The sequence below is a fragment of the Dipodomys merriami genome, unplaced genomic scaffold (assembly GCF_024711535.1).
Source record: "Dipodomys merriami isolate MVZ:Mamm:240054 unplaced genomic scaffold, mDipMer1.0.p SCAF_7, whole genome shotgun sequence".
In the NCBI taxonomy this organism is placed as follows: domain Eukaryota; kingdom Metazoa; phylum Chordata; class Mammalia; order Rodentia; family Heteromyidae; genus Dipodomys; species Dipodomys merriami.
The window spans coordinates 16,556,006-16,691,130 of NW_027206290.1; the positions used below are offsets into that span (position 1 = coordinate 16,556,006).

General features: G+C 46.2%; 3 protein-coding genes across 11 annotated transcripts; 2 read left to right on the forward strand and 1 right to left on the reverse strand.

Annotated features, from left to right (window-relative positions):
• The first annotated feature begins 57,361 nt into the window (after nt 1-57,361).
• Nucleotides 57,362-58,696, forward strand: Gja8 (gap junction protein alpha 8). 2 transcript variants are annotated; one of them, XM_070007066.1, is made up of 2 exons: nt 57,362-57,727; nt 57,791-58,696. In XM_070007066.1, the coding sequence occupies exons 1-2, from the start codon at nt 57,362-57,364 to the stop codon at nt 58,694-58,696; spliced, it is 1,272 nt and encodes a 423-aa protein (XP_069863167.1). The 2 variants fall into 2 exon arrangements, with proteins under 2 accessions (XP_069863167.1, XP_069863166.1); XM_070007065.1 differs by having other exon boundaries at nt 57,362-58,696.
• An 8,401-nt stretch (nt 58,697-67,097) lies between these two features.
• Nucleotides 67,098-98,993, forward strand: Gpr89a (G protein-coupled receptor 89A). 3 transcript variants are annotated; one of them, XM_070007556.1, is made up of 14 exons: nt 67,098-67,244; nt 70,228-70,287; nt 71,725-71,828; nt 73,015-73,121; nt 73,771-73,872; nt 74,997-75,117; nt 76,335-76,415; nt 80,124-80,233; nt 82,890-82,978; nt 84,256-84,348; nt 90,082-90,177; nt 96,099-96,188; nt 97,993-98,058; nt 98,401-98,993. In XM_070007556.1, the coding sequence occupies exons 1-14, from the start codon at nt 67,203-67,205 to the stop codon at nt 98,605-98,607; spliced, it is 1,368 nt and encodes a 455-aa protein (XP_069863657.1). In that variant the 5' UTR covers nt 67,098-67,202; the 3' UTR covers nt 98,608-98,993. The 3 variants fall into 3 exon arrangements, with proteins under 3 accessions (XP_069863657.1, XP_069863658.1, XP_069863659.1); XM_070007557.1 differs by lacking the exon at nt 73,771-73,872; XM_070007558.1 differs by lacking the exons at nt 96,099-96,188; nt 97,993-98,058; nt 98,401-98,993 and adding an exon at nt 90,414-90,635 and having other exon boundaries at nt 90,082-90,200.
• A 1,460-nt stretch (nt 98,994-100,453) lies between these two features.
• Pdzk1 (PDZ domain containing 1) lies at nt 100,454-121,516 on the reverse strand. Of its 6 annotated transcripts, none has more exons than XM_070007551.1 (11): nt 121,421-121,516; nt 120,689-120,755; nt 117,481-117,527; nt 110,425-110,636; nt 108,785-109,034; nt 106,931-107,067; nt 106,211-106,406; nt 105,417-105,613; nt 104,210-104,467; nt 102,987-103,277; nt 100,454-100,887 (listed from the first exon to the last, which is right to left on the reverse strand). In XM_070007551.1, exons 3-11 carry the CDS (start codon nt 117,521-117,523, stop codon nt 100,834-100,836), a joined length of 1,638 nt encoding a protein of 545 aa, XP_069863652.1. In that variant the 5' UTR covers nt 117,524-117,527; nt 120,689-120,755; nt 121,421-121,516; the 3' UTR covers nt 100,454-100,833. The 6 variants fall into 6 exon arrangements, with proteins under 6 accessions (XP_069863652.1, XP_069863651.1, XP_069863655.1 ...); XM_070007550.1 differs by having other exon boundaries at nt 120,689-120,760; nt 121,421-121,515; XM_070007554.1 differs by lacking the exon at nt 117,481-117,527.
• Between the last annotated feature and the right edge of the window lie 13,609 nt (nt 121,517-135,125).

A 135,125-nucleotide genomic window follows, 5' to 3' on the forward strand; every position in this document is an offset into this window, starting at 1 on the left:
TCTTGCTCGGCTTTTTCACTCAATCCCAGTGCTCTAACACTTGTACCATACCTCCAGTTTTTTGCTGGCTAATTGGACATAAGAGTCTCTCTGATTTGTGTGCCTGGGTTGGCTTTAAGTTAGACTCCTCAGACGTCAGCCTCCTGAGTAGCTGAAATTGCAGGCATGAGCCCTAGTATTGTGTGTGTGTGTGTGTGTGTGTGTGTGTGTGTGTGTGTGTGTGTGTGTGTGTGTGTGTGTGTGTGTGTGATTGGACTTACACTGTGGACATTTTTTGTACTCTGCTACTTTTTTTCAGTAATGTGCCAGAGACATTTTCTATATCAGTAGATATACACCAGCCTCATCTTTTTTAGTGGGGATCAGAAGTGTAATAAAAGAAAATGCACCACAGGCACAAAATGTGGTCATGCCTTCGCTGTCTACAAAGATCTCACAACCACACTAGAAAGCTCCAAAACGGCATCTGGATTGCTGCAGGAGATTCATCATCTCTCCTCTTGGCTTCATCCTAGGGACTCACAGTTTTCCATTCTGTGGATTTACCAAAATTCATTCAATACCCTTTTATTAAAATTGTCTGGCTGTAGTTAACCAGCAAAACAAGTTTGAAGATAACTTTTAATTTGTAGTATTAAACAAGCCCTAGAAATTAATTTTCCTTAAGTAAGTTTCCCTCCTTTCAAAGCCTTGCCAACGACTTGTGGTGGGGAAGGGGAAGGGGAGAAAGTCATTTCTGGTTGGTTCCAGTGGCTCATGCCTGTAATCCCAGATACTTAGGAGGCTGAGATTTGAGGATTGTAATTTGAAGCCAGCCTGGGCAGGAAAGTCCTGGAAACTCTCATCTCCAATTAACCACCAAAACAAGACAGAAGTGGGGCTGTGTCTCAAGTGATTGACTAGGAGCCTTGAACAAAAAAGCTCCAGGACAGCCCTGAGTTCAAGGCCCAGGACTGGTACACACACATATAAAAAAAACTGGAAGCAATAGTATGGTTCAACAATAGAGCATCAGCCTTGAGTGAAAAAGCTGTTACAGAACTAAGGCCCTCAGTTTCAAGCCCCAGTATGCACATGTGTGGACACACACACACACACACACACACAGAATTCCTGGACAAAACAATTCAAAGCAAAACTAGAAAATTATTAGCCTCCTCCATTCAATAAACTCTTCCTCCTCACATACATAAAATGCAGAAGGAAGGAAGTGTACTTACTGGCTGAGTGACAGGAGACGTTGTGGGGGTGGGGGCTGCAAGGGAAAGGAGGAAAAGGAGGGTAGGAATGTCCTTGACAGTCCCTGGGAAAATACACTATGAGACTTGAAAGAAGGTTTCTAGGGTACAGTAGATCTTTTATTCCTGAATAGCTCAGCTATGCTTTGAAAAACTTGCTTTTTCATATTATCCTTATACATTATTTTAAGCATGTAATTTATTTGTGTCCCAGTACTGGAGCTTGAACTCATGATCTTTCTTAGCTTTTTCCACTCAGGGCCAGTGTTCTACCACTTGCGCCTGCTGAGCTGTTTTAGGATATCAGCCTCTATTCCTGCTCAGTGGCTTTGAGCTTCTACATGGCCCTCGTGTTCAAGTGCCAGCTTCACACTTGACCTTACTGGCAAGCACATAGGTGAGGGACAGAGGCTGGTAGGGCCTTGGGAAATGGGCAGGAAATATACTCATCAGGAAGCCAGGAGACTTGAGCCGGGGTCCTCGCTGATCCAGAGGTGAGTGTTGTTAAGAAATCTCCATGGCCCTCACGTTCCGTGTTAGTAAAATGATATTGACTGCTGTTCCAGCTGTAAAAATGTAACATGTCTCTGATTTTAAGTAATTCCTTGGGTCCCTACCAAAGCCAAAGCTTAGCAGAAGTGTTAGGTGCCCAGTTGTATTTGCTCCTCTGGCTGCTCCTTTGCTGACCTAGGGCAGCGCGTGGGAAGCCAGACCGGGCACCGTATGAGACCCTCACAGAGACTCCAAATAAGGAGAATAGAAATGATCGAACAACTTGAAGGTTTATTTCAGTTAGTAAACTTTCAACCCCAAGTAGGTTTACCCAAGTGACCAGGACTTCACTGTGGGATGTTAAGGGCCCAGGATGACCTTTACCTTTTACAAACAGCTGGCTCACATTTATGCATTATTTATACATTCATGCAGACAACCTTTCCTCCATTCAAAAAATAAAATAAAACTTTAACAAAGCACTGAAGGTGGTGCTACTATCCTAGGAGCTGGATGGACTCGATTCAAACATGGCATCCAATCTAAGACACACACACACACACACACACACACACACACACACACACGCACACAGATCCAGGGATATGTATGCAACACACACACTCAGTCCCCTCTGATAGACACCTGACCCATGCCACCAGCGAGACTTCTATAGCACCAGCTGGACAACTAGTTGGAATGAGAATTCTGTCTTGGTTTAGATCACTAATACTACCAGGACAGAAGGACATCAAGATCAAGAGAACTGAGCAATGAGTGATGTGGAGAAATCGATGATCCCAGGGAAACATAACATGGCAAGTAGGTGTCTGTTAATCAATCTATATACATGGGGGTGTAGGGGACTCCCATATACACAATCTAGTTACTGTGTACCTACATATGGCTTCATCGTGATGTGGATGGGCTGAATATGTAAGGATCATGACAGCTAAGTGAAAACAGGTAATGAAGAGTCATAAAAGAGCTAACACATGAGTGCCAAGCACTGAGCTGAGTACTTAACACACATTAGCCCATTTCATCCACTCAAAACCCTGTGAATTAAATTTGGTGCAGTGGTTCATGTGTGTAATCCTAACTACTCAGGAGGCTGAGATCTGAGGCTTATTGTGCAAAGCCAGTCTCAGGCAGAAAAGTCTCAAAAACTCTTATGTCCAATTAACTAGCAAAAAGCCAACAGTAAAGCAAAAAGTCAAGAGAGAGCATGCAGCGCTGAGTTCAAGGCCCAGTATTGGCATTAAAATAAATAAATAAATAAATAAAAATAAAAAACAACTCTGTGAAGTAGAAGCTAAAAAAAATCTAAATGCAAACAGAAAAGAGTTTATTTTCTTGAAGTTTCCACAAGGATCTCTGAAAAGCATTCTGCTGGAAGATTCCTTGGACTTGCGTTGGGAAGATGGGAAGATGGCTGAACAAAATTCTCCCTTGTATGTTCTTCTAGTTCTGCAGGACACACCTGCAGCCTTAGCAAACATAAGTCTAAGCCTGTGTCCACATGCTCCATGTTCCTCTAATGTAGAAAGAGAACTCCAGGTAAGAGAACTCTCAGGTCGCTAGCCAGTACTGGGCTTGAAGTCCAGGCCTGGGTGCTGTCCCTTAACTTTTTCCTCAAGGCTGGCACTCTATCACTTGAGCCACAGCTCTACTTCTAGATAATAGGAGATAAGAGTCTCCTGGACTTCCCTGTAGGGATTCTCAGATCTCAGATTCCTTAATAGCTAGTATTACTGGCATGAGCTACCAGTGCAGGGCTTTCACCTGCTTTAGGGTGTATGTGTATGTGTGTGCCTGTGTTTTAATGTCAGTTGTGACCATTAATAAAGGGACCCCTGGGACCTCAAGGACAAAGGGATGGAGTCTTAGAATCACTCAGCTACAGTCCCTGAATCTCCAGAACTAGGCCTGTCACAGGAAACTGGAAATGCCAGCAGTGTCCGGGGTCGTAGGATGATTTATTCTGGGGCAAGTCCCAAGGAGTGGGATATGCCCAGAGTCTCTGGAGCCTACAAGCTGGTGAGGGGAAGTTAGGCCCTCCCAACTCGGTGAAATATGGCGCCGGGACTGCTTCCAACATGGGGATACAGGATGGCAGGACTCAGCCAGATGCAGGAAGGAAGTGACTCATGTGCCCCTCCTCCTGGGGTGGAACGAAATGGCTCGCTGAGACAGGGGAACCAATCACAAGGCTCTCTGCGGCACATGTCCATCCCCTCCACCAATCAGGCCAAGAACACGCCCTAAGAGGAGGAGCCAAGGGACCCTGTATAATAGCGGGCCACAGCTCTGTGACAGTGCACCCTTGGACTCAGGATTCTTTGCTGTTCTTTTCTGTGTATGTTTTTGCTTTCAAATAAGTCTGCTTTATCTGCCTTGAACACCTTCCTGCCATTTAATTCTTTAATCAGCAGAGAAAACGACAGCATCGCTGGGAGAATAGGCCCCCCCTTGGGGTACGGGGAGAAGGTAAATGTTAACACAAAGCCTTATAAAACTTGCTTGAATTTTACTTATGAATAAGAAAGTTGAAAATCTGAACGATTTAGAGTTTTCCAGTTGGAGCAGTGGAGACCAAAGAGGAGCTTGGCCTGCCCTAGAAGAGGTTTGCAGTTAGTGCAGGAGCAGTACATACTCAGCTCCTGGAAGAGAGACATGAACACAGCATCCCAGAGTATGAAAAAAAAAAACGGTCAAGAAAAGGATGGATTGACTTATTTGGGCCGTTCAAAAAGATAGAGCTAAGTCTGAATGAAGAGGAAGAGAGCTAACATGAACTCACTCTGCTTGGGCCCTGTTCAGAGTGCTTCACAAGTATTATGACATTTAGTCCTCACAACAATACCATAAAATGGTTACTATTATTATCAACTGTTTTACAGATGAGGAAACCAAGGCAGAAAGATTAAACAAATTGTCAGACGTACAAAGCAACTTAATAATTGAACCTGGCTGCAAACTCAAACATTTCAGTTCCAGAGCCCTATAAAGATATTTTGGCCTAATGTGAAGGTGGACTTTCTAAGAATCAAAGTTTATCAATTAAAAAAAATGGAAATATGTTTTATAGAAGTATTTAAACTGAGGCTGAGGAACTATTTTCAAGGAGTGTTATCTCAATAAATGTTTCTTGGCAGCAAGTTCCAGGAATAACTGTGAAGCCAGGTGCTGGTGGCTCATACTTGTAATCCTAGCTCTTCAGGAGGCTCAGATCTGAGGATTGAGGTTTGAAGCCAGCCTAGGTAATATGAGAGCCCATAAGACTCTTATCTCCAACTAACCAACAAAAAAGCAGAAGTAGAGTTGTGGTTCATATGGTAGAGGACCAGCCTTGAGCAAAAAGGCTAAGTGACAGCATGAGAGCCTGAGTTCAAGCCCCAGTACTGGCACAAAAAAGAAAAAAGAAAGGAAATAACTTGCTACTTTAAACTGAGAAGGAAAGAAAGGAAGAAGGCTACACAGAAGGAAAAGAGAGAGGAAGGGACATTTGTTGGAAGTGGGGTATAGAATAAAAGAAATAGCTGAAGACTCAAATTAAGGAGGACCAGGAAAAAGGAATGCCCGGGGTTCAGAGAACTCATAGGAGCTGATTAACCATTTCCCCAGGGCATGATTGCCTAAATAAATCAGCTCTAATGGGTTTCTGTCTTTTTGGCATTCTGCTCAAGATTGAGTGCCAGGGAAAGAACGTTCCCTTGGCCTGACTTGGGAAAGATTGACAATAAAAATCACTGGTATTTATGGTGTGTTTATTTTCTATCAGGCACTGTTCTAGCACAAGGACCTCTGCATGCATTTTCTTCTCCCAGAAATCCTGTGAAGCCAAGAAACTGACAGAGAGAGCCTGAGTTACCTGTCCAAGGTCACGCGATGGTTTAGGGGCCCAGCTGGGTTTCAAGACAAGTCAGTGAGACCTCTACTCACCCTGGTCCAGCTCAAAGGACGGACTTGGAGACAAGGAGTGCACCAAAAGCTCCACTTTGATGGCTGTCTTGCAAGATCGAGTATCTGTCTGATGACAGGTTTGTTCTCTGAGATTACAACAAGCAATTTTATACCCAGCACATGGGTATCCACCCTCCTCCCCTCCCCTCCCCCACAAGGTCTTCATTGGTCTGGTACTATGGCGTGTACATTCTCCCCTTGACATTGCCTAAGTTATGTTACTTTCTATTGGGTAATTCAGATCTGTGTCCCTTGTGAGGTTGGTTGGATTTTAGAAGCGGGCTTTGGAGCTGTCTGCAGCCCTCTTTGTTCTTTTGTGGCAGGAAGGCCATGGCTTCCTGGCATACACACAGCCATTTTCTCATTTTATTGTGGTCCGTTCTTCCCCTTGCAAGTGCGCCTGACACTCTTCCCATCAGTCCTGTCTGGACCTTCCCAATGCGTGAACTTTGTCATGTCCCACGTAGTTATGCAAGCAATCTATTCAGGGTCAAATGCCTTGCCTGGAAGATGGACCACTGCTAATTTTATTTCTAATAGATTTCATCAAGCGACACTTATTTTTAAAATCAAAAGGGAAAACACAGGGACCAAAGTAAAACATTGGTATTGATGGAGGATGAGTGCTGTAAGATATGCTTATACATAGATTATATAAGGGCTTGCTCATTGAGAGTGGCTTCTGACACAAAAATTCTACATGTAAGTTTCTCTACTTACCCTCTGACCATTGCAAGGAGCAAATGAAAGAAAAGAAAAGAAAAGATCAAGGGACAAAATGGCAAAAGAAAAGATACAAGTCAGGCAAGATGATACACATCTAATCCCAGTTACTCAGGAGATGAAGGTAGTAGGGTTGGCCAAGACTAGCCTAGGCAAAAGCACGAAAGCCTATCTGAAAACAAGCAAAAAAGCAGAGGGAGAGGGGAATGGGTAACCAAATGACATTTGAGAGAGGAAAATATGCTGATAAAAGCATAATTGAAGCCAGGTGGTTCATGCCTGTAATTGTAGCTACTCAGGAGGCTGAGATCTGAGGATCACGGTTCAAAGCCAGCCCGGGCAGGAAAGTCCATGAGACTCTTATCTCCAATAAACCACTAGAAAACCAGAAGTAGTGCTGTGACTCAAGTGGTAGAGCTTCACCTTGAGCTGAAGAGCTGAGGGACAGCGCTCAGGCCCAGAGTTCAAGCCCCACAACTGACAAAAAAAAAAAAAAATGTATAATTGAAGCTCGGTGCCAGCAGTTCACACCTGTAATCCGAGCTACTCAGAAGGCTGAGACCTGAGGATCTTGGTTCCATGCCACAGTCTATGAGACTCTTCTCTTCAATTAACCACCAGAAAACTGAAGTTTGCTGTGGCTCCCAGTGGTAGAGTGCTAGCCTTGAGCAAAAAGGCTTGGGACAGCGCCTAGGTCCTGAGTTCAAGCCCTACACAAAAATATAAGGATAATTGAAAAGCAGTAAAGTCCATGTACTAAAGAATGTTGAGACACTGGACTGAAGCGAAGAAAAGCAAAGAGGTCAATTTCCCACCGGTGGTGAAAACCAATGAGAAGCCCTAAACACTAGCAGAGGCGGGACCCAATCAGTGCTCAGGGTGAGAGTTGGCAGTCAGGCTTTCAACTTTGTCTCCTCATCACCAGCTACGTCCATCTGGAAAAATTACTTGACCCCTTTGAATGGTGCCTATTTCAGAGGAGTGTTGAGGGTAATAAGCCACGGCGGAAGGCAGGGGGCACTGGCACCATGCTGGCAGACTCTAAGGACCTACCTGCTAAATTTTGACCATTTGAGCCATTGCCCCATTCCTTGTTTGCTTTCATTATTTTCAGGACAGTATCTTGCTTTTTTTTTTTTTTCTGCTGCATAGCTGGGATTACAGGCATATGCTACCACGTCCAGCCAGGACAGCAGAGATCTTGGTGCTACATAGGAGGTCAGGAGAGGGCAGGACTCACAGATGTAGGCCCTCGACACATAGATGAGCAGGTGAAGAGAGGAAAAAGATCCCAGGAGTCTGGGAGTCTGGGGAATGGAATGCCAGAAATGAAGCATTGGGGAAACATTGTTCCAAAAATATAATTGTAAGAACTCCTGCCGTGTCACTCTCTGAAGTCTCTGAGGAGGATGAGAACGGAGCCTTGGCATTCGGGAGCCCCTAGTACCTGGCACCTGCAGATGCCAGCTAGGCTTTGAGGCCTTGGGCAGGTAATTTAGTTTTCATAATTGGGGATTTTTTTTTTCTGCCAAGGGCCATTTGGATATTTATCACATCATTGAGGGTGTGGACATACAAAATTTTCACCAGGCTCTAGTGGTTCCCATCTGTAATCCTAGCTACTCAGGAGACTGAGATTTAAGAGTTGAAATATAAAGCCAACCCTGCCATCAAAGTCCAGGAGACTTTTATCTCCAATTAAACTTCAAAAAGCCTGAAGTGGAACTGTGGTTTCAAGTAGTAGAGCACCAACCTTGAGTGAAAAAGCAAAGGGATAGTGCAGGCCTTGAGTTCAACCCCAGTACCAGGATGCACACACACACACACACACACACACACACACACACACACACACACACACACACCCTTACCTCCCCCCACCACACACACAATCTGTAATGTAGCTAGTACATAGTGGATCTTGAACAAATAATAATCTTCCTCTTTCTCACCTTTGTTCTGAAACAATAGAGCTAACAGATCTGGGCAGAGCCAGAAGAACCAGCTGAGTGGATGGTTTGGTATGGATTAGCTCCCAGCCTAGAATGGCCTCTCCAGTCTGCCTATTCTACCTTCATCTATTCCCTGTCTAGCAAAACCACTTCTCCTTCAAGACCAAGTTCATTATTGCGATCTCAAAGAATTGTTTCTGGGAATTCCCTCCGCATGGGATTTGGTCTTCAATTTTCATACTGATTTCCCTCTGCTTTGCACTGTAATTAGTTCTGAGAGAGGCCAGGGGATATCTTATTCACCTCACATGACAAAATACATCACACGTTTCTTTTGAGAACTTTCCTTTCCCTGGGGGAAAGAAGAGCCTCCTGTCCTCTGGATTCCTGGCCCCCTTCTGCAGCTGTATCTGTGCCTTGGCCTTGGGGCTGGGGGGGGGGGGGGAGGCGGGCGGGGAGCACGTGGTGCCCGGATCTCCTGGGCATCTCCTTGGGAAATATGAAAATCAAGATTGTCTTGCAGGGCTAAGTTTCCCACCAGGCACATGGCGCTAGGGTTCACAGTCCTTTTTTCCTTTTTTGCCAGTCCTGGGGCTTGAACTCAAGGCCTGGACACTATCCCTGAGCTTCTTTTGCTCAAGGCTAGCAGAGCCACAGCACCACTTCCGGCTTTTTCTGTTATATGGTACTGAGGAATCGAATCCCGGGCTTCTATTGCCTATTCATGGAGACCTGGAAGACCAGTGTAAAGCCAACCTGGATAGAAGATTCTGTGAGGTTCCATTTCTTTCTTGTATGTTTTTATTTTTTAGGTCCAAGACTGGAACTTAATCTCGGAACTTGATGCATTTGCTCATTGGCTAAGCACTGTACCAACTGAGCCATGCTTCCAAATCCTCCATTTCTAATTAACCAGCAAAAGCCTGAACTAAAGGCATGGTTCAAATGATAGAGCACAACCATGCTATGAGAAAGCAAGTTGAGTGAACGTGAGGATCTGAATTCAGGCCCTGGTCCTGGGACATGGCATGTGTGCCTGTGCACACATGAGCGTACACACACACACACCATTGTGTTGATCTTTTAAATGATCCTTGTGGAGTAAGTATAATAATTGGACAGGTTAAAGAAGCTTAGGGAAAGTTAAGCAATTTTCTCAGCTGGGCACTGGTGGCTCATACCTATAATTCTAGCTACTCAGGAGGCTGAGATCTGAGGATAGTGGTTCAAAGCCAGACTAGACAGAGAAGTCTGTGAAACTCTTATTTTCAATGAACCACCAAAAACTAAAGAAGTGAAATACCAACCTTGAGTGAAAAAGCCAAACGAGAGAGTGAGGCCGAGTTCAAGCTACAGTACTGGCATGCACACACACACACACACACACACACACACACACACACACACACACACACACACACACACACACACACACACACACACACACACACACACAGAACCTGGACCCAGGACAAAGGGTATGAGTTCCACCATAAGGAAGCATAAACAAGCCCTCCCCTGCCCCCCCTCCCCTGCCCCTGCCCAGACACAGAGCCTGGGGGCACTCAGCCCAGCCTGCTCAGCTTCCTCTCTATTGTTTAGTCTTACCAGGATCCTGATAACCCAGTGGTGGGAACCACTGCCAGACAGCCTGAGCTGACTTGGGCCAGCAGAACAATCTAGAAGGGTCTCTGAAAGCATATTAAATCACCCAATGCAAATTCGGTATGCTCAATAGTTGTGTAAAACTTGCTGGGCTGGGAAGGTGGCTCAGTGGTAGAGTCCTTGCCTTGCATGCATGAGGCCCTGGGTTCAATTCCTCAGCACCACATAAGGAGAAAAAGCAGAAGTGGCGCTGTGGTTCAAGTGGTAGAGTGCTAGCCTTGAGCTGAAGAGCTGAGGGACAGCGCCCAGGCCCAGAGTTCAGGCCCCATGGCCGACCAAAAAAAAAAAACCAAAAAACTAAAACTTGATAGACACTGGTGGCTCATTGCCTGTAATCCTAGCTACTCAGGAAGCTGAGGTCTGGAGCGGCAAGGTTTTAACACAGCCTGGGCAGATAAGTATATATGATTCCATCTCCAATTAACTAATAAAAAGCTGGGATGGATGCATGGCTGCAGTGGTAATGTACCAGTAGAGCAAGAGCAAGGCCTGAGTTCAAACCCTGATACCAGCGAAATAAATATCTGTTAGAGACTTATTCATTATCCCAACAGGTTTTGGCATTTATATAGATCTAAGTTTAGCTATTATTTTATCAGACATTCTGCTCATGTTTTCCTTTTAATAATTAATTGTATCTTCATGTCAGTAGTGTACAGAATACACTTTTCTTTAAATCATGAAAGGATTCTTTCTTTTATTTATTTTTTTTGGGGGGTCCGGTCGTGGGGCCTGAACTCTGGGCCTGGGCCCTGTCCCTCAGCTCTTCAGCTCAAGGCTAGCGCTCTACCACTTGAGCCACAGCGCCACTTCTGGCTTTTTTCTTTTTGCTTATGTGGTACTGAGGAATCGAACCCAGGGCCTCAGGCATGTAAGGAAAGTGCTCTACCACTGAGCCACCTTCCCAGCCCCATGAAAGGATTCTTCTAACTGTATAATAGATATTCTATGTAAAGAGAAAAAAATGCACCCGTAAGTACATTAAAATACTTTTTTTGGGTCAGTTGTGGGGCTTGAACTCAGGGCCTGAGTACTGTCCCTGAGTTGTTTTGCTCAAGGCTAGCACTCTACCAATTTTAAGCCACACTTCCATTTTCTGGTACTTAATTGGAGATAAGAGTCTCATGGACTTTCCTGACTTGGCTAGCTTTGAACCACGATCCTCAGATCTCAGCCTCCTGAGTAGCTAGGAATACAGATATGAACCACTGATGCCCAGCTCCATAAAAATTTGTTTTGTTTTGTTTTGTGCTGAGACCGTGGTTTGAAATCAAGGCTAGCCCTCTTATCATTTGAGCCACTCCTGGCATTTTAGTGGTTAATTGGAGATAAGAATCTCATGGAATTTCTTGCCTGGGCTGTCTTTGAACCTTGATCCTCAGATCTTAGCCTGCTGAGTAGCTAGTTACAGGTGTGAGCCCCACTGCCTAGCTAGAAAAAAAAAATCAACTACACATAAACTATGAAGAAGTGACAGGCATCTGGAGGCTCGAGTCTATAATCCTAGCTACTCAGGAGGCTGAGATCTAAGGATTGTGGTTTGAATCCAGCCTGGACAGAAAAGTCCCCATGAGACTCCTATCTCCAATGAACCTCTCAAGAACTGGAAGTGGTGCTGTGGCTCAAGTGCTAGAGCACTAGTCTTGAGGAGAAAGAGGTTCAGGGACAGCACCCAGGCCCTGAGTTCAAGCCCCAGGACTGGCAAAAAAAACAAAAAACAAAAATAAACAATGAAGAAGAAATGACACTACACTGAAATAATCATCCTGCATATTCTTGATTATCTGTATCACCTATAAGTTATTCTCTGTGGACACATAGTTACATATGTAACTTTTCATAAAAGCTGTGCACTTTTAAAAACTATGAACACTTTTTTGAAGTTCACTGTTGTAGATATTTCTGGTCCAGGGAATATGTATGTCAGATTTATCCATCTATATATAACTAGATGTAGAACATAATAAAATATCTCTAAGTGGATAGATATTTATATAAGCAGCTATATACAACTGTCTAAATAGAGATTGGCTTATATGATGTATATATTTTTATTTGACATTCTGGTATGAATTCCTATATTACCCACCAATCATTATGTGTGCCTAATAAAGAATATGACAGACATACTCTTTAAAAAAATAAGTTTAATTCCTTGCCCATGATCGGTTGTTTTGAAGGTTAACCTAGCTTACGTCACAAGGTAGTTTGTGACCTGGTATCTGTCAAGACCTTAGAGGAAGAGATCTTGTGATCTTTGTTCTGAACCCATGACAGTGTTCGAAAGTGATGATGGCTAAAGATAAGCCAGAACTCAAAGGCACAACACAACCAGAAAACACCAAGTCTCGAAAGAAATCCAAGGCCTACCCGATCCAATCAGCGTGCAGCAGAACTGACCTCTACTCAATTCACTTTTGGAAACTGAATCCAAGATGGCAAGAGGAGGCACCAGGCCCCTGAGAATTCAGATTGCCTTGCATGCAGGAAGATGAAAGCAGGAAGTGTGCCCTTTGTCATCCTAGCTAACTCAGGAGGCTGAGATCTAAGGATTAAGGCTCAAAGCCACCTGGGACAGAAAAGTCAGTGAGACTTTTATCTCCAGCTAGCTGGAGGGGTGGGGGTGAGGAAGCTAGAAGTGGAGGTGTGGTTCGAGTAGTAGAGCACCAGCCTTGAGTGAAAAAACCAAGCAAGAGAGCGAGGCCCTGAGTCCAAGCCCCAGCCCCAGCATCACACTAAGAGCAAAGGAAGAAGAGCCATGTGAAGCCATTCGCCAGCAGAGGAGGCCAGGCAGGCATCAATGTCCCTCCCTGGGTACCGGGAGCTTCTGCAAGTCCTTTGCCTCATTCATAGGTCCTGCAGCCTGGAGCCTGTCTCTCCTCTCTTCTTAGCTCCGGTTTTTAGCTCATTGGATGCTTCTTCTAGCTACTGCCTCTGCCTAAAACTTGGGAGAGTCCCCTCCCAACACTGCTCTCTAGCTGGCTACCCTCAGGCCCCATCAAACAAAGTGGGGGCCCTACATTTAGACTCTGGGTTTTGTTGGTCAAATCATATTTCTATGGATCAACTATCCTTGCAGCGCTGTGCTGTGTGTGTGTGTGTGTGTGTGTGTGTGTGTGTGTGTGTGTGTGTGTGTGTGTGTGTGTGTGTGTGTGTGTGTGTGTGTGTGTGTGTGTGTGTGTGTGTGTGTGTGTGTGTGTGCCTGCCAGTGCTAGGGCTTGAACTCAGGTCTTCACACTCTCCCTTAGCTTTTTCACTCAAGGCTGGTGCTCTACCATTTGAACCACACTTTTATATCAGGCTCTTTGTTGGTTAATTGGAGATAAGAGTCTCCCAGATTCGTCTTTCCAAGCTAGCTTCGAACTGTGATCCTCAGATCTCAGCCCCCTGAGCAGCTAAGATTACAGGCATAAGCCACCCATGCCCTTCAAGCACCATATTTTTATTCGACTCATGATTCTCCAGTTGCACTCTAAGGACACAGCCAAGGCCGGAGCTGGCCACCAACTGTGCAATCAGGAGGGTGCCATAGAATACCAGCCCTCTCCGACCATCCACCCCCCCCCCACACACACCTTCTGCCCTGTCCCTTTCAAGAGTCCCCAGCTGGGCCTGCCACTCACTTGAGGTTGCCGCCCTGTGGTCTGAGAGGTCCCTGTCCCTCGTGGAGGAGACAGGTGACAGATGCAGCCTCTCTCAACAATCACAAATCAGGGAGAAGGAATCAACCCAGACAGAACACCTGCCCTGGCCCATGGGGGCCTTGGGTAATTGAACCTATCCACATAGTTTAGAAAGCCCTTGGGGAATTATTTTTACATTGGGATATTTCTGCTCCTGCGGCACTCTGGGGAACTTCACTGGTTCTCCATGCCTGGCTCCTGAGAATGGCAGCTTTCCGAGGAAGCTCATGATTTAGGGTGCAAAGGCCACAGACTCTGTGCATTTCCCCAGTGATCAAGACCCACAGAAACAGAAAAGGCTACAAGCAAATGTTTCTGTGGGGCCAGGGCTTTGATTCTTTGCCATATTGGGACACAGGATTTCTTCTGCTACCCCAAACGGGGATTGCATCTGCCCTTAAATATGAAGACTGGAGCCCAGCTATCTGATCCCATGGCCCCTAATCGAGGTGTTATTCTGATCTGTGTGGGCCCTCGTTTGAAGCATATTTATATCTCAATTCCTAAGAAATGGCCAGGCTCAGTGCAGATATGACAGATAAAGAACATAGCCTTTTAGGGCTTAAAGGATTCAAAGATGCTGGAAGCACATGGCATGGTCTGGAAATGTGTAAGCTAAAAGAGTGTTTTCTTGATCGTCACCAGAAGATGGATGGGAATTTCATTTAGGACCTACTGCTTGACAGCACGTTTATTGAGCAACTACAGTGTTCAAGAGAACTTGGCAAGGTTACTAACACACAGCTCTGTCTTTAAGATGTCTTTGTCTAGTGATCTGTGTATATATGAACTGGTCATGTTACTCCAAAGAGGGGAAACAAACTGGGCACTAAGGCTCATGCCTATAATCCTACCTTTTCAGGAGGCTGAGATTCGAAGATCCAAGTTTTGAAATCAGCCATGGAAGACAAATCTGAGAGACTCTTACCTCCAATTAACCAGCAAAAAGCATGGCTCAAGTGGCAAAACACCAGGCTTTAGCCCAAAAGCTACGCAAGAGTGAGATGCCCTAAGTTCAAGCTCCAATAACTGCATGTGCATGTGCACACACATGCACGTGCACACACGTGCACACGCCACTTTAAATGTCCCTAGTATAAAGTTTTGTTAGCACAAAAATCCAAATTTCAATGAATGCCTGTATACAGAATGGATTAGGCATCTGGCTTCCTAGAGCAGCAGATGATTCCGGGCAGACGTAGCAGAGGACAGGAGGGGACACAGACATAAAGGCATTCCTCGCAGTAGAGATATCTTGGGCAAATGTTTTTGAAGTGATCTATTAGATAGCTGGCCACAGACCAGCACAGGGGTATACTGGTGCTTTTTTTTCCCTGTTACTATTACAAAATACCTGAAGCTGGGTCACTCATAAAGAAAACAACTTTTAAAGCTATAAAGTCTAAGCCACATGGGGCAAGAGCCTCTGGGATGGCATAGGGTAAGAGCAAGTGCAGAGGAGGACAGGACACGAACATGTGACACGGCAGGAAAGCAAAGAGCTGGGGGTCAGCTCGTTCTCTTCAAAGGACTGACTCTCCCAGGACTAAGTGGAAATGACCTTAACACTGTGACCTACACACCTCCCCAGGGCCTACCTCTCCACATGGCCTCCATACCAGGAGCCTCACTTCCAGGTGAGGAGAGGACCACAAAGGGCAGGAATCAACAGCCAGGGATGGGTCAAGGTGCATCTCACTGCCCCTCATCCCTAGCAGCTGCTCCCCCAAACCAAATGCTGAGTGCATGCACGCCCTGCAAGTGTGTCCCAAGCTACGTCTCCTGGGACCTTGTCCTCGCCCTTCCTGCCTCCCTGCCTCCCTTAAACCTCCCCATCCCAGAGGCTCTGGAATGGCCCCTGCACATGCATACTTCCTCTGGCATGCAGTGGGGAGGAACTCTCGAGAGGATCGTTTCCAGCAGAGCATGATCTAACCAATAAATCTCTCACAATCGATGTTCTGATGTGGGTGCTGGGAAATCTAGAGCTTTGGCTGCCACCAAATCCCAAGTGGCCTCATCAGACTTATAGAATGATGCCTCTTCTCTGGGTGCTTTATTCCCAAGGCCTGGAAGATTCTAGTATGGTTCATTAGAAAGATACTGTCTTTCTTTCTTTCTTTCTTTCTTTCTTTCTTCTTTCTTTCTTTCTTTCTTTCTTTCTTTCTTTCTTTCTTTCTTTCTTTCTTTCTTTCTTTCTTTCTTTCTTTCTTTCTTTCTTGTCAGTGGGACTTGAGCTCAAGACCTGGGCCCTGTCCCTAAGTTCTTTGTGCTCTAGGCTAGCACTCTGCCACTTTGAGCCAAAGCTCCACTTTCTGGTTTTCTGGTGGTTATTGGAGATAAGACTCTCATGGATTTTCCTGCCCAGGCTGGACTTGAACCTCAATCCTCAGATCTCAGCCTCCTGAGGCACTAGAATTAGAGATGTTAGCCACCAGAGCCTGGCTTAGAAAGACACTTTAGTGTGGAGTTGGCGGCACACATCTGTGGTCCCAGCTAATCACAATATTTTGGATGTAAGATGGGTCTAGGCAAAGCATAAGACCCAATCTGAAGAACAAACACAAAAGGGACTGGGGTATAGGCAAATGGTAGAGTGCCTACAAATGGAAGATCCTGATTCCAATGTTTTAAAAATAAGAGGGAGAGGGAATGCACTTTCATGCCACATGTCATAAAATCTTCATAAACATTTGAGCACAGAAGGCCTAAAACACAAATGGAAACAGAAGTGACAACAGGTGCATTGTACAACTGCACAATCAAAGCCAGCAACCTGATTCAGAAGAAGGTTCTCTGCTTCCTTAAAAATCAGGTTGTTAATGACCTCAGGACCAATGGAGCTAAAATAATAGAATGGAAGAAAGACAGCCTCTTCAGTAAATGGTGCTGGCAAAATTGGTTAACTACTTGTAGAAAACTAAAGCTAGATCCTTATATATCACCCTGCACCAGAATCAACTCCAAATGGATCAAAGACCTCGGAGTCAAAGCAGACACTCTGAAAACATTACAGGATGGAATAGGAGAAACCCTAGGTCTCCTTGGCTCAGGCCGAAATTTTCTTAATAGAGACCCGGAAACACAACAAATCAAAGAAAGGTTGGACAAATGGGACTGCATGAAGTTGCAGAGCTTCTGCATGGCAAAGGACATAGCTAGCAAGATCAATAGAAAGCCTACGGATTGGGAGAAGATCTTCACTAACCATACAACGGACAAGGGTCTCATATCTAAAATATACTTGGAACTCAAAAAATTAAATCCCCCAACAACAAATCCTCAAAGAAACAACTGCCCAATAAATAAGTGAGCTAAAGACTTAAAGAGAAACTTCTCTGAAGAAGAAAGAAGGATGGCCAATAGACACATGAAGAAATGCTCAACCTCCCTAGCCATAAAAGAAATGCAAATCAAAACAACATTGAGATACCACCTCACCCCAGTTAGAATGGCAAAAATCAAGAACTCTAACAACAACAGATGCTGGAGGGGATGTGGACAGAAGGGAACCTTACTTCATTGTTGGTGGGAGTGTAAACTTGTTCAACCACTTTGGAAAGCAGTATGGAGGTTCCTCAAAAGACTCCACATAGAGCTCCCTTATGACCCAGCAATCCCACTTTTGGGCATTTACCCAAATGTTTACAAACAAGACCACACTAAAGCTACCAGCACAACTATGTTTATTGCAGCATTATTTACCATAGCTAAGATCTGGAACCAACCCAGATGCCCCTCAGTAGATGAATGGATCAAGAAAATGTGGTATATATACACAATGGAATTCTATGCCTCCATCAGAAAGAATGACATTGCCCCATTTGTTAGGAAATGGAAAGGCTTGGAAAAAATTATATTAAGTGAAGTAAGCCAAGCCCAAAGAAACATAGGTCCCATGGTTTCCCTTATTTGCAATATCTAGCATATGTATGAGTCAAGCAGAAAAGGTCAGATAATGTGATGTTAGGAAAATGAACCCTTAGATATGTATTTAAATGTTTTTTCTTTCATGCATTTGTTTCTAACGCATTTATAAGATTATTTCTTTGTTGCTTTGTATGTCCCTCCCCCATAGTATAACCACTGCTTCCACTATATTTGATGTCAGTATAATTTGTGGAGGAGATGGGGAAAAACAAGTCGTTTAAGGATACAGGTGGACCCGTTGCAACAATGAGAAGTACAAGTTATCATGTCGAAAACGAACTTTACAACTTTGGTGCAGGGGGGGGGCAGAGAATTGGGTGGGGGCGGGGGGAAGCTGGGAAGGGATGTGAAGGGTAAACAAAGGAGGAGGCTGCAATGCTTGATAAGAAATGTACTCATTATCTTGCCCATGTAATTGTAACCCCTCTGTACAGTATGTTCACAAAAAATAAAAAAATAAATAAATAAACACCAAAAAAAAAAAAATCAGGTTGTTAGTCACCATGCACTAACACCAACTCAAAGTGGATTAAAGACCTCAACATTAGACCCAAAACTGAAACTACTGCAAGAGAGAGGAGGAGAGACTTTTAAAATTTATAGGTACAGGCAGGAACTTCTTGAATAGAGTCCCAGGAGCACAACAGGTTGGAGAGACTGGATAAGTGAGACTACATCAAAATAAAAAGTTTCTGCACTGCTAAGGACATAGCTACTATACTAAAAAGATAGCCACCAAACTGGCTATTGCTGGTAAAGACAATGGCCTAATCAGACAATGGCCTAATACCCAGTATATACAAGGAGCTCAAGAAACTAACCCCTCCTAAAGAAGAAAAGGTAAGAATGGTAAAGAAACACATGAGGAAATGCTCATCATCCCTGACCATAAAGGAAATACAAGTCAAAACAACCCTGAGATTCCACCTCACCCCAGTAAGACTGGCCAACATTGTGAATTCAAACGACAAATGTTGGTGGGAATGTGGGGGGGAAAGGAACCCTATTGCACTCTCGGTGGAATGTAAACTAGTACAACCACTCTGGAAAACAGTCTGGAGGTTCCTCAAAAAACTAAGCATAGACCTTCCCTATGACCCAGCATGCCTGGGTATCTACCCTGAACATCATGAGCCAGGATATGATAAAGACACCTGCACATCCATGTTCATTGCTGTACTATTCACAATAGCCAAGATACGGAAACAGTCCATTTGCCCCACAATAGATGAGTGGATCCAAAAAATGTGGTACACACACACACAATGGAATTTTACACAACCATTAGAAAGAATAAAATAATGCCATTTGCATTATCTTAGATGGAACTAGAACAAATCATATTAAGTGAGGCAAGCCAAGCTCAGAGAGACAACAGTGCACATTCTCCCTGATATGCGGAAGTTAGATCTAAAATGCGCTGAAGTATGACAAATTACACAGGATTCTAGATACTCACACCAAAAGAGGATGCTCTCAGGAGATACACAGGTGCAATGCCCTAGGGCCTATCCATATTTATATAAAATAATATACATACTGAAACAAACTCCAAGGTATGGAAACAAAAGACCTTTTTTTAGTTTTTAGTTTTTGATGCTTCTGTCTTCTTTTCCTTATCATGGTATATTCTCATGTATATCTTTGGGAGAGTTTGCAAGGAGGGCACAGAACTCGAGAGAAAAGGGTGAAAAAAGTATAGCAGTAGAGCTCACTGAATGCTGATGAAAGGGAACTATACAACTCACGGGTAGAGATGGGAGGGAGGGACTGGGAGAGAGGAAAGGAAATGTGCTCATCATTGTACTCATGTCATTATAATCCCTCTGTACATCACCTCTGTAATAACAATAAACTAATTTTTTTAATGAGGTTGCTGGGCACTGGTAGCTCATGCTCGTAATCCTAGCTCCTCTGGAGGCTGAGTGGTGAGTATCATAGTTCAAAGCCATCACAGGCAAACAAATCCAAGTGACTTTTATCTCCAATTACCCAGCAAGAAGCCAAAAGTGGAGGTGTCGCCCAAGTGGTAGAGTAAAAAGGCCAAGCAAGAATGCAAGGTTCTGAGTTCAAGTCCAAATACCTGCACCAAGTGAAGAGGAAGAGGAGGGGAAGAAGGAGGAGGAAGATGAGGAGGAAGAGGAGGAGGAGGAGGAGGAGGACAAGGACGAGGAGGAGGAGGAGGAGGAAAGTAATGCAGGGGTGTGGTGGGCCAGGGAGCAGTGTGGAGAAAAGGACTACCTGTCCCTGTACATATCACACACTGCCTTGGCTGCCTCTCACACGGTGACTGGATGCTGGCTGAGCTTGGAGCTCTAGCTGGGAGTGGACAGAGCCTTTCCCCCGAGTCTTCTACCCCCACCTCCTCCTCCACCTTGCCCTGCCCTGGCCATGCATGACTTTTTGGAGACACCCTAATCTCCGTATTTCACTCAGGTACAGTATTTCATTTACATGCTGTATTTAGTATCTGCCTCTCCCACAGTGCTGGTCTCGGGTGAGTAGGGGTGAAACCATCTCCCATCCCTGCTCCACGCTGCCCTAGGAACAGACCAGGTTGTGGGTTCTGGAAGCCATTCTTCTGGTGGAACACTGGGATTTGCCCAAGACCTTGAAAACCAAGCCCCCCCCACCCCCTCACCCCCCGCCACCACCATGCTTCCTGATTCCCCTGAAGTACCGTGGGGGGCTCAATAGGAGGCTCTGGAATGAGTTGGTACAACCTAAAGTCCATTCTCAGTGCTCACCCCTAGCCTTTTCCAACCAAGGCTGGTGCTCTACCACTTGAGCCACAGTTCTACTTCCAGCTTTTTGGTAGTTCATTAGAGATAAAGAGACTCATGAAGTTCTGGCTTCGAACCTCGATCCTCAGATCTCAGCCTCCTGAGTAGCTAGGATGACAGGCGTGAGCCACCAGTGATAGGCTTTGTGTCCCTCCCAGCACAGGTGGTAAAGGAGCCACCCATCAGCTCCCCCGCTGCCTCTTGCCAGCCTGCCTGGCTCCCAATGGCCGATTGGGAGCAATAAAGTTCTGTGGAGCTCGTGTCTGCTTAGGAGGAGGCCCATGAAGGATCTGATACTATAAATAAAATCAAAATTAAACATAACCCAAATGTCAGCTCAGGGACCCTGACCCACGAGATCCTGATAAGATTGACTTGAATCTCCAGCCCACATCCTGCAAAGGTCAGTGCCCGCAGGGATGCCTGTGTGTTCTCAGAACAGTTACGTTTCTGTGGTCGCTCTGGTTCCAGAATTAGTTCAGCATCTCATCTTTCAGGACAGCTGCCCCCTTCTTACACACACACACACACACACACACACACACACACACACACACACACACACACACACAGGTACATACAGATATGCAAATAGGCACGTACACAACAAATCCTGAAAGATCTTTGCTGTTTTCATTACAACAATGGAAACAAATGAATTCAATATTAAAATGTCTATGGCGGGGGCGGGTTGTGTGTATATTTGCTTGTGCCACTACTGGGGTTTGAATTTAGGGCCTCCTGCCTTAAAAGCAAGAGCTTTGCTTTTTCACTCAAGGCTGATGCTCTACCACTTCTGGTAGTTCCACTTCTGGTTTTTGGTGGTTAATTGGACAAAAGAGTCTCATGGACTTTTCTGCCTGGGCTGGCTTTGAACCATAATCCTCAGATCTCAGCCTCCTGAGCAGCTAGGATTACAGGCATGAGCCACCAGCATCCAACAAAAAGTCTGTGTTTATAGCGGGTCCCTCTGCAAATTTGGGGCAATTGTGGTTTTCAACTCCCTACCTGTACCTGGCTGAATCTTCTTCTTCACCTCCCTCTCCTTCTCACCCCTCTTCAGATGGCCATTCCTGTTTCCTTCTTAGGCAGGATACTTGATCAAGTACATTTCCTGTTTCCTGCCAACCTGGGATCACATCTTCTAGAACCAAATTTGTATCAAGTGATTGTTGCTAAATAACAATTTCCTGCAAGGTACCAGTGGCAAAAAGCCAGCAGTAGAGGTATGGCTCAAGTGGTAGAGTATCAGCCTTGAGTCAAAAAGCTAAGGGAGAGCATGAGGCCCTGAGTTCAAGCCCGAGTGCTGGCACAACACAAAACAAAAAACAATAACAAAACACCCAGACTGATTCTCCTTCACAGGAATCCTGCCACCTGCGAAGATCTTTTTTATTTTTTTTTCCTTATCCTGCTTCACTAAAAACTATTACACAAGACTGTCACATGTAAATGACAGAACAGGAGCTAGGACCTGAATGCGGACAAGTAAGAAGAAAGGAAACAAACCAACGAACAATAAAGGGGCATGAGGCGGCTTTTGAGATTTCAAACATTGTCCCAGACAGGAAGAGCTGCAGAGATGTCACCCAGCAGGTGACATAGCTCTGACTGCTAGTGCTGAGCCAAGGCTGTGAGATCTCACCTGAGGCTAGCAAGCAGGAAATGTCTAGAGAAAGGTGGCCCAGGGACATTAGACCTGTCGCCAGGAAACCACACAGGTCCCCCGAGGCCGCTGCCGGCTCACAGCGCACTCACTGAGGTCATTTCCTGCCTGGGCCTCGGACTCCTCATCTGTGAAGTCAACCAGTGCTCCTTTCCCAAAAGGCCATCACCAGATCTTAAGTGATATTTGCAGTTTGTTTATTTTTGTTGTTTTTGCCCATGTTTTATTAATAGCAAAAGGACCCATAGGGGGGGAAATAATCTGATCGTGGTAACTGGGAAAGCAACAGGAATAGTGAAACTTTTCCAAACTATGGGTTGACCTGAAGATGTCGAATTAGTTCATTGGTTCAGGAGCTAAAATGTTCTATGTTCTATGTTAATTATTATATAAAATGTAAAATCTATTAATAGGAAAGATGTGATCCTCAACAGAACTGCACACTAAAGGTTTGAGACTCGTCTCTCCACCTGCAGGAAGCCTGGTAGGTTAGCCCGGTAGTAGAAGATTACAACTACACTCCCTCTTACCTTCACTTTATATATGGTGTCCAGAAAAGAAGACTCAGCTGGGAGCTGGTAGCTCCTGTCTGTCATCCTAGTAATTCAAAAGGCTATGATCTGAGAATCACAGTTCAAAACCAGCCCAGATAGAAAGGTCTGTGAGACTCTCTTTTCCAATTAACTATCAAAAAGTTAGACATGGTAGTGTGGCTCAAGTAGTAAAGTGCTAGCTTTGAGCAGAAAAGGCTAAGGGACAGCACAAGGTCCTGAGTTCAAGGCCCTGAGCTCAAGCCCCAGTACTGGCACCAAAATTACATACATACATACATACATACATACATACATACATACATACATACATACATATGTGGTTTCTTTATAGGTAAGCCTCGTATAAATACTTTTGACTGGAAGCAATTTGCTATGTGGTCTTTTCCAGGAGAACAATGGTGGGACTCAGTGTTCTCATCTGTAAATTGGGTCAGCAGCCATCTCCAAGTGGCCATGCTCAGTTGTGAGGAATGAAATTGCGTGTCAGGCACCTGGCCAAAGCAGACAGAGGAAGAATCTGTGTGGAAATCAGTTATTTTTCCTACTTCTCTCACTATTCTGTAACTCCAACACTCACACCTCCGTCACTCCTCCTACTCTCAAGTAAGAATCTTATACATTTCACAAAGAAGCTTTTGGGTTTTTTGGTTTGGAAGTGGAGCTGTGTGTGACACAAGTGGTAGAGTGCCAGCCTTGAGCCAAAAAGCTAAGGGACAGGACCTAGGCCCTGAGTTCAAGTCCCAGTGCCACACACACACACACACACACACACATACACACACACACACACACACATTGTTGGTGGGATTTATGGGATTTATGGGTGAGGATGCTGTTGACTGACCATTTTTGGTTTCAGCTTTTTGGTGGTCATTGGGAGATAAAATCCTCACAGATTTCTAAGCTTCAGACCCAAATTCTCACATCTCAGCCTCCTGAGTGGCTCGGGTGTCAGCCGTGAGCCCCCAGCGCCTGGCTAAATTTTGATTTCTTACTATGTCCCATAACTGTGTTTGACTAGAACAAATATTGGGACGTATGGCCTCACTGAATAAAGAGGTGAGGCGTTCCCTTTTCAGATGAAGGAATTTATGTGACAAGTTTTTGGTGGTTCTTTTTTTTTTTTTTTCAAAACCACAGCAATTAAGCTGCATTCCACTATGCATCCAAAGGAGTATCTTTTGCCAGAATGAGATTAAGTCGAGAGAGCAAATTCAGCAGAATGCTTGATTGTTTGTCATGGGAGTCTAGGGACCGGCAGAGTCATGGTAGAGACATTCTTCATCAGCTGACCACTAATGAGGTGATGGGGCAGGCTGCCCCAGAGGCCAAGACCCCCAGTCTGCCATGGGTGACCTTTCTTTGCCGAGCAGCCTGGAACATTCTGGTCCTCAGCTGTGTTCATGCAGGGTCTTGTGACATTTAATTCGGGGTGTTACCAAGCTGAAATGCCTGGGGAATGGTCCAAATGATGGAGAAATGGACAGGAAGGGAGATATCCCCCCCCAACATGAAAAGCAAATCAAATCGCTGTATTAGTTTTTATGTGGCTGTGGCTCATTTCTCTCTCTCTCTCTCTCTCTCTCTCTCTCTCTCTCTCTCTCTCTCTCTCTCTCTCTCTCTCTCTCTCTCTCTCTCTCTCTCTCTCTCATTTCTTACATCCTCCCACCAAAGCTAAGCCTGGTGACACCCACTATCTTCTCTCTAAACTCCTTCCTGCCATCTCTCAGCACCAGGCTGCTTGGAGCCAGTACTGTGTCTTCCAATATAGCATCTCAACTAGACAGTCCTCACTGAATGAAAGTCACTGTGCATTATTTGACCTTGAAGTCCAGATTGGATGACCTACAGGTATAGTCACTTCACTTTGGTTCATATTCTCCATAAAGCTAAGCCCCAATTGCAAGAGAAAGTTTTTCGTGTGAATGTATGTCAGTACTAGGGCTTGTACTTGGGGCCTTTGGCTTTTGCACTCAAGGCTGGTGCTCCAGCTCTTGAGCCACACCTCTACTTCCTGCTTTTTGCTGGTTAATTGGAGCTCAGAGTCTCATGGTCTTTCCTACCCCAGCTGACTTCAAACCATGATCCTCAGATTTCAGACCTCCTGAATAGCTAGGATTTCAGGTGTGAGCCACTGGTGCCCAGAGACTTTTCTAAGTCCTGGTCTCCACACCGTGCCTGGTTACTAACCTGTTAAGTCATTTTATCAGCACGCTCTGTGAACCCCTCTAAGTCCTTAATAAAAATGTCATCCGGGACCCATTGCAAAAGCCTAGAGATTCATTAATCCACTGTCTTTGTGTGGGGATTGTTCAACCAATGATGAATCTGCTGAACTGTGGGGGGCCTGCGGGTCTGTCTCCTGCTGAAACCCACCGGCCTAGTAATGGCCGTCAACTCAGGAAATGAGCTCAGTCTGGCATAGCGGATTCTGCATAAACCCCCATTGTTTTATGAAAATAAGTCTGGTGGTGTAGATCCTGAAGCCACACTGCTGCTCCTGCTGGCGTCTGTACCGCAGGCTGAGAGGTGCAATGACATAGCATGAATCACCCGCCATCACTCCCCTACATATCCAGGGTTCCAAATTCCTTCCTCAACCAAACAAAAAAAATTCAAATACCAACCTAAAGCAAAACAGCAAATAAGGAGTCAGATACCCGCCAGCCATTCCTATAATCCTATTCTAGGGGCTGAGATCTGAGCGTTGATGTTCAAAGCCAACCTGGGTAGAAAAGTCCACAAGATGCTTATCTGCAATTAATCAGCCAAAAGCCAAAAGCAAAGGTGTGGCTCAAGTGGTAGAGTGCCATCCTTGTGTGAAAAAGCCAAGCAAAGACATGAAGCTACTAAGTTCAAACCCTAGTAGCTATAGACAAAACAAAATAAAGTAATAGAGGAGATGCATTTAATGTAAGTATATGATGTGCCTGTATGCACCATTAATATATCCAAACAAAAAGAGGCAAAAAAATAAGGTAAGTTACAATGTGAATGAAAAGAATTGTGAGTAGAAGTTGAAATCTCTTTTGGCAAGAAGGGATTGTTCTGGTGGAGGTCTGGGATATAAATAACCATCGAGTAAGAGCACTCATTGGGACAGGGAACATGGCTTAGTGGTAGAGTGCTTGCCTAGAATGCATGGAGCCCTGGGTTTGACTCCTCAGTACCACATACACAGAAAAAGTTGGAAGTGGCACTGTGGCTTCAGTGGTAGTGTGTTAGCCTTGAGCAAAAGAAGCTCAGGGACAGTGCTCAGGCCCTGAGTCCAAGCCCCAGGACTGGCAAAAAAGAAAAAAGAAAAAGAAAAAGAGTAAGAACACTCAGAACTGAAGCCTAAGCCTGAAGTCAGACAGAGCCTCAGGAAGGCTGGGCTGCAGAGAACTCCTTTACATCATGCAACACAGCCAGGTACTCGGCAACAGCTCACACCTGTAATTCCAGCTACTCAGGAGGCTGAGATCTGAAGGTCTCCAGCAAAAAAAAAAAAAAAAAAAGCTGGGCAGGAGAGTCTGTGAGACTCTTTAGCTCCCGTTAAGCAGCAAAAAGCCAGAAGTAGAGCTGTGGCTCCAGTGGTAGAGTACCTCATAGGAAAGTCATCCACTCACCCTCTCTCCCTGTTTTAGGACACAGACACATCCAAGAGCATGAGAAAGATTTCATCCTAGAACTCCTCAGGTTTACATGGGTTGGTATGCTAGTCTGGTCTGGGTCTGCCTCCCATAGCTGGGGGCTATGGGGGGAGCAGGGGGGAGAAATACCTTCAGTTACCAAAGTAGCTGACTAAAGCACCGTAGTTGTTCCCACCCCCGGGTGGGGATGGAACCCAGGGCCCAGAACATGCTAGGCAAGCTCTCTACCCAGAGGTCCACCCAGCCCTTAGGACTGAGCTAGCATAAGGGTCTCTGCTCACTCTCTGCATCCAGTCGCCCCGAATATTTTTCAGGAGGGGAAGGAAAGCAAGGGAATCTGTAGTTGGACTCTTTTTTCTTTAACTTGTACATGTGTGTGAGCGCGTGCGTGTGTGCTACTCCTAGGGCTTAAACTCAGTGCCTGGGCACTGTCCCTGAACTTTTGTGCTCAAGGCTGGCGCTCTGCCCCTTCAGCCACAGCCCCACTTCCAGCTTTTTGGTGGTTAATTGGAGATAAGAGTCTCAAGGACTTTCCTTGGGCTTTGAACTATGATCCTCAGATCTCAGCATCCTAAGTAGCTAGTATGACAGAAGGGAGTCACTGGCACCAGCTTTAACATATGAATGGTTTTTTTTAAAAAAATTTCAATATAGCACGTAGAGAGAGAAAAACTGCACTGATTACAGTGTAGAGCAAGATGCAGTTTCACAGAGTGGATGCATCCATACCATCAGCAGCAGTCTAAGCAGCAGGACCCCACCGCATCCTTGTCACCGGATCACCTCTCCAAGCTAACCACTCCCCTAGCCTCTAGCACACTAGATCCCCTGTTCTTCATCTTTAAACTCTAACACCAAACAAAACAGCCCTGTGGTATTTCCTCTCTGCACGTATTGTTCATGGGCTCCATGGGATCTGTGGGTGAGGATGCTGTTGACTGACCATTTTTGGAAGATTGCTGCTGCGTGAGCTGGCCATCTCCAGGGCCCTCGGGTGTCAGTGACATCATATGCAGATGTCAGCTCAGAAAGCGAGGCCTTGAGATCTTTGTTTAATTTACAAGAAAACTAGACCTGCTGACTTTGAACCCCACTCTTTGGTTAGAACACGCTAAAGCCTAGTTACTCTGAGCAACAACATGAGTGATAAAGAACATCTTAGATATATGCAGTAAATACTGTTAAGGCCAGGTACTGATGGCTCACACTTGTCATCCTAACTACTCAAGAGCCTGAGATCTGAGGATCACAGTTCAAAGCCAGCCTAGGCAAAGAAGTCCGTGAGACTTATCTCTAATTACCTAGCAAAAAAGCCAGAAATGGAGCTGTGGCTCAAGTGGTAGAGCACTAGCCTTGAGAGAGAAAAACCATCATCCTAATAGCTGCTGAAAATGTTTACATCCAAAACAGATTCCATTTCACAGTAGTTACCAGACTTTGTTGTTTAAGAGTACTTGGTTGCAGGGGTAATGGGCCGGTGATTGACAAGAACTAGACATTCACCTGAACAGGCCCAAGTAAGCCACCACCACCCAATGCAGAAGCCACTAGACATGTGCATAGCTTGGGGTGAACCTGACTCTGGGCATCACAGTAACAAGGGAGACGTTACAGGTACAACTAGAGGGGACAATAAAGAGACAATAGGGGAGCCAGTGCCAGTGGCTCCCACCTGGAATCCTGGCTACTCAGGAGGCTGAGATCTGAGGATCATAGTTCAAAACCAGCCCAGGGCAGGAAAAGTCCACAAGAGTCTTATCTCCAATGAACCAGCTAAAAGCCAGAAGTAGTGGTATGGCTTAAATGGTAAAGAGCCAGCATTGAGTGAAGAAGACAAAGGACACTGTGTATGTAAATACACACACACACACACACACACACACACACACACACACACACACACACACACACACAGACAAAGGATGAAGAATGCAGGGGAGTCAGACCTAAAACATTTCTGCTCTTCCAAAAATGTGTCTGGGAAAAGCCATTCTTGGGGAAACAGATTAACTTGCACAACCCGAGAGCACCCGTGGTCATCTGATAGCGCACTATCTGACACCAGAGAGGGGGTGCCAAAGGATCTGGAGGTGTAAAGCCAGAGGGAGAGAAGAGACAAGGAGCAGCATTCCTGCCACTCAGCTGTTGGGTCTGCAAATGGAACAAGAAGGACTCTGCATTCCATCAGGGTCTGTGGAGGAAGAGATCACTTGGAAATGGCTCTTGGGGCAATTAACCCAGCACCCACAGGACCGAGAGCGCTTCAGACATACCTGGAGGCTGTGTGGAGGCATTGAGGAAGGCAGGGAGATGACCGGAGAAGCCCAAAGCTCACAGCCACCAGGGGCAAGAAGAAGGAACCCCAAAGCGGGCCAGCCTTCCTCCCGCCACATGTGTCTGCTAAAGCTCAAGTTCTTTTATATAGCATTGGACAGTGATGGGAAGGGCAGAGGGCAGAGGGAAAAGCAGATGGAAAAGAAGCAGGGTGGGGTGGGGGTGGGGGAATCTGAGCAGGGAAAAGTTGAAAGACTGCCAGGATTTGGGGAGAAAGGGATTGTGGGATTGAAGAAGGACAACCACACACCTGTGCCATCGGTAGGGAGTGGGCGGCAGGGGAGGCAAAGCCACCAAGAGACCCTGATGTGGGGAAGACCCAAGGGACCCCCCAGGGTGGGGACGGAGCTTTGCCTCCACACTTGACACAAGTCCAGCCTTGACTCAGCCTGTTGAGGTCTTCTGGGAAAAGCAACTTGATGCTCACGCTGAGACTCCTTCATGCCCAAAGTCTGCACGATGGTGTGGATCTGCGGATGCCAGCATGATTAGGGATTGCAAAAGAAATGGGAAGAGCCGAGCCCAGTGGCTCACACCTATCCAGCTAGCTACTCAGGAGGCTGAGATATGAGGATCACAGTTCAAAGCCAGTTCAGGCAGAAAAGTCGGTGAGACTTTTTCTCCAATGAACCACCAAAAGCTAGAGGCAGAGCTGTGGCCCAAGGGGCAGAGAGCTAGCCTTGAGTGAAAAAGCTAAGGGACAGCACCCAGGCCCTCAGTTCAAGTCCAAATAGCAGCACGCACACACACACACACACACACATACACACATACACACACACAAATAGATGTGCTCTTCCTCCCACAGCTACGGCACAGTGTGGGCACCACAGTTTTTAGAGTAAAATGGATACCTTGGCTCCAACTTTAGTTTTTCTACCGCAACAGGAGGCCTTGCACAAGCTGTGTCATCTTTCTGAGCTTCATTTCCCTGAACATAAACCAGGAGTAATATTTAGTTATTTTAAGGAAAGAAAAACGATTATGGATGCTAGGAAAGTGTTAGTGCTCATAAAGTGTGTTGTTTATTGAACAAAATAACCTATTTCCTATTGGAAAATTACATTTGAAATTTTTCGGAAAGTCAACTGGAATTCACTAAAGAGCAGGCTCATTTCCCTGTCAGCTGTTCTCAAGCGAGGGCCAGTCCTTATAGGAAGCTACCTCAAGATACCGCATTAAGAGCTCTGGACAGTAAGAGCAAATTGCTGCCAGGGATGTGGCTCACACCTGTCATCCCAGCTACTCAGGAGGCTGAAATCTGAGGATGAAGGTTTGGAGCCAGCCTAGGCATACAATCTAAGAGACTCTGATCTCCAATAAGCCAGCAAAAATCCAGAAGTGGAAGGGTGGCTCCAGTGGTAGAGCACCAGCTTGAGTAGAAAAGCTAAAAGCAAGCTTAAGGCCCTGAGTTCAAGCCCCAGCACCAGCACACACACTCACACGGCTGTTTCTCAGCTGCTTGTATATCAAAGAAGGAATCAAATTTTAATGCTGTATCCTAGTTTGGGGTGAAAAATAGCACCCACTATTCTTCCTGTGTCTCCTACCAACACCAGGATGAGTGGGAGGGATCTGTGACCTTCCACCTGGAAGCAGCTGAGAATTTATCTCAAAGGATGGCTGCAGGTGAATTGGAAGCAGCTGGGCAGAGACTAGCATGGTCTGAGACAATGATAGGAAACTCAGACACCCCCCCCCCATTTTTTTTGTGCCAGTACTGTGGCTTGAACTCAGGACCTGAGCATTGTTCCTTAAGCTTTTTCACTCAAGGCTGGCGTTCTACCACTTGAGCCACACCTCTGCTTCCAGGTTTTGGTGGTTCATTGGAGATAACAGTCTCATGGACTTTCCTGTCCTGGCTGGCCTCAAACCTCAATCCTCAGATCTCAGCCTCCTATGTAGCTAGGATTCCAGGCGTGAGCCTCCAGAGCCTGGCTCTCAGCCCCCAAATAGCAGTACTCCCAAGCTATCCTGCCACACTGTTTCTGTCTCTGAGGCCCAGTAAGTTTCTTTTTCCTTAGAAGGCCCCTACCCAATGCAAACATGCGTGCGGTGTGCGGCATATCAGGCAACACGGCTTTTATCAGCCTCAACACCTTTGTAATCAGCAAACGCCTGCACTCCAATGATTTGACAGCTTTCAAAATGTGTGGGAACGAAATCCTGCTTTGTCCCTGGGAGGAGGAGGTGAGAGGTGGAGATAAGGGTTTAGAGAATGCAAAGCCAGGAAAGGGTTGGTCCAGCAGACCAGAGACAAACTTCCACTAAGCTGACCCTCTCTTTGCTTGCCCCAAACCCATGTAATGCAGGGATGCTGGGGGGGCAGGGATGGGAGTCAAAGAAGCCTCCATGGCCCAAGTAGAGAAAGAGTGTGGGTCCCCAAGGAATGATGGATGGGTTGGTTTCACACACCTTTTGGAGGAAGGTTAATACTGGGAGTTGTGAATTCAGGGCTTGGTGCTTGCTAAGCAAGTATTCTCCTACTTGAGCTACACCTCCAGCCCCTTTTTTGTTTTTGTTTATTTTTCAGATAGGGTCTCAAGTTTTTCCAGAGACCAGCCTCACGCTGGGATCTTCCTTCCTCTCCCTCCCCGGTAACTGGAATTACAGGAGTATACCACTACCACCATGCCCAGCATGTTTTTTATTCTTGTCTTTTTTTTTTTTTTTTTTGTCAGTCCTGGGGCCTGAACTCTGGGCCTGAGCACTAACCCTCAGCTCTTCAGCTCAAGGATAGCACTCTACCACTTGAGCCACAGTGCCACTTCCATCTTTTTCTGTTTATGTGGTGCTGAGGAATCGAACCCAGGGCCTCATGCATGCAAGGCAAGCACTCTACCACTGAGCTACCTTCCCAGCCCGCCCAGCGTTGTTTTTTTTGTTTTGTTTTTTTTGAGATAGGGTCTTGGTGATTTCTTTTCTTTTGTGAGTGTGTGTGTGTGTGTATGTGTGTGTGTGTGTGTGTCTAGTACACATCTCCCCCTCCCGTAAGCTGGGATGACATTAATATCCCACCACACCAAGCCCTGAGTAGACTGAGATTTAAAAGCTGTTTAATGACACACAGCTTTCTTAATAGCCAATTTGGTCTTGTTTCGCTTCCAACAGGTCGTGTACAAATTCACCCTTCACCACTTCGTCAGACCTCTCAAAGCGTCCAGGGAATAGTTCCACCGTGACACGCTGGCGGCTGCAGGTGCTCTAAGTGAGAACTTGTCATTGTAGCTGAGGAGAGGGGGCTGTGAAGGCCAGAAGGTGGAGGCCCTGCAGATGAGGTTCACTACTGACCTGAGTCCTCGCCTCTGACCTCATGGGCTCAGTGTATATGGCCTCCACCATTTCCCTCCGCCAGCAAAAGACTTGGTCGTACCACAGTCTACCCTCACCCCGCTCACCAGCCATCCCCCTCATTTCTTCCCCTAAAGATCTATTTGTTTGGGGCTTGAACTCAGGACCTCAGCCTCTGGTTAAGCTTCTGCTCCAGGCTAGCACTCTACCACCCAGCCACGCTTTCACTTCTCTTTCTTTGCTGGTTAACTGGACATAAGAGTTCTCCAGCTGGAAAATGGCTCAGTGGTAGAGTGCTTGCCTTGCATGCATGAAGCCCTGGGTTCGATTCCTCAGCCCCACATACACAGAAAAAGCCGGAAGTGGTGCTGTGGCTCAAGTGGTAGAGCACTAGCCTTGAGCAAAAGAAGCTCAGGGGCAGTGCCCCCCGGACCAGCCAAAAAAAAAAGAGTTCTCCGATGTGTCTGCTGGGGCTGGCTTCGAACAGTGATCCTTAGATCTCAGCCTCCTGAGCAGCTCAGATTACAGGTATGAGCCAACCAATGCCTGGCTTCATCTCCTGAATGCTTTTAGATGTCTTCCACTCATATGCATTAGAATGGCAGAGACAATGGCTTGTTCAAGTATTATGTTTACAGGACATTTCATGCCTCAGATAACTGGTCACAACAAGATAAAGGCCAACATAAAAAAATTGAAAATATGGCTGGGTATAGTGGGGCATGCCTGTAATCCCAGTCATATGGAAGGATCAAGATCTGAGGCTGACCCCAGCAAAAACATAAAACTCTATAGGAAAAATAACTAGAGCAAAACATAAAACCCTACATAAAAAAACAAGCTAAAGCAAAAATAAAGCCTGGGAACATGGTTCAAGTAGTACAGTACCTACCCTGCAAATGTAAGACTCTGAGGTTAAACCCCAGCACTGCTAAAATTAAAAACCCTAAAAACAATGTCATCCTAATATTGTAAAAAATATACAATTCTATGTATATGTGTAAAGAAAAAAAAGCTGGAAGTAAAATACATTAAAATATCAGTGTCGTTAGTATTAATATTAGCCATGGATATTTCTGGCTTCTATGACCTTCCCTTGAGCCCATCTGCTTCTCTCCAGACTCCTGGTCATTGCCTAGTCTGTCTCTCACCTGAACCACTACAGTAACCTCCTGACCAGCTGCTCACCCAGAGAATCAAGGGCAGCTGAGCACCGGTGACTCACACCTGTAATCCCAGCTACTCAGGAGGCTGAAATCTGAGGATCATTGTACAAAGCCAGCCTGGACAGACAAATCCAAGAGACTCTTAGCTCTAATTAACCAGCAAAAAAGCCAGAATTGGAGCTGTGGCTCAAGTGGTAGAGCGCTAGAGGTTAAGGACAGTGCCTGGGCCCTGAGTTCAAGCCCCAGGACCAGCACCAAAAAGAAAAAAAGCTTACTATTGCCAGGCACTGGTAACTCCTGCCTGTAATCCTAACTACTCAGGAGACTGAGATCTGAGGATTGTGGTTTAAAGCCAGGCTGGGAAGACAAATCTGAGAGACTCTGATCTGCCATTAACCAGCAAAAAGCTGGAAGTGGAGGTGTGGCTCAAGTGGAAGAGCACCAGCCTTGCGTGACAAAGCAAAATTGATACATGCTATGAAACACACAAGCTCCTGTCTGCTTTGAAGAGCTCATCCTTGGGTCCTGACCCGCAGGCCATTTTGAGACCTGTAGGAATGAATGAAGCCAGTAACTGGTTGTGGATCTCAGGCTAGGAAAAGGAATGATATGATCCCAAACATAGAGCTGCCTGTGTACGGCTCAAAGCCTTCTGCTGTCCTCAGCCACCAGATCCACCCACAAATACTTCCCACTCACTGTCTGCAGAATTTCTTCCCCACCTGTAACCCAGCCATCCAATCAAAGTCTGCCCCACACTCTAGAGTGTGGCTCTCCCCCTTCCCAATCATCCCACACCACCAGGCCCTGGACCCTTCCCTGGAATACATTTCTCTGCTGCCTTTCTCAAGAGATTTCCTGCCTTCCCTTCACAAATGCCTACACTGCTTACAGCTAATTCTGCTGCGAAGGAACAGCTGCTTGCCCACAATCCTGCAGTCATTCCTATGAATTAATTTGGGAACATTGGAGACCCTTGAAAAGCAGGATTGGGGGCTCTTGGTGCCTGCCAGCTTTAGTAGGATTTAGTGTCCTTAGTCATGGACTGAATAGAGTGAAACAGAAAAATCTATTAACAGTTGCTTCTGAAAATCCGGGTGTAGTCTTGGGCGAGAGCAACAATGTCAACTCTCATCTGTAATAGGAAAATAACGCCCCTCACCTTTCCGGATTGCCAAGGTGCATGAGGATAAACGGAGCTCACTTAAGTGTCTCGAGTTCTGTATTTGGAGAATGTAGCACGTGACGTCGTTTTCTGTATTCAGTGCTGAGCAGAAAAGAGCAATTAAAAACCCTAGTCCTAGCCGGGCGCTGGTGGCTCACACCTGTAATCCTCGCTACTCAGGAGGCTGAGATCTAAGGATCGCGGTTCAAAGCCAGCCCGGACAGGAGAGACCGTAAGACTCCTATCTCCAATAAACCACCAGAAAACCGGAAGTGGTGCTGTAGCTCAAGTGGTAGAGCGCTCGCCTTGAGCTGAAGAGCTGAGGGACAGCGCCCAGGCCCAGAGTTCAAGCCCCACGACCGACAAAAAAAACAACAACAAAAAAACCCTAGTCTGCCGGGTGCCGTGGCTCATGTCTTTAATCCCAGCTATTCAGGAAGCTGACATGTGAGGATCATGGTTCCAAGCCAGCCTGGGCAGAAAAGTCCATGATACTCTTATCTCCAATAAACCAGCAAAAAGTCGAATGTGGAAGTGTGGTACGAATAGCAGAGCACCAGCCTTAAGCACAAAAAGCCAAGCAAGAGCCTGAGGCCCAGAGTTCAAGCCCCAGGACTGACACCAAAAAATAAAAAAAGCTCTTCATTTTTGTTCCTATTCCAAGATTCCCAAGGGCACAGTAAGTAAATATAGCAGCTGGGGGAAAAGAAGGCATTGAGTGTGCTCATCAGGGTTTAGCTGGTGGGTAGGCGTCAGGTCATTCCCATATAGAATTTCTGGCCCACAAGAGTGTCTGGCCGAACCCCTGACTCATTTATCAGCAAGAAAGGACTTGAGCTGCACAGTTCCCAAGTTCAATAGCTTTTTTTTTTTTTCCTTTGCCTTAAAAAATTGCTGAGGCCTGAGCTACTTCCGTTCTCCATTGGCATCTTTTCACTATGCCCAGAGAAACAATCGTATCACATTCAGGAAAGCAAGGAGCTGCCACGGGGAAACAGGAACCTCCCCCCCCCCCCCCCCCCCGCCCCGGGGAGAGAGCCAGGGGCTGGGAACAAAGACGAGGTGAAAAGGAGAGCCAGCCCTCACAAAGCTGCAGGCCCAGCCTGGCCTTCCCAGCATTCAGCACGGCCATCAGTCACAAGATCTGGGAACAAACATGTCATTCTAAAGCAACGCACTTTTCCTTTCCTCCCCTCGTGCACACACCCCGATTCCTGTGCAAAGTCTCACCAAAGGTAAGCACAGCACCCTCTGCTTTTCTAAGTGTTACTATAAAGGTGATGTACTGAGCAGTTACAGTTACATAAGTCAGGTGACAAGTACATTTGTGAGCTGGGAATGTGGCTCCATGGTTGAGTGCTCACCTCACATGCATGAAGCCCTGAGTTCGAGTCCTCAGTACCACATACACAAAAAAAGCTGGAAATAGTTCTGTGCATCAAGTGGTAGAGTGCTAGCCGTAAAACAGAGAAGCTCAAGGATAGTGCCCACATCGTGAGTTCAAGCCCCAGGACTGGCCAAAAAAAAAAAAAAAAAAAAAGACTACTCTTCCCTTGCTATCTTCCAGTTTTCCCTCCTGTCCCCATCCACAAGTTGTAGAGCTCATGTTCAGCAGTGTCTTAATTCTTTAGCCCTGAGAAGGGTCTGTTTCTCTTTTTTTTTTTTTCCCAGTCATGGGGCCTGAACTCTGGGCCTGGGTGCTGTCCCTCAGCTCTTCAGCTCAAGGCTAGCACTCTACCACTGGAGCCAAGCACCACTTCCAGCTTTTTCTGCTTATGTGGTGCTGAGGAATCGAACCCAGGGCCTCATGCATGCAAGGCAAGCACTCTACCACTGAGCCACCTTCCCAGCTCCGGGTCTGTTTCTCTTGTGTCTCTTTATATGTGTGTGTGTGTGTGTGTGCGCGCGCGCACGCGTGTGTGCGTGCGTGCAGTTACTGGGCCTTGAACTCAGGACCTAGCACTCTTGCTGGGCTTTTTCACTCCAGGCTAGTTAGTCCTACTGCTTGAGCCACACCTCCACTTCTGCCTTGTTGGTGGTTGCTTGGAGATGAGTCTCTCAGATTTGTCTGCCTGGACTGCCTTCAAACCTGGATCCTCAGATCTCAGCCCCCTGAGGAGCTAGGGTGACAGGCGCGAGTCGCCAATGTCCAGCTCCATTTCCCTCTTGAATCATCTCCACAAAGTTATCTGCAGCCACGGCTGGGCTTCCGGTCCCCAAATTTGTGTCAGGCTCCCTGGCCCTCAGCTCCACACCCACCCTGCCCTGCCTCACGAGTGAAGATCTTCCCCAGAGACCTCCACCGGAGGTTCCAGGTTCGCAGCCGGCTCCCCTCTCTCATGCCTTCAAACTCCAGCAGACCTTCCTAACTCAATGCTCCCTCAACTTTTTCATGGCATAGAAAACAACATTGGCAACCAGGCACCGATGGCTCACGCTGGTAAGCCTAGCCACTCAGGAGGCTGAGAGCTAAGGATCCAGGTTTGAAGCCAGCCCAGGTAGGAAAAGTCCCTGAAACTCTTATTTCCAATTAACCACCCAAAAGCCAGAAGTGGGGATATGGCTCAAGTGGTAGAGCACCAATGATGAACTTAAAAGCTAAGGGGCAGTGCATAGGTCTTGAGTTCAAGTCCCTGTCCTAGCACAAATATATGTGTGTGTGTGTGTGTGTGTGTGTGTGTGCGTGTATGATGGATGTGTATGTATGTGTGATGTGGCTCTGTTTGTGAGATAGGTGTGTGTGTATGTGTGTGTGTGTGTGTGTTTGTATGTGTGTATGATCAAACCAGTAGACACATAGAAAGGCACCAAGCTCCAGAGGCTCATAGAGAAAAGGACACGCATGGGCAAGCTGAAGTTCCTTCTGTTTAGAGATGCACTGCCGTCTTCCTCCGGCCTTTCTTGGTAATGTGAGCTCTGCCCATCATTCCTACGCACCCTGTCCCTCTATGCCTCCTAGATAATTAGATCCAACCTTTTAAGAAAAAGGACCCTGGCAGCTATGGCTCATGGTTTATGCATAAGCCAGTTCCTTTCATGTTTCCTGCTATAAATGGATGATTGGAAATTGCATTTTTGAGACCCCATTGTAACCGTCCCGGAGGCTGGGCTGCTTCCTTATAACCAGGCCAGTTGGCTGCCTTTTAGTTGATTGCTAAAGTACTTGGGGAGAGGAGGCACTGGGGAGCCGGGCAGAGACAGCGAGGAAAGGACATGGGCAATGTTCATGTCTGCTGATTCTTGGTCTCCAATCGTCTTAAGACAGGGCATTAGTGAAGGTTCTCCTGAGAAACACAACCAATGGATAGGAAGGATACATAGATACGTAGGAAGCCAGATAAAATACAGACACAGATAGGATGAGGTTGAATTCAGGAGCTGCTCCTGCAATTTTAGAAACTTTAGATGCCCTCTACAGCCTAGAGAAATCAGGAGAAGCCAAGGTGCTGCTTCCATTCCAGTCCTAAGGTCGAGGTCTGAGAACAGGGTTGGGTGAAGTAGGGCTAGGGTATAAATTATGGAGGCTTGAAAATAAGGGGTTCTGAGACTGAGAGTAGGAGAAGATGGTTGTCACCATGAAAAAAAGAGAAAGAGCCGGGCGCTGGTGGCTCATGCCTGTCATCCTAGCTACTGAGGAGGCTGAGATCTGAGCATCACAGTTCAAAGCCAGCCCGGGCAGAAAAGTCCAGGAGATTCTTATCTCCAATAAACCACCAGAAAACCGGAAGTGGTGCTGTGGCTCAAGTGGTAGAACACTTGCCTTGAGCTGAAGAGTGCAGGGATAGCGCCCAGGCCCAGAGTTCAAGCCCCATGACTGACACACACACACAAAAGAAAGAAAGAAAGAAAGAAAGAAAGAAAGAAAGAAAGAAAGAAAGAAAGAAAGAAAGAAAGAAAGAAAGAAAGAATTCACCATTTCTCATCTTTTTTTTTTGTTCCATTCAGGCCTTACTAGATTGCACCTCCATGACATGCCCAGAAATAATGTCTTGCAAATTATCTGGGCAACCCTTAGTCCAATCAAGTTGACAAGAAAATTAACCACCACAGAGATCAACTTTTACTATTGTCTCATAAAGCATTACATTTACAGCCATATGGTGGGGGGGGGGGTTTTGTTCTGTTGCCATTTCTTCTATTCTTGGAGATGAAAAAGCTTGTCTCTAAAGGCAACTTTTTCTCTCTCATGTTAATTTTAAGCTTAATGATTTTCATAACATCCTCAAACTAACTGGTCTTTGTTCCCACTGGTATAGTCAAGTGGAGTTCATGTTTATACCTGCTTATGAGATAATTAGCTTAGTTTAAGAATAGACTGTGTGGCTCTAGCTTTCACTGAAGAACAACGAAAATAATAAGCACAATACTGATGATGTGGAATTTAATCAATGAAAGAAAATTTTACTGCAGTGGGGGGGCAGATGCATTTACTGTATTCATGTCAATATACTCACTTGTTGAACCAACAGAGGCATAAAATCTTTTATTCTTGACAACTTGTTCAAAACCTGAAAGGGTTCTGAGTGATGGCTCTAGTCTCTGAAAAACACAGAAAAGGAAAACAATGGCTGATCAGCTGTCTCTACCTCACGGCGCTCTTCAGTAAATTTATGAAATAATTATTGGCCCAGTTTTTACCCTGGAACACCCGCAAGATGACAGAGCACAGGCAGGCAGAAGGATTCCCATCAATATTTTAATGGAGCCGACCATACCACCAGACGTAGCAACAACTAAGCAGAGGCTGGAGACAAGTAAGCAGAGGTTTGGAGAGCGGTGCGCCACTGGCTAGCCGTGCTGGCTGCCCCCACCTGTTCATGTTTTATGGTTGAGATGTGTGTGTGTGTGTGTGTGTGTGTGTGTGTGTGTGTGTGTGTGTGTGTGTGTGTGTGTGTTTGATAGTCCTAGGGCTTGAATTTAGGACTCAGGACCTGTGTCCCTTAGCTTTTTTTTTCCCTCAAGGCTGGCACTCTACCACTTGAGTCACAGCTCTATTTCTGGGTTTTGGGTAGTTAATTGGCGATCCTCAAATCTCAACATCCTAAGTAGCTTAAGATATTTTCTCTCTAACTCTAGCAGGTGTGTGAAAGAACACATCTTCCACTCCTATCTCAGAGATAACCTAGAAATGTCTAGAAGGTATTTGCTCATTCTAGACTCTTTCCTGCCATCCCAATTTCTTTATTAAGAGAAAGCCAGCGGGCCACCTGTGGCTCACACCTGTCATCCTAGTTACTCAGGAGACTGAGATCTGAGGGTCACAGTTCAAATCCAGGCCAGGCAGAAAAGTCTTTGAGACTCTTAGCTCCTATGAACCAGTAAAATGCCAGCAGTGGAGGTGTGGCTCAAGTGGTAGAGTGCCAGCGCTGAGGGGAAAAAAGCCAAGTGATATTGCAAGGTCTTGAGTTCAAGTCTCAACAAAATACTCATCATCATTCTTAAAAGAATGAGAGAGAGGGAGGGGGCGGAGGAAGGGGGGAGACATTCAGGCAGAAACAGTGCTGCACCTGGCTTTACAAAAGAACAATCCCGTGCCTGGGCAGAGACTGGCCAGGAAGGCAGGGGAAGGCTGGGCAGGGAAGGCTGGGCAGGGGAAGGCTGGGCAGGGACCAGCTCAGCCTCTCGGTACCCACAGTGCTCCAGACCCCCCGGGCAGGCCAGCTTTCCATTATCTGCACCTTTGGCACTGTCTCTCTCCTTCATTATGGCAAGACAAAATAAATAATGAGTTAAACCTCGTCTACCCCATGTGACCAGCACCTCAGGCTCCCTGCCTAGTGTCTGTGCATCTGTTGACCAAGAAGGAGACAGAACACCTTAGGCTCTTCAATCTAGTAAAATATTTTAATGGTGCTAACAAGTTTAGCTGGAAAATGGACTGCCAGACCAAACATCACGACATTTTCCAGGCCCGACATCTGCACATGTCCTTTTGCATAATTCACCCCATGGTATCCCAGACCATCAAACAATGGGACACCCAGACTCTCTCCTTGAACGAAGCCGGGTCAGCACTGCTTCCCAACTGTGGACCTCCGGAAGGACATCACGTTTGCTGGCTGTGATGACCCGCCTCTCCAAATTCATCCTCGATCCTTAGGAAGATGAGTGGCAGGCGCCAGAGGCTCACGCCTGTAATCCTAGCTGCTCAAGAGGCTGAGATATGAGAATTGCCATTCAGAACCAGCCCAGAGGGACAAATCGGATAGATTCCTATCTCCAATTAATCAGCAAAATGCTGGAGATGGAGCTGTGGCTCAAGTAGTAGAGTGCTAGCCTTGAGCAAAAAAGCTAAGGGACTGAGTTCAAGCCCCAGGACTGACACCAAAAGAAGAAAAGACAGAAAAAATAAAGGAAGGCAGGAAGGAAGGTAGGAAGGAAGGAAGGAAGGAAGGAAGGAAGGAAGGAAGGAAGGAAGGAAGGTAGGAAGGAAGGTAGGAAGGAAGGAAGGAAGGAAGGAAGGAAGGAAGGAAAGAAGGAATCCCTGAACTGAGTATCGCCCTTCAAAGCAAGCCTGGGCAGACAAATCTGAGACTATCTCCAATTAATCAGAAAATAATGGGAAGTAGAGCCATGGCTCAAGTACTAAAACACCAACCTTGAGCTAAAAAGCTAAGCAAGAGTGCAAAGTCCTGAGTTCAAGCCCCACTACCTGCATACACGCGTGCATGCGACCCAGGAGGACTAGAACTCATAGATATTCTAAAAACTAGAGAAACAGTGATATTGTTCTAGATTTCTCTGATTCTTGCCCATCACTTTTCCTTTCACTTTTTTTATTCTTTAGATTTTCTTGTTGGAAACTAAATAGAAACAGCTGGGGACTCACTATAGCTGCACCAGGGTGTGCTCCATTCCTGGCCTTGCCCCAGACTACCTGCAGCCGTGCCGGGTGCTGACTGCAGTCAGTGCAGTCAGATGACACACCAGACACCCCCAGCAATGCCCAGACCTGTGTGTGTGTGTGTGTGTGTGTGTGTGTGTGTGTGTGTGTGTGTGTGTGTGTGTGTGTGTGTGTGTGTGTGCTGGGTCTTGAACTCAGGGCGAGGGGCTGCCCCTGAGCAGGAACTTGGCATCTCTGTTGCTGCAGTATGTGCTGTGGGACTTTGATCAATCAGGAGGTGTCTGTAGGTTGAGCAAAGACAGCAGCTCACAGCAGAGGTAGCGTTTTCTCCACCCACCTCTGGTGGACCCAGCCCTCTATCAGCCCTACCCCTCCCTGGCACCAGAGGCTACCAGATCTGCCTCTGCTTTGCAGGTTGATAAGTTAAATTCACACCATCTCAGCCATAACATAAACGATTAGCTGTCCTTTTCCTAATCAACACAACTATCTATCTCCTGATCAACCTTTCTGGGTGACCAGGCTCTGCCACCTGAAGTTTACCCTCTTCTTGGGTCATATGACCCTGCTATCATGTGACTCTGCCTTTAACAAGTTTGTCTTACCGTGCCTCTGGCACAATCAGGGCCATAGGATCAGAGGAAATGGAGACAGGTCGGGGAGAAGGAGGAAAGGCAGAGAATCAGAGGCTCTACCGTTTGGTGATTTGGACTTGGAGGATTGGTGGGAGATAGGCAAAATGCTTGAGGGCTAAGAAAGACTTCTGAGTAGGAAGTAAAGGCAGGGGAGGGAAGAAGGAGGGCTCCTCTGGGTAGCTCACTCTACTACTATGGAGTTTGGATCATCCAACCAAAGGAGAAGGCATGGGAAGTTCTTCATAGGAAATAAATAGGGTTCTAGAATAAAAGGTACCCCCAACCCTAGTACACTGTTAGTGGAAAGGTAAACTAGAGCAGCCCTCTAGGTTCAGCCATACCATACCTGGACATCTATCCAAAAGATTACAAGTCAGGATACAGGAAAGCCACATGCACAACCATGTTCATTGCTGCACCATTCACCAGCACCAACCTATAGCAACAGCCCAGATGCCCTACAAGAGATGAGTGGACCAAGAAAAATAAAACTAAATTTTACTCATCCATCAGGAAGAATAATATTATGTCATTTTCAAGGCCAATAGTCGGAACCGGAAACAATGATGTTAAATGAAGTAAGTCAAGCTCAGAGAGATAAACCATGCATGTTTTCTCTCATGTATAAATTATGTCTAAACCATAAACATATATGAAAACATACACAGGATCACATACAGCTAAATACAAAAAATGAACTAAAGAATGGTATTGGCAGGGGAGGATTTCACTGGTGTGAATGCTTTGAACAGATAACTTATAGTTTAATAAAATGAATACCAGGCTGGCCACTCGTGGCTCATGCCTGTAATCCTAAACCTGGGCCAATTAGCCACCAGAAAACTGGAAGTGGTGCTGTGCCTCAAAATGGTAGAGTGCTCGCCTTGAGCCAAAAAGCTCAGGGACAGTGCCTAGGCCCTGAGTTCAAGCCCCATGACCGATGAGAGAGAGAGACAGAGAGAGAGAGAATACCGGGAAGGGAAGCTGGAACATGTTTTGTGGAGGTGGGAGGAGGGAAACAAAAGGGGGAACAGACGAATGGGGAAAGAAAGGGTAGTCATCATATTCGATGTCCATATGTTAAAACAGAACCAGGTGACTGGAAGGAATGGGGGGGGGGGGGGGTTGGGAGAAATGGGGGAGAAAATGGAAGGGGTGGCATTGATCAAAATACTTTGCACAACCACTTAAAGAAATTTTTCAAACAACGGCAGGTATCCAGAATTAAAGTCCAGCTCCGCCTCTCCCTTCCCCCACCCTGATCCAGTGCTCATCTAGTCTGGTGTGACTGCAGAGTTCACGCCCCTCTCCACTCCAGCCCCAGACGTGGTCTCCTCCCTTCCCACCAGCTCTGAGCTAGCTCCCAACTGTGTGGAGGAAAAGAGAGACAGCACCGCCCCCTAGTGGCGCAAGACAGACCTCCGCCATGGCAGGGCAGCATTGCGGGACAGCCAAGGCAGAAGAACCAACCAGCAGGGGAGTGGAAATTAAACCCTCAGACGCTCCGGCTGGCATATGACCTCCATTTGGCCAGAAGGATGGGGTATCTGAGTGGGCATCTCCATAGTCTTGCACCTTCCCAGATGCTCTTCCAGACAGATAATCTAGGTACCGTGTGTGTGTGTGTGTGTGTGTGTGTGTGTGTGTGTGTGTGTGTGTGTGTGTGTGTGTGTGTGTGTGTGTGTGTATGCCACTATAAGGACTTGAACTCAGAGCCTGGGCACTATGTCTTAGGTTTTTCACTCAAGGCTGGTACTCTATCACTTTGCCCATACATCCACTTCAGGCTTTTTTGCTGATTAATTGGAGATAAGAGTCTTGTTGACTTCTCTGTCTGGATTGTCTTTGAGCTGTGATCCTCAGATCTCAGCCTCCAGAGCAGCTAGGATTACAGGTGTACGACACTGGCACCTGACTCCTAGATGTATTTTAATTACAGGTCACCCCTGGGTAGGGGGTGTGGGGGAGAGCAGATAGTTTAGTAACTCAGCAGATCAGAGCTCAAGAGGATAAAAGAATTCTGTCCATGTTTTCATCTTGGTTCATTCTGCCAAGCTGAAACAGATTGATTTGATTTTCATCTTCCTTAAATCAAACAAATAAATAAACCTCTTGGCTGGGCACTGGTAGCTCATGCCTGTAATCCTAGCTACTTAGGAGGCTGAGATCTAAGGATCACTGTTTGAAGCCAGCACAGGCAGGAAAGCCCAAGACTCTTATTTCCAATTAACCACCAAAAAGCTGGAAATGGAGGTGTGGCTCAAGTGGTAGAACATCAGCCTATAGCAAAGAAGTTAAGGGACAGGGCCCAGGCCCTGAGTTCAATCCCAGTACTGGCACAAAAAGGAAAGAAAGAAGAAGGAAGGAAGGAAGGAAGGAAGGAAGGAAGGAAGGAAGGAAGGAGGGAGGGAGGGAGGGAGGGAGGGAAGGAGGGAGGGAGGGAGGGAGGGAGGGAGGGAGGGAGGGAGGGAGGGCCAATCCAGAGACTCCCTAACCTGGTATAGGCTCAGTACAGGAGGCAAGGAATAAATTATATTGAGTGGATACAGGTTTGGGCCTTTAGCTCAAAAGCCAACATAGAGGAAGAATGGAGGCCTGGCGCCCACTGAGCTCCCGCCTGCTTTGCATGGGAAACAGACAAACAGTCGTCCTTCTGTGCTGACTCTCTGGACTGGGGGTGGCTCTGTCCCCACCCAGGGGCTGCCCTCCCCACAGTTCCACTTGGAGGAAGCGGGAGGCTGGTGGCGCTGAGCAGCCATACCCATGAACGCAGAGCCCGGCGTGTAGAGCCGTCCTGCTGCAGAAGGCAAGCCAGGAGCCAGCCTGTTTCCATAGATACGGATTTCAGTTGCATTTTATGACAGCTGTGCCAAGCTGCCTGGAGAGCATTGTTTGGATGCCTGGGGACCCGCTCAGAAAGAAAATGCAGTAAGAAGCAATTTCTTTAAATCCACATGGTTTCCTATCCAGCTTCAGACCAAAAGCCCCGAAGGTCTTTCGCCCTCTCTGGACGTGGTGAGACCAGGCGTAACCTGAATGGTACTTTAGGAAGCCACAGAGAGAGCCTGGGCACCATGGCTCACACCTGTAATCCTAGCTACTCAGGAAGCTGACATCTGAGGACTGAGGTTCAAAGCCAGCCCGGGCAGGACGGTCTGTGATATTCTTATCCCTAATGAACTAACAAAAAGCCAAAGTGGAAGTGTGGCTCAAGCAGTACAGTGGAAAAACTTTGAGTGGAAAAACTCAAGGACAGCGTCCAGGCTTTGAGTTCAAGCACCAGAACCAACCAACACACACACACACACACACACACACACACACACACACACACACACACACCATTGGCTCTCTCATTTGCCAAATCATGAGTAAGATGCATTCTCTGCCCTCACAAATCTCATAGACTGGTGGGAGAGACAGACACATAAATAAATAACTTAAAAACAACCACAGTAACAACTAGATAGTCAGAGGAGAATTCCTGGAGAAAACGAAATCCAAATTGAGCCTTCACAGATGGAGGAGAGGAAACTCAGAGGAAGACAGCCAAGGCCTAGAGCGGAGTGGCCTCCAAGTATGGAGGCCAGAGGCAGGACGATAGGGGTAAAGACCTCTGAAAACCTTACACCATCAGCAGCCAGGGACAGGCTGCAGGAGAAGCTGACACGGGGCACCAGAGAACTCTAGGTACCATGCTAAGAACTCCAGGTTCCAGCAGGGCGCTGGTTGGCTGGCTCTTGCCTTAACAGGCCTTGCTACTCGGCTGGCTGTGTTGAGGGCGCCATCTTGTGGTAGGATTGCAGCATGACCCCCTCCCCGGGAACCAGAGTTGCTTCTGAAGAATATTTGGTTCTAAAAATCTGTATTCACCTATTTAAACCACAACATAGTTCAGCAAAGGAAGAATTATATACATGATTGTTGTATCTATAGCACATGTCAGGAACCTGAGGGATGAACAGCTCAACCTATTTTGAGGAGTCTCCTGTGAGCAAGGGACCATGTTAGAATCAGCCAGCCAGCCAGCTGGAGCCTTAGACTCTGGTTTTCTTGTTCCTGCGTCAGGATCCGTGGCCTTTAACTTCAGTCCAGCCAGATTCAAAACTTGTTTTGAATTGAGACAAAATCAAATGTTAAAAGACTAAAAGAGAAGCAAGGTGTTTCATTTTATTTCTGCAGATCCTGAACTCGGGGCCTGGACGCATCCCTTAGCTTTTCTGCTCAAAGTTGGCATTCTGCCACTTGAGCCACAGCTCCATTTTGGCTTTTTTTTGAGGGGGTGGGTTAGTTAATTGGAGATAAAACTGGTGGACTTTCCTGCCCAAGCCAGTTTCAAACCAGGATCCTTAAATTGCGGCCTCTTGAGTAGCTGGGATTACAGACATGAGCCACCAGTGCCTGGTCAGAAGCAAGTCTAAAAAAAATAATTCGGACAACTGACCCAAACTAGAGCTAACTTCTTTGTCATGGAAGCTGACCAAGCAGACTTGAGACTAGTGACAGGAAGAATAATTACTGTGTGACAGGCATCTGATCGTGAAGCCAATCAGACAACTAACACGCAGTGAGGTAGAGGATTTTTGCTGTTGTTGTTTTGGTTTGTTTTTTTTGGTAGAAAATACGCCCTTAGGGCTGGGAAGGTGGCTCAGTGGTAAGGCACTTGCCTTGCATGCATGAGGCCCTGGATTCAATTCCTCAGCACCACATAAGCAAAAAGAAAAAAGCCGGAAGTGGTGCTGTGGCTCAAGTGGTAGAGCGCTAGCCTTGAGCTGAAGAGCTGAGGGACAGCATCCAGGCCCAGAGTTCAGGCCCAGACCAAAAAAACAAAAACAAAAACAAAAACAAAAAGAAAATATGCCCTTAAAACCAGTTTGAGTCATAGTTTGAAAATTACAATTTATACAACTATAGGGGTCACATTTGCTACTCTCTCGTCACAAAGCTCCTTGTATATTGGTTTGTATTGGCTTCCTGTGGTACTGCCACAAATTATCATAAACTTAATAGCCTAAAACACTACAAACTGCCTGGGTGCTGGTGGATTATGCCTACACCTTAGCTACTCAGGAGGCTGAGATCTGAGGATTGTGGTTCAAAACCAGCCCAGGCAAAATTGACTGAGACTCTTATTTCTAGTTTACCAGCCCAAAACCAGAAATGGGGGTGTGGCTCAAGTGGTAGAGGGCCAGCCTTGAGGAAAAAAAAAAAGTTAAACGAGAGTGCAAGGCCCTTGCTGGGCGCTGGTGGCTCACGCCTGTCATCCTAGCTACTCAGGGCTGAGATCTGAAGATCGAGGTTCAAATCCAGCCTGGGCAGGAAAGTCTGTGAGACTCTTATCTCCAATAAACCACTAGAAAACCGGAAGTGGCGGTGTGGCTCAAGCAGTAGAGCGCCTGCCTTGAGCTGAAGAGCTGAGGGACAGCACCCAAGCCCACGACTGAAAAAAAAAAAAAAAAAAAAAAAGAGTACAAGGCCCTAAGTTCACAGGAAAATAAAAATAAAGAGAAGTTGATCTATGTGTGTTATTAAAGTCACCAAGATGGAAGTGAAAAGAGAAGAATCGGCAATGCCTTGGTCTCATTTCTATTTATGTGCATAGAACAGGGTTGAGAAGGTCCCGCACAAAACTGCAACACATGCTCACATTCAGTATGGCAAAGGAGAAAGTAAAAAGAAACCTGTACTTTTTACCCTGCATAGTTCTGTATTATTTGATTTCTTTTCCAATGTACAAATCTGTGTGGCTTATATTTGACTTTTTGCAAATACAAGTATGTGCAGACCAGATTCCTCTTTCGTTATTTAGAAAATGGTCACATCTGTGCTGATTTTTTTTCCCAGAACAACAACCAAAAAAAAAAACACAAAAAACTGAGCACTTCTCAAACATGAACTGATGATCACAAAGACAGGAGACCCTGATGCCCTGAAGGTCAGCTCTGCAGACTGGACTTTCATAATTAAAGGAGACAGCATGGGCAGCCAGAGCAAACACAGGCTTTGGAGGCAGGCAGAGGTGCCTGGAGACCCGGACCTGCCCTTTCTGTCTGTGACTGGAAGCTAATGGCTTAAATCCCTGCATCTCCATTTAAAAAAGAAATGGAGCCAAATGTGCCTACCCTCTCCCATGCATATAGCCCAGGGGTCTCACGTTTGCTCGACAGGTTACTCTTCACAGACATTTTTCCCCCTGGAAGACACAAAGAAGTATTTCTAGAGCCCCATGTTGGTGGTAGAAGTGAAGCCAGTGTGGGAGAAAGGCAGAAACACCAAGGTTCTGGGTATGGAGGTCAAAACAATGAGCAATTCTGGTAGCTGAAATCGAGTTTCAGGCATTCGCCTTGCGTTAGAATCACCTGCAGGGTTTGTGACAATGGCTGCCGGCCTCCATCTTGAGGTTTTTGATTCAGTACTGGGGTAGGGATTGGAAGTTTAGATTTGTCACAAGATCAGACCTAAAGAATCCACTGTGTATGGGGTGCCTTCCCTGGCACTTCCCCAGGGCCCCAAGAATGCCACGGACACTCCCTAGTCTCTCCCTCTGGCAAGGGTCAGTTTCTGGAACCTATGCTAATTCGGCCCAAAGTAAGAGAGCCCAAGACTTGGAATTGGTGCAGGTGAAGAATTGGGTGGCAAGGCCAGAGCCAGCTGGCCGTGGCCTGGGCCAGGCCTGCTGTGTGCTCAGCACAAGGACGGGAAGTGTGCCCCCCTTCTGCATAAGCAGATTGGGAAAAGATAACTTTGTTAGCAGGAGAAGGCTGGGCTGAGGGGCCGCGCTCTATAGAATGGACACAATCTGCTCTCATGCATGAGCCGCTCTGTATAATGGGAAGCCTGGCCTTGCCCTGACAACTCGTCTGGGTTGGAAATCCTCTCGCCAGTGAGGGTGCCCCCCAACTCCCCCTCCAGCCCACCCTCTGCCCCTCGGGGCACAGGAGCCCTTGAACTCAGCCAGCTGGTCATGGTAAAGAAGAACCTGTGGCTCACCACCCCGTCAGCAGGGAGGAAGGACACAGAGATGTGACTTTCCCCTGGTCCTCTCCAGGTGGACCAACAAGAAAAAGCTTTCCTCCCCAGGCTGTCGAAGTGAAGGGATTCCCAGATTCCTTCCTTAAAATGTCCATGTTAGCAGTTACATGGGGTAGGAGGGGCAGTACTGGTTGGGCTTGAACTTAGAACTCAGGGCTAGGGCACTGTCCCTTAGTTTTGTCACTCAAGGCTGCCACTTTACAACTTGAGCCACACTGCCACATCTAGATTTTGCTAGCTAACTGACAGCTATCTGTCAGATTTGTCTGCCCAGGGTTGGTCTCAGATCTCAGCCTCCTAGGATGCAAGGATTACAAGTATGAGCCACCAGTGCCTGACTCTTAGACTTTTTATTTTTAATTCTTTATTGTTGGGAAGGTAATATACAGATGGGTTACAGTTACATAAGTCGAATAGAGAGACCATTTCTTTTTAGACAGTGCCACCTCTTCCCTCACTCCCAGTTTTTCCCTCTCATCCCCCCACCCCAAGTTGTATAGTTCATTCATTCTCAACTTAGTGTCTAGTGAGTACCACAGCTGCATTTGTTCACCCTTCGCTCCTCCATTTTTGTGCTGCCTTGATCCTCCCAAAGATATATAGAGGAACAAACAAAATAAAGGAAAAAGCTAGAACAGCAAGACAGAGGGGGAAAAAGCCTCGTTTCCATTTCCTGGAGTTCATTTTGATAAATATTCTTTTATATGGTCAGATGCACATTGGCATTGCATCTTAGGCTCCTTTTTTCAAGATAGATACTGCTCCGATGGAGGTTTTGAGACACAAGCACATACCCCTCAGTGGAGAACAAAACAGCACGGTTTGAGAAGGGCCAACCCCGGCCAGGGATTACACACCGGTAAACGACATCACAGATTCGATCACCAGCCAGGCCTTGTGAGACACACACCTAATCCCAGTACACTTCAGGCAGAGACAGAAGAATCAAGAGTTTGAGCCAGGTGCTGGGGGCTCACGCCTGTCGTCCTAGCTATCCAGGAAGCTGAGATCTGAGGATTATGATTTGAAGCCAGCCTGGGCAGACAAACCTAAGAAATGCTTATCTCCCATCCACCACCAAAAAAAAAAAAAAAACCATAAGTGGAACTATGGCTCAGGTGCTAGAGCACTGACCTTGAGTGCAAAGGCTAGGCAAAAATGTAAGGCCATGAGATCAAGCCCCAATACTGACATGGGCACACATACGTGCATGCATATACACACACTCCTGAGTTCCCTAGAGAGACCTTGCTTAAAAAGAAACCAAAAAATAAAAAATCCTCTAAGATGGCAATAAAGCCTAGGAACACGGCTCTGGACTCCCGTGGATGGAGGCCGGGCTACGGGCGTCCATGTTGCCTCTCCCCCATCAGCATCCCGTCCTCCTCCCCCGGCGCCCCACACAGCTCTCGCATTCTCTCCCTCCTATTGTTTCCCAAACATCCCTCCCTTCATAAAAGCTGTCTGGCTGGGAGCTTAAAATCTTGCTGGACAGTAAAACCTACCCATCAGGGCCCATCCAGTCATATCTGCTCAGTCGTGCAGCAAGGGAGGGGCGGGGTGGAGAAGGGGAGGTGGGCTTTTAGGTTCGATGTCAAAGGAAAGTCACGAACATTGTCATTTTGCTGCTGAGTGCCAAGAGAGAAGGACGACACCTGTTTCTCCGTGGGACCCTGCTCATACTGGCAAGTTTTCCTTGGGTGGGAGGAGGTTCTAGCTGTCCTGGTATCGCTTCTTCCCCACTAATCAAAGGGCTGGGGCCGTGGGGGGGGCGGGAATTTCCTCCCAAAGAAAATAAATTTCCATGAATGTTGGCAGTTAGATTAGGAAAGCTCAACTCTACCTCGGAAAGTCCTCGAAGTTGATCCAAGTTTGGAAGAGAGAGGGATACTGGAGAATGGGGGGAGGGATAGGTTAACTTCTTAAGTCCTTTTCTCTTTTCTTTTTTGTGCTGGTACTAGGATTTGAACTCAGGACCTCATGCTCTCCCTTGGCTTTTTCATTCAAGGCTGGTGCTCTACCACTCGAGCCATACTCCACTCGCAGGTTTCTGCTGGTTAAGAGTCTCACAAACTTTTCTGCCTGGGCTGGCTTCAAACCGCCATCCCCAGATCTCAGGCTTCTGAGTATTTAGGATTACAAGCATGAGCTGCCAGCCCCTAGTTAGATCTTGTCCATTTTCAGAATGAATTAACAGGTTCCCAGGCATCCAGAAGGCCCTGGCCCAAGTATTCCATTTGTGAAAGCGTTTTTGGTTTTGTTTCACTCAGGCTCTGCGATCGGCGTTAGGGGTACCCACGGTTTAGTGCTGTGTCTGTAGGAAGAATGTGTGTGCTTCCTGTTTCCAACGTGAAATCATTTAATGGCACCCAGGAATGAAATCAGGCCCAGGCTCAGAAACATTTTGTGGGAATAAATTCTGTTATCTGTGTCCAAGAGAGGCTGGTTAATGGCTCCTCTGAAAACAAGAACAGAAGCACATTTGCTACCGCATTACAAACCAGAGTGGTAGATGGTGCTCAAGTCCTTGGCAAATGTATGAGCATGGATGTGTATGTATTTTGGGGTGTCTTCAAAGCCAGAACAAGACAAGGCTACCCGGATATGGCGCTGGGAAATCAGGTTTCACACCCCACTCTGTCTGCTCTTCTAGTGGAGAGTCTGGGGAATTTTATTTCATCTCCAGTTTTCCTCCTTGAAATGGTGGCTCATAATGCCTCATTCCCTAGATCTCAAAAATGCAGCTAGTAATGTCAGTTCCTGCTCAAGACCTGTGACAACAACAACAACAACAACAATAATAATAATAATATAAAGAGACCAGGTTGAACATGTTTCATCATGTTAAATCTGTTCCATTTCAAGACTTCTGTCTTTTGGGCTACAGTCGTGTCCTTTCTGCGTTTCACGCTATTAACAATCCCCTTTTATACTTATGTAAATGAAATCCCTCTATACAGTACACCCCTCTGTACAGCACCTTGACAATAAAAAAATTAAAAATAAGCCGGGCACCGGTGGCTCACGCCTATAATCCTAGCTACTCAGGAGGCTGAGATCTGAGGATCGCAGTTCAAAGCCAGCCCAGGCAGGAAAGTCCGTGAGACTCCTATCTCCAATAAATCACGCAGAAAACCAGAAGTGGCACTGTGGCTCAAGCGGTAGAGCAATCACCTTGAGCTGAAGAGCACAGGGACGGCGCCCAAGCCCAGAGTTCAAGCCCACGACTGACCAAAAAAAAAATTTTTTTTAATTAAAAATCCCCTTTTATACAGGCAGCGGCAGCTCATGCCTGTAATCCTAGCTACGCAGGAGGCTGAGATCTGAGCATCATGATTTGAAGTCAGCCCAGGCAGCAAAGTCCATGAGACTCACCTCCAATGAACCAACAAAAAACCAGAAGTGGATGTGTAGCTCAAGTGGTAGAGCACCAGCCTTGAATTTAATTTAAAAAAAAAAAGGGCTGGGAAGGTGGCTCAGTGGTAGAGCGCTTGCCTTGCATGCCTGAGGCCCTGGGTTCGATTCCTCAGCACCACATAAACAAAAAGAAAAAAGCCGGAAGTGGCGCTGTGGCTCAAGTGGTAGAGCACTAGCCTTGAGCTGAAGAGCTGAGGGACAGGGCCCAGGCCCAGAGTTCAGGCCCCACAACCGGACCCAAAAAAAAAAAAAAAAGCTCAGGGAAAGCATCCAAGAGCTAAGTTCAGCACCCTTCCCCCCACCAAACCCATTTTTATGAAATGATGGTGACATCAGTTAGTGGTTTCTTAAGTTTCTTATTCTTATGTCCTTGTTTGGTAAAAACACAGAGTTGACAGTATTGTTTGTCACCTTACTTTCTTGAGAACTTACACTAGTCCATGGGTTCCAAATTCCAGATGACTGGCCAGTTCAGCGGGTGTTGTGAGAACTGAGACAAGGCACATGGAAACTTAGTCAGTACTGGAGGACTATGTCCTAAGAGCCACCACCACGAGGTGTTCTTGATGGGTTCCTCCTGCTCACAGCCTTCCCGGAATGGAGGACACCCTGGGCCTGAGGGCTGGAATTCCGTTCATGTGCTCTCTATCTGGAATAGATCCGCTCACTCATTTTGATTTTTATTTTAACTAGTTGAATACTGTGCTCACTAAGTACAAACAACATAAAATGGAATTATCCCTATGAAGAAGAGAAGAGTTTTTCCTTTGGTTTAGATCATATGCCCCAATGAATTGTCTTGCTACTCTGATTTGACATCCTTCAACCTTCCCTTCTATGTGTGTGTACAGAAACCTGAACTCTGGGCTTCGGGCTCTCACTTGGCTTTTTTGCTCGAGGCTGGCATTCTACCATTTGAGCCAACACCTCCACTTCTAGCTCTTTGGTTGTTAATTGGTAATAAGAGTCTCTTGGACTTGTTGGCCTCAAATAGTCTGAAGCCATAATCCTCAGATCTCAGCCTCGTAAGTATCTAGGATGGCAGGTGTGAGCCACTAGTGTTGAAAATCAAGAGCCAGGCAGAAGGAAGTGGTGCTGTGGCTCAAAATGGTAGAACAGGGCTGGGAAAGTGGCTCAGTGGTAGAGCGCTTGCCTTGCATGCATGAGGCCCTGGGTTTGGATTCCTCAGCACCACATAAGCAAAAAGAAAAAAGCCGGAATTGGCACTGTGGCTCAAGTGGTAGAGCGCTAGCCTTGAGCTGAAGAGCTGAGGGACAGCGCCCAGGCCGAGTTCAGGCCCCACGACCGGACCCAAAAAAAAAAAAAAAAAAAAGGCACTGATAGCTCACACCTATAATCTTAGCTGCACAGGAGGCTGAGATTTGAGGACTGCCATTCAAAGCTAACCTGGAAAGACAAATCTAAGAAACTTGTATCTCCAATGAACCAGCAAAAAGCTAGAAGTGGAGCTGTGGCTCAAGTGGTAGGGTGACAGCTCAGGGACAGCCAGGCCCTGAATCCATGCCCCAGTACCAACTAATACCACTAACACACACACACACACACACATACACACGGCACAATGTTCTCTTTGCTTTCGTTTGTAAATGGCTAATGTGGTTGTCAGACAGTGTCATGCATGTGTACTATGGCATTCGTGTGACAAGAATCACTGTTCTTCACATTTATATTCTTCATCTGATAGAAAACAAGCCTTTTTGTCCAAAACAGCTGGTCTGAGATTAGCTGGCTATCCTTCTTGGTACTTAGTATTTCTCTGAAAGTTACTCTCATAGTGCTGAGATGTAGGTAACTGAGTAGTTGGGGGAGGGGAGGTTACATCTGTTTCGTTTGCATGTGTATATGGCAGCACTGGGGCTTGAACATAGGGCCTCACCCTCTCAGTTGGGTTTTTTGCTCAAGGCTGAAGCTCTACCACTTGAACTACATTTTCATTTCTGGCATTTTTGTGGTTAACTGGAGATAAGAGTCTCACAGACTTTCCTGCCTGCTGGTTTTGAACCTTAATCCTCAGATCTCAACCTCCGGATTAGCTAGGATTTCAGGTGTGAACTGTGGGCACCCAGCCCAGATCTTACAATGATTATATCAACCCCATACTCTGGTGTCTGTGTGGATCTCATGCGGTGAAGTGTTTTGTTCTACTGTGTGATGGTTCATGGAAGATAAAACAAACCAGAATGGTTCCTCCCCTCCAAGCTTTTGATTCAGTAGGGGAGAAAACTGCCACAGACTTCTGAGAGCATGCACTACTGTCCACCTAAATAGGTATGCGAGGGAAATACAGACAGAAACCCCAAAGGAGGGAAAGGTGCTGAGCACCAAGTGGCAGAGTGCGAGCCTTGAGTGGAAAAAGCTAAAGGACAGTTCTAGATAGATAGATAGATAGATAGATAGATAGATAGATAGATAGATAGAGATAGATCCAAATACATATATATATATACCCTACATATATATATATATATATATATATATATCACTCTCAACTTGTAACATTATTAAAAAGGATTTCTAGATTTCAACCTTGAGAACAGAAAACATACATTAAGAGTACAGATAGAGAATTATGTGGCTCTGCTCACAGGCAGTATTTTTTCCCCTGATCCAGGGGCTTGAACTCTTGGCTTTGGAGCTGTCCCTGAGCTTTTTTTGTTCTACCACTTGAGCCATACCTCCACTTCTAGCTTTTTTTTTTTTTTTTTTTTTTGGAGGGGGAGAGATGGTTAACTACCGATAAAGAGTTTCATGGACTTTCCTGCCCAGGCTGGCTTTGAATCATCATCCTCAGATCTCAGCCTCCTGAGTAGCTAGGATGACAGGTGTGAGCCACCAGTGCCCAGCTACAAGCAGTCTTCCTTAATTACTGGTGTAGAGGAAAGAACCCAGCCTTTAGAACCAGGCATGGCACTGCTGGGTGATTGCCGTCCATTCTTAGACTATCTATCTAATTTTCTCTTTTTGGAATCAAGTTAGTAAACCCTTAAGCACCTTTTGTCTGTCTCACAACAGGTGTTCAAAACACGAGAATCCTTAGGTGGAAGCCAGTGACTCACACCTGTAGTCCTGGTTATTCGGAAGGCTAAGGTCTGAGGATCCAGTTCAAAGCCAGTGCAAGCAGAAAAGTCTGTGAGGCTCTTATTTACCTTCAATTAACCAGAAAAAAATGTGGAAATGGAGGTTTGGCTAAAGTAGTAGTGAAAGGATCCATCACAACCATCCCAGGGATCATGCAGAGGCAGCCAGGCACGGGAGAAAGATTATTACAAGGTTTATTAGAGGAGCCATATCCCCCCCCCCAAGAGAGAGCACATGGCAGCCTCTGCTATCTAGGTAGCAGTGGGGGCTGGGGGATAGGAAGTAAGGTAGATGGAAGTTCAGGTGGGTCTGGGTGGAGAGGAGGGGCCAGCAGGTCTGGGTGGAGCTGAGGACCAAAGGTGGGCATAATGCTAACAGGTAGACCATCAGCGTTGAGGGAAACTAAGAGCTTAAGGTCTGAGTTCAAGTCCCAGTACTGGGGGGGAGAGAGATTTTTCCTCATTCAAACATATTATCACTACATATCCCAAAACAGTTAAAACTAAAATATCTACAGGCAATTCATACATACGAGAATTTTGGGGGCAGGGCATGAACTCATTGGATATTTTTCAGCATAAACTTCAGCAATGTATGTTTTGGTTTAAATTCATGTAAATATGGGATATTCCTTTCAACCCAAGATAAAAGCTCCTTTTTAGTGGTGATCAAGGAGTTATGCATAAATTGCTTTATGGGAGCAGGGTGCCAGTGACTCATAACTATAATCCTAGCTATTCAGGAAGCTGAGATTTGAGGATCAGGATTTGAATCCATCCTGGGCAGGTAAAGTACATAGGACTCTTTCATGAACCACCACAAAATTGGAAGTGGAGATGCAGAGTATGTGATAGAATACCAAGCTTGAGTGAAAAAAGTAAGGGACAATGCCCAGGCTGTGAATTCAAGCCCCAAGATTGGCACAGACACAAACACAAAAAAAGCTGTGGCTCAAGTGGTAGAGTGGCAGCCTTGAATCCAAGAGGGAGAGGCCCTGAGTTCAAATCCCAGTACCAGCACCAAAACAAAATGAAAAAAACACGAAAAACAAATTAATGGATTGTTTCAAACCACTCCTGAAGTGAATGAAAAGAGGTATGCCTATGAAATTCAGGTTACAGAGGAAGCTAATGGAGGCAGATTGATATTGTTTTGTGTCTGTGTCTGTGTTGGTCCTGGGATTTAAACTCAAAGCCTGGGCACTGTCCCTGAGTTTTTTTTTTTGCTCAAGGCTAATGATGCTCTACCACCTGAGCCACAGCTCCACTTCCAGCTTTTTTTTTTTGCTGGTTAACTAGAGATAAGAATCTCATAGACTTTCCTGCCAAAGCTGGCTTTGAACTGCGATCCTCAGCTCTAGGCCTCCTGAGTGGCTAGGATTATAGGTGTGAGCCACAGAGCCCAGCCAAGAAGCAGATTCTTTTATGTGTCTTTTGTCCCTAGAACTAGTCTGCACAGAAGTGTCTTGACACGGTGATGGCTGTGGTAATTGGGGGTGGGGATGGCCCTTGGGGTTGGAGAAGTGGCTCATTTGGTAGAGGGCCAACCAATGCACGAGTGTCAGGTACCAAGTTCCAGATCTGGATCTAAAAAAAAAAAAAAAAAGCCAGAAAGGCAGACCTGCTCCGCATCTGCACTCACCTCCTTCCCCTCTTCCCTCCCTTTCTCCTCTCCCTTCCCTCTCTTTCCCTTCTCTATCTCCTTCCTTCTCTCCTCCCACTTCCCTCCCCATGATCCCTGGCTCCTTCCCTCCCCATCCCTCTCCCTCTATCTCCCCTCTCCTCCCCCTCCTCTCCTCTCCTTCCTCCATCCCCCTCTCCTTCTCTTCCCCTCTTCTCCCTGTACCCCTCCCTTTCCACTCCCTCCTCCCCCCACCTCCTTCCTGGTCCTCCTCCCTGGCCTCCTCTACCCTCTTCCCCTCTCCTTTCCCCCCTCCCTTCCTATCCCTCTCCCCTTCTCCTCCCTCTTTCCCATCCCTCTCCCTCCCTGGTACCCTCCTCTACTCCTACCCCTCCCTCTCCCTCTCCCTTCTCTCCCCCCTCTCTTTCCCTGTCCCCCTGTTCCCTCCCCTTCCCCCGCCCCAGGTGCGGCGCCATGGGTGACTGGAGCTTCCTGGGGAACATCCTGGAGGAGGTGAACGAGCACTCCACGGTGATCGGGCGCGTGTGGCTCACGGTGCTGTTCATCTTCCGCATCCTCATCCTGGGCACGGCGGCCGAGTTCGTGTGGGGGGACGAGCAGTCGGACTTCGTGTGCAACACGCAGCAGCCAGGCTGCGAGAACGTGTGCTACGACGAGGCGTTCCCCATCTCGCACATCCGCCTGTGGGTGCTGCAGATCATCTTCGTGTCCACGCCGTCCCTGGTGTACGTGGGCCACGCGGTGCACCACGTGCGCATGGAGGAGAAGCGCAAGGAGCGCGAGGAGGAGCCGTGCGCGCGCGCGGGGGCCGCGGGCGGCGCGGGCGCATGCGCGGGTGGCGGCGGCGGCGCGGGCGGCGCATGCGCGGGCGCCGGCGCCGAGGCGGAGCAGGCCAGCATCCGCAAGAGCAGCAGCAGCAGCAAGGGCACCAAGAAGTTCCGGCTGGAGGGCACGCTGCTGCGCACCTATGTGTGCCACATCATCTTCAAGACGCTCTTCGAGGTGGGCTTCATCGTCGGCCACTACTTCCTCTACGGCTTCCGCATCCTGCCGCTCTACCGCTGCAGCCGCTGGCCCTGCCCCAACGTGGTGGACTGCTTCGTGTCGCGGCCCACCGAGAAGACCATCTTCATCCTCTTCATGCTCTCCGTCGCCTTCGTCTCCCTCTTCCTCAACATCATGGAGATGAGCCACCTGGGCCTCAAGGGCCTCCGATCGGCCTTCAAGAGGCCGGCCGAGCAGCCCCTGGGCGACCTGGCCGCCGAGAAGCCGCTGCACTCCATCGCCGTCTCCTCCATCCAGAAGGCCAAGGGCTACCAGCTGCTGGAGGAGGAGAAGATCGTCTCGCACTACTTCCCCCTCACCGAGGTGGGCATGGTGGAGGCCAGCCCGCTGGCCGCCAAGCCCTTCAGCCAGTTCGAGGAGAAGCTGGGCGCGGGCACCCTGGCCGACGTGCCCCGGGCCTACCCGGAGACGCTGCCTTCCTACGCCCAGGTGGGCGCCCCGGAGACCCCAGCTGACGGGCAACCCGCTGCCGCCGATGGGGCTGAGCCTGAGCCCGAGAAGACCTCTGATGGGCCCGAACCGCTGGGCGCGCCCGAGGGGGAAAAGGCCGAGCCCCCGGGGGTCGGGAAGGAGGAGCTGCCGGCGGAGAAGATCTCCAAACCGGGCCTCCCGGCGGAGAAGGCCCCTTCGCTCTGTCCCGAGCTGACCACCGACGACAGCAGGCCTCTGAGCAGGCTGAGCAAAGCCAGCAGCCGAGCTAGATCAGACGATCTGACCATCTGAAGGGGCGCCTGCCCCCAGCCCATCGGGGCAGGGCAGCAGTGACCCCAGAAGGTGCTGGCCCACATACTTTGATTCTTCCACGTCCTCCCTCTGCCCCACCCCACACCGGGGTGGACAGGTGCTGTCCCCGTAACCGTGCATGCTGTCCAATGAAGAAATCCGTTCTGTATAACACCCCCCCACACACACACACCTACACACCACAAAGTAAAGCCATTGTCCAAGCCAAGCTCCCACTCGCATGTGAACTGCTCTGTGTTTCAACCCCAGCAGCCTGTGGGGGGGACTTGGCTTTCCTCCCCCTTTCTTCATAGAAACCCCACAGAACGGTGGTTACCTCGCAACCTTTTTTTTTTTAAATCAGTCCTGTCTCAAGCTCACACCCAACCGACTCCATCCATGTGACCACATATCAGGGCTGTCGACCCCAAATGGCAGCTTGGTGCTGGTGGGTCACCCCTGTAATCCCAGCCACTTGGGAGGCTGAGATCAGAAGATGGAGGTTCGAAACCTGTTTTCTGCCCACAAGACTCTCTCCAATAAACAATACCAAAGCTGGACTGGAGGCATGGATCAAGTGAGAGTACCAGCCGTGAGCAGTGAGCACCTGAAGCCCAGACATGAGGACCAGACACTGGCACCAAAACAAAAATAAATAAATAAAAATTGAAATAAGACCTACAGGATCCAGACAAGTGATCTCAATGGCTAGAGTGGACCTGTTGTAATTCCATAGAGGGAGATAGGGTCGTGAAGGTTGGAGAGCTAGGCAATTCTAATGTTACCTGACCATCTGATTCTTCAGGAAAAACCAGAGCCAGGCACTGGTAACTCATGCCTCTAATCCTACCTATTTAGGAGGCTGAAATCTGAGCATCATGGTTCAAAGCCAGCCTGGGCAAACAATGCTGAGAGATTCTTATGTCCAAATAACCAGCCAAAGTCAGAAATAAGTGGTACAGTGCTAGCCGTGAGTGGAAAAAGTCAAGCAAGAGCACAAAGCCATGGGCTCGAGCCCCAGCACCAGCACACAGCGAGAGAAAGAGAGAAACCGCAAGTTGGAACTTTGGAGATTTCCCGAAAATAATTCACTTTGGTAACCAAATAACTGTGTCCAAGCCAAATTTAACCTGTGAGGCACCAGTCTGTAATGTCCTCCCGGCGGTCCTATAGAATTTTGTCCAATTATTTACAGTCTCAACTTGTTTTTGTAGCTTCCAAACCTCATTTCACCACTCTGGAATGTCAAATCAGCAGTCCAGATGTCCAAATGTCTGACCATTTTGGGGGTTACTGTAACCCCAGAGGTCTGAAGCAGTGATATTCTTTGTATTGGAAGGAATTCTGCTCTGGGCACCATCAGAGAAAGCCAGCAAGGTGCCAGATCCTTTCCCTGGAAAATGAAAATTCTCTGGCAGCCTGGTCACAATTTTGTTACCTTAAGGCAACAAAGATTTTTTTTCTTTTTTTCTTTCTTTCTTTTTTTTTTTTAATCTCCTCTTCCAACATGAGTGCTTAGCCTAAACTCTACACTGCCTTTAATCAGAGGCTAGGAACAAGCTAGAGGACATCTGCTCAAAGGCCTGGATTGAGGGATATCAGCTCCTAGGCCTAGCTCAAGCATAAGGTGAATGCCAAAAAGTCCATCCGGTCAGGTGCTGGTGGCTCTTGCCTGTAATCCTAGCTACACAGGAAGTCGGTCTGAGATCACCGCTTAAAGCCAGCCCATGCAGATAAACTGTGAGACCTTATCTCCAAATAACCAGCAAAAAGCAGGAAGTGGAGGTGTGGCTCAAGTAGCAGAGTGCTAGCCTTGAGTGAACAAGCCAAATGAGAAAGTGAGGCCCTGAGTTCCAGTCCCAGTACTGGCACCCAAAAAAATAAAAACTAAAAAAGAGCCATCAGAGGATACTAAAAGGGGAGCCTCTTACTCTACAAAATGGATGCTGAAATATTTAGGGACTAGACCAGGTCAAGTTTTATCCCTGAAAGGTATAGAGAAGCTAAAAGAATTGAGAGAAATCCCATAGGTCTTCTGGCCTGTGTCCCCTCAAACCAGCATGTCTCAAATATAAAGCCAGCCAGGGGACAACCTTAAATTCAAGTACATGTCTCATAAGGGGCAATTTTACCCAGAGCCAATGAATTTTCAGAACAGAGAAAGTAGTAACTAAGATAATTCATCTAAAGCGAAACTATGCCAAAGTTGTTGACTGCAGTGCCAGGAATAGGAGAGTAGGAACCTAGACAAGAGATCAATAGATCCCCTCACCAAAGGGGTCCTTTGTTCTGTCTTCTCCCCTACTAACAATACCCCAAAGTTTGGAAGTCCTTTTCGTCCTCTTGTTATTACGTTCCGTTTAACACACTCATTCCACATAAGCCTCTCCAAAGCAAGCCATACTATCCCCCATTACAATTAGTATCATCATTCTAAAGCAAAGTGCCCTAAAAATTGTTTACTCGAAGGTGTGGCTGTTTGATAATTACTCTTGGGGAATGGTATTTAAAAGAGAAAGCCTGCCAGCACCCATGGTTCACACCTGTAATCCTAGCTACTCAGGATTGAAATCTGACGATTGGGGTTCAAGCTCAGCCCAAGTGAATAAATCCATGTTAGCAAGCAAAAAAGCTAGATCTGTGACTCGAGTAAGTGGTAGAGCACCAGACCTGAACAGAAAAAAACAAGTAAGAGTACAGAGCCCTGAGTTCAAGCCCCAGCACCAGCACATTAATTAATGAAAGCCTAAAATATGTTTTGCCTGAGATACCCAAAATGACAAACCTTTAGTGGTGGGATGCATTGAGGAATGGACAGTTGAAGTGAGGAGATACATTATCTTGCAGACAGGTGACTTTCTGGCTAAGGCTTGACTCATAACCCTTGCAGGTAGTGTTGTTTTCCAACATAGACCTTGTGTGTGGTTAGAGAAGTAACCAAATCTCCCAAATGAGAACCAGGCAGGGTATCTTTATGCCCAAAGGCTACAGTTTTAGGAGAGCATTCCTGATTACTACCAGAAAAGTTTCTATCTCCATTGGTACAAGAAAGAAAGAAAAGAAGGCAGGCAGGAAGGAAAAACGATTATCATCCCATTTTAACTGAATCTGTGAGTCTGTTTGGAACCAGTCATAGAACTGCAGATCAGGGCTGTCAGTTTCCTTGCCTCAGCTGGGAAGTAACTGAATGAGCTTTTTTTTTTCTCTCTCTCCCAGACAAAGCAGCATCCTGCTTCAATATCTGTGCTGGCTCTGCCTACACAGAAATTTCCATTTTCCCTGTTAACCTTCCCAACAAAAGCAGGGAGCTGCTGAGAGTCAGTGGCTCACACCTGTAATCCCAGCTGCTTAGGTTCAAGTGGTAGATCACCAGCCTTGCACAGGGGAAAAAAAAAAGGCAAGATCTCAAGGCACTGAGTTCAAATCCCAGTACTGGCACAAAAAGAAAGAGGGAGTCTATTTTTGAATAAATAGACGTAGGCATCAAGTGACTGAGATGCTCTTTCTTAGTCTTCCATATAGTAGCTGTGTCCTTATTGTCTCTCAGACCTCAGTTTTCTGTCTGTAATCTAGAGATGGCACTTACCACCTAGCTACCTCCACAGGAACGAACGAGTTGGCACCACACAGAGAGCCTGCCACAGAGAGCTTCCTCCAACTGCAGTTATGCCTGGCAGTTACCTGGCTAGAATTTTTCAATGTTAGGAGACACTCTGAAGATCCCTTTTCTCAGAGAAGACTCAACAAAACTTTGATTCTTACTTTTAATAGGAACTTTCATCAACCACATGAACTGACTGGGGACCCAGTGACCGTGGCTCACGCCTGTCAACCTAGTCACTCAGGAGGCTGAGATCTGAGGATCACAGTTCAAAGCCAGCCCAGTCAGGCAAATCAGAGAGACTCTTAGCTCCAACTAATGAAGAAACTGCAAGAAGTGAAGCTGTGGCTTAAGTGTTACAGCATCAGCCTAGAGTGAGAAAGCTAACAAGAGTGCAAGGCCCTGAGCTCAAGCCTCAGTACCAGCATTAACGAAAGAAAAACCTAGTATCTGGGTCACTTCATAAAGCCTCTCTGCTCCTCACCATGACTTAACACACAGAGGAAGCACCCACATAGCACTGGATAACTATTCTTGCAAGTCCCCAAAGAACACATAAAGAAAAGTAGCTACCCCTGGGACAGTCTCTCACTCAAGGCAGGATAGAGTTCATGGCTGCTAAGAAAGCTCTCTCCTGGAACTCATCAACCCATGCCACAAGGAAGGCCACGGACTAGAGCAACGCAGGCCACTGCTCCATCCAGCGTTAGTCATGTGTGTGGTAAGAATGGGCCCAGGACCCCAACAGCATCTCCCTTTCCACTCCTCCAACCTCCTCTTCCCTTCTTCCCTTGACCCCGCAGGAGCTTTCCATGCCTCTCCTCATACAAATGATTGACAATCCAGGTTAGCAAAGTCTAGATGAAAGAGGTAGGAGAAGATTTGGATGGAAAAGGTTTGAGTTCAGATAAAACATGTAAGATGCAGCAAGTGTGTGCTTGGCAGCCATTGTGAATAGATGGAGAGGATTTCCCTTATTGTAGTTATGTTATTAGCACTTAATATGGGCTTGGGAAAGGGAGAAGAAAAGGAAATGAAATTTGAGGTTCACAAGTTGGGTAAGAAGGCAGGTGCTAGTGGCTCACACCTATAATCCTACTCAGGAGGCTGAGTTCTGAGAATTGAGGTTTGAAGCCAGCCTTGGGCAGAGACATCAGAGAAACTCTTACTTCCAATTAATCATCAAAAAATGCAGGAAGTGGAGGTGTGGCTCAAGTGGTAAGGTGCTAGCCTTGAGCAAATTATGCCTAAGTATGAGGCCCCAAGTTCAAGACTCAGGACCAGCACCAAAACAAAGTGGTAAGGGGCCTCAAAGTAGTAGTGGGACTGACTATAGTCTCTGCCTCAAAGCCCTCTGGAAGTTCCCCCAGGGCATTCCAGAATTTCCTGGATTTACCTAGAGAGAAAAGGAGACGGTTCCATTGCCTTCTCTGTATCTGCTTTTTTCTTCCACCTGTGAAACAGGAGACTAAAGGTTGAACAAAGAAGCACAACCTTCACAAGCTAGCTGGGGAAATCTCTGGTGAAAGAGACGCATTGGTAGAATATCAGACCTGTATTCTTCAACCCTCCCCATTCTGTATCAGACTAATAACTGTTAGACGGTTACAAAACGAATAAAACTAGCTGAACTTTTCACCACAGTTGTTGTTTTTTCTTGATTTATCAGCAGAGCTAGGTAGTGAAGAGCCTGCCTCAGTCTCTAGATATTCTTCTTTTGGGATTGAGGACCTTAGAGGGGAAAGAAGAAATGGAATACTGATAAATCTTGAACAACCAGCTCTCTCCTGGATAAAGTAGTCCAGGATAAAAAGGCTGGTGGCTCATGTCTTAATCCTAGCTACTCAGAAGGTTGAGATCTGAGGATGGCAGTTTGAAGCCAGTCTGGGAAGGAAAGTCAGCATAACCATTATCTACAATTAACCAGAAAAAAAAAAAAAAGCAGAAGTGCAGCTGTGGCTCAACTGGTAGAGTACCATCTTTGAGCGAAAAGGCCAAGTAAAACTGGGTGCCAGTGGTTCACGCCTGTAATCCTAGTTACTCAGGAAGCTTGAGATCTGAGGATCGCATTTCAAAGCCAGCCAGGGGAAGAAAGTCTGAGACTCTTATCTCCAATTAACCACCAGAAAAACAGAAGTGGCACTGTAGCTTAAAAGTGGTAGAGCATTATTCTTGAGCTGAAGAGCTCAGGGATAGCACCCAGGCCCAGAATTCAAGCCCCACGACCAAAAAAAAAAGGCCAAGTAAAACTGTGAGGCCCTGCCGGGCGCTGGTGGCTCACGCCTGTAATCCTAGCTACTCAGGAGGCTGAGATCTGAGGATCACAGTTCAAAGCCAGCCCGGGCAGGAAAGACTGTGAGACTCCTATCTCCAATAACCACCAGAAAACCGGAAGTGGCACTGTAGCTCAAGTGGTAGAGCGCTCGCCTTGAGCTGAAGAGCTGAGGGACAGCACCCAGGCCCAGAGTTCAAGCCCCACGACCGACAAAAAAAAAAACCAAAAACAAACAAACAAAAAAAACTGTGAGGCCCTGAGTTCAAGCCCCAGTAATGACAATAAACAAAGCAATAAATAAAAAAATAAAATCTTAATTTCAAACCTTTCTTCAAAGAAAAGTTTACATCATGATTCACACAAGCCAAAAAAGAAAAGGGTTTAAAGAATTCAAGAATACAAAATAGAGGGCTAGGAAAGTGGCTCAGTGGTAGAGTGCTTGCCTTTCATGCATGAGGCCCTGGGTTCAACTCCTCAGCACCACATAAGCAAAAAGAAAAAAGCTGGAAGTGGTGCTGTGGCTCAAGTGATAGAGCGCTAGCCTTGAGCTGAAGAGCTGAGGGACAGCGCCCAGGCCCAGAGTTCAGGCCTCACGACCGGACCCAAAAAAAAAAAAAAAGAATACAAAATAGGAAAGGGCTATTGATGAAAAATGACATTTAATTACAAAATTAACAAAAAATTAATTGAATGTAACTATAATAATCCTTTTCCCCTCCTGGTACCAGGGCTTGAACTCTAGGCCTCAAATTTGCTAAGCAGGCTTTCTGCTTCTTAAGCATACCCTAGGCAAGTAATTTTCAGATAGGATCTTATTTTTTTACAATTTTTATTATTAAAGGGGACATATAAAGGGCTTACAGTTACATAAGTCAGGGAATGAGCACATTTCTTTTTGGACAATGACACCCCTTTTCTCACTTTCTCCATTTTTCCCTCTGGTCCCCACCCACAAGTTGTAGAGTTCATTTTCTTTCTTTTTTTGGGGGGGGGAGTCCAGTCGTGGGGCCTGAACTCTGGGCCTGGGCGCTGTCCCTCAGCTCTTCAGCTCAAGGCTAGCGCTCTACCACTTGAGCCACAGCGCCATTTCCGGCTTTTTTGTTTTTGCTTATGTGGTGCTGAGGAATCGAACTCAGGGCCTCAGGCCTGCAAGGCAAGCGCTCTACCACTGAGCCACCTTCCCAGCCCTGTAGAGTTCATTTTCAATATACTGTCTAGTGAGTACCACTGCTGCATTTGTTTACCCTTGTTTCTCTATTTCTGTGTTATGGGTCTTGATTTTTTGCCCATACTGGCTCAGTCCACAATATTCCTATTTATGTCTCCTGTATAGGTGGAATGATTGGTGAGTATCACCTAGACCAGGGGGTTGTTAATTGTTGTTGTTGAGATGAGATCTTTTTTTGATTAAGTTGGCCTTGAACCAAGATCCTCTGATTTCTATCTCCCAAGTAGGGATAACAAGAGGAATCATAGGAGTGAGAAACCATGGCTGGCCAAATATAATAATAATTATTATTAATAATAATCAATCATTATTAATTTTAAACTAAGATTTACAATCACAGATTATGGCAGGCACTGGTGGCTCACATCCTAGCTACTCAGAAGTGTGAGATCTGAAGACAGATTTGAAGCCAGCACGAGCAGAAAAGTCCATGAGTTACTTATCTCCAATAAACTATTCAGTAAAAGCCAGAAATGATTCTGTGGCTCAAAGGGTAGAGAGCTAGCTTTGAACACAAAGAGACTCAGGGACAGCGCCCAGGGCCTGAGTTCAAGCCCTAGGACTGGCAAATCATCATCACCATCACCATCATCATCCAAGATTATATTAACATAAATTTATAAATTGTGAGGGGTGCAGGGAATGAGGGAGAAGAATGTGAGAAAGTAGAAATGCCTCTATTTTCTCAACTTACAACAATATTATTTTAATTTTTTATGTTAGTAAATAGAAAAATATTGGGTAAAAAGGTTATTTTGAAACAAAATACTTCTAAAATACTAGTGGGGAAAAAAAGAATAAGCCAGACACTGTGGCTCACGCCTGTAATCCTAGCTACTCAGGAGGCTGAGATCTGAGGATCGAGGTTCAAAGCCAGCCCGGGCAAGTAAAGCCCGTGAGACTCTTACCTCCAACAAACAACTAGAAAACCGGAAGTGGTGCTGTGGCTCAAGTGGTAGAGCGCTAGCCTTGAGCTGAAGAGCTGAGGGACAGCGCCCAAGGCCAGAGTTCAGGCCCCACAACCGACCAAAAAAAAAAAAAAAGGTAAGTATCTCACGAACTGCCTGAGCTGGCTTCGAACCCCGATCCTCAGATCTCAGCCTCCCCAGTAGCTAGGACAGCAGGTAGTGCTTTAGAGCTTCCGGTTCCCGGTATTAACACCCACCCCTTTCAATCGGGCCGCCCTTCATTAGGCCCCGCCCTTTGCGCCCAGAGTCTGCCCCGCCCACTCTAGCCGAAGGCCGGATGTCGCCGCTGATTGGCTGAAGGAGTCGCAGTTTGCTTGCGTCAGTCTGAAGCCCGGACATGCCTGCGACTGCCGGCGGGCAAAGGCCGCTCGCGAGCCAGGGCTGGTGGCCCTAATGTGGGGCTGTCATGGGGCGTGAGGAGCGGAGACTTCACCATGAGTTTCCTGATCGACTCAAGCATCGTGATTACGTCCCAGGTGAGTCCCCGCCCCCTCACGTCCCGCCTCCCTGAGCCTCTCTCTGGGCGTTGGGGAGGAGGTCGGCGACGCCTGAGCCCCCGGGAGAAGGCGGCCTCTGCTCGCGCCCCCCAACCCAGCGTCCACCCCAGACTCTCTGGGCCGCTTTTGAGGGGCTTCACCCGGTCCCAGCGTTAGGAGCTCATGCCACAACGAGGGCGTGTTCCCACAGATCCCGGGGGAACTTGGGGACGACGTCGCGGACTCCGAGTGGTCCAGGTGCGGGCGTTGGGCCTGCCCACCGGGGCTGAATGCTCAGGGTTATCGGGCCCTGGCTTGGGGTGCAGCAGTGTTTGCCCGGTGAGTTGGAAGTGTAAGGCACCTTTCACTCTACTCGCCAATCCCTCTTTTCTGATCGTCTTCAGACCCGTGTTTCTTGCCCCAGTCGGCTACCTTTGTTCATTCCCACCGTCACCATATATCATTTATTCCCACTGTGCAAAAAAAAAAAAAAAATTAAGACACGGCCATTCCGGCACACTAGGCGCGTGTCTACTGAGCTTTCTGATTTTTAGGACCTTCACCGTTGCTCAGTTTATTGTCTTCCTAGTATTTATCGTTTATGTATTTATTTTTTTGAGATTTGCTGTATACTCACCTCCAAATGAAAGCCCTGCATAAGTAATTCTTGGAGCCTGGCACAGGTGGCTCACACCTCTAATCCTCGACACTCAGGAAGTTGAAAGCCGAGGATCCTGGTTCAAAGCCAGTCTGGGATAACAGGTCCTCTAGACTTTTATCTGTAATTAACCAGCAAAGGACTGGAAGTGGAGGTGTGGCTCCAGTGGTAGAGCCTGAGGCTTGAGTGAAAAAGCCAAACGAGAAGGTTAGACCCTGAGTTCAAGCCCCAGTACTAGAATCAAAAAAGTAAAGAGCCACACACACCCACACCATTTTACCTGTTTTATATGAACTGAAAGTTTTATTTGAAATAAAATCTAAAATCACAGCAGACAGCATCTTCATTTATCAATGAAGCACAAACTCCTTAGTATGGTTTATAAGGTTACTAGATTGGGATGCTAGCTGGTGTGTGTGTGTGTGTGTGTCTGTGTCTGTGTGTGTGTGTGTGTGTCTGTGTGTGTGTGTGTGTGTCTGTGTGTGTCTGTGTCTGTGTGTGTCTGTGTCTGTGTCTGTGTCTGTGTCTGTGTCTGTGTCTGTGTCTGTGTTTTGTTTTGGTGCTAGTATTGGGGCTTGAATTCAGGCCAGGATGCTATGCCTTAGCTTTTTTTTTTTTTTTTTTTCCTTCTCAAGGCTGGCACTCTGTCACTTGATCCATAGTTCTACTTCCAGTTTTTTGCTGGTTAAATGGAGATGAGAGTGTTTTACAACTTTCCTGCCCAGGCTAGCTTTGAACTACAGTCCTCAGATCTCAGCCTCCTGAATGGCTAGGATTACAGGCATGAACCGTCAGCACTTTTAGCTCTTAAGCACTGGCTCTCACCCTGTCTCTCTTTACTGAAGACTAAGCTTCTTAACCTGGTAGTACTATTATTCCTTCAGATTTTCAGTCACATCTCTTTCTAGACCTTTGCTCATATTCCTCCATTTCTTACTCCTGGCTACCTCCTATTCAGCCTTCATACCTCAGCTTGAATATCCAAGTAGCCTGTCCCAGACTGGATTGACAGTGGATGGTATACATGCTGCCATAGTACTCCACACCCACTTCCCTTTATAACAACACCACCAGACTTTGGGTTCTAATTACTTGTCATTCTCCTCCTTGGAGAGCAATTGTTTGCTTTCTTATTCACCATATATCCTAGGACCACCTGATACTAATAAATATTTGTTGAATAAAAGGGTGAATTAATGATTCAAGGAAGATAACTTCAGTTCTTTAATACTCGTCTTGCTAATAATGGCTGTCTTTTCTTTTTAATCTATAGCTACTTTTCAACTTAGAAACCATTTTTATGGCAGTAGCAATTATCTAACCTAATGTTTGGAGCCCTCTATTCAGATAAGATTTATCAGTTCCAAAGTACACTTTCCCCCAAAGTCAAAAGTCTACTGCACACAAAACTAAAACTATTATTCTTTTAAATCAGAAGTTGCACACCTTCCACATATGTATGCACTTTCCTCATTCATACTTTTTAGATCTTGTATAATCTTTTCAGAATTTGTATTTATTGTAAATGCAATAAATTGTCTTTAAAACAAACAATGCTGAGCAAGCCAGCCCTGAGGACCTGAGTTCAAGCCCCAGTACTGGTGCGTGTGCATATACACACACACACATACACACACAATATTTACATTTACTCTAGAAGTCATTTGGAAGGCAGAAAATAATTTCATTCATAAAATTCCTAGCTAATACAAGAAGAAAACTGGAATTATGTCAGAGAGAGAGAGAGTATGTGTATATTTGTAAACAGAGGGTTCTGTTTACTAGTGAAAAACGAGCTGTCAGCTTGTCAGCTGCCATGTAACAGTTTGACTCAAAATCAACAAAGATGGGATCCTGCACTCTTGTCTTCACACTGACTGAGATGGAAACTACTTCTGTAGACTCAGCAGGGTGGTGGAGAGGCGAAGAATGTTCTCTAAAGGACACATAGAAAAAGTACTGTCTTTCTACTCCTGTTTCTTTGTCAGCTTGTCTTTGGAGTTTTTGTTTGTTTTTTAATACTTGAAAAAAAGGATTGAGTTCCTGTGCCCTTGCTTGGTAACTTCTCTGACTCATAAAATGATTAGCATAACATTTTTCTGTAACATGAATTATTTTATTTAAGAGCATTTCACTTCTCTTTTTAGGGTTGTGAGTGAATCTTATCTTTATTCTCTGAAATAAGTTGTCTAAGTAGACAATTGTATTAAAATATATTCATATATCACTAATATAATATTGACATATAATTAACATCATAAAATAGTTACTATGAGGCATTGCCCTAAAGAAGATGTATATTAATATTCTTTGTCCTTTCTCTAGATTCTGTTTTTTGGATTTGGGTGGCTTTTCTTCATGCGCCAGTTGTTTAAGGATTATGAGGTAAGGAGAGCTGTGGATTATACTATATGAATTTAAGTTATTTAAGCTGGGATGAGAAAAATGCTCTGTTAAAGAAAGGTCATGTTCATTTCCAGGTAACTTTTGCCAAATGAGAAACCATGTGCAGTGGTGAGATACCAGCCTAGGGGAATGATTTGTACATTTAAAAGTGAAAAGGTGGGGCTGGGAAAGTGGCTTAGTGGTAGAGTGCTTGCCTTGCATGCGTGAGGTCCTGGGTTTGATTCCCAGCACCACATAAACAGAAAAAGCCGGAAGTGGCACTGTGGCTCAAGTGGTAGAGTGCTAGCCTTGAGCTGAAGAGCTGAAGCAGCCCAGGCCCAGAGTTCAGGCCCCATGACTGGCAAAATAAATAAATAAATGTGAAAAGATGTTGTGTACAGGAATGGGAGGGGGAGCTGGGGAAAAGTGAAGGAAGGGGTGACATTGTCCAAAAAGAAGTATAAAAATTCTGGGCACTGGTGGCCCACCCTTGTAATCCTCCCTATTCAGGAGTATGAGATCTGAGGATTGTGGTTCAAAGCCAGTCTGGACCAGCAGTCTATGAGACTTATCTCCAGTTAACCAGCAAAAACCTGGAAGTGGGACCATGGCTCAAGTAATAGAGAGCCAACACTCACACCCTGAGTTCAAGCCCCAGTACTGGTATGATGAATAAATGAATGAATGAATGAATGATGAATGAATAAATGTGAAAAAAAAATAATCCACATATGTCTCAGGAGCAGGAGACATCATTCCTTAGTCATAAGGACATGCTCCTACAGCAATTCTTTTTCGGGAGAAAATTTGTGTCTTAAATATTTGTCTATGTACCTGTGAATTATTAGTCTCACATTTTCAGTTAATGCTAAAATCCTAAGGCTAAAACTGGTTTTTATTTTCAGCCTTAAACTGGACATTTCTTAAGTAATTCTCCTTATTCAGAAATAAAAGCAATAGTTATAGATTACCAGGTCATTTCTAGAATATTCTTGAGTAATTTGAGAGGGTGTCAGAAAGCACCTGGAGGTCTAGAGATTCTCCTCTGTTGAATACTTGAAGGCTTTGACAGGAGGTTTCAGAACTGATCCAAGATGTGCAGAGGGCCAGCTGTGAGCCAGACGGCCAAATGAGAGCACCAAGTGCCTGAATTCAATCCCTGGAACTGGCACAGCAATAAAATTTGTGTGCAGATCCGGGGGTGTTTTTGTCGGCAAGCGTGGGAGTTCTAAGTGCCGCTCTGACCCTTTCCCTCCATCCTTTGCTCTGTCCTCTAACCACAAGAGCGGGACCTGACACTCACCAGTACTTCCTACTTTGGTGTACTTTTGATCCAGGCCCTGCTTCTAACGTTTTGAGAATTTCTCCAACCTAAGTATTCTGACTTGTCACTAGGAGGAGATTTTCCATTTAATATTTCTTTTTGACTTTCAACAGGTGCGTCAGTATGTCGTACAGGTGATCTTCTCTGTGACTTTTGCGTTCTCCTGCACTATGTTTGAGCTTATCATCTTTGAAATCTTAGGTGTGCTGGACAGCAGGTGAGTAAGGACTCCAGAGCTGTTCCTTGCAGAGTCTAGAGTCTGCCCATGCGTGATAATGTATAGGTCACCTGAATTGCATAGTAAAAAGCCCATCCTGGGGATAGCTCAACCTTGGATACTGTAGCAGTCTCCCTACCTGCAGGTCTCATAAACTTGGTAACTAGTTTGGGAAAGGTCATGAGTGATGGGGGGGAAAATGTCTGACCATTTGCTCTGAAGAGCTCACTACTTGTGAGGATGTGAGAACCTAGGTCCCAGCTTCTCTTCTAGAAGCTTTTTTTTTTTTCATCAGTCAAGGCTCGAACTCAGGATTTTGGTGCTGTCCCTGAGCTTTAGTGCTACCACTTTGAGCCACAGCTCCATTTCTGGTTTTCTGGTGGTTAATTGGGAAATAAGAATACTGAACTGCAAAACAAATTGTTTAAATAGGGATACAGGTGGACCCATTGCAACAATGAGAGGTACAAGACATTATCTTGAAAAACGAAATTTACAACTTTGACGTGGGGGGTATGGGAAGGGAAAACGAGGCAACAATGCTTGATAAGAAATGTACTCATAGCCGGGCGCTGGTGGCTCACGCCTGTAATCCTAGCTACTCAGGAGGCTGAGATCTGAGGATCGCGGTTCAAAGCCAGCCCGGGCAGGAGAGACCGTGAGACTCCTATCTCCAATAAACCACCAGAAAACCGGAAGTGGCGCTGTAGCTCAAGTGGTAGTACGCTCGCCTTGAGCTGAAGAGCTGAGGGACAGCGCCCAGGCCCAGAGTTCAAGTCCCATGACCGACAAAAAAAAAAAAAAGAAATGTACTCATTACCTTGCTCATGTAATTGTAACCCCTATGTACAGTATTTTCACAATTAAAAAAAAAATTTTTTTTAAGAGTATCAAACTGCAGTCCTCAGATCTCAACCTCCTGAGTAGCTTGGATTACAGTGGCGAGCTACTAGCACCCAGCTGTTTTTCATCTTTCTGGCATTCATTTTTGTGAAAGTGCATATTACATTGCTCAAAAAGACTTCCACCTGATATTTCACACACGCATATACCCTCCTTTGATCAGATAAAACCATGGCCTACTCTCTTCCTTCCCCAACCCCCGAGAGCCTTTGGAAGACTAAAAGGGAGGAAAGTTGTTGCTCGACCCCTCCCTTGCAGTGCTATTCTTTGATGTTTCTTTCAGCTCTCGTTACTTTCACTGGAAAATGAACCTGTGCATTATTCTGATCATCTTGGTTTTCCTGGTGCCTTTTTACATTGGCTATTTCATCGTGAGCAACATCTGGCTGTGTGAGTATGCGTCTCCTCCTGTCCCACCAGCACACCTTGGGCTACAGGCTGATGGGGATTTTGGTCCCGTGCAGCTTCATTCCCACACTTCCATAGCTGCTGCTGTCTGGATCATCTCCAGCATCTCAGACTGCTCACAGGAGTACTCAGTGAATAATGAGAGCTTTGTCCTGCCAAGCTTTACTTCTACCCCTTCTGTGCTGATTTGTGGTGGTGGTGGTAATGGTGGTACCAGTACCAATACTGGGGCTTAAATTTAGAGCCTCAAGCTCTCACTTAGCTTTTCTAATCAAAAATGGCATTCTACCACTTTAGCCACACCTTCACTTCAGGCTTTTTGTTGGATAATTGGAGATTTGTATGCCCTGGTTGGCTTCAAACTGTGATCCTCAGATCTCAGCCTCCTGACTAACAAGGATTACAGGCATGAGCTACTGGCACCATCTGTATACTGTTTCCTTAATCGAATCCACATCTTAACTTGAGCCAAGTTTCTTTCAGGGTGTAAGGGATATATTCACTAAAACTTGGGTAGTGACATCACATATCAAGTTAGCAGCCAGCTAAATACTAATTAGCATTAGCATAAGTTTATATTTAAAAAAAAAATAGAAGAAGCTCTGTAATAGATGATCGTCTCTCCCCTTAGTGCATAAACAGCAACTGCTTTTTTCCTGCCTCTTGTGGTTGACCTTTATGTATTTCTTCTGGAAACTGGGAGAACCATTTCCCATTCTCAGCCCAAAACATGGTGAGTACATGGGGATAGGTGGGAATGTGAAGAAGGGTTGTTTGACTTTTTAATTTTGAATAAAAAGGGGATGTCATTTTTAAACTTTTTTCTAAAACACTCCTGACTTTGAAGCCAGGTGCTGGTGGCTCCCACCTGTAATCTTAGTTCCTCAGGAGGCTGAGATCTGAGGGTCAGGGTTCAAAGTCAGCCCGGGCAGACAAATCTGTATGACACTTATCTCCAGTTAGCAAAAAGCCAGAAGAGGAGGTGTGGCTTAAGTGGTAGAGTGCCAGCTTGAGTGGAAAAAGCTAAAGGACAGCACCTAGTCACTGAGTTCAAGCCCTTGTACCAGCATGCATGCACACACATACAAACCAGACCAAAAAACTCACACATTTGCCTTTCAATTACTGATCCAGAATTTCAGCATTAAGTGCTGAAATTTATTAAATGCATTTTGTATTTAGTAGATGCAAACTAGAATAAGACACAAGCTAAAGAGTATGGCCTATGAGCTGGGCACTGGTGGCTCATGCCTATAATCCTAGCTACTCAGGAGGCTGAGATCTGAGGATCACAGTTCAAAGCCAGCCTGGGTAGCAAAGTCCGTGAAACTCTTATCTCCAATAAACCACCAGAAGACTGGAAGGGGCGCTGTGGCTCAAATGGTAGAGCGCTCGCCTTGAGCTGAAGAGCTGAGGGACAGCACCCAGACCCAGAGTTCAAGTCCTACCACTGACCAAAAAAAAAAAGAGTATGGCCTATGAGGGACATGTCACAATCACACGTAACTAGCACATAGTGTCATCTGCCATTTATTTTTCCAAGATTTGCTTTCCTAATTTGTTGGGTTTTTTGGGGGTTTTTTGAACACAGCTTTTACTGAAAGTACTTTGCTTTGTTAGAGTCATACTCCCAAATGAAACAGTCATAATGTGGTACTTAAAATTACTGCATTTTACTGTTGTCATGGCTTATGTCCATGCCTTTCTATATATGATAGAGAAGTGCCACACCGATCATTGAAAGTTGTCTTCTCTGAACTAGGTTTCAGTAATGGTGGGTGTTGTACGTGGTGGTTTTTTAGAGTAGAGGTGAGCGCTGTCTCACCACATTACCTGACTGTGCTTTGGCGATTCCAGGCATCTTGTCTATAGAGCAGCTCATCAGCCGGGTGGGCGTCATTGGAGTGACCCTCATGGCCCTGCTATCTGGATTTGGTGCTGTCAACTGTCCCTACACATACATGTCCTACTTCCTGAGGTAATGCATGCAGTCTCTTCTTATTCCTCATGACTCAAGTACGCATGCCATCTTAGATCTGTTATGTTGCCTGTTTATTTTTCTTCCTCTGTCCCTAGGGGTATTGACTTGAAATCTTTCTAAATAAGTCATAGCACTTCTATGGATTGTGTTGTTTTTTTTTAATTTGTCCTATATTCTTTGTTTCTTTTGGGGGAGTACTAGGGTTTTACTTGGCCCTATGCTCGCTAAGTGTGGGTGCTTTATTACTTTGAGCCACTCTGCTGGTCTCTTTACATTATTTTCAAGATAGGGAAAATAAGTATATACAAACAATAAGCATCTAACTCAAAGCTAAGAAAGCTAAGTACTCCTGCCGGTCACTGGGGGCTCACGCCTGTAATCCTAGCTACTCAGGAGGCTGAGATCTGAGGATCGAGGTTCAAAGCCAGCCTGGGCAGCAAAGTCCGTGAAACTCTTATCTCCAATAAACCACCAGAAAACTGGAAGTAGCGCTGTAGCTCAAGTGGTAGAGCACTCACCTTGAGCTGAAGAGCTGAGGGACAGTGCTCAGGCCCAGAGTTCAAGCCCCAGGACCAACAAGAAAAAGAAAAGAAAAGAAAGCTAGGTACTTTGTGCTACACTGAGACCCCAGAAAAATTAGTTACAAGAAAGGACAGCTCCCAGGTGCCAGTAGCTAACACCTTAGCTGTTCAGGAGGCTGAGATCTGAGGATTTATGTTTGAGGCCAGTTTGAGCAAGAAGGTTCATGAGACTCTTACCTCTAACCAGCAAAAGGCTGGAAGTGGAGGTATAGGTCACTTGAGCCAGCTTTGAGCAAAAGCTGTTAAGGGGCAGCTCCTAGGCCCTGAATTTAAGCCTCAGTATTGGCACCAAAAAGAAAGAAAAAACACCCAGTACCAGTGGTGGTTCATGCCTGTAGTCCTTGTTACTGAAGGCTGAGATCTGGGGATTATAATTCAAATCCACTCTGAGCAGGAAAGTTGGTGAGATAATAATCTCCAGTTGGCCACCATAAAACTGGAAGTGGAGCTGTGGCTCAAGCCTCAAAACTGGTACACAAAAGAAGAAATGACAACAAAAGTATTTTAGTTTAGTCATTTTAATATTTTCTGGGAAAAGACAGGGTAACAACTGGGGTGTATGTGTTTCTCCAGATGGCCTGTGTTGTGCCCAGGCGTGGACCCTAGCCCTACTAACTGTGTGCACTTCCGTAGGAATGTGACAGACACAGATATCATGGCACTGGAGCGGCGGCTGCTGCAAACCATGGACATGATCGTCAGCAAAAAGAAAAGGTGAGGGCGAGCCTTTGAAAGCCTGTGTTTGGGGCCTGCTGCATGCCTGCATCCCTTCACTTGAAGGCAGAGGCACAAGTGTGAGGCCAAGGGAGGAAATGGAGGCCAGGTGGAGCTGCATGGAGAGACTGTCTCAAAAACAAACACAAAAATATCTCAAAAAGATAATAATAGTATGTTAAGACCTAGAGAGCCCCTAGGAGAGTGTGAACAATGTTTGTTGTTGTTGTTGTTGGTCCTAGGGCTTTAACACTATCACTCAGCTCTTCAACTCAGGGCAAGCGCTCTACTGCTTGAGCCACAGTGCCACTTCCGGTTTTCTAGTGGTTTATTTTATTTTTTTTTTGGGTAAAGATACTATACAGAGGGTTACAGTTACATGAGTAAGGTAATGAGTACATTTCCTCTTGAGCATTGTTACCTCCTCCATTTTTTTCCCCCTACCATCCCTTCCCTCCCTACCTTCCCCGAGGTTCTTTTTTTTTTTATTGTGATTAAGTGATTACATAATTTCCCAAATTTCACAGTATTGTGGAATAATGATGCTCATTTAACGTCACAAGTTCATCTAACTTTCCTGGAGCAAATTGTCTATCACAGTCTATAACATATATTGATGTACACATGTTATACACCATACATGTGGATCAGCAGCATGGGATATTTAGTAGTGGTTCGACCAGATGAGTGGGAGTTCTTTGTTTCTTAAGTCCTGTTAGTTTTGTCGTATCACCTAACATTTTGGATTTAGCATCCACTTATCAGGGAGACCATGTACTGTTTGTCTCTTTGCTCTTGGCTTACCTCGCTCAACATGATTCCTTCTAGCTCCATCCATTTTCTAGTGGTTTATTGGAGATAAGAGTCTCATGGACTTTCCTGCCCGGGCTGGCTTTGAACTGTGATCCTCAGATCTCAGCTCCTGAGTAGCTAGGATTACAGGCGTGAGCCACCGTGCCTGGCAAATATTTATTTTTGCCGGTTGTGGGGCTTGAACCCAGAGCCTGGGCACTGTCCCTGAGCCTGTGTGCTCAAACTAGCTAGCACTCTACCACTTGAGCCACAGAGCCACTTCAATGTTTAAACTTAATAATCTTTACTGGATAACCACTACTTGGTTTTATTCTTTGCCTTCATATGTTTATTCATTTATTGTTTCAGACAACCTAATATCTGCTGGGCACTAGATTCCAGAGATAGAACAATGAACAAGGCAGTCATTTCTCACCTTCACAACATTTATTAGTCTCCTGTTTATATTATTGCCAGACACGGTGGCTATGCCTGTAATCCCAGCTATTCAGGAAGCAGAAGTCCAAGGACAGTAATGTCCAAGGTTAGCCTAGGCAAAAAGTCCAAGACACTATCTAAAAAATAAACTAAAGCAGAGAAATACTAGAGTGGTAGAGTACTTGCCTACCACAAGGCCCTGAGTTCAAACCCTGGTCCCACCATAAAAATAAATGAATAAAAATAAAGTCATTATTACCCATATACAAATGGTAGCCCAGAGGTTTTGAATTGTAACAAGTATGTTCTGATTTCTTATTTCTTCCACACCATAGTTCTATAGTTTGATCTATACACAAGACTCAGAATAGGAGAGCACCTGAGACATTGGAATGAAAAAGAAGACTTTGAAGTGCTAACTACTGATTTGTGTCCTTGTATGACTTTACTGAGACATATGACTGTATTTACTTTGCATATATATATTTATATTCGGAGCAGTTTATTTATGTAAATGTCATGTCTGTAGGGTTTTGTTTTTTTTTATGTATAACCATAAGAGCCACATGAATAGTAAGAGATAGGTATATAAGAACAACATTATTTGGGCTCCCAAGGTTTGTTGTATTTCTTTCGGTCACTGATAAATAATACTTAATTAAAGGTGAAGTCACAAACTGGGCGCTGGTCATTTGTGACTCTGTAGTCCTAGCTACTCAGGAGGCCGTGATGTGAGGATTGTGGTTAAAAGCAGACCTGGGCAGAAAAGTCCATGCATCTCTTATCTCCACTTAACCAGCCAAAAGCCAGAAATGAAGCTGTGACTCTGGTCAGTCACCAGTCTTGAGCAGAAAAAGCTAATCAAGAGCACAAGGCCCTAAGTTCAAACCACAGTACCAACACCAAAAAATGTTTTAAAAATAAAAAAATAAAGTCATGACAAAAGCAACATTTCCAAGCCTCTCGTACCTGTTGCAGTTAGAGTTGGCTGTGATCTGCGCATGTCACAGTCCGGTTTCTCTGTCAGCCCTCATCTGGCCAGGAAGGTTTTTTGTCCTTTAAGACTTCAGTCTTGCCGGGCGCTGGTGGCTCACGCCTGTAATCCTAGCTACTCAGGAGGTTGAGATCTGAGGATCGAGGTTCAAAGCCAGCCTGGGCAGGAGAGACCGTGAGACTCCTATCTCCAATAAACCACCAGAAAACTGGAAGTGGCGCTATAGCTCAAGTGGTAGAGCACTCTCCTTGAGCTGAAGAGCTGAGGGACAGCGCCCAGGCCCAGAGTTCAAGTCCCACGACGGACAAAAAAAAAAAAAAAAGACTTCAGTCTTCTTTATTTTTTATTTTTATTTATTTTTTGCCAGTCTCAAAGCTTGAACTCAGGGCCTGGGCACTGTCCCTGAGCTTCTTTTGCTCAAGGCTAGCACTCTACCACTTGAGCCACAGTGGTGCCACTTCCAGCTTTTTCTGTTTATGTAGTACTAAGGAATCGAACCCAGGACTTCATGCATGCTAGGCAAGCACTCTACCACTAAGCCACATCCCCGGTCCTCCATCTTATTTATTAACTTGAGAGGACCAACCTACTAACTTGACTTAATTAGCAGTCTCCCAGTGATCTTATGGCTCCAGAGGCAGCTAACATGACAGCACTGGCTCCTAGGATTCATTAGCATCCTTCCTGCTCACCTAGTCCAATCTTATTTTTTTCAAAATTCTCATCCTTGAGAAGTAGTGACTAGTACTTAACAGTAGAGGGCCACAATGAGATGCCACAGAAGAACACTGTCCCATACAAATGAGCCTCATGGTTGCAGTGTGATAGGAGAAATACTGCATAAAATTTCTTTTGTGTGTGTGGGGTGGGAGGAGCGGGGGGGGGGGGGGGGAGTGTATGATAGTATTAGAACTTGAACCCGGAGCCTGGGCATTATCCCTTTGCTTTTTCCCTCAATGGTAGCACTCCACCACTTAAGCCACAGCTCCATTTCTGCCTGTTTTGAGTCTTTATAATTGGAGATACCATGTCTCATGGACTTTCCTGCCCCAGCTCAAATCTCAGCCTCCAGAGTAGGATTGCAGGTATGAGCCACCAGCACCTGGCATTGCACATGGTTCTATAGGTGAATAAGCTATTTTATTCTTTGCTTAAGTGCCACCTATAAGTATTAATATAATTATGTGTTGTAATGTTAACAGTAGTCTCATTGTTGTAGACATGCAGAGATGTGGGAGTAGAACTCTAGGTCTCCCTGCTTGTATGGAATAGAGCCAGTCCTCAAGTTGATGGCCTACACCAAATTCTTTGCTCCTCAGCCTAGACCATGTTGCTTCTGGAAGCGTGCCCTCCTAAGTCCTAGGAAAGTGTGGCCTGCAGACCTGCGCCACAGCTGGGCAGACTGTGGTGAAGGCTGGAAGTGACTGAGCCCAGGCAGGAAGTTCCTGTTGCACTGCCTTGCTGAGCTTCGTGTTTTCTTTCAGGATGGCGGTGGCCCGGAGAACCATGTTCCTGAAGGGGGAGGTGCACAACAAGCCCTCAGGCTTCTGGGAAATGATAAAGAGCGTTACAACTTCAGCTTCAGGAAGCGAAAGTATCCTTTATCTCTCTCTACCCTGGACCCAGGGCAGAAGCTCTTGTCAGAGTGCTGGCTGTGTCTGAATCCACACTGGCCAGAGCTATGCTCAGGAAGTCTAATGCATCCAGAGTCATCTTACCAACACCCACACAAGACCATGAAGTCATAGCCTTTGCTCCTAAAAAAGGCAGTCTTTCCATTTTTCACAAGAGAATAGATCAGAGAGATGATGCCACAGAGTGGTTTGCGGCAAAGCAAGGAACAGAACTGTGGTCTCTGCTGCTGAACTCTTTTCCACTGCTTGTATTGTATTTCCCAACTCTGGTAAAACACAAAACATCATGGATCTCTTAAACGGGTGGCTTGTTTACGGGATGGCCCATTTGTAAAGTCATCAGTATTCTTTGACTTTTTTTTTTTTTTTTGCCAGTTGTGGGGCCTGAACTCTGGGCCTGGGCGCTGTCCCTCAGCTCTTCAGCTCAAGGCTACAGTGCCACTTCCGTTTTTTTCTGCTTATGTGGTGCTGAGGAATCAAACCCAGGGCCTCATGCATGCAAGGCAAGCACTGTACCACTGAGCCACCTTCCCAGCCCTTCTTTGACTTTTTAATTATTATTAAGTAGTTATCCAAAGGGATTTCAGTTGCATTCATTAGTTTATAAGTACAATGCGTATACATCCTGCCACCCTTGTATTATTCTTCCCCATGTCTCTCATCCCATCCATACCTTCAGTTACATAATTCAGTTTTTACACAGTGTGCATTGAGTCTGCTTCAGTAAATTATTTTATTTTTAAAAAATCAAGGTGGGCTAGATACGGATAGCTCATGTTGTAATCCTAGCCATGCAGGAGGCTGAAATCTGAGGACTGATGTTTAAAACAAGCTCAGGCAAAAAAAAAAAAAAAAAGCCCATGAGGCTCTTGCTTCCAATTAACCAGCAAAAGACTAGATATATAGCTGTGGCTCAAGTGATAGAACACTAGATTTGAGTGAAAAAGCTAAGGGACATTGCCCAAGCTCTGAGCTGAAGTCCCAGCTCCCATCCCACCCTACTTCACCCCCCCCCCCCAAAAAAAAATGTGTTTTGCTGGGTGTGAGCAGCTCACTCCTGTAATCTTAGATACTCAAAAGGAGATCTGGAGATTGTGGTTTGAAGCCAGCTGGGGCAAGAAAGTCCGTGAGACTCTTATCTCTAGTGAATCAAAGAAAAAGCTGAAAGTAAAGCTGTGGCTCAAGTGGTAGAGCACTAGTCTTTTTTTCTTTTTCTTTTTTTTTTTGTCGGTTGTGGGGTTTGAACTCCGGGCCTGAGTGCTGTCTCAGCTCTGCAGCTCAAGGCTAGCGCTCTACCACTTGAGCTACAGCACCACTTCCAGTTTTCTGATGGTTTATTGGAGATAAGAGTTTCATGGATTTTCCTGCCCAGGCTGGCTTTGAACCTCGATCCTCAGATCTCAGCCTCCTGAGTAGCTAGGATTACAGGTGTGAGCCACTAGTGCCCGACCGAGCATTAGTCTTGAACAAAAGAAGATCAAGGAAAGTGCCAAGTCCCAGAGTTCAAGCCCCAGAACCAGCATGCGCACGCACACACACCTACACACCCACACAGTGTTTGAGAGAAACCAAGATGATACTTTCAGAGCCCGTTTCCTAAATGAGGAAAATACCACCAGTGTGCACTCACTTTTTTTTTTGGTCATGGGGCCTGAACTCTGGGCCTGGGCACTGTCCCTTAGCTCTTCAGCTCAATGCTAGTGCTCTACCACTTGAGCCACAGCACCACTTCTGGCTTTTTCTGCTTATGTGGTGCTGAGGAATCAAACCCAGGGCCTCGTTCATGCAAGGCAAACACTCTACCACTGAGCCACCTTCCCAGCGCCCCTCACTCACTCACTCCTTAGAAACCAGCATAGGCTTTGGATAAGGCAGAGATCTCCCTTTGTGTCCTCTTGGTAGCTGTTTGATTTAGAGCAAGTTTTTTACTCTCTGAGCTTAGCTTCCCTTATCTGCAAAATGGCTAACACCTTTCTCATGAAATTGTTAGAATAAGATTAAGTTAATATTTCTAAAGAGGAAAGTAACAATCACAAACCCCAGCTATGTTGGAAGTCATTAATAGGCCCTTTGGCACATATTGGATTTATTTAAATAATGTAGAAGAAAACTATGCCTTGTTAGAGGTAATACTATATAATTGCTAGGTGTTGGTGACACACATCTATAATCCTAGCTACTCAGGAGGGTGAGAGCTGAGGATTGTAATTTAAATCCAGCCCAGCCAAAAAACTCTTCCCTCCAACTAACCGCCACAAAACTGGAAGTAGAGTTGTGGCTCAAGTGGTAGAGCACTACCCTCGAATGAAAAAACTAAAAGATAGTGTTCAAGCCCCAGTACTAGGACAAAAATATGTTATTATACAACCACTTAAGATTGCACTTGGCTTATAAATGAACAGAGCAAAACCATCTCTCCTAGATACCGGGACTGGAAGAAACTGCACAAGCAGGTATTTGGTTTTGTGTCGGTAGGAAAATAGCTCTGGGATAGGAAATGGAAACACAGCCAGTGCCTGGGATCTGCTATGCAGAAGAAACCAAAAGCAAATGCTTTCTTCATTGCTGTTTTTAAACTTCTGTGTGATTTAGACCTTAATGTTCATTTTGTGCCAGATCTTATGCAAATCCAACAGGAAGTAGATTCTTTGGAAGAACTAAGCAGGCAGCTTTTTCTGGAAACAGCTGATCTCCACGCTACAAAGGTATAGAACTGTGGTTTTTACTTAGGATTGAAGAAAGAACACCACTGAGTGGTTTTATCAGTTGCTCTATGACCAAACAATGCATGAAACAGACAGCCCGCAGCTGCATAGCAAGCTGTGAAGCATTAGCAATGAAGGGCTTCTTTGTATGAAATCATGCCTGTCCCCGGCAAAATCCTTAACACTATCCAAAAGTAGCCAGAAGAGGCTTTTCAACATCTGGGAAGCTGGAATGCACCATTTCCTATTGACTCAGAATAAAGATGGCAGTTTCTATGGTGCTTTTTATTCCCTAATAAATTAGTATTATTACAAAGTAGTAGGTACCTCTTTGCCATGTTCCAACCCTATTATAAAAGACCCAGAGCAAGCTGGGCATTGGTGGCTCATCTTAGCCTGCCACCCAGCAGCAGGCTAAGATCTAAGGGCTGCCTCGGCAAGAAAGTCCATGAGATGCTTTTCTGCCAAGTAACCACCAAAAAGCCAGAAGTGGAGCTATGGCTCAAGCTGTAGAGTGCCAGCCTTGAACAGAAAGCCAAGAGACAGGGCTGGGAAGGTGGCTCAGTGGTAGAGCGCTTGCCTTGCATGCCTGAGGCCCTGAGTTCGATTCCTCAGCACCACATAAGCAAAAAATAAAAAGCCAAAAGTGGCGCTGTGGCTCAAGTGGTAGAGTGCTAGCCTTGAGCTGAAGAGCTGAGGGACAGTGCCCAGGCCCAGAGTTCAGGCCCCACAACCGGACCCAAAAAAAAAAAGAAAGCCAAGAGACAGCACCCAAGTTCTTTTTTTGGGGGGGGGAGGGGTCCAGTCATGGGGCCTGAACTCTGGGCCTGAGCACTGTCCCTCAGCTCTTCAGCTCAAGGCTAGCGCTCTACCACTTGAGCCACAGTGCCACTTCTGGCTTTTTTCTTTTTTGCTTATGTGGTGCTGAGGAATCGAACCCAGGGCCTCAGGCATGCAAGGCAAGCACTCTACCACTGAGCCACCTTCCCAGCCCTGAGCACCCAAGTTCTGAGTTCAAGCCTTAGTACACGCACAGATACAAAAAAAGATTGGCATTGATAATGCATGTTAACATATTGTCCTAGTCTCTGGCTTGCAAGCATTTGATAAATGATGGCTACTACTATTTTGATAAACATTACTACTATTTTAATATTATTATTACATGTAGTTTTTCAAATTGGTCTGGACCAATGATTCAGCAGTGATAAAGAAATAAGTTTATATTTGTTGAGACTAACCATGTTTTCTGTATGTTTTTCTATGTTTTTCCACAGGAGAGAATAGAATACTCCAAAACTTTCAAGGGAAAATATTTTAATTTTCTGGGTTACTTTTTCTCTATTTACTGTGTTTGGAAAATTTTCATGGTACGTATGTTGCTTTTAACAGAGTTAGGTGATTACCCTGGAAATGGAAGAGATAAGATTTTGTTTTGTTGTTGTTTTTTGTTTTTTGTGTCAGTCCTAGAGCTTGAACTCAGGGCCAGAGTGCTGTCCTTGTGTTATTATACCCAAGGCTAGCCCTCTACCACCTGAAGCACAGTTTCACTTCCAGCTTTTTTGGTAGTTAATTGTTGGTAAGATTTTCATGGCCTGTACTGCCCAGGCTGGCTTCAAACCAGGATCTTCAGATCTCAACCTCCTGAGTAGCTAGGATGACAAGATGAGCCACCAGTGACTGGATTTGGTTGATACATTCATTGTGTTTGATTTGTGATCTTATTGAGTCAACAGACAGTGTGGGCTTTTACATGTCCAGCCTCACACTTTCCTCGGTCCTTTTAGAAGACCTAGAAAAGAAAGTTCCATGTTTCTTCATAGAAGTCATTAGTGAGCTGTATATTATGAGGTGTATGAGTTAATTTCAGTTTGCTATTTTACTGATAAGAACGTGACTATAATCTCAGCTCCTACTTTCATACCAAAATAGAAGCACCTCATCCTTTTGTATAGTCCATGTACCTAAAAACTTAAATGCAATATAAACTCAAACATGTGTTTCTGTAGTTACATTTGTTTTCTGCGCTCATCTCTCTTATTCTTTTGTGGCTCTCCCTTCATCTTGTACTCTTTGGTTTTCTGTGTATTTTTATGTACATGTGTTTGTCTTTCCTTCTGACTCAGCTGTAGGTATTCATGGATTTCAATGCTGCCATGGAAAAGGCTGATTGTACTTTCAGTTTTATGACTTCCCTATTGGGGCTGGGTTTGAACAAAGAGGAGCTTGGTCAGCTTGTTTGTTAATTTTGATCATTGTGGATGAATGGGGGATTTTGAGTATAATAAACTGAAGTCAGTACCACTCAGATGACGCTGGGAAATCTTGTTTTATTCAGTGAGAAAGGTTGCATGAAGATCCTGTCTTTTAGTAACTTAGCTACTAAAATGATTTTTCTTGAAATGCAGCCTTTAGGAGAGCTGATCGTGTTTAATTAATGCTTCATTGGAACAGAACTGCTTTAAAGTAAACAGCACTGATTTTAAAGTGTGCCATTTGGCTGGGCGCTGGTGGCTCACACCTGTAATCATAGCTACTCAGGAGGCTGAGATCTGAGGATTATAGTTTGAAGCCAGCAGTAAAGTCTGTGAGATGCTTATCTCTAATTAACCATCAAAAAAATAGAAGTGGAGCTGTGGCTCAAAGTGGTAGAACACTAGCCTTGAGCAGAAAAGCTCAGGGACGGTGCCTAGACCCTGAGTTCAGGCCCCATGATCGACAAAGAAAGTGCAGTTTGGTTAAGCTCTGACATGGGCATATACCCGTGTAACAGCCGCCTTCAGGGTTCCGATTGAGAGCGGCCACCCATCACTTGCAGGTTTCCTTGTGCCTTCATGATGTCTGTCCTGAGGTAACAACTGATCTGCTACTTATAAGTAGTAGCCCTTTGTAGAAATACAATCCTCTTTCCTCAGTGTGATCAGTGAAGTTTCTCTGTGTCATTGTGTATATCAATCATGTTTTCCTTTTCCACTGGTGACTAGTACTCTTTCCTGTGACTGTCCACTCCCGTAGGGTGGCTAGTTGTTTCTGGTGTGGGGTTGTTAGGTCTGCTCCAAATACAAATCTGTTTACATACAGTGTGTCGTTTGTCTTGGGATCAACAATGTAAGGAAGGTGTAGTTAGCTTTTGAAGAAAGATCCCAACTCTTTTCCAGGGACCGCAGAGTTTACACTCCTGCTGGCAGGGTTTGAGGTGCCTGGCTGTCCCCCTAGCCTTGTGGACACTCGGTGAGGTCGGTCCTCTTCATTTCACGTGTCCCAGTGGGCTTGAGGTATCAGAGAGTGCGGTGTGAAGTTTTTCTGTTTTTGTTTTTATGCCTGTCCTGACTTTCCTGCCCAGGCTGGCTTCAAACCTCGATCCTCAGATCTCAGCCTCCTGAGTAGCTAGGATTACAGGTGAGAGCCACCAGCACCCAGCTGAGAGTTTTTAATTTTTTTTTTTAACCAAACCACAACCATTGCCACAATTTTTGAACATTTTTGTTAAAATCTTACACTCACTATGAGTGTAAGACACTATTGAGTGTAAGACTTTTCTTTTGCCTTTTCTCCCCAAGCTGTAGGCAGCCACTATCCTATCTCTGTCTCTAGGTTTCTTATATTAGACAGTTCATGTAAGTGGAATGTGGCATTTGTGGTCTTTGTAATTAAGCTTCTTCCACGTAAGGTCATTTCATTCCCTGTTATGGCTGAATGCTACTGTTTTTTGGTTTTGTTGTTGTTAGTTTTTTTTTCCTGTAGCTAAATAATATCAATCCCACTATATGGATAATTTCATACTTTGTTTCTCCATTTACTACTTGATAAACATTGGGCTGTTTCTTTGTTCAAGCTATTATCAGTAGTGCTGTATAAACAACCACTGGGGCATCCAGTTTTCAAAGAATATGTTTTCATCTCTTACATATATGCCTAAAAGTAGAATTGCTGTGCCATATATTAACTATGATTAGGCTATTTTCCACAGTGGTGACACTAGTTCACATTCCTGTCTACCACATGCCAACTTCTTCCCATACATGCTCACCAGTACTTGCTCACCAGTATTTGCCTTATGTTTGTTATTTAGTGGGTATGAAGTACTATCTCTCCCATTCTTTTCTTTTCTTTTTTTCCTTTTTTTTTGTGGGTGTGTCTAGGCCTTGAACTTGGGGCCTCGGCGCTGTCCCTGAGTTTTTTTTGCTCAAAGTTAGCATTCTACCACTTCAGCTATAGCTCCACTTCCAGCTTTTTCGTTAATTGTACATAAAAGTCTCACAGACTTTCCCTGCTGGCTTCAAACTAGCTTCAGAGTACCTAGAATTACACACATGAGCCACCAGCACCAGCTTTCACTCATTCTTGCTATTGTTAATTCATGTCTTTTCTCCTTTTTAAAAATCTTAATATAAGCCAGCCACCAGTGGCTCACTCCTGTAATCCTAGCTACTCAGGAGGCTGAAATCTGAGGATTATAGTTCAAATCCAGCCAGGGCAGGAAAGTCCGTGAGACTCTTATCTCCAGTAAACCACTCAGAAAACCAGAAGTGGCACTGTGGCTCAAGTGCTAGAGCTAGCCTTGAGTTGAAGAGCTGAGGGACTGCACCCAGGCCGAGTTCACACCATACAACTGACACACAAAAAAATCTTCATATATTTTATATATATAAATTACAATCCTGGCTCTTTTTGTTCTTATGAGAAAAAAATACCTAGAAATAGAGGTTTAATTGCTTTTATTGAACTTTTCAAAGAATCAACTTTTGGTTTCTTTTTGTCTTATTTTTCTACTTCCTATTTTATTGATTTGTGCTCAGCTTTTTTTTTTTTAATTTTATTTTATTTTATTTGAGAACATACTGTACAGAGGGGCTACAATTACATGGGTAGGATGTGCTCAGCTTTTTATTATTTACTCTTGCTTATTTTTTATTATATTTCTACTACTACAGAAACCAATCATTGATGGGAGGCCTTTCCTGATAAATGTGTTTTATAGCTACAAATTTCTTTTTATAAGCCAAGCACTGGTGGTTCATGCCTGTAATTTTAGCTACCACTGAGGAGGCTGAGATCTGAGGGTCAAAGTTCAAAGCTGGCCTTAACAGAAAGTCCATGAGACTTCTCTCCAGCTAGCCAGCAAAGAAGCTGGACTAGAGCTACAGCTCAAGTGGTATTGTGCCAACTGTAAGCAAAAAAAAAAAAAAAAAAAAAAGCCAAAGAGTTCAAGGCCCTGAATTCAATCCCCAGGACTACCACAATTAACTAATTTTTTTGTATACGCTAAACTGCTTCTCATAAATTATAATTTGTTTCATTCATTTTAAAGATGCTTTTCTAATTCCTCTCAATTTCCTCTCTGATTCATAGATTACTTAAAAATACATTTTTAAAGAATTTAGGCTGGGATGTAGCTCAGTGTCAAAGGACTTGCATAGCAAGTGTAATATCCTGGGTTCGAGCCCCAGTACCAAAACAAAAAAAGACAGTTAAAATATCTGAGGATCTTCCAAATACTTTTTTTTTTTTTTTTTTTTGGCCACTAATTCGGCCTTGTATCTTCCCAGCTTCCTTGCTTAAAGCTGGCATTGTACCATTTGAGATGCCTCCAGCTTCTAATAGATCTTTAATTTAATTTCCTATAATCAAGGACCATATTTTATATGATAAATCTTTTGAATCTTATTGTGGCTTTGTTCTGGGGTATAGCCAGCCCTCAGCATAGGAAATGTTCTCTGTGGCCATTAGTAGAATGTTTCTAATTTCATGTATTTTTAATATAATGTGTTCTCTTGCCATCTAGAATATTTTATAATTGTTAGGTCAAGTTGATAGTATTCCAGTCAATTTTTGCTTTATATATTTTGGAGCTTTATTATTGGCTAAACATTTTAAATCATGTGTCCTTTGTGAAAATGGTCTTTTTATCCGTATGAAATGATTCTTCTAAAATCTGGCAGTGTTTTACTCTAAAAATCTTCATTTAATGTTAATGAAAGCTTTCCACCCTTCTTGATTAGCATTAACATAATGTATCTTTCAGCCCATTTGTATTTTCATATTTAAGTGTACTGTACTTAACATGTACAGTAGTTGGGGCTTGCTTTTTTCTTTATCAGCTCTGACAGTCTGCCATTTCACTGAGTTGTTTAGGCCAGGGATTAGCAATCTATAGTCCCCAGGCAGAACCCATAGCCAAGCCCATTCATTTCTGTATTATCTGTGACTACTGTCACACTACAGCAGCTGAGTTTGCTGTCCCAGGACTTAGACTATTTGCATTTAATGTGATTATTGGTATTGTTAGATTTAAAACTACCATGTAGCTCTTTGGTTTCTAATTGACCCATCTTTCTTTCCCTTTTTTTTGCTGCCAGTACTGAGGCTTGAACTGAGGGCCCAGGTACTGTCCCTTTGCTCAAGACTGGCACTCTACCACTTGAGCCACAGCTCTACTTTTGGCTGGCTTCAAAGTACAACCCTCAGATCTTAGCCTCCTGAGTGGCTAGCATTATAAGGCATGGCCTTTCTTTACCTTTTTTTTTTTTTTTAATTGCTATGTCTTTGCTCATAGAACATTGAGAAAATAACCTTGGAATTTTTCTGTAATCTTTCTCTGACTCCATCTGCGAGAATGTAAGCTTTACAGCATCCAGTAAATTAAGAGTTAAATGTCCCTTTGACTCTTGACAGGAAACAAGGTTGGGATAGAAACTTTTTCATTTGCTATTCATGTCATAGAGTAAATGTAAAATTTCATTTTTACAACATTGGCCTTAACGTATATTAAGATTTGTTAGGATTGGGCTGGGAAGGTGGCTCAGTGGTAGAGCGCTTGCCTTGCATGTCTGAGACCCTGGGTTCGATTCCTCAGCACCACATAAGCAAAAAGAAAAAAGCCGGAAGTGGCGCTGTGGCTCAAGTGGTAGAGAGCTAGCCTTGAGCTGAAGAGCTGAGGGACAGCTCCTAGGCCCAGAGTTCAGGCCCCACGACCGGACCCCAAAAAAAAAAAATCAAAAAAAAAAAAAAAAGATTTGTTAGGATTATTAATTCATCATTTCAAATAACTTTGAAATAGTGATTATCAAGTTATTCTAATGGTGAGGTCTGGGTCTCCACAGGCAACCATCAATATCGTTTTTGATCGAGTCGGGAAAACTGACCCTGTCACAAGAGGCATTGAAATCACTGTGAATTACCTGGGAATCCAATTTGATGTGAGAATTATGTCAAGATCCTGGTTTGTTATACTTCTTTCTGTTTTATCTGTTGTAACTGACATGAAGTTTTTTCTTTTGTTTCTTTTTCTGCCCTTACTGGGGCTTGAACTCGGGGTGTGGGCATTGTCCCTTAGCTCCTTTGCTCAAGGCTGGCACTCTACTGCTTGGGCCATAGCTCTACTTCTGGCTTTTCGGTGGCTAATGGGATATAAGTCTCTTACTTGTCTTCCCAGGCTGACTTTGAACTGGGATCACAGCCTCCTGAGGAGCAAGAACAATAGGCAGGAGCCACCAGTGCCCAGCCACAAGTATGCTTTTGAATTAAGCACAGGGTCCCCAAACTGCTTAAGAGTAAAGGTATTGTGGGATTCCAATGAATTTGGCTGTTTCTAGAATTTGCCTATGTTATTTTTTTTTAATTCCTTGAACTTGTATGATCAGAGAATTCATTCATAGATACTAAAGATAACCCATCCAGTCTTGAGCTATTTCCTAGTAATTCCTTTTCACATAACAACAAAGCTATATCATTAGCTGGGTTGTTGGTATTTTTTTTTTCATGATATATTATACTTGCTTCTGTCATGATTTGACTTGGTCTTCTAGTGGAGATAGCCACTGTAGTCCTCCTGCAGATGTTTTACTTTCCCCTCATTCTCTTCCCTCCCTTAAAAGAGAAAACCAGAGCTGAGGGCCAGTGGCTCACATCTACAAGGTTAGTCTATTCAAGAAGCAGAGATCTGGGGGATCACAGTTCCAAGCCAACCTGGGCAGAAGTCCATGAGGCTCCATCTCTAAAATAACTAGCAACCAAGGAATCAAGATTGCAGAGTAGTAATGTATTAACCCAAGCTCCCTCTGATCAAACAGAGGAATAAGGCCTCTTAGCACCAACATACACTTCAAATGACCACACCAAACAAACTAGAAATAATCAGTGGCACCAACCAGGGCGATTCAAACATTTAAAAGGGGGAAAACAGAAACCAAAGCAGGCACACAGTGCCCCAGGCTCCAGGTAGAGAGCCATTCCGACTTTCTTTTTTGTCTTTTCCTCTTCCCGTCCATTTTTTCCTTGCTACAATGTCACCAGCATACACCACCACCACACTTGGGATCCAGAAGCTGAATTTGGCGGCCGGAGGAGGCAGCAAAGCAGCATGCTCCAGGATTGCCATGGTTAGACAGAGCCACTCCACGGAAAAACGGCAGTAGTCCAGCAGGGCCTCCAACCCCTGGCGTAGTCTCAACGGGGCCTCTAACACCCAGAAGGGTCACGGCAGGTCTCAATCCCTGGAAAGGGCTTTGGTGCAACGTCTGACACTGAGGAATGGACACGGTAGGGCCTCTGAAAGCCTGGCGTGCATTCCCGAGGTGGATGCTGCCAGCACCCAGCTGGGGTCTGCCCCAAGCCCAGCCCTGCCCCTATGTCTCCGCCAAGGACATCACTGGTGCTGGTGCCACAGCCCTGGGAGTCTGCGCCCAGCTAGACCAGAAGTCTGCAGGTGCTCACCCTCCGCCAGTGTTGAAGGTTGTTCCCAGACAGCACCAAAAGCCTCCAAGACATCCCTGTGTGTGATACCCAGCCATAGTGCCAGGGGTCCACACCTACTAACCCCTAATACCCTATCCATGTTGTGCTGCGCAGGACGCCATCACCCCCAGCATCGAGGGCTGCGCCCACCCTGCCTGAACATCTTGTGCTGGATGCTGCCACAGCCCACAGCACAGTGGTTTGCATCTTAACTGGGCACAAAAGCTTTCTGTGTACCTCAGCATATGACACCCTTGGACTCCGCGCCACAGGCAGCACTCAGCTGGGCCCAAAGCCTGTCCTTGCCCATCCAGGGAACTACCAGCAGCACTGCTCCCAAAGAAAACCACAGCTCCTTACCACTTAATCTCCTCCCCCCCATTTTTTTTTTTTTTTTCGTGGTACCAGTCCTGGGCTTGAACTCGGGTCTTAAGGGTGGGAATATCCCAAGGTTTTCTTTTTTTTGCTGAAGGCTAGCATTCCATCACTTGAGTCAAAATTCTGTTTCCAGCTTTTGGTAGGTAGTTGAAGATAAGAGTCTCCACTTTGGACTTTGAACCATATTCCTCAGATCTCAGCTTCCTGAGCGGCTAGGATTATAGGCATAAGCCACTGGCACATGGCCCTAATACCTAATCTTAATGGCTATATAAACCCTGAACACAGATGCAGAAATCACAGTGAAAAGTCACAAAATTCACTAACATGCCACTCAAGAAACAGCAAGTCCAGCCTGGGCACTGATGGCTCATGCCTGTAATCCTAGCTACTCAGAGGCTGAAATATGACGATTACGGTTCAAAGCCAGCCCAGGCAGAGAATCCCCATGAAACTCATTAACTCATGAATCTCCAGTTAACTGGAAGTAGAACCGTGGCTCAAAGTAAAAGAGTGCTAGCCTTGAGCAAATGAGCTCAAGGGCAGCACCCAGGCCTTCAAGTTCAAGCCAACTGACAAAAAACTCAGAGGAAGACTCTAATGGGAGTGAAAGAGAAGAGAAAAAGAACAAAAGAACCACTAAAGCAACAATGAGAGGATTGGCTAAAAAAAGGGCAGCCCCACAAACGAATCACGGGAAGAAAGGATGAAGAAAATGTAGGACATCCAAGAAGACATCAAGAATACAGAAACCACCCACCTCAACGAAGGAAATGAAAAATAAATTAATACCATGAGAACTGATCAACAAAAAGCTGGGAAGCATGGAAGGCTCTGGGTATAAGGAGTTGAGGTTAAAGCAGAGGAATTAGGAAAAAAAAATCAAAGGCATGGGGAAAAAACCTCCAAACATGCCAAAGGGACATGCAAAAATTGGCAGATTCAACCAAAAGATCAAATCTATGCATAATAGAAAACTTCCCCAGTCTCAAGAGAGAATCTCACCCACCCAACAGGCATATGGAACTTCTAGCAGACAGGATCTGAGAAAAAACAAGCACATCATTGTAACAAAAGAATTCATTTTAAAATGCAGCAAAATCAAAGAGGGAACTTGATTACAATGGAAAGATTAGGATTACTGCAGATTTTGCTACACAAACAAGGCCAATGAGAGCCTGGAGTGATAGTATTCAAGCTCTGAACAACAGTTGCCAAGCAAACCGGTATAGCTGTGAAGTCGATACTCACAATTGATGATGAAACTAGAACCTCAAAATTTTTCCATGAAATTAACACTGAAGAATCAATTCCAAACTCATGAGTTTGGGGCTCCAATATAAAGACAACTATATACCCATCTTTCTGATGAACACAGATGCCAAGCTCTTCAATAAAACACTAGCCAGCAGAATTCACCAAGTAATCTTAAAAAAAAAAAAAAACATTATGACCAAGTGGGTTTTATCCCAGCGATACAAGGCTGGTTTAACATATGTAAATCAAAAGTAATACATCATATAGCCAAAGACAAGAACTACCTGTTCATCCCAATAGATGCAGAAAAGCCTTTGACAGAATCTAGCATGAAAAACCTCATCGACAGACCTGAAACTTTGAAACTACTGCAAGATGGAGTAAAAAACACTGGAACTTAAAGGCATAGGCAGAAACTGAAAAAGAGTCCCTGGGGCACAGCAGTTAGGAGAGAGACTTGACAAATGGGATTACATCAGAATAAAAAGTTCTGCACAAAGCATAATTACTAAACTAGAAAGACAGCTGACAGACTGGGAGAAGATCTTTACCAGCAATACATCAGACAAAGGCCTACTATCCAAAGTATAGAAGGAGCTCAAGAAACCAACCCCTCATAAAGCTAATAAACCAATCACTAAATGGGCAAAGGCTTCTCAGAAGAGGTAAGAATGCCAAAAAAAAAAAAAAAAAACTAAAGAAATGCTCATCCCTGGCCATAAAGGAAATGTAAATCAAGACAACTGAGATTCCATTTTACTCCAGTTAGATTGGCCAACATCATAAATTCGAACAACAAATGTTGGCAGGGATGTGGGGAGAAGGAACCCTACCGCACTGCTAGTGGGATTGTAAACTACAGTGCAACCATTCTGGATGGCAGTCTGGAGGGTCCTCAAAAAACAAAACATAATCTATAAGACCCAGCCATACAACTCCTGGGCATCTATTTACCCAGAACATCACAAGCCAGGATAGCATGGAGACATTTGCCTATCCATGTCCATTGCTGCACTATTCACAATAGCCAAGTTGTGGAAACAACTTATCTACAAAAGATGAGTGGATCCAAAAAACTGTGGCAGTTATACACAGTGGAATTTTACACAACCACTGGAAAGGCAGGGAAATGGGTAAACCTAGAACAAAGATGTTAAGGGAGGTAAGCCAAGAGACAAACAGCACATTTTCTATTATATGCAGAAGCTAGACACCAGGACATGATAAATTATACAGGACTCTAGGCAGACACACAGTGAAACCAACCTCTTAGGGGAGGAACACAAAGGTGCAATGCCTATGAGCCTCTGATCATACAATGCTTACCAAACTCCAAGAAATGTGTTTTCCCTATTATTTTTTTTCTTGCTTTTTTTTTTTGTCGGTTTTGGGGCTTGAACTCTGGCCCTCAGCTCTTCAGCTCAAGGCAAGCGATCGACCACTTGAGCCACAGCGCCACTTCCAGTTAATTGGAGATGAGTCGCACAGACTTTTCTGCCCGGGTAGCTTTGAACTGTGATCCTCAGATCTCAGCCTCCTGAATAGCTAGGATGACAGACATAAGCGACCAGCGCCAGTTGGGTTTTTTTTTTATTTTTGTCTTATTCATTTATCTGTCTATGGGAGGGTAATGGGGACACAAAATGGAGAGACAAAGGGTGAACAAATGCAGCCGTGGTACACACTGGACACTGTTGAAAATGAACTCTACTTGTGGGTGGGGGTGGCAGAGGAAAATTGGAGACAACAAGGGAAGGGTGACATTGTTCAGAAAGAAATGTACCCTTGGCTGGGAATGTAGCTCAATGGTAGAGTGCTTGTCTAGCATGCATGAAGCCCCGGGTTGGATTCCTCAGAACCACATAAACAGAAAAAGCCAGAAGTGGCACAGTGGTTCAAATGGCAGGGCACTTGCCTTAAGTACAGGGAGGCTTAGGAACAGAGCCCAGGCCAGGCTCTAGGACCCGAAAACAAAGAAAAAGAATGAACTCTTTACCTGACTTATGTAACTGGTAACCACTCAGTACATCACTTTAATAATAATAATTTAAAATTTGAATGATAAAAACAATAAGCCAAGCACTGGTGGCTCACGCCTATAATCTGAGCTACTCAGGAAGCTGATATCTGAGGATTGCAATTCAAAGCAAGCCTGAGTAGGAAAGTCCATAAGATGGGGCTGGGAAGGTGGCTCAGTGGTAGAGCACTTGCCTTGCATGCCTGAGGCCCTGGGTTCGATTCCTCAGCACCACATAAGCAAAAAGAAAAAAGCCGAAAGTGGTGCTATGGCTCAAGTGTTAAGAGCGTTAGCCTTGAGGCTGAAGAGCTGAGGGACAGCGCCCAGGCCCAGAATTCAGGCCCAATGACCGGACCAAAAAAAAAAGAAAGTCCATAAGACTCATCTTCAATTAAGCACCAGAAAACAGGAAGTGGCACTGTGGCTCAAGGTGGTGGAGCACTAACCTTGAGCAGAAAAGCTCAAGGACAGGGCCAAGGCCCCAAGTTCAAGCCCCAGGACCAACAAAAACAATAATAATAATAATCAGCAAAAGAGTAGGGCTGGAGGCATGACTCAAGTAATAAAAGTAGAATGTCGAGCAAGTGCAAGACCCTGAGATCAAAGCCCAGATCAGCCCAAAGGAAAGAACAGAATCCAGCTGCCTCTCACAGATGCATAAATGATCAGGCACGGGTTCACTGTTCTGCCTTTGAGCAGGGAATTAACGGCTTCTTCTTGGTGTTCCGGCAGGTGAAGTTCTGGTCCCAGCACATTTCCTTCATTCTGGTTGGGATTATCATTGTCACGTCCATCAGAGGATTACTTATCACACTCACCAAGGTACCACCTCATTAGGATTCTTGCTTCTGAAATCTTAACAATCAGTACTTTGAAGACATAGGAAAAAATTAATGTCCAGCTGTTGTGTAAATTATTGGAGATGTATGACTTCCTACACCAATCACAGATAAGTATCAAAGGTCATGGATAAGAAACTTGTCCATTGATTTGTCAATGTCATCTATAGTAGAACTTGGCACATAAGCCAGGTGCCGGTAGCTACTTAGGAGGTTGAGATCTGAGGATCTGAACCTGGTTCAAAGCCAGCCTAGGAAGGAAAGTCCGTGAGACTATTATCTCCAGTTAACTACCAAAATGATGGAAATGGAGCTGTGGCTTAAAGTGGTAGAGCACTAGCCTTGAGTACAAAAGCTCAGGGGCAGCACCCAGACCCTGAATTCAAGCCCCAGGATCAGCACAAAATAAAAGAATCTTGGCAAGTAGTCATTTAGCAAACAATAAATGCGATAGATAGTGCAATTAGAAGAATTGTGAGACTCATCTGTAAATAAAATATGGAGCTGGATGCCAGTGGCCTCACACTTACAATCCTAGCTACTAAAGAAGTTGAGATCAGAGGATTCTGATTCGAAGCCAGCCCAGGCAGAAAAGTCCAATTAATCAGCAGATCTCTAATCAGCAAAATCCACTGAACTTTAATTAACTAGCCCAAAAAGACAGCCAAACTGGAGGCATAGCTCAAGTGCTAGAGCACCAGACATGGGCAAAAAAAGCCAACTAAGCCAGAGCTCAAGACCCTGAGTTCAAGCCCTGAGTTCAAGAGGAAGGGAGTAGAGAGGAGAGAAGAATATTTGGTTGTTTTCTGACCAACATGCGAGGACTTCATGAAGGTGTAAGAATCTCACAGTCAGAGCATTGTTTGAATGAAAGAGGTGGAGGATTGGGACAGGAAGGGAATTAAGACATAAAACTGATTAGAAAGAGTTCAGGAGCCTTTTAACCATTACAAATGCCAGGAATGGCCTGGAGTTAGGTGTTCTAATGTTTGTAGTTACATTGTTATTGTCGTCTGCACCAAAGAACTTCTGAATTTTAATAATATAGGAATACCTTCTTATGCAATAATACTTTAAGCCAGCATCTCAAGGAGGAAACTAACCTCAATAGTCTATTTTAACTCATTTTTTTTTTTTTGGTCGGTCGTGGGTCTTGAACTCTAGGCCTGGGTGCTGTCCCTGAGCACTCTTCAGCTCAAGGCAGCACTCTTACCACCTGAGCCACAACACCACTTCCAGTTTTCTAGTGGTTTATTGGCGATAAGAGTCTCACGGAGTTTCCTACCCAGGCTAGCTTTGAACCTGGATCCTCAGATCTCGACCTAAGTAGCTAGGATTACAGGCATGAGCCCCGGTGCCCGGCCTTAACTCGATTTTCCAATAGCTTTAACATCTAAATGGTCATAGACAGGGCTAGAGCATGGAAGAGACGCTTTTTTTTTTTTTTTTTTTTTCAAATTGGTGCCAGTACTGGGGCTTGAACTCGGTGCCTGGATGCTGTTCCTGAGCTTTTTGGCTCAAAGCTATTTTCTACCACTTGATCCAGTGCTCCACTTCCAGCTTTTTGGTGGTTAATTGGAGATGAGAGACTCATGAGTTTTCCTGTCCTAGCTTGCCTCTAACTTATGATCCTACATCTCAGCTCCTTGAGTAGCTTGGATTACAGACATGGGCTCCTGGTGCCCGTGAGAAGAGACACTTTCAATGGAAGATTAGCCATGTGAACTATTGCTTATGATACATGAATCTAGCAGTGCACTCTAAGTTGCTCTCCTCTTTCTTGACAGTTCTTTTATGCCATCTCTAGCAGCAAGTCCTCCAATGTCATCGTCCTGCTCTTAGCACAGATAATGGTAAGTTTATTGAACTTGCTTTATGTTTGCAACTATAAATATCACATTTTTTTTTCTTTTTCTTTGTGCCAGTCCTGAGGCTTGAACTCAGGGCCTGGCACTGTCCTTCAGCTTTTGTGCTCTGCCATTTGAGCCACACCTTCATTTCTGGTCTTTTGGTTGGTTAATTGGAGATAAGCGTCTCATACTCAGGCTGGCTTTGAACCTTGATCCTCAGATCTCAGCCTTCTGAGTAGCTAGACTCACAGGCCTTTGCCGCTGGAGGCCTCAGCAATGTATGTTTCCTCAGGGCAGCCCCTCCCTATTCTCAAAGTCACCAGTGACATCTGCTTTGGCCTGCAGGGCATGTACTTCGTGTCCTCGGTGCTGCTCATCCGGATGAGCATGCCCCTGGAGTACCGCACCATCATCACCGAGGTCCTAGGAGAACTGCAGTTCAACTTCTACCACCGCTGGTTTGACGTCATCTTCCTGGTCAGCGCGCTCTCCAGCATGCTCTTCCTGTACCTAGCTCACAAGCAGGCGCCCGAGAAGCACATGGCACCGTGAAAGCCAGTGCTGTCAGAATTGGGGGGGGAAAGCAAAAAAACAATGGAAGCTGGGGCCTGATTTTTTTTTTTTTTAAGCAAAATGCTCTGGAAGCCTATTCTCCCTCCAGCATCAGTCTTCCTCCTCGATGATGCTGGGATCGCCAGGGCATCAGCTGGGACCTGAGAGAGGAGGAAACTCAGGGCAGTCCTTGGTAGAGACAGCCTCTCGTGTGGATCAAGACCGGGGCCAGGTGCAGACAGCACAGAGGGAGTGAAAGTACACTGGAACTCTAGGACAGGAAATGTGGCCACAAATGCCTGATGTTCTGTAAGTCTAGCTTTCCGAGCAGCAGGGTCTTGGCATTCCCTTGAGGTTGACTGTCATTAAAGTCTGACATTGTAACACTTTGGCTTGAGGTTGGCTTTATCAAGCATAGCTTGGTTTTCTGCTTCTGTGACCTAACGTGAGTAGGTGGCTCTCTTCCCTGCCCACTGAAATCACCCTGAGGTTGTCTATTTTCTGAGGAAGGAATGATGGAAAATGGAATCAGTTCTACCAGAGACTTTAGGTATGACCTTTTAAATTTTTGTTTATTTGTCTGTGTGCCTCAGTACTGCTAGGGCTTGAACTCAGGGTTTGGGCGCTGACCCTTAGCTTCTTTTCTCTCAAAGCTGGTGCACTAGCACTTAAGCCACACCTCTCCTGTTTTTTAATTGGAGATAACTCTCTTGGAGGACTAGGAATGTGGCTTAGTGGTAGAGTACCTAGCATGAGTGAAGCCTTGGGTTCCATTCCTCAGTACCACATAAACAGAAAAGCCAGGGGTAGTGCTGTGGCTCAGCTCAAGTGGTAGAGTGCTAGCCTTGAGCAAAAGAAGCCCAGGAACAGTGCCCAGGCCCTGAGTTCAAGCCCCAAAACTGGCACCAAAAAAAAAAAGTCTCTTGCATGTTTCTTCCCAGGCTGGCTTTGAACTTCCAGCCTCAGATAGCAGCCTCTTGAGTTAACTAGGATTACAGGCATGGGCCACTCATGCTCAGCTTGATTTTCTTTTATATTAGTATAAAGTGCACGGGTTACGTGTCAGTGTTGATCTCTTATGGTTCCTTCCTATCCAGCCCTTTAGCTTTGGGATAAATTGACTATGCTTCACTGGAATAAGACTTTCCTGTTCTTCAGCTGTAAAAGGAGTTGTTGGAAAGTTTTTTTGTTTTGTTTTGTTTTGTTTTGGGGGGGGGTCTGGTCATGGGCCTGAACTCTGGGCGTGGGCACTGTCCCTCAGCTCTTCAGCTCAAAGCTAGCGCTCTTCCACTTGAGCTACAGTGCCACTTCCGGCTTTTTTTTTCTGCTTATGTGGTGCTGAGGAATCGAACCCAGGGCCTCATGCATGCAAGGCAAGCGCTGTACCCCTGAGCCACCTTCCCAGCCCTGTTGGAAAGTTTTTAGACTACTCAAATGCAATTTACGGAAATTGGATTTTATTACCTAGAAATCTCTTTAGTACTAAGATGTTATTCCTGTATCATGTCCAGGATTCTAGAAAGCAAATGAAGATTAAAGCATAAACATGTTATCCAGTAGCCTGGCATTGGTAGTTCATCCCTATCTCCTAGCAACTCAAGAGGCTGAGATCTGAGGCTTGCAGTTCAAAGCCAGCTCAGGCAGAAAGGTTTGTGAGCTTCTTATTTATCTTCAATTAACCAGCCAAAAGCTAGAAGCTGAGCTGTGGCTCAAGTAGTAGAGCACCATCCCTGAGTGAAAAACGAAGGCCCTTGAGTCCAAGCCGCAGTACCAGCACCAAAGAAAAGTTTCTCAAAGTATTAGTGAAGTTACACAAGCCAACCAGAAAGTGTGAGCAGTTCAAAAGGCATTTTCATGGTATTTATTATGGCAATCTTAACACTGTTACAATTTCAATAGTACCATCTGCTCAAATACTTTAACATACAGATATAAATCATCTTTGATGCTGAAAGAATCTACAGAAGAAAGAAGTATCATCAAACGGAAATGTAAAGCCAAAGCTTGGAAGATTTCACATAAAAAGGAGCTGGCTCCTGCCTTCAGCTTTCCAAAGATGACCATAAATAAACCAGCCTGCCAGGAGAGGAAAGCACAAGGCAGCCACGCATGGTGGTTTCCAGTGTTCTCTCATGGACAGCGAGCTGGTGGTGGCTCATGTCCTGAGAAAGCAGTTTCTAGGTATTTCACAGGAACCGTACCAGCCAAAGCCGTTGCTCATTCTCTTCACATCTCTGTATCTTCAGACTGGGAAGACAAATGTGAGGCTGTGCTCTGGGCCTGCGCAGGAGAAAACAGGCTTAGGAATGAATGAATTAGAGTGAGAGTGTGTGTGTGTGTGCATGTATATCGTATATATGAAAAGTACTTTTTCTTTTCTATCATATTCTATAAGTTTTCTATTTGGTTTTGGTTTTGCCTGTGTGTGCCAGTCCTGGGGCTTGAACTCAGAGCCTGAGCACTGTCCCTGAGTTTTTTTGCTCAAGGCTATCACTCTCCCACTTGAGCCACAGCTCCACTCTGGCTTTTGGTGGTTAATTGGTGATAAGAGTCTCACAGACTCTCCTGCCTGGGCTTCTAACTGCAATCCTTAGATCTCAGTCTCCTGAGTAGCTGAGATTACAGGTGTGAGCTACCTACATCTGGCTTTAGTTTCATATTTGACCTCCAATAAAGAAGTTGTAGTTTGATTTCATTTCTTTTTTGTACCAGTACTGGGGCATTACCTTATGATCTTGCTTGGCTCTTTCACTCAAGGCTGGCTGTCTACCATTTGAGCCACTCCCCTGATTTCAAGCCTTTATGTTGGTTAATTGGAGATAAGAGTTTCACAGGTGTGTCTCCTCAGGCCAGCTTCCAAGTGAGATCCACAGATCTCAGCCTCCTGCGTAGTTAGGACTACAGACGTGAGCCACCAGTGCCCAATTTGAGTAGTAGTAGATTTTTTGGTTTTAAAACAATGAGAATACTTTGTGTTAAGCTTTCCAGAATACAAGGTAAGGACCATTTTGTGTATTCATTAGATTACCTGTTCATACCACCAATCAGTATAATTAATATAAAGGTAAGAAAGAGCATACTGAAACTTGTAGACTCTGGACATTGTTTCCTTTACGAACTTGGACCCCAAGTTTATATATGAAAAATTGGACAAAAATAAAACAGACTCACGAAAAAATTTATCTGGACTAGTGGCATGGATCAAATAATAGGATGCTGGCCTAGACATGACACCAAAAAATAAAAACGTATAATCCAATATATACAGGAAAACGCTTCATCTGTCCTCATAAGGCTATAATGCAGGCTGGGAAGGTGGTTCAGTGGTAGAGTGAGTGCTTGCCTTGCATGCATGAGGCCCTGGGTTTGATTCCTCAGCACTACATAAGCAGCCAGAAGTGGTGCTGTAGCTCAAGTGGTAGAGCACTAGCCTTGAGCTGAAGAGCCGAGGGACAGCACCCAGGCCCAGAGTTCAGGCCCCATGACTGACCAAAAAAATAAAATTGCTGGGGCTGGGAAAGTGGCTCAGTGGTAGAGCGCTTGCCTTGCATGCCTGAGGCCCTGAGTTCGATTACTCAGCACCACATAAGCAAAAACAAAAAAGCCAGAAGTGGCGCTGTGGCTCAAGTGGTAGAGTGCTAGCCTTGAGCTGAAGAGCTGAGGGACAGCGCCCAGGCCCAGAGTTCAAGCCCCACGACCGGACCCAAAAAATAAAATAAAATAAAATAAAATTGAAAAAGGCTATAATGCCTGTCCTTAATAACCTCTAGTTTATACCCAAGGAGGCGGAGATACTGTTTTAGCATTTTAATTATCCAATATAATTCTGATAACAGTCCTCCAAATTATCCCTCTTTTCTAGGTAAGAAACTGATCAGTGTCACAACCAGAATTTGGAAACAGGAAGACTGATTCAGTTTCTTGTGGAAGACTGATTCAGCTTCTTGTGGCGGTCTCACAGCATGTTATGAAAATAAGAAACTTGTCCTTTACAGGGAACTGGTGGCTCCTGCCTGTTGTCCTAACTACTCAGGAGGCTGAGATCTGAGCATCAGATTGGAAGTCTGCCTGGTCAGGAAAGTCCATGAGAAAAGCCACAAGTGGAGGTGTTGGTCAAGTGGTATAGTGCCAGCCTTCAGCCAAAGGGCCATGCAAGATTAAAAGGCCCTGAGTTCAAGCCCCAGTACCAGTATCAAGAAAAGAAAAGAAAATGCCCTTAGACTACCTTTTCTCCATAATAATTTGATGTGTAGGTTATCTATATTCATTGTTTCCTAGTATTTTAGAAAACCTGGTAGCCACAGGTATGTGCAACACACTGCCGGCGTGCTCTGCTCTGCTCTGCTCTAGACCACCAAAGGCCAGTGACGGCCACTCACTCGCTCTCTCGCCCCGCATAAGCCAGGCTCTGGCTCCACCGGTACTTCCGCCTGGGCATCGGGCTGGGCGTCCAGCGGGTCGGCCATGGAGGAGACGATAGGGATCTTCTTCGCTTGGAAGTAATTGTAGGCCTTCCGAGCACAGACCAGGAGTGTGACATCTTTCCCACTGCTCTGGATCCTGTCCACCACCGTCTCGTAGGGCGCATCCAGCACATTCTCCCCATCCACCTCCACGATGACATCGCCGTCCTCCAGCCCCGCCAGGGCCGCGGGGCCTCCTTCCTGTACCTAGGGGCAGAGGATCTGGGGCGTCACTTCCAAACGCCTTTGCGTGTATGACTACCTCCCTTTCCGGTGGGGGAGAGGGAGTTCAGAATTGAATCCTTTTTTTGTGTGTCACACCGCCACTTCTAGTTTTTTGCTGCTTAATTGTGGAGGTAAGAGTCTCATGGACTTTGTTGGCCTGAGCTGGTTTGGAACCGTGATCCTCAGATCTGCCTCCTGTAGGACTAACTACAGATGTGAGCCCCCAGCACAGCTTAAGAGTTCATTCTTGGGCTGAGAAGGTAGCTCAGTAGTACAGCACTTGCCCAGCATGCATGAAGCCCTGGATTCCATTCCTCAGTACCACATACACAGAAAAAGCTGGAAATGGTGCTGTGGCTCTAGTGGTAGAGTGCTAGCCTTGAGTGAGCAAAAGGCCTTGGCCCTGAGTTCAAGCCCCAGGACTGGCAAAAAAAAAAAAAAAAAAAAGTTAATTTTCAACTATTATTTCTTGCTGAGGCACAGAGGTTAAGGACTCTCGAATGCTTTTCTACTTCTGAGAGCGCCAGCTGCCATGATCACGTGAGCCATGTCGCCGGCTGGCTGCATGTCACGCTCTGTCTTCAGATCTCGGGTCCCCTTTCTGAACCCCAAACTGAGCACTACAGGAATGACCCATCTTCTATCCACCTGCCAGGCAGAGGCATTAGGCCAAACACAACAAGTAAACAACCCTCGATCAGGGGTGATGGTCACTGAGTTCAATCTGAAAGCCTCAGAGGGACAACTTGGGGAAGAAAAGGCTTGGTCTTCCCACACCCTGACTGGAAGTGTATAGGACTGAGCATGTCTGGACCCCGTGGCCTGGGCCTCCAGTGTGACCTTTCTATTAAGCAGTCAACGGGCGAGGGAGTTGAGCCTCTCCTAGCTGGGCTGCAGGAGCCAGATGAACATACCTCTTTGATGAAGGAGCCAGGCACACCCCGAATCGCATTTAAGTGAAAGCCATAGCCATTGTCCCCCTTCACCAGCCTGCAGAGTCTCGGCTTAGGATCTTCTTCCTCTGTCGTTTCTGGACTTGACTCGTTCAGAGGAGCAGAGGGCGGAGCTGGACTTGACACATTAGGAGGAGCAGAAGGCGGAGCTGGGGGCTGAGTGACGGAGCCATTGGGTAGTTCTTGACTTTTGTAGTAGAGAAACGGAGAAAATCGAGCCTTTTGAACATCAAAGGGGACAACAGAACACTCGATGAAAGGTGCTGGTTGAATAGGCAGGGTGGCATATGTGTTCCACACACCCACATATGTCTGATGGCAAGCTGTCAAATTACTCTTCTACCCCAACCAGGAATAAGAGATAGAGGCTGGTTAGAGGGCTCTGTATGCATGAAGTAAGCTAGTAAAGAATTCTGGGCAGGGCTGGGAAGGTGGCTTAGTGGTAGAGTGCTTGCCTAGCATGCATGAACCCTTGCGTTCCATTAGTACCACACAGAAAAAGCTAGAAGTGGTGCTGTGGCTCAAGTGGTAGAGCGCTAGCCTTGTGCAGAGAGAAGCTCAGGGACAAAGCAGCCAGGCCCTGAGTTCAAGCCCCAGGACTGGCAAAAAAAATTCTGGGGAGTGGAGGCATGTCTCTAGTGGTAAGTACCAGTCTTGAGCAAAAAAAGCCAAGTGACAGCATGAACCCCCAAGTTCAAGCCCCAGTACAAACACACATACAAAAATTGAATCCTTGCCAGGCATTGCTGGCTCACGCCTATAATTCCTAGCTACTCAGGAGGCTGAGATCTGGGGACCACAGTTCAAAGCCAGCCTGGGCAGGAAAGTCTGTGAGACTCTTATCTCCAATAAACCACTAGAACACCAGAAGTGGTGCTGTGGCTCAAGAAGTAGAGCGCTTGCCTTGAGCTGAAGAGCGCACGGACAGCACCCACAACCGACAGAAAAAAAAAATCCTTTCAAAATCGCACTCACCAGTCTGAGGAGTTAAAACTCAGTAACCTCTTAGCATTCTCTTATGAGTATCCCTGTGAGCCTCAGCTCAGCCTTCATGCCCTGCATTCCGACCCTTCCTATTTAGAGAACTAAGGAAGAACAGCCTGAAGTCCGAGGGCACAACTAGCTGGGCCCGCCGGCACGTAGGACTTCTTGGCCTTGTGCTGCTTACCAGTCTGTACATGCTGTCTGTGTCCTTGTCCACCACCAGCAGTGAGGTCTGCTCGCCGCCCTTTCTAATCATCTCCACCACGCTATCATGATCCAAGCCTTCCACACACTGACCATTCACCGCCACCACCAGGTCATTCTTCTTCAAGCCAGCCGCCTCTGCTGGACTTCCAGAATCTATGTCCTTGATGATCTGACCTACCCTCCCCACACACACATACAAAAAAAAAATCAGAAAAGACCCTAAACAAATAAACGGGGATCTCTGCTGGAGCCCAAAGCTCTGGTGAAGAAGATAGAAAAGGCATGCTGAATACAAAGTTGCAAGCTAGTGGCTCACACCTGCAATCCCAGCTACTCAGGAGGGGAAGATCTGAGGATCACAATTTGAAGCTAGCCCAGGCGGGAAAGTCCATGGGCTTTTTCTCTGATTAACCATCAAAAAGCTAGAAGTAGGGCTGAGAAGGTGGCTCAGTGGTAAAGTGCTTGCCTTGCATGCATGAGGCCCTGGGTTTGATTCCTCAGCACCACATAAGCAGAAAAAAAAAAAAAAGCTAAAAGTAGAGCTGTGATTCAGGTGGTAGAGTACTAGCCTCTAGCAAAAAAAGCTGATGACACTGTGAGGCCCTGAGTTCAAGCCCCAGGACCAGCACAAAGAAATACAAAGAATAACCTTGGCTTCCAGTGCTGCATGGGGCATAGAAGCGGAGTTGTGTGTGCTTCCTGGTTCTGTGCGGTGGTCCTAGTGTGCATGGGGCGGGGGGCTGGAGTCCACGGGGCCCTCTCATGTCTCACCTTTGTGTTCAGGGCCTGCTCTCAGGTAGAAGCCGTAGCCATTGCTCCCTTTCTTCATCTCCACCACACGCGGCTGCTGGGGCAGCAGCTCCAGGCTGGCGGCATCCCTGTGGAATGGCATCTTCTGTTCACTGTGGCGCTTGTATGTGTCCTGGTCCACAAGCAAGAAGGCGATGCGGCCTCCGGCCTTCTTCACCTACAACACACACACAGATGAGAAGCCACCCAGACCCCACAGACGTGGCTGGGGGTGTCTCTTGCCTCAGTCCCAGGAAGCAGGGGCTGCATGGCTGAGCTGAACTGGTCAATTATCTTCACTTCTCTATGGTTGGTTTTCCTTTTTTCATGTGTGTGCCCACAGTGGGACTTGAACTCTTGGCCTCATCTTCTTGCTTGACTTTTTACCCTCGAGGTTAGAGCTCCACCATGTGAGCCACAGCTCCACTTCTGGCATTTTACTGGTTCATTTGGAGATAAGACTCTCACAGACTTTCCTACACAGGCTAGCTTTGAACTGTGATCCTCAGATCTCAGCCTCCTGAGTAGCTAGGATGACCGGTGTGAACCAGCAACTGTGACAGCAGCAAATGCTGCCAGCCGAGCTCTCTTAATATGAAGAACCAGCTCATGGGACTCATCTTCAGTCCATCCCATGCCCTGCCCACCAGTTCTATGACTTGAGCAGCAAGGGCAGGCACAGCGCCCCTAGGGTCTGCTTACCTTCTCCACCACTTCCTCATGACTGGCCTTCTCTACATTCTCTCCATTCACTTCGATCAGGTAGTCATTGGCTAGGACTCCTGCTTTCATAGCCACGCCATGAGGGGTGATGTCGGTCATGCAGACCCCCGTTTTGCCTGGGAAAGAGCCAAGCATGAAGGCTGTGTCATGGAAGAGCCTGCAAGTCCACTCACAAAGGTTTTTTTCCCCACAGGGTAAAATTAGAATTTCCCATTTTAGAGCTAACTCAGCCCCACAGCTGCTGTCTATCATCAAAAGATAGTGAGTGCTTAGTGTGCGTATCTCTACTGAGCACTGTTTCCAGAGCTATGTATTCTAAATTGGCGCATAATGGGGTCCATTGATGTCCATCGCTGTCCCCTGACACCTCGCCCTCCCCATCAGCCACAGCAAGTGTCCTGCTTTCATGTTCATACACACACCGAATGTGATGCTGTGTCCACCCACTGTGCCCTCCCCTTTCCCACCCTCCTCCCACTAACCCCTCCACATCCAAGAGATGTCTCCCAGCTACTCAGGAGGCTGAGATCTGAGGATCAAGGTATGAAGCCAGCACAGGCAGAAAAGTCCATGGAGTCCATGAGAATCTTATCTCCAATGAACTACTCAGAAAAAGTCAGAAGTGGTGCTGTGGCTCAAGTGGTAGAGCGCTAGCCTTGAGCATAGGCTCAGGGACAGTGCGCAAACCTGGATGGAGTGCATATACTTATTCCTTAGCCAGTTTAATCATATATATGTGTGTGTGTATACGCATTTATGTATACATATATTTGTTTATATTCTGTCTAGCATCCAAATGTATACGAAAACATGAGCCTTTTCTCTTGCAGCCTGGTTTACTGCAATATGAATTTTTCATGTCCATCCATTTCCTGAAAATGGCATAGTGTGTTTTTGTTTTTGTTTTTGTTTTGCATACATAGACACTACATTTATACACATGTACATATATACAATGTACACATATAACATATTAAGTACATCTACATAAATACAACATGGTATTTTATTCCTCCATCAGAAAGTATAACACTATGCCAGGGGCTGGGAAGATGGCTCAGTGGTAGAGTGCTTGCCTTGCATATGCATGAGGCCCTGGGTTCGATTCCTCAGCACCACATAAGCAAAAAGAAAAAAAAAGCCAGAATTGGCGCTGTGGCTCAAGTGGTAGAGAGCTAGCTGAAGAGCTGAGGGACAGCGCCCAGGCCCAGAGTTCAGGCCCCACGACCAGACACCCCCCCCCCAAAAAAAGCCAAGCAAAAGATAAAGGTCCTGAGTTCATGTCCCAGTACTGGCCAAAAATAAAGGTAGCTTTTATGAAGAATCTCATTTCTATTGCTTCCCTTTCACTTCAAAGGAGCTAGAAAAGTATAAACAGCCAAACACTGGTGTCTGACTCCTGTGATCCTAGTTACTCAGGAGACAGAGCTGAGGATCACCATTCAAAGCCAGCCAGGACAGTAAAATCTATGAGATGGGACTCTTATCGCCCAATAACCAGGAAAGAGCTGGAAACAGAGCTGTGGCACAAGGGGGAGAGGACCAGCTTTGAATGAAAAAAAAAATCGTAAAGGACAGCGCTTAGGCCTGAGTTCAAGCTGAAGCACTGGCTCAGACAAATAAGTAATCATCAGCTCTGTCACTCTTGCCTTCAAAGGGTCAGCCTGAAAGCACCAGCAGACAAGAGTGCCCAGCACGCCTTGCAGCTTTCCAGCATCCAGGTCCCTCAGTCCATGACTTTACATAACTGTGCAGGAGGAGGGCGACTGTGAGATGTCTGCTAGTGGAGAAGAAAGGTCATTGGCCTGCTGCCATGCCCGCCCTCACACTCACCTTGAAGCGTTTTCAGAGAGAAGCCATAGCTGTTTCCATCCTTCACCAGGTAGCAGAGCCGTGGCCTCGTCCAAGTCTGTGCCCCTCCATTGATCACCACGGCCGTTTTCCTACTGTTTGAATCCAGCTCCTTCTGGCTGCTGCTCAACTCTCTCAGGTCCACCTGTTTTCTGATGGCTTTTTCATAGGAATCCCCATCCAGAACAAGTAAAGTCACTGAATTCCCACTCTTTCGGACAAGGTCCACAACCTAGGAGGCAAGGGAAATTTTCCCAAAGAGAGTTCTTTTCTTTTCTTTTTTTGTGCCAGTACTGGGATTTGAACTCAGGGCCCAGGCTCTGCCCTTTAGCTTTTTTTTGTTCAAGACTGGCTCTCTACCCCTTGAGACACATCTCATCTTCCAGCTTTTTGCTGGTTAATTGGAAATAAAGAGTCTCAAGGACATTGATGCCTAGGCTGGACTCAAACTGCTGTCCTCAGATCTCAGCCTCCTGAGTAGCTAGGATTACAGGTATGAGCCACTGGTGCCTGGCCCCATGCTCTCTATCTGGTTCTGGAGGCCCTGGTGATCTTACTCCCTGTTCACAAGCAGATGGGGCTCCAGCCACCTCCACCACAGCACCCCCAAATCCAGGGGAGATGAGGCTGGGGCCCTGGCACTGTTAGGAAGCCATCACAAAACAGCAACAAACTAGAGATGAATGTGGTCCTTGGCCCTGCCGGTCTTCCCAGGTCTCAGAAGAGATGCGGCATGGTACCTTGAAAAGGGAATCTGGCAGAACTGCAGCTAATGCCAGACCTTTGCAAATCTCCACTACATTAACCTATTAGCAAGGTAATTTAGCTGAGCGAATGCACTAGATACCTCGGGAGGTGGCGGGTTAACAAGATCGGTAATAAAGGCCAGGTGCTGATGTGGCTCACACCTGTTATCCTAGCTACTCAGGAAGCTGAGAGCTGAGGATTCTGATTCAAAGCCATCCTGGGAAGACGAATCCAAAGACTCTTCTCTCCAATTCACCAGAGCTGTGACAGAGCACATTCTTTTTTTTTTTTCAGTATTTTTTTTAATTGTGAAAATACTGTACAGAGGGGTTACAATTACATGGGCAAGATAATGAGTACATTTCTTAGCAAGCATGGTAGCCTCCTCCTTTGTTTCCCCTTCCCATCCCTTCCCATTCTCCCCCCACCCCCCCTCCTCAGAGCACATTCTTAAGTAAAAGAAGCTAAGCAAGAGTAGGCCTTGAGTTTAAACCCCAGTCCTGGCACGCGCGCACACACACACACACACACACACACACACACACACACACACACACACACACACACACACACACACACACACACACACACACACACACACACACACACACACACACACACACACACACACACACACACACACACACACACACTAGCAGAGTTTCTGCCCTATAACAATAGATAATGTATATTAGACCCAACACAAAATATAATCTCAGTTAACTATAGGGGACCTGACTGGCCAACATAAAGTATAATGACAAGACCTTGCTGGTGGCAGCCAAGAAAGAGTCAAGTTCCCCTGACCCCACCTCAACATCATCAGGGGAGACATGAAGGCCGAACGGACGCTAGAGAACACAGGGGCCCCTCACCTGCACATGCTCTTCCTTGTCAACGAAGACGCCATTCACCCTGAGGACCCTGTCCCCATCCAGGAGCCCAGCCTCCTCTGCAGGACTCCCCTGCTCCACCACCCGGACAAGGTGACCATCAATGTCCTTCTCAATTCGTAGGAAGAAGCCATAACTTTGTCCTTCTTGCTTGGACAGCTTACATTCTCGAGGGTTGAAAGTGGTAGCCATTTCTGTGGGGGGAAATCAAGGAGAAATCCGTGGGAAAGAAAATGGTGCTGGGTTGGGCTGGGAAGGTGGCTCAATGGCAGAATGCTTGCCTTGAATGCATGAGGCCCTGGGTTTGATTCCTCAGCACCACATAAGCAGAAAAAGCTGGAAGTGGTGCTGTGGCTCAAGTGGTAGAGCGCTAGCCTTGAGCGCCCAGGCTCAGAGTTCAGGCCCCATGTTCAGGGGACGGAGGGAGGGAGGGAGGGGGAGGGAGAGAGAGAGAGAGAGAGAGAGAGAGAGAGAGAGAGAGAGAGAGAGAGAGAGAGAGAGAGAGAGAGAGAGAGAGAGAGAGAGAGAGAGAGAGAGAGAGAGAGAGAGAGAGAGAGAAATTAAGTCCAAGCTGGGTGATTGGTTCAAACATGTAATCCTGATATAAACTGATATAAATGGTAAAGTTCAGGAGGATCATGGTTCTAGGTCAGCCTGGGCAAAATTAGTTTGTCTGACAGATCCCATCTCAACCAATAAAAAAGCTAGATGTGCCAGGCATTGGTGGCTCATGCTAGCTACTCAAGAGGCTGAGATCTGAGGATCAAGGTTCAAAGCCAGACTAGGCAGAAAAGTCCCTGTAAGACTCTTATCTCCAATTAGGTCAAGTGGTAGAGTGCTAGCCTTGAGTCCAAAGAGTCTTACAGACAGCGCCCAGGCTGAGTTCAGGCCCCACAACCAATCAAAAAAAAAAAAAAAAAGCTACATGTGTTTGTACACACCTGTCACTCCAGCTATATGAGGATCACTGTCCAGACAAACACAAAAATAACTAAAGCAAAAAAAAAGCAAAGCATCTGCTTATCAAGTGCAAAATCCTGAATTCAAATGAGGATGACAAGGAAGACAAGGAAGGGTCAACAGGACTTAAGTCTAAACACATGATCCAAAAAAAAGTTTAAGAAAAATCAAGCCAGGCACCGGTGGCTCATATATAATCCAAGCTACTCAGGAGGCTGAGATCCAAGGATCCTCATTCAAAGCCAGCCTAGCAGGCAAATACGTGAGAGTCTCATGGCCACAGCTCCACTCAGGAGCTGTGGCCAAAGGAGTCTGGTGAAGGACAGGACGAGAGAGACGTGAAGCAGTTCAGTGCAGAAGCCAGGGCTTGGAGGTGGCTTGAGATATGTGAGAAGCAGTAGAGAAAGATGGTTGTACAGGATTGTGGGGCTTGAACTCAGGGCCTCATGCCTCTTGCTTTTTTGCATCTACTGTTTGAGCCACACTTCCACTTTTGGCTTTTTGGCGGTTTAATTGGAGATAACAGTCTCATGGGACTTCTCTGCCTGGGTTGGCTTTGAACCAGGACCCTCAAAACACAGGAGATGGGGCTGAGAAGGCGGCTCAGTGGTAGAGTGCTTGCCTAGCATGCATGAAGCCCTGGGTTCCATTCTTCAGTACTACATACACAGAAAAAAGCTGGAAGTGGTGCTGTGGCTCAAGTGCTAGCTCAGGAATTGTGCCCAGGCCCTGAGTTCAAGTCCCAGGACTGAGGTGGGGCGGGGAGGGAAGCAGGAGATGTCCGGTGGCCCCAAGGTTCTTCCTTTCCCAGGAATGTCCCCTTCACCACAGCCGATGGCTAAGGGAGCCCGGCCTCAGGAGACCCAAAGCGCTGCCGCAGAGCGAGGTCCTGGGACGCTCAGCACGGTCTCAGAGACCGCCCAGCAGAAAACCAACACCGTGCCCTTTCCTCCGACAGTGACCCCATGGGGCAAGGTGGGGAAATGGCCACAGAGCGTTCCGCCTCCCCATATGCCGCCAGGGAGATTGCAGATTACCATCGCTGACCTTTGTGCCCAAAGAGCCAGGCGAACAAGGCAGGCGGGCGGCCTCCCACCAGCCACTCACCTGACTCTCACCCGGCCCAGCCTAGTCCCTCAGCCGCCACTCCAGTGGCAGGAATGACCATGTTGTTCAGAAAACCAAAGACAGCCGGACCTGGTGGCCCACCCCTATCATCAATCCTAGCCTATCATCAATCAAGAGGCTGAGATCGGAGGATCACAGTTCAAGGCCAGCCTGGGGAAGGAAAGGTTGTGAGGCTCTTATCTGCGATGAGCCACCAAAAAGCTGAAAGTGGAGCTGTGGTTCAAGTGGCAAGAGCATCAATCATGAGGGGAAAAGCCAAGCGAGAAGATGAGGCCCTGAGTTCAAGACTCAGTGTGTGTGCGTACACACACACACACACACACACACACACACACAAAGGGTCTTCCGTCACCTCCTTAATTCTGAGTTGGTCCATCCGCCCCCAAGCCTTCTCTGTGTGAGCAAATATACCTCATAGAAACAGAACAACTCCTTAGCAGAAATCAATCATGGGATTGGAAAGCTGAGCCAGGTGGGGTTCATTGTCTCTTATTCCTCACCATCTCCTTTAAGTTGTGTTCTCCATCTTAGTTGCCCCTCAGATCCCCGGCAGGGACAGGACTCTGGTTCTCCAGGCCCTGCCCTCCAAGCACTGCCAGTCTCCGGCCCTGAACCCTAGAACCTCTGGCCTGACGTCCCACCCCGCCACACCCCGCTATGCCCGCCTCAGTCTTCAGGTCACGGACAATGGCAATGTTGGAAGGACTCTTCATTAACAACCACCCTGAGCTCGCTTCACTCACTGCTGAAGCCAAGGTGGCAGCAGGGCCGGCGGAGGCCCTGGCTCACGCCATGCAGACACCTCAGCGGCCGGCGCGGACAAGACGACGGAATGGAGCAGATAAAAACCACCTTCAGGGCTGGGAAGGTGGCTCAGTGGTAGAGCACTTGCCTTGCATGCTCGAGGCCCTGGGTTCGATTCCTCAGCACCACATAAGCAAAAAGAAAAAAGCTGGAAGTGGCGCTGTGGCTCATAGTGGTAGAGCGCTAGCCTTGAGCTGAAGAGCTGAGGGACAGCGCCCAGGCCCAGAGTTCAGGCCCCACAACCAGACCCAAAAAAAAAAAAAAAACCACCTTCAGCCATGACTTCGGGGAGGAGGCCAACCTCCCAAGCCTAAGTGCCCTAAAAGCTCATCATGCTAGCCAGCCCTGGGGGCTCATGCCTAGGGTCCTAGCTACTCAGGAGGCTGAGAGCTGAGGAGGCTGAGAGCTGAGGATGACACTTAGAAGCTGGGCTGAAAAGAAAATCCCATGAGACTCCAATTAACCAACAAAAAAGCCAGGAGCGGAGGGGTGGCTCAAGTGGTAGAGCACCAGCTTTCATCAAAAAAAAGGCACATGATGGGCTAGGAAGGTGGCTCAGTGGTAGAGTGCTAGCCTTGAGCTGAAGAGCTGAGGGACAGCGCCCAGGCCCAGAGTTCAGGCCCCACGCCTGGACCCCCCCCCAAAAAAAAAGGCACATGAGAGCACAAAGCCCTGAGCGAGCGCCAATACCAGCACACGCATGCACACACATGTATGCACACACACACATACATACACAGATGAAGAATGGCAAAACCAGAGTCGGGTGCCAAGAATGGCAACGATGCTCTGGAAGGAGGCAAGGTAAGAGGCTTTTGCAATGTGCATCACCTGTGACCAAGGCCTGACTTGGCCTAGAAGCAGGGAAAATAGAATGAAGGTGACAGCGGAGGTGAAAGAGCAGATAAACTGGGCAGCCAGGTTTCTCTATGCAGAGCTGACATCAGCTGCCACAGCCCAGATTTCCATATTCCAACCACCCAGGACTAGCTGCCAGCAGCCGGCAGATCGGCCCCAGCCAGGGTCAGAGCCAAAAAATTATAATAATGATCATAATAAAGCTAAATCTGGTTTTGATTTCATTGTCTGCTAGCTGTGTGAAGATAGGGGACCCATTCTTTGGGGTTTTTTTTCCCCTTTCCTTGTTGTTGGTTGGTGGTGGTGGTGGTGGTGTGTGTGTGTGTGTGTGTGTGTGTGTGTGTGTGTGTGTGTGTGCGCTGGTTCTTCCTGAGGCTTGAACTCAAGACCTAGGTTCTGTCTCTGAGCTTTTGTGTTTAAGGCTAGCACTCTACCACTTGAGCCACAGTACCACTTCTGGATTTATTTTTTGCCAGTCCTGAGGCTTGAACTCAGGTCCTGGGTGCTGTCCCTGAGTTCTTTTGCTCAAGGCTAGTGCTCATGTTTGCAATCCCAGCTCTTTCTTTGGGAGGCAGAATCAGAAGGATCATTGTGCGAGGCCAGCCTAGGCAAAAAAAAAAAGGTGGGGGGGAGAGTTAACAAGACCCTATATCAACCAATAGATGGATGGGTCTTTTATTCCAGCTACAAAGAAAATCTAAATAGGAGGATGATGGTCCAGGCCAGCCTGGGCATAAATCCAAGACCATATGCCAAAAATAATGAAAGTGTAGAGAGCATGAGTCAAATGCTATAATAACTGCCCTGTCCACAGACATGAGGCCCAGACTTCTACTCCCCCCTCTCCCCGCCTCCCCTGCCCCAGGCACTCGGTATTAACAAAAACGTGAAAGCAATTCCATTTCATCCTTCTGCAGAAAGTGTTTCCTAGAGCACACGCATCGATAGTGTTCATGAAGACAGCACACTGAAGTGGCCTGAAAGCATCCTATTGGGATACCACACAATCAAATATATTTACTTTCAATAATATCAAAAACAGAAGGATGACCAAAACTTGTGATACCTGTACTTCTCCCTTGTCACCGTTGCCGTTTGGCCAGTGACAGATTTCAAATGGTAGAAATGAGAGTGAGTTTGGCAATCCACATCTAGAATGCCAGCCTCCAAGAGGCTGAAGCCAAAAGTACCACAAACTCTAGGCCTGTCCACATAGCAAGAACTTGTCTTAAAAACAACAACAAACAGAGCCGGGCACTGCTGGCTCACACCTAGTTTTCTCCCCACTCAGGAGGCTGAGATCTGAGGATCAGGGTTCAAAGCCAACCTCAGCAGACAAATTTGAGAGATTCTTATCTCCAATTAGCCAGCAAAAAGCCAGATGTAGAGATGTTGGCTTAAGTAGTAGAGTGCCCAAAAAAAGTAGACTGAAAAGGCTTAGAAATAGCAACCAGGCCTTGAGTTCAAGTTCCAATACTGGCATTAAAAAAATCAAATGGGGGAAATAAATGAATCAATGTATTGAGAATTATCTAGAAATGAGTGATCAGAGGCCCCGTGAGTAATTTTTATGTCTCTTATATGATAAAGAATAGAATCTGCTTATCACAAAGTAAGTCCATTTACCCCTCCTACCCTGGCCACCGTAAACAATACTTTGTACTATATGGCAGGACTCTAGTCTAAAGTTCACACACTAGTTGCTTAGCTAACAGTTTTAGGAGGGAGAAGGAATGGAGGTGCGGAAGCTGTGCTGATGATGGAAGGGGTAACCGAGGCAACTATACACCCCGCCCCATGGCAGGCTGAAGGAGGTACCCCCAACTGACCATCTTCTATTTTGGGGGGCCAATACTGGGGCTTGAACTCAGGGCTTTGGCTATTTGAATGTCCTACACAAGGCTGCTGCTCTACCACTTGAGCTACAGGTCCACTTCTGGATTTCTCTCTTTTTTTTTTCTGGTTAAGTGGAGATAAGAGACTTTCAAATTTGTCTGTGTGGGCTGGCTTTGAGCCGCCATCCTCAGATCTTAGCCTCCTGATTAGCTAGGATTACATGTGTGAGCCACCAGCACATTCCAAATCAGCATCTTTTAAATAGCCTTTTGCACTGGATTGCCCCCTCATTGTTTCCATATGTCCGGCTTGTTCCCCAAGTCCTCCTGCCCCACTGCCTCCTGCCTCCCACCAAACTTCCCAATCTTGTTTTCTCCATTGTCAGCCTTGAAAATATCATTCAAGAAATCAAAATCCAGACTCCAAGCCAGGTGCTGGTGGCTCACGCCTGTTATCCTAGCTAATCAGGAGGCTGAGATCTGAGGATCCCTGTTCAAAGCCAGGCCAGGCAGGAAAGTTCAGGAGACTCTTATCTCTAATTAAACAGCAAAGCTCTATCAGTGGAGGTGTGGCTCAAGTGGTAGAGCTCAAGGCTTGAGCAAATAAAGTTAAAGAATCAGTACCCCTTCTGCCCCCCTCCAAATGTCTGTACTCCTTGCTAAGGCCCTGAGGCTCAGCCAGTCCACCAGGCTCCTCCACTGCTTACACCGTAGCTCCAGGGCTGCCTTTTGCTCTGGCCACAAACTGTGCCTGGAACTTTCCACTGTGGGTTCTTACTCATGGTACTTACTAAGTAAACATTTTCCCCCAGAGAATAAATCCAAGATCTTCCCATTTGTGAGCTACAGTTCAAACTTTTGCTCAAGGCTAGCGGTCTACCACTTGAGCCACAGCGCTACTTGCAGCCTTTTCTATGAATGCAGTATTGAGGAATCGAATCCAGGGCTTCATGCATGCAAGGCAAGCATTCTACTACAGAGCAACATTCCCAGGCCTGATCACTCGTCTTTTGAGTCTTAAACATCATTTATATGTTCAATAAGGGATAGTTCATTTACTTTGTGCTACTACTGGGGCTTGAACTTGGGACCTCATGCTCTCCTTTGGCTTTTCCACTCAAGGCTGAGGCTCTACCACTTGAGCCATAGCTGCACTACTGGCTTTCTGTTGGTTAATGGGAGATAAGACCTCATGGACTTTTCTACCCAGGCTGGCTTTGAAGTGTGGATCCTCAAGTCTCAGACAGATAAGATCTATTTGATGCCTGCAGATGGGCCAGCCATCAGAGTTGAGCCCACTTTAGATGCAGTCCTGTCTCCTAGGAGCTCAAAGTCCAGGGGGAAGGGTTAAAAATGTAACTACTAAACAATGGCAGAGAATGATACTGAAACATTTAGAATGCTTTATTCCGATCCACAGTCATGGAGCTTTTACTACGCTCTAGGAACCAACCTGCAAACTTGTGATGAGTTCTGAAATCATCTGAATCGGCCATTTAACTATGGGAAAAAAAAAAAAAGGACTGAAAAGTTAAGCTGGTTTTATCTAGTTGTTGGCATAAATCCATCCTGGATTCAAAATAGGGGGGTCCCAACTTCCCAGGCACTGGGAACAGGGTGTTATGGGGACACATAGAAGGGGGAGAAGAAGACAACCCCAGGTAGAAGAAACAGGAGGTCTCAGGAAATGAGATGCTTCAGAACAACCAGAGTGCATGAGTATGGCAAAAAGAGATGAAGCTCTGGGCTGGGAAAGTGGCTCAGTGGTAGAGTGCTTGCCTTGCATGCATGAGGCCCTGGGTTCGATTCCTCAGCGCTACATAAGCAGAAAAAGCTGGAAGTGGTGCTCTGGCTCAAGTGGTAGAGCTGAGGGACAGCGCTCAGGCCCAGAGTACAGGCCCCACAACCGACAAAAACAACAACAAAAGAGATGATCTGATGATATGCACTAGTAGCTCACACCTGTGATCTTGCCTGCATAGGAGGCCGAGAGCAGAGGATCAAGGTTCAGAACCTCTCCAGGCAGAAAATTCTGGGAAACTTATCTCCAATTAACCAGTGAAAGGCCAAAAGTAGAGTTGGCACTCAAGTGGTAGGGCGCCAGCCTTGAAGCAAGATTATCCAAGCACGCTATGAGTTCAAGTCTCACTTGTGGCGTAAAAACAAACAAAAACCAAAAAGCCCACAAACACCTGGGTGGAACCATAGGAAGAGAAAAATAAACGATCCCCTAAACCCTGGGGGCTCCCACGGATGTATTGAATAGCTCCTTCGAGGCAGGTGAGGACCGAGGGGAGCTGTGGTGTCTGCTCTTAAGGAATAGGGATAGTTGACGTGAACCCTAACATTCCTCTCTGTGTAATACACAAGCCTAAATTCACAGCCTAACCTGATCTGTGTGTGTGTGTGCAAGAGTCTCATGGACTTTCCCATTATGACTGGCTTCAAACCCAAACCCTCAGATCTTAGCCTCCTGAATAGCTAGAATGACAGGCGTGAGCTCTGGGCCCCAGCATGAGTTCGTGTTCCCAGGTTTGAAGCTTCAGAAGCTGCTAGAGCCCGGGATGGATCTCCATCTGCCATCAAGTAAGCAGGAGAGGAGGCCGTCCCCTGGTCCAGCGCTGGCCACCACCAACAGTCCATGCACCTAGGCCCAGCCCATTGCCACGCCCTGAGACTATACCCTCACAATGCAAGCAGCCAGGCCCAGCCGCTCCTTTGCTAAGGGAGGAAGATTCAACCGGACACACTTCCCACTCCAGTGCCCATGTGCCCACCCACTGGTCTTTGATAAACCCACCAAACAGCTTAAGAAAGTGTGTGGGGGGGTCCCTCATGGAATCCAAGGGAAGGAGTTGCTTGGGGCAAAGCATGTCCAAGTCCAGCCTCTACTCTCACCCAGTGTCCCACACTGCAAACATGGGAATCATTTCAACTCGATCACACCTGAGACCTGACCTGACAGCGGCAGCAGATTCTTCAGCCTCCTCTCCTGAGCAGTGGCATCAAAATAACCAGGCTCAGCAGGGCACAGCAGCTTATGCCTGTAATCCAAGCAACTCAGGAGGCTGAGATCTGAGGATTGTGGTTCAAAGACAGCCCAAGGAAGATAAGTCCACAAGGCTCCTAGCTCCAATTAACCACCAAAAGCCTGAACCACCAAAAGGCTTAAGGGGTAGAGTGCCAGCCTTGAGTGGAGACAGGTAAGGGAAAGCATCCAGGCCCTGAGTTCAAGTCCCAGTGCCAGCATGAAGAAAAAGGAGAAAGTAATCATCTTACACTCCTCTTTACGATTTGATTTTCCAAACAACCCTGGGGAACAGCGGCAGGCCTTCATTTAACAATGATAACCTGGAGGCTCCAGGTGGCTAAGTAACTTTAATGGCTTGGAACAAACAACTGAACCATAAACGTGGTTTGGTTGTCTTCCCACCAGATGAGAAGCAGCTGCCTAGCCAGAGGTCTAGATGTCATTATTGACAGCTTCCTATTGAATGGTACAGAGACCCTGCAGAAGAGTCGAAGATCTTAAGTCATTGATTTAGTTATAACATGCAAACTCAAAGTCCCTGAACTATGGGTGCAGGAAACAATGAATATAGGTTTTTTGTTTTTTCTTTTTTTTTTGCCAGTCCTGGGGCTTGAAGTTAAGGCCTGGGCACTGACCCTGAGCTTCTTGAGCCACTTTCTGTTTATATGGTCCTGAGGAATTGAACCCAGAGCTCCATGCATGCTAGGCAAGCACTCTACCACTAAGCCATCTTCCCAGCCCATGAATATAGGTGGGTTTTTTTGTTGTTGTTTTTTTGTTTTTGTCCGTCGTGGGGCTTGAACTCTGGGCTTGGGCGCTGTCCCTGCACTCTTCAGCTCTTCAAGGTGAGCACTGTACCGCTTGAGCCACAGCGCCACTTCCAGTTTTCTCGTGGTTTATTGGACATAAGAGTCTCACGGACTTTACTGCCCGGGCTGGCTTTGAACCGTGATCCTCAGATCTCAGCCTCCTGAGTAGCTAGGATTATAGGCGTGAGCTGCTGGTGCCCAGCTTGAATATAGGTTTTATGTGACCAGATAACTAGGGTCAGAAGCAGGCAGGGCTCTGGGACTTCTTAATACAGGACTGAGAGCTTTGACACCCGTTGTGGAAATCTTAGTAAGTGGAGAGAAACACATTCCTCTTGTATAACCAACCCGTGTCTTCACAGCGGGATCAATCCTGGCATAAGTATTTACAACGGAGGATCCCTTGGCTAGAAATCCAATTACAAAGATCTGAGGTGCCGGTGGCTCACGCCGGTCACCCTAGCTACACCACAGGAAGCTGAGCTCTGAAAAATCCTGGTTCAAAGCTAGCCAGGGCAGGCAAGAAAAGTGAAAAGTGAAGCTCAAGTGGTAGAGCACCAGCCTTGAATGGAAAAGCTAAAGGACAAGGGATCAGGCCCCAAGTTCAAGCCCCAGGACTAGCAGCAAAGCAAAACAAAAAAATTGTAGAGGGAGGACAATCTGTCAGTTTACCCCTCACCCCAATCTACCACCCCCCTCAAAGGGTCTGGCCTTCCCCACGGGCTTCTCTTCGGCCCGAGGCTGCCCACTATGTACCAAGGAAGAAGGCAAAGGGAATGACAGAAAACAGGTAGGTCAGGGCTGAGCCGGGGCCTTCTTACCTGGGATAGAAGGAATTGATCCTGTCACTGAGGAATTCTCTGTGAACAGCACAGGTCTTGGAACTCACTGGACTTTGAACAAAGATTGATTTAAAAGCTGATGTATTTAACAGGGGTGTGTGGTCTCAGTTCATGTGACCTCTGGCCTGTTTCCTGTCAGCTGTCTGAGACCTGAGCAGCTAGAAACTCTGACAAACTTCCCAGTCAACCCAGCGCGCTGGCCTCCCTGCCAGCCTCCGGCCTCCCTGCCGGCCAGAGTGGTCAGCAGCCTCTGCCCCACGCCCAGACCACAAGAAGGGCGGACGGGAAGGAGGGCTGCAGAGCAGATAAACTGTGGCCTCACCCAGAGGAAGGCTAGGTGGGCAGAGAGCCTCAGGAAAAAAACATCAAAGACCCTTGGTGTCCTCACCTGGGACTCCTCTCTCTCCCTGGGAGTTCAGCGCACCTGCAATCCTGGCTACTCAGGAGGCTGAGATTTGAGGATCGTGGTTGAAAGCCAGCCTGGGCAGGAAAGCCCATAAGATTCTGATCCCCACTGAACCAGCAAAAATTTGGAAGTGGAGGTGTGGCTCAAGGAGTAGAGCACCAGCCTTGAGTGAAAAAAGCTAAAAGATAACACCTAGGCTCTGAGTTTCAGGCTCAGGACTGGCACCAAAAAAAGGCCAAAAAATAAAAATAAAAAGGCAACCTCTTGAGATATTTTGGTGGAAATTTTTTTTCCCTCTTTCTCACCTGAGTGTCAATTGTGTTCTCCAACTGCTAATAGCTCTTCCTCTCCCAACACTTAAGAGCCCTTCTGTGTGTTTGTGTGTGTGTCTCTCTGTCTATCTAGGCCAGCAGGGCCAGGGCGGGCAGGTGGGCGGAATCTGCATGCATTCTTCCCTGGGCCTCTGCGGGTGGCTGAGCGTCAGCTGCCCCGGCTCCCAGCTGATCCCGCCCAGCCACACCCACCGGCTGGATCCTCCCACCATGCCACAAGACAGTGCTGCAGGTGGGTAGGCAAGGCCACTCTAGGCTGAGGACAGACGGGGTGGCCTTGCCCTCCTTCCATCCACACTCAACGGTGGGCCCTTGCAGGACCACCAGCAGTGGCATGACCCAGCCAGCGGGCAAAGGGCATCAGCAGACAAACACCTGAGCTGCTTCCTCCCACAGCTCTCCTCCTGCGCATTGCGGAAGAATGTTTTGAGTGTCAGAATCCAACAACTGAGTCCAAATCCTTTTTTGCAGTGTGGGTCTGGAACTTGAACTCAGGGCCTTGAGCTCTCTCTTGGCTGTTTTCACTGTGGCTCTATCATGTAAGGTAGACCTCCAGCTCCAGCTTTTTGCTGGTTAAGCCTCAGCTCTACTTCCAGCTTTTTGGTGGTTGATCAGAGATGAGAGTCTCAGGGACTTTCCTGCCCAGGCTGGCTTTGAACTGTGATCCTCAGATCACAGAGTAGCTAGGATTACAGGTGTAAGCCACTGGTGCCTGGTTTATGTCTGGCTTTTTGCTGGTTAATTGAAGATAACTGAAATTAATTGAAGAGTTTCAGACTTTTGCTCAGGCTGAGATGCTGAGCGCTCTCTCTCTCTCTCTCTCTCTCTCTCTCTCTCTCTCTCTCTCTCTCTCTCTCTCCCTCTCTCCCTCTCTCTCTCTCTCTCTCCCTCTCTCCTTCCCTCTCTCCCTCCCTCTCTCCCTCCCTCCTCCTCCCCCCTCTCTGCCACATTCCCAATCCTTCTCAGTCTCTTGATAGCAAGGATTACAGGCATAAGTCATTGGTGCCTGGCCAAAAAATAACATACTTGCTCCAAAGTTTTAGATTTCTGTGAATGTTAATGAGACTGATGTACTCATTAACCATGTGTATAAAGTCCAAAAGTTAGTAGGAACTAATCTTATTCTGTTCAACATTTTAGTGGGGAAGGTTTTTTAATTTAAATTAAAAAAATAATTTTTTAGGGGCTGGGAAGGTGGCTCAGTGGTAGAGTGCTTGCCTCACATGCATGAGGCCCTGGGTTCGATTCCACATAAGCAGGGGGGAAAAAAAAAGCTGGAAGTGGCATTGTGGCTCAAGTGGTAGGGCACTAGCCTTGAACTGAAGAGCTGAGGGACAGCGCCCAGGCCCAGAGTTCAGGCCCCACGACCGACAAAAAAAAAAAAAAAAAAAAAAATATATATATATATATATATATATAATTGTTATTATAAAGGTGACATATGTGGGGAAGGCTTTTGCCATTTAAAAACCATTGTTCCTCTTTTGTTTTCTTTTCTTTCCTTTCTCTTCCATTTCTTCTTTCTTTTCCTTCCTTTCTTCCTTCTTTCCTTCCTTCCTTTCTTTTCTTTCTTTCTTTGTGCCTGTACTGTGGCTTGAACTTGGGGCCCGTGAGCTGTTCCTCAGTTTTTTTCACTCCAGGCTGATCCTCTACCTCTTGAGCCACACCTCCACAGTTAATTGGAGATAAGAGTTTCATGGACTTTCCTGCCAAGGCTGACTTCAAACACTGACCCTCAAATCTTAGCCTTCTGATTAGCTAGGATTACAGACATGAGCCACTAATGCCCAGTCACTGAATATATATATATATATATATATATATATATATATATATATATTTTTTTTTTTTTTTTTTTTTGCCAGTCCTGAGGCTTGAACTCAGGACCTAGGTGCTGTCCCTGAGCTTCTTTTGCTCAAGGCTAGCACTCTACCACTTGAGCCACAGTGCAACTTCTGGCCTTTTCTGTGTATGTGGTACTGAGGAATTGAACCCAGGGCTTCATGTATGATAGGCAAGCACTCCACCACTAAGCCACATTTCCAACCCCTGGCTCTACTACTTGGTAGTTGCTTTTCCTCTCATACATTCAGTTTTTTCATCTGTAAAATATAGCTAATACTAACGACCTCAGAGAATTGCTCAGAGACAAGGAAGAGACTTTGGTGCCATGTCTAGACCTGAAATTCCTCAGTACATAATACCATTTTGCAAGAAAGGTACACATTGTACCCACAGTCTTATGAAAATAAACCTAGGAGTGTAGAGTGGACAGGTGAGATTGTGGAATGTTCCAGAGCATGGTAGATGGCATGCCTGCTATCCTACCACTCTGAAGCTGAGCACTGGTAGCTCATGCTTATTATCTAGCTACTCAAGAGGCTGAGATCAGATAATTGTGGTTCAAAGCCCGCTTGGGCAGTGAGACCCTTATCTCCAATGAACCAACAGAAAACTGGAAGTGGAGCTGTGGCTAAAAGTGGTAGAGTGCTCACCTTGAGAAAAACAATTCAGGGACAGTGTCTAAGCCCTGAGTTCAAGCCACACCACTGACAAAAACAAAACAAAACAACAACAACAGCATTCTGCGCTACTGGTCAGAAATAGAGAACCATCTAGACTTCCCACTTCTTGCCAATACCTCCACCAGGTCACATGTAGACACTGGTGATAGTTGTAGAGGGCATCAGGGTTGGCAAGCCAAGTTTTTCAGGATGGAATCAAAGCCAGGCTCTGTGGCTCATGCCTGTAATCCTACCTACTCAGGATGTTAACATATGAGGATCGCAATTCAAAGCCAGCCTCAGAAGAAAAGTCTATGAGACTTTTTATGGCTAATTAACAATCAAAAAGCCCAGAGAGGTTTGGTGCCAGTGGTATAATGCCAGCCTTAAATGGAAAAGCCAAATGAGAATGAGAGTGAAAGTTTCAACCCCCAGTACTGGCACATGGGCACTGGGGCACGCAGGCACATGGACACACACACACACACACACACACACACACACACACACACACACTAGCTAGAATGAATAATGTTTATAAGAACATAACTATACACACATATCTATTCCAGTTTCTGCTTTCAATTATTTTGGGCATCTGCCCAGAAGTGGCATTGTTGAATTGTGTGTTTGTTAAAGAGCGCCATGTTTTTTCCCCACGATGGCTGCACTATCTCACTATTCCATGAGCCACAGATCACGTTTCCAACTTCCTCACATCCTTGTAAACACTTCCTTTGTTCCTTTACTTAATTTTATTTTTTTGTGCCAGAACTGGGCTTGAACTCAGGGCCTGGGACATTGTTCCTTTACTTTTTTGCCCAAGGCTAGCACTCTACCACTTGAGCCACAGCTCTACTTCGAACCTTTTGGCTGGTTAATTGGAACTAAGTCTCACAGACTTTCCTACCCAGGCTGGCCTCACACCGAGATCCTCACATCTCAGCCTCCTACCCACTGAGTAGCTAGGATTACTAGCGTGAGCCACTGGTACCTTCCTACCACCTCACTTTCTTGAGTATGAAATAAAGATCCAACCAGATAACTTGGTTAAGGACCTCTTCAAGTTCATGGCAGAATTACGGTGAAATCCCTGTGCTTTTTTGCTTCTTCAATCAGTGTTTTCTCCACCACAGTCTCCATTTTTAACTGCAGCTTCAGCATTCCTCTGTCCTAATCTTACCTTGCCTTTCTTGTAGCTCATTAACTGACTCTGTGCCTGGCGTTTTCAGCCCCAGTGACTTTCCCTGTCCCTGTCCCTGGCCTGAGTCTGTTTGACGGTGGCCTCCCTGTTCTCCTCCTGTTTTCTGGCCTCAGCTGCACTCGCAGAAGCAGCCTGTGAAGTCTGCATACCTTTAAAGGAATTTATTAAGTCAAGGTTCAGATGAAACCCTGGGATAAATGTTTTACAAGCGTGTGGGAGATAGACAGGGCAGAGGGCCAGAGCCATTTAGAGCTCATCAAGTGCTGATCAGAACTTTCTAGTTTTTACAGCAATAAAGCCTCGGGATAGAGGAGCCCCAAGGACCCCTGGAGGGCTGTGAATTATTAACTGTGGCAGGTTAGCTAGAAGGATATTTTAGTAGTCATTCTCTTTCCCTTTTCCCAGCGGAGGGGTTAGAATACACAGTGTGTTTAACTTAGAGGAAACTAACATTGAAGGCAAGAACTTACCATGTTCTGGGATCCCATGGGTAGCAAGTTCTGGGCATTCTTGGAGTGTGGATTTTAAACACCTCTATTGTCAGTAATCAACAAAGAGGCTAAAGCAGGAAGATCCCAAGTTCAAGACCAGCCTGACTGAGCTACACCTTTAAAAACGAGGTGCTAAGAGTTCACACCTGTGGGCTGGGAAGGTGGCTCAGTGGTAGAGCGCTTGCCTTGCATGCATGAGGCCCTGGGTTCAATTCCTCAGCACCACATAAGCAAAAAGAAAAAAGCCGGAAGTGGCGCTGTGGCTCAAGTGGTAGAGCGCTAGCCTTGAGCTGAAGAGCTGAGGGACAGCGCCCAGGCCCAGAGTTCAGGCCCACGACCAGACCAAAAAAAAAAAAAAAAAAAGAGTTCACACCTGTAATCCTAGTTACTCAGGAGGCTGAGATGTGAGGATCACAGTGTGAAGCCAACTCAGGCAGGACTCTTTTTTTGTGGGGGTGGGGTCGGTTGTGGGGCTTGAACTCTAGGCCTGGGTGCTGTCCCTCAGCTCTTCAGCTCAAGGCTAGCACTCTACCACTTGAGCCACAGCACCACTTCCGGTTTTCTGGTGGTTTATTGGAGATCAGAGTCTCATGGACTTTCCTGCCCAGGCTAGCTTTGAACCACAATCCTCAGATCTCAGCCTCCTGAGTAGCTAGGATTACAGGCATGAGCCACCAGCACCTGGCTCAGGCAGGACTCATCTCCAATTTACCAGCAAGAAAAATCCAGAAGAAGAGGTGCAGCTCAAATGACAGAATGCCAACCTTGAGAGAGAGAGAGAGAGAAAAAAAGCCACGCAAGAGTGCCAGTGTGGTTTCAAGCCACAGTACCAAACCCCCTCTCCTCAAATAGACCAATCAATCAATCAATCCTTCACTTTCCAAGGGACACAGAAACCATCAATGGTCCTTGGAAAGGTCAAATTCTGTCTCAGAAACCCAGCTACCGAAAGTCCCCCAAGGGACAGAGTGAGGAGCAGAACAGCCAGGAAAGTGTCTGGTATCTCAAGGCCACAGCCTCAGGCTGACCGAGGCCCTCACTCAGGGGATGCAACCACTCCATCGGGGGTGAAGGGCACAAGGAACAACCCAGTACCCCAAGTCTATGGTAAGATCTCTGTGACCCCCTGCCTCCACATATGCTGCCTTCCCTCAGAAGTTCCAAGCTTGGCCCTGGTGGTCACGCCTATAATCCTGTATACTAGGAGGCTGAGATATGAGGACTCCTGGTTTGAAGCCAGTCTGGACAGACAAATCTGAGATTTTTTTTTCTTTTTTTCTTCCAGTCCTGGGGCTTGAACTCAAGGCCTGGGCTCTGTCTCTGGGTTTTTTCACTCCAGGCTAATGTTCTACCACTTTGAACCACTGCACCATTTCTGGTTTTCTGGTGGGTAATTGGAGTCTCTTGAGCTTTCCTGCCTGGGTCAGCTTTGAAACCTAATCCTCATGTCAGCCTCCTAAATTGCTAGGATTACAGGAGTGAGCCACTGGCAGGCACACGGCTTAATAGAGTCTTATCTCCAATTAACCAGCAAAAAACCAGAAGTAGAGCTATGGCTCAAGTGATGGAGCACCAGCCTTGAGCAGAAAAGCCAAGCCAATGTGTGAGGTCTTGAATTCACATCCAGTACCAGCACAAAGAAAGAAAAAAGAAAAGAAAAGAAAATAGGACTAAGGCTCAAGTGGTAGAGTATCTGTGGAGCATGTGCAAAGTCCAGAGTTCAAACCTCAATGCCACCAACACCCCCCCCCCCCACCTTCCCAGAATCGGCGACATTCTAGTGAATGCCTTCCCTGTTTCCCTTCATCTAGAATGCTAGTGTCAGGAAAAGCAAGACCTTCCCTCATGATGTATTGAAGAAGGGACGTCTCCTCCCCGGAGGTCAGCTCAAGACTCTTCAGGGCAGCTACAGACGTGCATCCTGCCCCACACTATTCCACCCCCACCTGGGCCCATTCAGATTGGAAATGTCCTGGAGGGCAAAATGCTAAAACCTCATGAAAGAATTAGGCATGATGAAGGGTAGAGACTTGGCATAGTAGCTTAAACCTGTATTCTCAGCTAGCAAGGAGATGGAGATCTAGAGGATTGTGGTTTTAAAAAAAAAAAAAGCAAGATCCACCAGGCACTGGTGGCTCCTGCCTGTAATCCTAGCTACTCAGGAGGCTGAGACCTGAGGATCATGGTTCAAAGCCAGCCTGGGCAGGAAAGGCCATGAGACTCTTATCTCTAATGAACCACCAAAAAAAATGGAAGTGGCTCTGAGGTTCAAGTAGTAGAGTGCTTGCCTTGAGATGAAGATCTCAGGGACAGCGCCCAGGCCCAGAGTTTATGCCTCACACCAGTAAAAAAAACAAACAAAAAAACACAAGATTCTCCCTGAAATACAACTAAGCCCAAAACAGTAAAAGATATGGCACTTGTCTAGCAGGTGCAAGGCCCTTAGTTCAAACCCCAGTACCAGACCAAAAAATGTAAATTAATAAATCAATAAATAAAATAAGCCTGGCATTTCTAATGCCTATAGGAAGGCTGAGGAAGTGTGATCTCACTATATGATAATGTGTACCAGTGGCTCACATCTAAAATGCCACCTGCTCAGGAAGCTGAGATCTGAGGATCATGTTCAAAGCCTGGGCAGGAAAAATCCATGAGATTTTAACTCTTAGTTAACTATCAAAAAAACCACAAGTAGAGCTGTGGCTCAGGTGGTAGAGTGCCAGCTTTGAGTGAAAAAGCTAAGGAACAGTACCCAGTCCCCAAGTTCAAGCTCCAGTAGTAGCTCAACAAAAACGTAAGACAAATAACCAGAGTTTGGCCTGAGCCTAAGAAAGGATCCTGGCACTTAGATTTCCAGGGCAGGTGGGTACTTTTTTCTTTCTTTCCTTCCTTCCTTCCTTCCTTCCTTCCTTCCTTCCTTCCTTCCTTCCTTCCTTCCTTCCTTCTTTCCTTCCTTCCTTCCTCCCTCTTTCTTTCCTTCCTTTCTTCCTCTTTCTTTCCTTGCTTCCTTCCTTTCTCTTCCTTCCTTCCTTTCTCTTTTTTTCTTTCTTTCTCTTTTGTTGGTCATGGGGGCTGATCATTATCCCTAAGCTCTTATGCTCAAAGCTAGTGCTCTCCCTCTTTCAGCCACAGCTGTACTTCTGGTTTTTACATGGTTTATTGGAGATGAGTCTCACAGACTTTGCTACCTTGTCTGGCTTTCAACTGTGACCCACAGATCTCAGCCACTTCTGAGTAGCTATTATTACAGGAGTGAGCCACCAATGCCAGGCTTTATAGTCTTTATTTCCTTCCTTCCTTCCTTTCTTCCTTCCTTCCTTCCTTCCTTCCTTCCTTCCTTCCTTCCTTCCTTCTTCTTTCTTTTTTTGGTCAGTTGTGGGGCTTGAACTCTGGGCCTGGGGGCTATCCCTTAACTCTTCAGCCCAAGGTGAGTGCTCTACCACTTGAGCCACATCACCACTTCTGGTTTTCTGGTGGTTAATTGGAGATCAGTCTCATAGACTTTCCTGCCCTAGCTGGCTTTGAACCATGATCCTCAGATCTCAGCCTCCAGAGTAGCTGGGATTACAGGTGTGAGTGAGCCACCAGTGCGTGGCTTCTGGGCCTCTTATTCTTGCTTTGGTGTCCAGGAGGCATTGTGGTCCTGAGTTTCCAGAGGGCACCCGAGGTGTGGCCTTGTGATGGTAAGGGCTGGGCAGCCTCGGGCACACGGAAAGCTGTGGCATGGCTGTCTCTATCAGGCTGGTATGTCTTGGTGGAACTCAACTACCCTGCATGCCTGGTCTGCCTTTGGGGCCAGAGGCCTGGCTGCAACCAAACATGGGACCAAGGAGGAGAAGACAGACCCCTTCAGGACACCTTTGTATTGGCCTGACAGATTTTTCTATTTGAAAAGACAAGAACTTGCCACCATTCCTTGTGAGCCATTCACTACACACTGGAAATCAGAGCTGAAGTTCAGATGTTCGTACCCAGCTCTGCCTGGCCAGCTTGACACCCAGCCCCTGAAGCATCTCCTCCCATCTCTGCCCTGGTTTGTCATCCAGTGCTCTGGGCTAAAGGCCAGCGACCACGAGGGCGCACGTTGGCCTGAAATGCCTACACAGCTTTGATGAAAGCGGCCTCTGGACCTGACCATGGCTTCCTTCCAGAAAACTATCAGCTGTGCCAGACTAGCAGCTCTGCCTTCCCCAGGGAAGAGCCGGGTGTCCCACTTCTCCGACTTCCTGTCCCTGTGACTTCTGGACAGTGGCACAAGCATCGCAAGGCAGGTAGAAGCCCAGCTCGGATTTTCTTCTTTCTTTTGTTCTGGTACTGGGGCTTGAACTCGGGGTCTTACCCTCTCACTTGGCTTTTTTGCTCAAGGCTGGTGCTCTACTGCTTGAGCCACAGCTCTAGTTGATCTTCACCAATCTCCCACTGGAAGCTAGCATGTGCTTCCATTCTCCACAGAGCAATAAGCCACAGTATTATCTGCCATCTGGAGAAATGGTATTTCCAACTATCCATACAGATGTTATTGATTTCTCCGAGTGTCCATTGCACTTGTCACTAATTCATTTATGGTAGCAATTAGACTTACCCTGATCTAAAGAAGCACGTGTTCTGCTTATCACATCTCTTCCTAATTATTCAGACAACTGTCTGGATGTAATGTGTTGCCCTTTTACCCTGTTATTCTATTTCACTCATTTTTTGGAATTAAAAATACCTTGTTATTATAAAAGTGGTGTACAAAAGAGTTATAGTCATATTAGGTAATAAGCACATCTATTTATTTGCTTATTTATGTCAGTCATGGAGCTTGAACTAAGGGCCTGGGCACTCTTCTTGAGCTCTTTTTGCTCAAGGCTGGCGTTCTACTACTTTGAGCCACAGCGCTACTTCTGGTTTTCTGGTGATTAATTGGAGATAAAATTCTCAGACTTTCCTGTATAGGCTGGTTTTGAACCTTGATCCTTAGGTCTCAGACTCCTGAGATTACAGGATTACAATTATGAGCCGCCTGGCTGAATACATATCTTTTTGGACAATGTTACCCCTTCCCTGCTGTCTCCCATTTTTTCCCTTCCCCCACCCTCCCAGTGGTATAAGGCAGTTCATTTTCAACATAGTATTCTAGTGAGTACCACTGCTGTATTTTTTCACCCTTTGTCTCTCCATTTTTGTGCATCTCCTTACCCTCCCCAAAGCATACAGATGAACAAACAAAAGATATTTTAAAAAAACACAACAGCAAGGGAAAAAAACCTCTCATTTCCATTTCCTGGAGTTGATTTTGGTAAGTATTTTACGTGGTCAGAGGCAGAGGCATTGCTCTGTTCCTCTCTGGAGTGTCCTCACTTGGCTCCATGTTGCTAATTTCTAACTTCTTCTGACAAGAGGCTTTGCTCTGCATGCTTCCCAGATCGGCTCAGGACCCACTAGGGCAAAGGTTAAGAAGGCCATCAGTGGCAGGGAATGTGGCTTAGCCTAGCATGCATGAAGCCCTGGGTTAGATTCCTCAGTACCACATATACAGAAAAAGCTAGAAGTGGCCCTGTGGCTCAAGTGGTAGAGTGCTAGCCTTGAACACAAAGAGGCTCAGGGAGAGAGCCCAGGCGAGGGGGAGGGGAGTGGAGAAGGGGGGGGAGAGGAGGAGGAAGGGGAGGAGGATGGGAAGGAGGAGTCGGCAGTGGCAGGGCGCCCGGAGCTCACCCCTGCAATACTAGACTGAGGAGGCTGAGATCTGAGGATCTGGTAAAACCATCCTGGGCAGACAAATTCGATAGACTCTTATTAACCAGCAAAAAGTAAAAAATGGAGGTTTGGCTAAAAGGGTAGAGCACCAACTAGCTTTGCGAAGAAAAAGCTAAGCAAAAATACAAGACCTCGAGTTCAAGCATTACTGGTGTACATGTGCGCATGCACGTGTGCATACACACACACACACACACACACACACACACACACACAGAGGAAATTAAGGTTAACTAACAGACCCAGAATTGAAGGGGTCCCAGAGACTCTCCAGCATGGAGTGTCCTATGAGGGTGGAAGCCCTGCCCCCGGCATCGCCCACAACACCTCCAAACTCCTCTCGCTGCTGGACGAGCCAGTTGCAGCTCAAAGGACAGGCTGAGTCCGCAGGATCCACCAGCCCCAACTCGGCCACCCTCCTTGGCTTCACTTGCAGCACAAGTGGGATGCAGCGGCCCCTGGCGGCCACAGCGCAGCACTGGCATCGCTTCAGGACAGTCTTTATCCTCCGCGCTGCTGCTGTGTGTGGGGAGAGAAGGAAGCCCAGCCAGGCCGGCTGGCTCATGCCTGTACACCCAGCTACTCAAGAGGCTGAGATCTAGGGTCACGGTGGGAAGCCAGCCCAGGTAGGGGAGTCTTTAGGGCTCTTATCTCCAACCACAGAAAACCAGAAGTGGCACCGTGGCTCAAAGTGGTAGAGCACTTGCCTTGAGCAAAAAAGCTCAGGAACAGTGCTCAGGACCTGAGTTCAAGTCTCACGAAAAAAAAAAAGGGGGGGGAGGGAATTCCAAGAGAAAATCTCCTCCCTCCAAGAAAAACACGGACTTTTAGACTTCCAGACACTGCACCAATGAAGAAAAATATTCATGCAGGTGGCTGGTGTCCACTTCTCAAATACAGGGTAAGCATGCGCTTCCTGCTTTATCTCCCCTGGCCAGCAACATAATAAAGCAAATCACAGAAAACAAGAACACCGTCAACTCTGGGGACGGGGAGAGAATGTGTTTATTTAACGTTCTGAAGGGAAAGGAGATGGAATAAGTGAAGGCAGGCAGAAGAGAAAGAGGCAGGCTTCTTGCCACAGAAAGGCCTTGGTTCCAATGGCACGTCTACAGATGGCTGGAGGGGCGCTTCTGCACACAACCACCCAGCTCCACTAAGGACGTGCCAACCTCTTTGGTCATTTGTGTCTCCTTTAAAGAAAAGTGCCAGTGGCTCATGCCTGTCATCCTAACTACTCAGGAGAGGCTGAGATCCCAGGATCATGCATGGTTCCATGCCAGTCCGGGCAAAATACTCCAATCTTCTCCACTTTCAACTTTTTGATGGCTACATGGAGTAAGTATCTCAGATTCTCTGCTTGAACTGGTTTTTTAACCAGCAGTGCCCAGCTACAAATGATTTTTCCTTTTTTTTTGTTTGGTCGGTCGTGGGGCTTGAACTCTGGGCCTGGGTGCTGTCCCTGAGCTTTTCAACTCAAGGCAAGCACTCTACCACTTGAGCCACAGCACCACTTCTGGTTTTCTGGTGGCTAATTGGGGATAACAGTCTCACAGACTTTCCTGCTCTGGCTGGCTTTGAACTGTGATCCTCAGATCTCAGCCTGAGTAGCTAGGATTACAGGCATGAGCCACCAGCACCCAGCTTACAAATGATTTCTTTTAAAGCCTATAGTCCTGAGGCTGAGATCTGATGATTGCAATTCAAAGCCAGACCAGAGAGAAAAGTCCATGACTCTTATCTCCAATTAATCACCAAAAAGCCAGAAGTAGAGCTGTGGCTCAAGTGGTGAAACACCAACCTTGACTGAAAAAGCTAAGGGACAGCATGCCCAGGCTGAGTTCAAGCTTCAGTACCATCCCCCCCACCCCCACCGCTGTTTTCCATGCATGAATTACTAGTGTCTGTACACAATCTAAATCCCAATGTGTATGAGACATTCACAACCATAGGTTTTCTTGTTGTAGTGGTGGTGGTTGTGTTTGTGTGTGTTTGTATGTGTGTGTACCAATCTTGGGGCTTGAACTTAGGCCTGGGAGCTGTCCCTGAGCTTTTTTTTCTCAAGGCTAGCACTCTACCACTTAAGCCACAGCTTTAACACTTCCTGTTTTGGTAGCTAATTACAGATGAGTCACAGACTTTCCTGCCTGAGCAGGCTTTGAACAGCAATCCTAGATGTTAGCCTCTAGGCAAGATACACTGGCACCTGGCTACAACCATAAGTTTTGAATCTCTGTAAGATCATGTTATTATAAGGAATCTGTATACCATTAAGTTCTGTCAGAATAAATAGTATCTTACAAATGTGCATATATTTGCAATGCATGTTACATCTGTATTTCAACCAGATATAGATTCTCATGTGACTAATAAAAACAAATGGATTAAATGCATTACTGAAATTGGAGCAAATGAAACTTACCTCTACCATATGACTATCTTCTTTTTCGTTTTTTTTTTTTTGGGGGGGGGGTCCGGTCGTGGGGCCTGAACTCTGGGCCTGGGTGCTGTCCCTTAGCTCTTCAGCTCAAGGCTAGTGCTCTACCACTTAAGCCACAGCACCACTTCCGGCTTTTTTCTTTTTGCTCATGTGGTGCTGAGAAATCGAACCCAGGGCCTCAGGCATGCAAGGCAAGCACTCTACCACTGAGCCACCTTCCCAGCCCCACTATCTTCTTTTTTTAACCAGCACTGGGGTTTAAACTTGTTCAGGGCCTGGCCCTATTCCGGGCTGTCTTGCTCATAGCTTTTTATTGTCAATTAGAGGAGTCTTTGCCGACTTTGAACCACGATCTTCCTGGCCTCAGCTTCTGAGTAGCTAAGATTGTAAGTGTGAGCCACTAGTGCCTGGCTTCATCAACTTTATCAAGAAGTATTTTTGAGCCTGGCACTGATGGCTTACACTTGTAATCCTAGCTATTCAGGAGGATGAGATCTGAGGATCATGGTTCAAAGTCAGCCTGAGCAGGAAAGTCCTTACGACTCTTATCTGCAATTAACTAGCAAAAACCCAGAAGTAGGGTTGTGGCTCAAGTGGCAGAGTGCCAACCTTTAAAGCCTTGAAAGCCTTAAAAAGCCAAACAAGAGTGCAAGGCCCTGAGTTCAAACCTCAGTACCAGCACCCAAAAAAAAAAAAAAAGGTGCTTTCAAGGTGTCTATAACTCAGTGGTAGCATACATACCCATCCTGGGCTCAGTTCTCAATCACCAGCACGTGCGCACAAACACCGAAAACAAAAAAAAAAAAAAATGAAGTGCTTACTTCAGGTGAGTCTTGTTGCTACTGATCATATAACTAGGCACCTATGCACGGCAGTTGTCCTGTAAAAGGGAAAGGCAGGGCCTAAAGGTGTGCAAATGAAACGTTGTGAACTTGGGTCCTTTTCTTTCCTCATCATCACATGTATCTAGAGCTGCTGTGACTAATGTACAGTGTCCTAATAGCACTCCTGACAAATACATGAATGTATCACACAAAGACAAAACTGAGAAACACCTTCCCAGTCCAAAAGAGACTTGCTAGGGTTAGAACACAAGTTCCTTCCCAAAATTCTTCCTTTAACTTGAGGACCAGAGTTCTGCTCAAGAAAGTTCTGAGAAGCACTTGCAGTAAGTGTTAATAGATTTCACTGGGCTAAGGAAGCTTATTCAATTCACAGCCATTTCTACATCCTTGACGTAAAATAATTATTTTATCTTGTAAGTTAAAACACTGTTAGAAGAGTCAAGGAGCTGTGGTGG

Excerpts from the sequence above, each read along its gene's own strand:
- Gja8 (XM_070007065.1), top strand. The coding sequence starts at position 57,362 with ATGGGTGACTGGAGCTTCCTGGGGAACATCCTGGAGGAGGTGAACGAG.
- Gpr89a (XM_070007556.1), top strand. The coding sequence starts at position 67,203 with ATGAGTTTCCTGATCGACTCAAGCATCGTGATTACGTCCCAG. Across the intron at positions 71,829-73,014 it reads TTAGGTGTGCTGGACAGCAG|CTCTCGTTACTTTCACTGGA; the intron begins GTGAGTAAGGAC and ends TGTTTCTTTCAG. Across the intron at positions 73,122-73,770 it reads CGTGAGCAACATCTGGCTGT|TGCATAAACAGCAACTGCTT; the intron begins GTGAGTATGCGT and ends CTCTCCCCTTAG.
- Pdzk1 (XM_070007551.1), bottom strand. The coding sequence starts at position 117,523 with ATGGCCGATTCAGATGATTTCAGAACTCATCACAAGTTTGCAG. Across the intron at positions 105,614-106,210 it reads AGCAGGCCCTGAACACAAAG|GTCAGATCATCAAGGACATA; the intron begins GTGAGACATGAG and ends TGGGGAGGGTAG. Across the intron at positions 100,888-102,986 it reads TATGCGGGGCGAGAGAGCGA|GCCCAGAGCACAGCCTCACA; the intron begins GTGAGTGGCCGT and ends TCTCCTGCGCAG.